The following is a 144,179-nucleotide window of genomic DNA, read 5'->3' as shown; positions in this document are numbered from 1 at the left end:
GAAATTAGGATTACATACATGTTTGTGGCTTTGTCAATTATTAGGATCACTGAAAAAGAGGCTCCATTGAGTTTTCCAAGCTATGGTACATCTGAGTTGAGAATTATTGACAAATTGAAAGAGAAGCAGTATGAAAGGAAGCCACCACCTAGAACTCACAGTATGAAGCATTAAATATGTGGGAAAATACAGCACGAGATAGTGAAAAAGAAAAGTACCAGAATAAGGCTAGAAGTGCAGTGCATAATTATGCAGATGCTTGATGGGATGAGGAAGAATGGAGATGGAGGAAAGCCATAGTCAAGGGAACTAAACTATACCCAACTATTACTGCTGAGACACCTGATACATCAAAAAAGAATAAGACACAGGGGAAAGGAGATGAAAAAGATGAGACAAATACAGATACTTATAGTGATTCGGGTGAAGATATATTGGATGCAATGTTAGCCACGCATCCACCACCTTATCTAAACCCTGTAAGAAATTCTGAGAGTATGTTGACATCTAATGTAACAATGGCTACTGCCCCTGTAAATCCGAATATGTTTTGGACTGAAAGAAGTATAGTTAAAGCATAACGAAACTGTAGCTGACTATACATTCGGCACCTCTATTTTAATGTCCACAATATTTTAAGGTCCTGTGCCAATAACCTCCGAGACCTGCTGCAGTTGGGTCTCAATGGAAATCCAGAGACAAAAAATTGAAAGAAGTGAAGGCAGCACCAGGCATGGAATCACAACAGCCAGTATGTTCTAATCAGATGTCTTTATTCTTCTTAAGTTAAAACGACAGGACAACAGCCAACGCGTTTCCTTCCTTTAATAGGAACTTCATCAGGGCTGAAACCAACACATAAAAATACATAAATAACCATGTAGAAAATACAAAATACATAAAAACAAATCCAGACAGATATACATATAGTTATCAGTTTAAACATATATTATTAAAACAGATCGAAAGGCACATATACCAAATGGCACTAACACCTAATACATTCACATAAGACAAAACTCATAGTCAAATGGTGGTCGTACTATCCATCCCACCATTTACAATTGGATAAGTTGATCCATCCAATATAATCATCACATATATACAAATACATACATTGAAAGATGTGGATACACACATTTATATATACACAAAACATATATAAACCTAGGGAAGCAAACAAGGAAGCAAAAGAAACAGAGAAAAAAGAAGAAAAAACCACATGCATATTTTTTAGGGCAAGCCTTTAGTTTGCAGAATCACCAATAAGAATTCTTATATCTACAACATAATAGCCCAATTTGCCTGTCATGGATACAAGTGTAAAGTAACCACCTACCAAAAATTAAATAAATATAGAAATAAGTGTGATATAGTTCTATATCCTCACCAAGATACTTCAATATCAGACAAGTCCTACTTTCACAGTTGAGGCGACAGTCAGCCCAAATTGTAGAGGGTGTGATTTCAAATCCCAATAGGAACAAGAGATAATACCTATATTCAACATGAATAAAAGATTGTTTCTTTAGGTGTTAGGTCCCTTCAGATGACCAGGGACTACGAATATAATAACTAGAGACCAAACTCCATTTATATAAATGAATTCACATAGAGTATTATACATAAAAGTATCAGGAACTCACCTACAAAGAGGTGGAATAATATTTCAAATGGTTTCAATGAGTTGCAGCAACTTCCTCATAGGCGTGAATCACAGTTATATGTGCAGAACAATCCCAAAATGTGCATCTAGAGGGATATAGATGTAAAGCACGGAAATCATTGTGTCCCGAAGGGTACAGTCCCACAGTATATACAACCTATACCAACAAATATGTTTAGGCCCCTCGTGGGCAAATCAGCTCAATAATGGTTGTAAATTACAATTATATGTGCAGAACAATCCCAAAATGTGTATCTAGAGGGATATAGATATAAAGCACGGAAATCATTGTGTCCCGAAAGGTACAGTCCCACAGTATATATAACCTATACCAACAAATATGTTTAGGCCCCTCGCGGGCAATTACGCTCAATAGTGGCTGTGGTTTAACTATCGTAACACACCACATAGATCCAAAAAGTTTATTTATCAACCATAAATTACACTCACTCCATCTATATATCCTCAAGGAATTAATATAAAAACACCTATGTCTGTTTATTAAAATTCCCAAACATAGAGATACACTTCATTTAAACTAAAAAAGATTTGCTTACTTGGAATCGCAGTCAGAGTATCACACCCATCACTGTGCACTTGTTTATATATAGGTGGCGTGCGTCTCTAGAAATCTAAAAAAATATATATAGAATTGCAGTTGGAAAAAGGAAGCAAGGAGGTATAAATGGTAATATATCTTGGAGATGGATTTAACAACATACCAATGTAATCCAAAGTTCTACCTGAGCAAGTAAAAAGGGGATATTCCTTTGGAATCCGAAGTCAATAGTGTGTAGACCTCTGCGATACCCCTAGATGAATGGAGTCAAACTCCACTCCATTCGTAACAATCTGTAATGTGATAAATCAGAATTAGCTCAAACCGCCCAATTTGTTGCACATACATCAATCCCTAGAGCATTATTTTAATCCATGTTCTCCAGGAAGCCAATTATTATTCTCAGACCCATGAACGAAAAATCCCACACACATATCCTAATCGTCAACTGCCCCTAACGGGAGAAGTGCTATACAACGAACGTATAGTGCCCAAAAAGCCATTAGTACCGATTCCGTCATACAGCCCCTCCGCTCAGAACAGCATATACTGGAAAGCGTTACCAGTCACAATTTATTCAAAAAGATCCCACAGCTATTTTTCTCATAGTGCACTTACCAAATAGTCCTCGTATAGCAACGGCCATATATACACCCAAGCCAGTAGTAAGAAGGAAAGCAACCAGTGTTTGGTAAAGTTCCTGCCATTTTTAAATCATCTACGAGAAAGTACGCCGTCTGCGTGTGACATCAATAACACTTGACGATTGATGAAACGCATTGATTCATTCTGACAAAGTCAGCGCCATCTTAAAGAGATGTGATTTGATAACCAAACTCAGGTTGTTTGATGTAAAAAATTCAAGATATGTGGGTAAACATACTTATCCTATTACTAGTATAGAAAAAACATAAATGCACGCCGCCCATATATGTCATTACAATCTATTGTGTTTCAATATACCTAAAGCAAATATTAGATTCTATACATACTCCACAGGCATCATCTTGGAGTAGTATAATTAACCGACGCAGCGTTTTTATCGATAAAATTCCCGGCATTTTTAAGTCGTCTATGAAAAAGTACGCCGTCTGCGTGTGATGTCAATAACACTTAACGATTGATGAAACGCATTGGTTCATTCTGAAAAAGCCGGCGCCATCTTAGAGGGATGTGATTTGAGAACCAAACTCAGGTTGTTTGATATAAAAAAATCAAGATGTGTTGGTAAACATACCTATCCTACTGCTAGTATAGAAGGAAACGAAAATGCACACCGCCAAGATATGTAATTACAATCTATCGAATTTCTATATTCCTAAAACAATAATTAGATTCTATACATACTCCACATGCACCATCTTGGAGTGGTATGATTAACTAATGCAGCGTTTTTTATCGATAAGCTTAATACCATAATCTATGACTACAACCTTAAAAACACTGCAGACATCATTTCAAAATTGCACTCAGCCTTTAAAAGGCTAACAGGCCAATTGTTTATACACCATGTTGAAAAGGGGTTATGGGCCGATCCTTCCAATAAAAAAATGAGGATCTAACCTCACAGATACAATGAATATTTAACAAGAGTATTTAAAAAAATAAAATAAAAAACCACCCATAAGTGCAAGGGTAAGATATGTAAACCTTAGATTCCCAAGGTGCTACCATTATACCTAAGGAGCCTAAAAGTAAACAAAGCTAAAAACAGGTATAAATAATACATATTGCTAATATAATATTATCGTATATAGAGGTACATGAATGATCATAGATAGAGCATACCATATGTATTGCTTCACCAGCCTTCCATTTCTTCGGTAACTAGCAAACCGTATTGATACCTCATGTTCAACATGGGCACAAAATGTCATAAAGCATATAAGCAATAATAGGCACATAGAGGAACATAAACAGAGTATCCCATATATATTGGTCCATTGGCCAACCTGTGGTCAGATTTTAAACACACAGTTTCATAAGAAGTAATGCATTTCGTCATCTGTGTTATGCCCATTCTGTATGGATTGTAAGCAACAAATCGATTTCGATTCAGACTGTCTCAGCCGAAGTTCCCTGTTACCACCCCTCTTATTTACAGGGACATGTTCTATGGTGTGAAACCAAAAAGTATGGTCACCTGGATTCTCGGTGTTATAGTGCTCAGTAATGGGATATCTAGAATCTCTCCCCATTATTGCCCAGCGATGTTCTTGGATGCGTAATTTCAAGGGGCGTATGGTACTACCTACATAGATCTTTCCACAGTCGCATCCAATAACATACACAACATGTGTTGTGTTGCAGTTACTAAACTGCTGGATGTTATAGATTATGTCACTATTATAGGAGAAGGAACGGTGTCTTGTTCTTCCCCATAGCACAAACATTACAGGTTCTACAAATGTAGAAAATGTTAGGTGTCGCAGGAAGCCATGTTCCACATCTAGATGATGTAGTTACATAACTTGGACATAGCTGGTTTCATAACGATGTACCCCTCCTATACGTAATAGATGGAGAATCGCTAATATGTTCTTTTAGACCAGGGATCACAGGAAGAAAATGGCAGTTTTTGCGGAACACATTACAAATGTTATCACTATGCATAGTGTAGTGTGTAATGAACCTTGCTTTGTTCAAATCCTGTCTTGATTTACTTCCAGATGGTTTGTCATGAAGGGTAGTGTCTCTGTCAATCTGACAAATTCTAGATTTAGCCTTGTCAGCAGATCAAAGGAAGTAAGCTGTGTGATAAACAATAATACATAACAACATGGCTGCATGATCTCACTTCTGCTTCTAAGAACTATAGTTTTAACAGATTTCATCGTGCATGTAGCAGGTGAGGACAAACACAAACTATGGGCAATAAGGGTTCTTTTGTGTGACTGCAAAATCTACAACACGTTGTTGCCCATTGTTGCAGCCAACTTGTGGTACCGTCCTTAGTTGAATATTTGCCAAGTCTTAACTTATGAAAAGCATCCCTCATGTGTGGGGGAAAGTGTGAACACAGGTAAGACAGGACTTCATTTTTTTTGCAGGAGTTTATTACTGTCCAAGCATGCTTCTTGGCTGCTAAAGCATCGTTATCTGCTATAAAGGAGAGTTGTTTTGCCACTCGATTTAAAAGGTTCTTAAAGGAAATGTATTCATGCCTAAAGTCACAGCACACTAATAACTGAGATCTCCAAGCACCAGTATAATCAGAGTGATTGTTTTCTTTCCAACGCTAGAGAACCAGGCTCAGATAGGAACAGGGCATTTAGGCTTTTTAGTAAGGCAACCTGGCTCACTAGGACTTGACTTTGAAGACCAAACTCCAACCGAATTTCCACATGGCCAATGTTCTTCTGAGTCTTTAAACAGATTTAAAAACCTTGATTTGTAGCTGGTCCAGAAATTTAGCATCCATTCCTTGAAAGATGACTGAGTCATAGGCTTGCGCTAAAATCATCTTTGCCCCTGTGATTTTTACTAAATGATCATAGGTTGGGCACACTTATTTGTCTCATAATTATTTAAAAGCAAAAATGGAGGAAGAGACTTTAGCTCCTAAAAGATTAAAATGAACTTTAAATGAGACTTTATCATCAAATAAATTGCCTAGATATTTGTAACTACTGACTGACTCAATAGTCACTTGCCAAGTTTAGGATCTGAAAGTGGACTACCCTATTGACATTATTTTCGTTTTCTTTATATTCAGTTCCAGACGATAGCTGTTATAGATTCATCGAAAGACTTGATTAACTGCTGTAAGCCTACAGGCGTATGGCTGAGTAATATGGTTTTGTTGGCATGCTACAGGTCTATTAGATGGCAATTTGCAAATTTAGTAGAGTGTTCATTAACATTATCTGGATGCTGAAACACATATCCCATGAAAAGATAGAATAAACACGGTGCTAGCACACATTCTTGCTTTATGCCAGTGTAGGTTTTAATTTGCTGAGTAAAGCTAGTTCCATCCCCCAGCTTTATCTCAACCCATTTGTTAGTTCAGAGGAGGATGATCAAATCAGAGATTTTAAGTGGCACTCCTCATTCCGCTAGTTTTTTCCATAGCAGCGTTAGATTGACAAAGCAGATGTTGTTTTTGCCTTTTAAAAACTGCTTTCTTAGCCATTAGGGTTCGAGACAATAAGTTGGTAATTGTGGTCCGGCCTTTTCAAAGTCTTGATTGATAAATAGGGATTATGTGATACAATGCTGACCATTCTCCACTTCTTCCAGTAAGTGAGAGGTAAAAACCTTTGCCTGAACATCTGTCAGGGAAATTAGCCAGTAGTTTGCTGGGCTGTCGGAGGAACTACTTTGATAAATGGGCTGCAGAATGCTTCCTTGACATTATTCAGGGACTATCTTCATCAGTAGACTCTCATTGTATAGTGGAGTCAGGACCTCTGACCACAGATCTGGGTAAACTTTGAAGATAGCATTAGGGAGTTAATTTGGTCCAAGGGCTCCGTTTGATTAAATCCCACTGAGAAGCGACAATATAATTTAATTATTTAGTGGCTCAGTTACAGATGGTGGTATTATATCTGTCTGGAAACTAAAATTTCTGAGAGTACATAGATATCTATCTTCATCACTTTCCCGTTGATTACTTGATTTTACTGTGGGAAATGTTTATACACTGTGATCCGTGTTCTGTAGGAGATTGGACTTGTGCACCATACACGTTGGTGATGAAGTCCGCCCAAACAGATTCAGAAAAACTGGCACTATTAGCCCTGTTACCACCATTTTCAATGTCAGTAATAATTCCCCAAAAGACCTTGATGTTATTTCATTTGCTTGCACAAAGCCGTTTGTTCCATAGCTCCTCAGGATATGCCCTTTTTGACTTCCATAACTCTTGCTTATATGCCTTTCTTAGGGATTTCAATTTTTGTTTTTTAGGAGAAAGTATTAACAAATGTCAAAAGACTTCCCTTGTAGCTCTAGTAAGAGCTTTCTTTTGTTGGTACAGCTTAAACTAGTACCACCTGTTATGAGTAATAACAATGGAATTACCCTTTTATTTGCATTTAGCCGAAATATTTTGTATTAAGAATTTACAGATGTGATTCTATTTCTCCACCATCAATCTTTTGTTTAGCACATCAGAGCTAATTGATTTGATTGAATTTTCTGAAAAACTCAATATTTCCAACTGTTTGGTTTACTGCCAGACTAGCCTTTTCAAGTTAAAGGAAGATGGCACTTGATGAAGTGTATTAGATTTCAGCACATTATATACAGGTAAATCTAATATTAACACTTGAGGATTATGATCACTTTCACCTCATGGTATAACAGAATACCCAATGATATTTGTGGCCAGGTCCTTCAAAATGATAGTATAATCTATTATAAAGTGATACTTGGAGTTTTTAAAAGACAGCACTTTTCTTGATACATTTGTGGATTTTTCCTTCAGCATTGACAGGCTAGTTGTTGTAAACCATCGTGACAAGACTGAGCAATAATTCTGCTTAATTTATCAGAAGAATTTATGGAGATTAGGTGGGTATTGAAGTCACCAGAAATGATTAGGTTTGGAGCTGGGTATTGATAGACAAGAGTTTTGTCAATTTCCCACAGCATGGCCAGCTGGATTGTTTTGGTAGATCTGCTTGTACTCAGATATTCAATAGAGTCATTGGTGAATAGAAATGTAATTTTACACATTGCAGCCAATACAGGTGTAAATTAATCTCTTGGGCATTGGCATACAATTCTGAGGCTACATATATTGAGAGCCCTCCTTTGGCACAGTCTTGGAGAGATGTACAGGTAGTTGAAATGGTCAATTCTTGGTAGCCAATAATTGGAGTATTTTTTTCTTAGTGTGGCGTTAGCAAAAATTGATAACGTCACGCTCCGCCATTCTGAAAATGCAGGGATGCACCATATTTACAATGGTACGGCACATCCCTGCATTTTACCTTGCGCTGGCACTAAACTCAGCTGCCTAGTGCCAAAGCAGGTTCCTTAGCACTATAGTGCAAGGTTGCCTGTATTGAGGGAATGACTGTTTGTGTGCAGGAAGGTCTAAACAGTCACTAATGGTGATATGTAACTCCTATGTGTGCTGGATTGAGAAGCACACATAGAAGTTGCAAATTGTCATTGTTTTAATGATTGTGCAGGAAAGGACACCTTCCTGCACATCAACAATCATTCATGGTGATTTGCTGTTTCTATGTGTGCTGCACAATGCAGCACACATAGAAACAACAATAACAAGGAGAAATTAAACATTTCCCCTCGTTTCGCCATATTTATACCAGGTTTTCCCTGGTCTTAATTTTGGTGCTGTCCCATATTTACATCATCCTTGTAAATAGGGGGCAGCGTCAAAATCAATGGATGTTGTGGCGGAATGGCCACTACAAAACCCATTGCTTGCCCCTTTCATGCTGAGTGTGTGGTGAAAGAGGGCCTTATTTACAAGGCGACGTTAAGCCACATAAGGGGAAGGAATTATCGCTACAGGAACGTAGCTAAAAGTGGTGTTCCTGTGGCGATAAGGTCTAGTAAGTATGCTCCATTGTGTCTTGATCATCTAGCAGCCTTGCAAGGCCATGCATATTCAGGGAACATAGACTTGTAGATATTTGAGATTTGGTGGCAAAAAGGGGCAGTTTTCAGTGGAAAAATGTGATGGGCCCATGTTAAGTTTTGGGCCATTTTCTTCATTGAGAGACTTGGAGAAATGCTGGGTGGGTGGAAGTTTGTGGCTCTCCACTGATCCCAGAACTTTCCATCTCAGAAATATGCGGAAAATGTGTTTTTATGACAAAGTTTGAGGTCTGCAAGGAATTTTGGGTAACAGAACCTGTCTAAATATGTACAGGCTTACTAGGTTTCCCTGGGTGCCAGCTGAGCTAGCATGCAAAAACCACAGCTAGGCACATTGCAAAAACATGGTCAGTTTTCAGTGGAAAAATGTGATGTGTCCACGTTGAGTTTTGGGCCATTTCCTGTTGCGGGAACAAGGCCTAACCACACAAGTGAGGTACCATTTTTACCAGGAGACTTGTTGGAATACTGGCTGGGTAGAAGTGTGATGCTCCCTGCAGATTCCAGAACTTTCCATCACAGAAATTTGATGAAAATGGTTTTTTTTTTACAAAGTTTGAGGATTGCAAGGGATTCTGGGTAACAGACTCTGGTTAGAGGCCCACAAGTCCTCTCATCCTGGATTCCCGCTGGTGTCTAGTTTTAAAAAATGTACAGGTATGGCTGGTTTCTCTAGGTGCCAGCTGAGCTAGGGCTCAAAATCCACATTGTAAAAAAAGGGTTCATTTTTCACTGGAAAAATGTAATCTGGCCACATTGGGTTTTGGTCAGTTTCCTGTCACAGGCACTAGGCCTACCCCCACAAGTGAGGTACCCTTTTTATCTGGAGACTTAGGGGAATCAGAACCATTTTAAGACATGGAAAAAAAGTGGACTCTGGCCCAGAGCTAACTCTGTTCTGCAGAGGCTTACCCAAATGGCCTTGGATCATTCTTAAAAAGATTGTTTTAAATACCATTTTCCTTTCATTTGTGTTTTTAATGTGGCTGATGTTTGAGAATCTATTACAGACATTTTGCAGAGAAATGTTGTTTTGTTTCATGCAACAACCACAAAAAAATTACTTTTAGATCAAAACAGAATCTCATATATGAGAAATGTGAAGGAAGTGGCCCTTAGGGGCCACCCAGGTTACTTACAACCACCTACTATGCCTTCCCAAGAATGAAGAGTTGGTCAGACAGTAGAGAAGACAAACATACATTTTATTAGCAATACTCTGCAAAGGAGTCCACCCAGACCTGCACCCTAAGATGTCTGCTGAGGGACTGACCGCCCAACAGTCTACAGTGAGTAATCATTCCTCCCGAGAAGCCTCCGACCACGCCCACAATGGAAAACTACCGGCCTGGGCCGGACATGAACAAAGATGCACAGGAGGATGAGCTACCACCTACCAGATGGATACATGTTATCTGAGAGTCAAGGCTACAGCGCTGGGTCTCAGCGTCTCCTAACGTGGGAGCAGAAACTACACACTCGGATAGGTAACGAAGTACAGTGTTCTGCTGAGGCAAGCAATACTGAATAATAAGGCCTAGTTCGGGCACAGCCTAAGCAGTCTAATAGGGATTACGAAATACAAAATGGAGTCACACTCGCTAACTGAAGCTTTGCACTTTACGGGAATAACTCAGTGGATTGCACAACGTGAATACAAATGGCGTACATTTAGCCACGCATTGCTAACCTAATATAGCATGAAACGAGTGCGATGCAGAGATGGAATTTTCAAACCTAACAAATGGGAGAGTGTCACAGAGATTTTTTGCAGTAATATTAGTAAACTGTTGCTGTGTTACAATATTGAAAAGACACGTCATTATCCCTGCATATTTTATGTAAACACATTTTGAATTTGGACAGTGTTCCTATGCTCTGTCAGTGACCTAGCTAAAAAAAGGCATAAAAGAGCAGAAATTGGATCATAACTTTAAAGCTGTTATAAAGAGGGGCCCCCAAAATATGTTTGGCCCTTGGCCCCCAAAATCCTTAAGATGTCCCTCAGGGGAATGCTTGGTATTTGGAAGTTTGTGACTCCCCACAGGTTCCAGAACTTTTCATCACAGAAATATGAGGAAAATGTATTTTTTATATTAAAAGGTTTAAGGTTTGCAAGGGATTCTGGGTAACAGAACCTGGTGAGAGCCATACAAGTCACCTCATCCTGGATTGCCCTGGGAGTCTAGTTTTCAAAACTGAACAGGCTGGCTAGTGTTCTCCAGGTGCCGGCTGAGCTAGGGTCCAAAATCCGCAGCTAGGCACGTTGCAAAAGAAGGGTCAGTTTTTCAGTGGAAAAATGTGATGTGTCCATGTTGTGTTTTGGGCCATTTCCTGTCACGAGCATTATGCCTACTGACAGAAGTGAGGTGACATTTTTATAAGCAGACTTGGGAATGCTGGGTGGGTGGAAGTTTTTGGCTCCTCACAGATTCCAGAACTTTCCATCACAGAAATATGAGGAAAATGTGTTTTGTTTTTGCAAAGTCTGAGGTTTGCAAGGGATTCTGAGTAACAGAACCTGGTGAGAGCCACACATGTCACAGCATCCTGGATTCCCCTTTGTGTCTTGTTTCTAAAAATATACAGTTGTGCTAGGTTTCCCAAGGTGCCGGCTAAACTAGGGCCCAAACGTCACAGCTAAGCACAGTGCAAAAAAGGGGTCTGTTTTCTGTGGAAAAATGTGACCCATCATCGAACTGCCAAGCCAGGTCTTCCCTGAACCGGAAACAAGCATCCTGGGACCGGTGTCGGGGTATCACCTCTCATCAGCCAGGCTAGCTTGAATCCAGTGGCAAAGTGAGCAAGGGACCCACATCTGGGCATACCCTGCCAACTTAGGGTGAACAAAGCAAACACAAAGAGATGATGGACGGAGTGCTGAAACTTTTCAGACACTCAACCCCAGTCACAGATCTGGGTTGCATCCATCATCGTTCTTTAGCTCACTTTGCCACCTCAGTTCAGACCCAGCTATATGCAAATCAGTCTTGACCCTGTGCCTCATGGGTATAGTCCAGCCCGAACTGCCAAGCCAGGTCTTCCCTGAACCGGAAACAAGCATCTTGGGACCTGTTTCAGGGTAACAGTCCTCCTCAGCCAGGCTAGCTTGAATCCAGTGGCAAAGTGAGCAAGGGACCCACGTCTGTGCATACCCTGCCAACTTAGAGCGTATGCCCAGACATGGGTCCCTTGCTCACTTTGCCACTTTGCCACTTGATTCAAGCTAGCCTGGCTGATGATGTTGCGCATTTCAGTCCATGCAGGAACAGGGGGTGCAAAAATACAAAAGGGCACACCATGTGCCCCCCTGCATGCACCCCCATGCACAGAGACAACAGGAGGCCCTGTGGAGCCTCCTTAATTTTCACACCCGCACCCTTTTCATGACAGGCTCACTGTCAGGAAAAGGGACGCAGTGAGGAAACTCGTAATATGCTTGGCAGTGCCATTGCGGCACCACCAGCATATTACAGCCTCACACCTCTGCGCCACCGCCACGGGATCAGGGATCCCAAGTGGTTGCGGTAGTCCTGTGCCAGTCCCCCCGTCATAGTTGTAATACAGCAGGTGGACTGCAAGTCTGGCGGTCCATGGACCACGAAACAACAAGAGGAGGGACAATTGGGCTTTTTTTCTCTAGGTCCAGCATACGTGCCCAGGACAATGTATTTAAAGAAGGGTATGCAGTTCCTAAGGGTAAGAAGACATACAAGGTCAGAGGTGTACTAGGTTCAATATGTAGGATCAACAAGTGAGTCCTATGGTTCAAGGTGAGAGAGGGGAGACCCCTCTTCAGAACTAGAGCCCTCACACACCCAACAAGCTAGGTGTCATGCTTCAATATATGGGCTTGCTCCTCGTCGGGCCGGCGCTGCAATGCCCGACGGGCTTCCATAAATGGGGCTCTTTGTCGGAGATCTTTTGTCTCTGCCGTTTGGTGCAGTGGGGGTGAGGGGCCTAGTAGTGTAGATGTGGTGTGAGTGAGTTAAAACAGGTCAATTACTCCTTGAATTATATTTCTGCGAGGTCATCTTCCAACTTCACATGTCTTTGTATTCTGGGCTCGTGAGAGTCTCCGGGCACCTGTGTCAGAATGCTCTCCCAACTCAAGCCGTGACTGAGCCGAAATTGATCTGTTTATCAATTAGCAGCTCTCCCAGGAGCATGCTTTCCGATCTGGATTTCAAGCATCGGCAATCTCTGCTCATATTCCCTTTCGCGTAGATGCTCATAAGCACTAAAACAAGACGATTATTTTGCCAATTACAGTGTTGTAAGTTCACTCATGTGTGAGATTTTCCAATAATAGCAGAACCAATTGTATGGATAATTGATATTTGACCTGACTCCCTGAGAAGGGAATAAATATTCTTTTGGCATTGCGCTCAATAAATAATCGTACAATGTTGCTGTCGCTGTGCAGTAGTGCCTTCCATCCCAGGGTACCCGAATCCACGCCGCTGTGCTGTCCCATTAGCTGGTGTGCTAACCAGTGATGAAACTCTGCAGGTGATAATTGGAATGCGGCAGTCCCCGGAGCCGGCCGCGAGACCGTGCGCGGGAGCTGCAGTCACATCAGCCTGGCATTATTAACCGCTTACATGTGTGTCGGATTGACACATGTGCAAGCGCGCTTCCTTTTCTGAAAATCAAATTTACACCTTGCAAGAATGTCCTGGTTAATACGGCTGGGACAGCCCGCAGCCTTTCTGGAACATTCTGTACCAAAGCCAGGCAGGCTCTTCTCTCAGAAGTGGCTGGGATCAAACAAAGCGTTATTTTAAATATATATTGCTGCAGTCTGAGCCTCTCGACTAGATAAAAGTTGATTGAAATACGGTAACCTACTAGAAACGCTTATGTGCGCTATAGTTTGGCTATGACCATCATCAAGAGGTTGCTTTTTATTTCATTTGGCGTTTCAACATTTATTTTGTAATTTAAGTGTGTATTATGGTATACGATTTGTTGTCTATCAGAACGTTTGACTTTACTAATGTCACTATGATAATGTAGTTCCTACTTGTAAATGTTAAAGCTTGCATCGACTGTGCGGTGAAAGATCATGACCCCTTATAATAAATGGCAACTGATGTAGAAATCCAGTGATCTTGCAATCACCTAGCCCAGATCATTTGTTAATCATTTCATAATCTAAAATGACAGCATACTTGGAAGACACCCCATCCCTCAGTATTTGTGTCATTTTTAGGATGGATTTTAATGGCCTCACAGTGGCACTATTAATGGGTAAACGTTTGTCGGTGTTTCCATTGTTTTCAGTGAGATGAAAAGTGGGCGGGGTCTCTAAAATGGGCGTGGCCCAAGATGCATGACAAGGAATCGTTCCAAAGAAGTGTGGCCTGTATGATTAAGGGTGTGGCTTAATGTACATGTTGCATGCATCCCTTAGTGTAACACTCAACCAGTATTTGGTGAGTTTCTGTGAGCATCTTATTTCAGCATCCAGACATATCACAAACTAATGGGCATGCACATAAATCAAGTCAAACCTATTGGTTTTTGCCAATGTTTGTTAGCAGTTTCAGATAAACAACAATTTTGTTGTGAATAATTAGAATTGAAAATGCTTCAATTCTGAAAATATGAGACTGTGAATTAAACATTACTATGGTCTGTAGAAGTGGTAGTGGTCTTCAGAGTGTCAGACTCAATCACTCCCACTCATTCTAACCCTTGACACCACTTTCCTTTGCCGTTACTGTGCTAAACATTCGTGTCCTCACATCTTTATGAAAACCTCAATCTGCATATCTCACACCTCATCTCTTTCAACACCTCCTTTTCACGCTGTTCTGCATGTACATTTTCTTCACCACATCATCCCCATGCACAAACGAACTAACTTGTAAGCACTGGATTTTCTTTTACCTAGGCCCTGTCAATACTTGTGTCCCTCCTACACGCACTTTTGAATAGAGTCATACATACAACTGCAACACCTGACTGCTGCTCTGTGCGCTCTGCAGAGAGACTAAGGATTGGAAGAACCAGGGCCGGGCTGGGCACCGAAACTGGCGTGGAGGGGGTGCGGCCGAGCTGTTTGCTCAGGCTGGTTTGGGCCGATTTTGTTACAGTGGGCCAATATTGCCGGCCCCTGGTAACAAAAATGGCCCCCCAGAGTGCGAAAACCAACCTCCACCTTAGTGGCCCACCGGGGAAATGCCTGGTGCCCGCTACGGCCAGTCTGGCCCTGGGAAGAACATGTATTCTGATTCCCTTTATGACCCAGTGACATACAGTGTGAGAACCTCACACTGCCTTAGGCCTGAACTCAAGAGCCCTCCTTCATGATGCATTAAACACCCACCCACAAACTGGACTTGCACAGACACCTAAAGGTGACCCTTTCACAATACATAGAATACAACGTTAATATGCTGCCCAAAAAAAAAACTAAAGAAACACAACATCCTTGAAAAAGCAAACTCTTAGGAAATGAAAGCATAAGTAAAACAGGAATGTAAACAAGAACTACATTGAGGAAAAATATCACCTAAATGGTTTTTACAGCTGTTCTTGAAAAATAGCAGAGATACGCACCTGAACGTAGAGCCTGATAGGGGCCCATTTCAATGACAGTTTATAATTACTGCTGAGTCGGAGACCTGGTGGGTCTCGTGCCACTTAAAGTCCTGGGTTTTTCCTAGAAACCACCAGTGGCAAGTCAATCAGCTGTGTTACTTCCAGGGAAACCGAAGTACGCTCTGTCATGCCAGCAAATATGAAATAGTTCTGATGGCATTACTTAATGAAAAATTGCAAGTGGGACATATTTCCTCTGATGGTATTTGCAGCTAGACCAGCTGTATTGTATGTCCCGAAATGTAGAACATCTTTGAAAGTGGGTGATGAGCAGTAGCGGCTCGTGGAGGGAGTTCGGTGGGGTAGTGAGGCGGGGCGGGGGAGGGGCAGGGTGGGGAAATGTAAACACCGGAATATGGATGAACGGAGGTAAGTACACATTTAAATAAATAAAACAAATTCCTTTTGCGCACGCTGCATCGCATTTTGCGATTCAGCGCGCGCAACGAAATTCGTTTTATTAATTTAAATGTGTACTTACCTCCGTTCATCCATATTCCGGTGTTTACATTTCCCCACCCTGCCCCTCCCCCGCCCCGCCTCACTGCCCCACCGAACTCCCTCCACGAGCCGCTACTGGTGATGAGTGATTGAATCATGGTCTGTGATTAGCTTGCGGTGGACCAGCACAGAACAGTGAAGGTAGCAGCCCATTGGAGTGCCTGATTGAGAAAAAGAATGAGCATGGACCTCTTTACCGCTAGATTCCCCCACTAGATAGGGCTGCAAACCTTCCTGTGTAATGCACAGTTTTGCCTTTAATGGCTATGTTCATGCTACAGTTTTCTCTGTGCCTGGAAGCTATTGTCATGTGATCAGGTGTCATGGGGTTCATGTAGGAGGAGGCCTAGAAGAGTGCAGCGAGTGGCACCTTGGTATGCAATACTTGTCTATGAGAACACAATCTGAGCCTACTACATTTCTCAACTGCTAGCCCAAAGTCCTGGCACCCTGAGTCATAGCCTTGCAAGATGTGGCCTAAAATCATATGATCATACACCTGACTTACGGTACACCTGTCAAACACTGGGACTGCTGCAGCAGAAAAGAGCCTTGAGTTCCCTCACAGCAGTGGTGCTCATCTTGCTGTGTAAAATGCCTCATGAACTGGCAGGCCGGGGTATTGTTAATCGCAGGAAAGTGGATTATTAGTAGATGGGGGTATGCACCGTCAGCTAGTAATAATAACACAATCACTAATAAGACCCAGTCAAATCTCAATAAATTAATCCATGCTCAATCTTGGTAGCTTGGCAAACGAGTAGCCAGGCTTAACTTAGGAGAAAGGTAAGTGTAAAGCGCTTAAATCACCAAAAGAGTAAATATGTAAAAGACACATCACAATAAAAATCCAACACCAATTTATAAAAATAGAGACTATTTTATCGTTAAAATGACACCGAAGCGATATAAATCCAATGTAGGGAACTGAAGCCATCAATTTTTAAAGTTCAAATGTAAAAACTGTGCATTCTAGCTCCAAAAAGCTTAAAGCGCCACTTGTGGCAGTCTGGTTGCGCTGGACCAAAACAAGGTCAAAGGTTTGGGTTGACTGGGATGGAAGGCAGGTTTGATAGGTTGAGTGCTAGATCCTGGTCAAAAGTTTACCTTTGAACGTAGGGGATTGTGACAGATATCCCATCCACTGTAATACAAGTTCTGTAGGATATAAGGGAATTGTAATTTGGCAGACAGGATATCCGACAGAGTACCCATGTCCGCCAAAATCGCAATCAGGTCCTTTGTCTTTTTTTGGGAGTTTTTCTCTCGATGTCGAGCCCTTGGGTTCCTTGGATCCAGAGTTCGATTCGACAACGGTGGCCTTCTGCACAGCGATGCCTCAGTGAGCTTCTAGAAGTCTCTGTCCTCGGCATCAATGGTGAGGCACTCCAGAATTTTCAGGCAGGCAAACCAGTGCGGTCAGGCTGATTCTCGAGTCAGTGACTGCGGCATGACTCTCAACTTTGAGCTGATCTTCTGCAGTTTTTAAGCAAAACTTTGTAGAAAGTTTCCAAACTTTCAGGTCTTGTTGCTTTTTGATTCCTTTGGGGAAAAAAGTGTCTAGCAGCACCAGCCAAGGATTCAGAGAGTCTTGGGTGAAAGGACCCAATTTCCCACAAAATACCTGTGCAGTCCACGAGAATCCAGGTGTAGCTATTCAGCTGGGGTAGTCCTCACTTTGTCTGCTGCGAGTGCCTTCTTTCAGCACTTTTGTACCTGTTGCTGCTCGGGGAGTCGCCTCCTTTTCCTTTGAGTCAGGCACAGTTTTTCTTTGTGGAGTCTTCTGAGTGCAGCAGGTGCAAGCCCTCCGTGGTGCAGTCCACGTGTCCAGCAGGGCAGTCCTTTTTCTTCTGCTGTTCCAGGCAGTGATTTGAGGTTTTCCTGCAGCTCTCCTATATTCTCCATTCTGAGCTGGCAAGGGGGTGACACCCTAACCAATAGGGCTCAAGTTACCTCCCTCTGCTATGACCTTTTCCTCCATTTTCTACTAAATTCAAAATGGAGAAATTCTCTCCATGGAGTGAGTGTCTGTGTTTCCCGACCCAGAGGTGTGGCTAACAACTCATTACACTCCCCTTCCAGACCCTTTCCTAATCTAATTAAGGGGACTCCCATCTAGCTGGTTATCAAGGAAGTTGGTGCTGTCCTGTGTCCTGGGAAATCTGTTCTCCTGCCTTTGAAATCCAGCTTATCTCCGAGCCCCCTTCCTCCCCCGGCTTCTCTTGGAAGCAACTCTCCTCCCACCAAATGGCTGTATTATTGCAGCCCCAGGCCTTTTCCCACCTACTCAGGTAAAAGCTTGGCTCAGGCTGTGAAAGACTGACCAATTAGAAGAGGCTGCTACAGGGGTGCCTTAGGTAACTTCAGGATAGAAAGTTCTAAAACTAGTTTCCTGTAATACTTATAATTAATCCGACCATGGCAAGTTGTTGGATTGATTGTAACTATTAGATTGATATTTTTAATGACATTGCTACCTAGCTTCAATAAAAAGTTTGACTTAATTAAATTTAATAAAGCCTTTCTATGTTAGCCTATAGGGCTCGCAGCACTATGCAGGCGGAAAATGACTTTTCCTGTTTTTCTTTATCAGGGCAAGTAAAACATGGTTAAAGATGTCCTTGTTTGTTTTATAGCAATGCACCCTACCCTTGGGGCACCCAGGGCAGACCTTAGGGGTGACATATGCTATAAAATGGTAGTTTGGGACTCTGGAAGTACTTTTAATTTCAAAGCCGAATTTGGACACAGTTTTATTTTAAAACCAGCCTGCAAGGCAGGCCTGGCTTATAATGGCACCAGACACCACAGCAGTGCATACTTAATTGAATTAAGTCCACTGGGGTGTCTAAACCTACATGCCCTACCATATACTAGAGACTTACCGGTAGGTTGTTGTGGTAAATTGGAATTATAAAAATTGCCATATACCTTTCAGAGGACAGAGCACTGGCCCTGAGCCTGGTTGACAGAGCCCAGGGCACTTACAGAGTCAGTAACCCCGAACATCAGTTGCAAAAACCGGGCTGATCAGGGCAAAAACGATGACATTCCTATATTAACCCACCACCCCTTTCTCTTAGCTGCACCTAAACTTATCAGACCACAGAAGGCAGCAAGTGGTTGGATATTTTTCTCAAATGGCAAAGGGAGGTGTAATTGTATCTTACACTGACATTAGAAAAAGGGAGAATTCTGGGGGAAGGGGGCACTGTGACTACTGCAGCAGCTTTCTATTAGTCAAACTGGGGACTCCACAATCCACAGTCTACCATATTTATACCAATCCGGCATAAACAATTTTATGTCTCCCAGTTTTTTGGCTAGAAGAGCTGGCAATAGCCTTAAGGATTAACTAAACAGGCCGGAGACCTAGCTAGAGACATCAACTGCTTCAATAATTGGATCTCAGTTTGCTCTGACTCACTTGCAAATAAACCAACCAGCAAGATCACAAAAGTAGGCCAAGTGGTATATGGAAGAACTCAGAACAACCAAAAGGCACTGTAAACAACTAGAATGACAATCGGTAGCTAACCAGGAGGAATTGGACAAGAAAACACACAAATCTGCTCTGAGAATCTACTAAAACAAATCTGAGACGCCAAGAAGAAAGCCCTACTTGAGTGTACAGAATAGAGCTTGAACAGAAGCAAGGGGATCTTTGCAATCATCAAGGACTTAAACACACCTCCAACAGCCTCACTCCGAATAAAGTCATTTGCAACGGCCTATCAGACTACTTCTGCAACAAACCCCAGTTGCCTCACCTTCAACCTGCAGATAGAGAATCCATGACCACATGGGAAGCCATCACCATGGAGGAGACAGCAATCATCATGAGGACCATACACTACAGGACCCCATTGGACACATGCCCCACCACATCTACGATACCAAAGGGAATGATGGACGGAAAATTAGAGCAAATCAAACACTCACCCCCAGTCAACTGATCTGGGTTTAATCCATCATCATTCTTTAGCTCACTCCACCACCCCAGTTCAGACATGGCCATATGCAAATCAGTCTGACCCTGTGCCTCATGGGAACCGTCCAGCCCGAACTGCCAAGCCATGTCTTCCCTGGACCGGAAACTAGCATCCTGGGACCGGTTTCGGGTTTATAACCCTCGTCAGCCAGGCTATCTTGAATCCAGTGGCAAAGTGAACAAGGGACCCACGTCGGGGCATACCCTGCCAACTTAGGGCGAACAAAGCGATACCAAAGGGGATGATGGACAGAGCGTTAGAGCAAATCAAACACTCACCCCCAGTCAAATGATCTGGGTTTAATCCATCATCATTCTTTAGCTCACTCCACCACCCCAGTTCAGACATGGCCATATGCAAATCAGTCTGACCCTGTGCCTCATGGGAACAGTCCAGCCCGAACTGCCAAGCCATGTCTTCCCTGGACCGGAAAGAAGCATCCTGGGACCGGTTTCGGGTTTATAACCCTCGTCAGCCAGGCTATCTTGAATGCAGTGGCAAAGTGAGCAAGGGACCCATGTCTGGGCATACCCTGCCAACTTAGGGCGAACAAAGCGATACCAAAGGGGATGATGGACGGAGCGTTAGAGCAAATCAAACACTCATCCCCAGTCAACTGATCTGGGTTTAATCCATCATCATTCTTTAGCTCACTCCACCTCCCCAGTTTAGACATGGCCATATGCAAATCAGTCTGACCCTGTGCCTCATGGGAACAGTCCAGCCCAAACTGCCAAGCCATGTCTTCCCTCGACTGGAAACAAGCATCCTGGGACCGATTTTGGGTTTATAACCCTCGTCAGCCAGGCTATCTTGAATCCAGTGGCAAAGTGAGCAAGGGACCCACGTCTGGGCATACCCTGCCAACTTAGGGTGAACAAAGCGATACCAAAGGGGATGATGGATGGAGCGTTAGAGCTAATCAAACACTCAACCCCAGTCAACTGATCTGGGTTTAATCCATCATCATTCTTTAGCTCACTCCACCACCCCAGTTCAGACATGGCCACATTCAAATCAGTCTGACCCTGTGCCTCATGGGAACAGTCCAGCCCGAACTGCCAAGCCATATCTTCCCTGGACCGGAAAGAAGCATTCTGGGACCGGTTTCGGGTTTATAACCCTCGTCAGCCAGGCTATCTTGAATCCAGTGGCAAAGTGAGCAAGGGACCCACGTCTGGGCATACCCTGCCAACTTAGGGCGAACAAAGCGATACCAAAGGGGATGATGGACGGAGCGTTAGAGCAAATCAAACACTCACCCCCAGTCAAATGATCTGGGTTTAATCCATCATCATTCTTTAGCTCACTCCACTACCCCAGTTCAGACAAGGCCATATGCAAATCAGTCTGACCCTGTGCCTCATGGGAACAGTCCAGCCCGAACTGCCAAGCCATGTCTTCCCTGGACTGGAAACAAGCATCCTGGGACCGGTTTCGGGTTTATAAACATCATCATTCAGGCGATCTTGAATCCAATGGCAAAGTGAGCAAGGGACCCACGTCTGGGCATACCCTGCCAACTTAGGGCGAACAAAGCGATACCAAAGGGGATGATGGACAGAGCGTTAGAGCAAATCAAACACTCATCCCCAGTCAACTGATCTGGGTTTAATCCATCATCATTCTTTAGCTCACTCCACCTCCCCAGTTTAGACATGGCCATATGCAAATCAGTCTGACCCTGTGCCTCATGGGAACAGTCCAACCCAAACTGCCAAGCCATGTCTTCCCTGGACTGGAAACAAGCATCCTGGGACCGATTTCGGGTTTATAACCCTCGTCAGCCAGGCTTTCTTGAATCCAGTGGCAAAGTGAGCAAGGGACCCACATCTGGGCATACCCTGCCAACTTAGGGCGAACAAAGCGATACCAAAGGGGATGATGGACGGAGCGTTAGAGCTAATCAAACACTCACCCCCAGTCAACTGATCTGGGTTTAATCCATCATCATTCTTTAGCTCACTCCACCACCCCAGTTCAGACATGGCCATATGCAAATCAGTCTGAACCTGTGCCTCATGGGAACCGTCCAGCCCGAACTGCCAAGCCATGTCTTCCCTGGACCGGAAACAAGCATCCTGGGACCGGTTTCGGGTTTATAACCCTCGTCAGCCAGGCTATCTTGAATCCAGTGGCAAAGTGAGCAAGGGACCCACGTCTGGGCATACCCTGCCAACTTAGGGCGAACAAAGCGATACCAAAGGGGATGATGGACGGAGCGTTAGAGCAAATCAAACACTCACCCCCAGTCAAATGATCTGGGTTTAATCCATCATCATTCTTTAGCTCACTCCACCACCCCAGTTCAGACAAGGCCATATTCAAATCAGTCTGACCCTGTGCCTCATGGGAACAGTCCAGCCCGAACTGCCAAGCCATATCTTCCCTGGACCGGAAAGAAGCGCTCTGGGACCGGTTTCGTGTTTATAACCCCCGTCAGCCAGGCTGTCTTGAATCCAGTGGCAAAGTGAGCAAGGGACCCACGTCTGGGCATACCCTGCCAACTTAGGGCGAACAAAGCGATACCAAAGGGTATGATGGACGGTGCATTAGAGCTAATCAAACACTCAACCCCAGTCAACTGATCTGGGTTTAATCCATCATCATTCTTTAGCTCACTCCACCACCCCAGTTCAGACATGGCCATATTCAAATCAGTCTGACCCTGTGCCTCATGGGAACAGTCCAGCCCGAACTGCCAAGCCATATCTTCCCTGGACCGGAAAGAAGCATTCTGGGACCGGTTTCGGGTTTATAACCCTCGTCAGCCAGGCTATCTTGAATCCAGTGGCAAAGTGAGCAAGGGACCCACGTCTGGGCATACCCTGCCAACTTAGGGCGAACAAAGCGATACCAAAGGGGATGATGGACGGAGCGTTAGAGCTAATCAAACACTCAACCCCAGTCAACTGATCTGGGTTTAATCCATCATCATTCTTTAGCTCACTCCACCACCCCAGTTCAGACATGGCCATATGCAAATCAGTCTGACCCTGTGCCTCATGGGAACAGTCCAGCCCGAACTGCCAAGCCATGTCTTCCCTGGACCGTAAACAAGCATCCTGGGACCGGTTTCGGGTTTATAACCCTCGTCAGCCAGGCTATCTTGAATCCAGTGGCAAAGTGAGCAAGGGACCCACGTCTGGGCATACTCTGCCAACTTAGGGCGAACAAAGCGATACCAAAGGGGATGATGGACGGAGCGTTAGAGCAAATCAAACACTCACCCCCTGTCAACTGATCTGGGTTTAATCCATCATCATTCTTTAGCTCACTCCACCAACCCAGGTCAGACATGGCCATATGGAAATCAGTCTGACCCGGTGCCTCATGGGAACAGTCCAGCATGAATTGCCAAGCCATGTCTTCCCTGAACCGGAAACAAGCATCCTGGGACCGGTTTCGGGTTTATAACCCTCGTCAGCCAGGCTATCTTGAATCTAGTGGCAAAGTGAGCAAGAGACCTACGTCTGGGCATACCCTGCCAACTTAGGGCGAACAAAGCAATACCAAAGGGGATGATGAACCACATCTACAGCAAAGAATCTTAACTGTTAAGCGAAGCACTCACTTGCATCCTCAATGCTTCTTCATCACAGCAACATTCATGGAAGCCTGGAAAGATACAGTAGTCAACACACTGGTAAAACAAATCTCTGCAGATCCAGCCTAGTTTGCAAATTACCATCTGATATCCCACCTTCTATGCATAGCCACGGTCATGCAGAAAGCCATCAACAAGTGCCTCACAGACCAGCTTGCTGAAAACCAGCTCCTAAATGTCATGCAATAAGGCTTCTGCCCTCACCGTAGCAGATGATTCTCGACCAAGAAGAAACCGTGACCTTCATCGTGCTTCACCTATTAGCAGCATTTATCACAGTCTCCCATTCCACCCTGATCAGAAGACTGCACAACACCGGCATCTAAGGAACGGCCCTCAACTGGATTTGCTCCTTCCTTACTATTATAACCTAGACAGGTCACATGCCTCCGTACATTTTGGAAGCAAGGAAACTCATCTGTGGAAGAAATCTTCTCTCAGCCTGACTGCAAAAAATTGGTTTAGTGGTTGAGGGGGGTGAAACCAATCTCAAGCAGCCACAAACTTCTCAGGGTGAAGTCACAAGCAAACCCTAAATTAACCTATGCTTAACCCTCAGGTAGCTTGGCAGAGAGCAGTCAGTCTAAACTCAAAAGCAAAGTATAAAGTATTTGTGCAAAACGTCAAACAGTAACAAAGTGAACACACCACAGAAGAGTACCACACCGGCTTAGAACAATAGAGTAATTTTAATAAATAAAACAAGGTCAAAATGACAAAAAACCAATCAGTAGAACCAGAGATACTCAGTTTTAAAGATTACATTAAAAATAGAGCCAGAAAAAGCACAAAGCGCCAACTGTGGATATCTGGTCGCACCGGACTGGGAAAAAGTCACAAGTTCAGGCAACAGCAATGGACCGAATGCCGGCTACAGTGACCCAGTTAGGCCCGGTGAAAAGTGGACCTTAGATCGTGGTTTGTGGAGCGTTGCGAGGATCTGCATCAAAGATGTGTCACACAGCCAAAGTGATGTGCTGGTTCTGAGATGCGGTGAGGCTACAGTGCAAGGTCCACGTGCGCCATCGAAAATCCCTTCAGCGACGGCTTGCGATGCAAAGTACAGATGGGATATCAATGTTCTCAGGATAAGTTGGTTCCAAGAAGCTAAAAGGCTGCAATGTGGAGTCCAGCATCATCATCGAGGCTGCCGTCAATGAGGGATGTGAGGCCGGTACTGAAGATGTGTCACTCAGTGGCAGTTTTGAAGAGGTTGCAGGCTGCGAGGGCAATGCGTGTCTTTCAGATGGGTCCAATCAGTGCAGCACCTTAGGCCCACTTCCAAGAGTCCAGAACTGGGGTGGCACCACTTGGCAAGGTATTCTCACAGATGGCAGAGTTCAGGTAATGGGTTCAAGGTTGTTGGAGCCTTCTGCCCCTAAGACTCTAGTGAAGAGGCCAGCTAATTAGCCCTTAGAGCCACTTTGGGGTCCTGTGTTCAAGAGATGTAGGTCCAGTCCTCCTCACCCAGGCAAGAGGGCACAGAGAGACAGCAGTAACTTCAGAGCAGCAGTTCAGTAGAGTGGCAGTCCTTTCAGCAGCACAGCAGTCTTTATTTCTGGCAAAGTATCCACAGCCCGGGAAGTGTACTGAAGAGGTACTGTCTAAGTTCCAATATTTATGCCTGGTACCCTTCCTCTTGAAGGAGAAGCATCTAGAAATTCCCATTGAATTCCCCATACATTCTGCCTTACCTGTCTCAGCTCCAGACTATCTACAGGGTGTATGCAGCACTTGTTGCACAGCCTACTCAAGTGTAAGTAGGCCTGTGCCCAGCTCTGCCCTCCCATCCTTCCAGTGATGGCCTATGCAGGCACAGTTAACCTCTATATTGTGTGTGGCTGTCTAGGAGGAAAATACAAAGCCCAACTGTCAGATGCACCCACTAACATGACCCAGGGATGAATACAGGCATTACATGGCTTAGGCAGGAAAATGCCAACTTTCTAAAAGACCCTTGCTTGCCTGTGAAGACACGAACAGAGCAGACATGGATGATGATCTTAAAAAGGCCATATTTATAATGAAAATCATGAGCCAATCGATTCTTGGTGACCTTTCCAAAAGAGAAGCGGCCGTGGGCGAGAGTGCTTCTTGCTAAGCATTTAGCCTACGATAACGGATTGAATATACAGAGATAAACAAAGTGACACCACGAGCGGCCATTTACAGAAACGCTCTGCATCTAGAATCCTGCACAAGCACATTGCCGCGCAAACAGCGACGGACAACAACACGATTCACACTGTTTAAACAAAAGAAACTACACCAATTTGGTGCTCGTATTTCCTGTGGATGCAATAACTTGATGAGAAGAACATTACTCTTCAGAAAATACCATCACTTTTAAATTCAAGAGCCCTGGCGAGAGTCCCTGGACTCATTGCCTGGGATTCGAAACGTGTTGGCATACGATAAAAACACAGAGGAATGACAAATTGAATTCCAGTTTGTAAACTGAGGAAATTTCCCCTGTCATAGACATTTAAGCGTTGGTGTGAGAGCATTTATGTATTGGATGTTTTTTTGTGATTTTTCTTGTGAAGTAACATTTCATTATTTATGTGTATCCATAATGTGTTTGATTGTCTTATGAATGTATAGAATTTGGATAGGACTAGACTCTTGTTTCTTTCATGCTTGAATAAATAACAAAAAACGAAATTTTCCTAAATAAAAAGGTAGAAATGAAATACCGGATCAAACAAAAAGCAATGTGTTTGGCCATAACGTGAATTCAATAATGTTCACAAATAACGTAAGGTTCAAGCATCTCTCCCTTGTTGAAAAACTTTCTAAAAGTGGTGTTTTCAAAATTGTAATTTAAAATCTGATTTTACCATGAGAGAGGATTTTTCATTGCAATTCGAAAGAAACCCCACATGAACTGGAAACCTCCTCCCATTTGAGAACAACAGCTTATGAAATTTAATGACTTCAATGTTATCCCTACGGAAGAGACAGGCCTTGCAGTAGTGAAAACCGAATGTAAGAGTTTATCACTACCAGGACATATAAAACTTAAAATGACATGTCACACTTTTTAAAAACACTGCACCCTGCCCCCTGGAGCGTCCAGGGCCACCTTAGAGATATCTTATATGTATTTTAAAGGAAGTTTTTGGGACTGGCAAAAGGATTATTTTTCTGGGCCAAAATGGCAGTTTAAAACTGCTCAGACAGGCTGCAATGGCAGGCCTGAAACATGTTTAATGTGGCTATTCAAATGGGTGGCACAATTAGTGCTGCAGGCCCACTAGTAGCATTTAATTTACAGGCCTTGGCTACGCGTAGTACTACAATACTGAGAGGTCTACATGTGTCGCCCCAGCTGAAAGTAGGGAGAACTACCCAACCTCTTGGGAGTTCTCAACACTAAGGCAGAATAACCTGGCTAGACCATCAGCATTAGTGTGGTCTGACCAAGGACGGTGTTCCACCGTAAAATCCATTCCCTGTAGGAAGATGGGCCACCACAACAGTTTGGGATATTTACCTCTCATTTGCATGAGCCATCTTAGGGGCCTGTGGTCTGTTTGAATGGGGAAGTGAGTCCCAAACAGGTATTGTCTCAGCTTCTTCAGTGCCCAGACCACAGTAAAGGCCTTTTTTTATTCAAACACACTCCACCTGTGTTCCAGGGAAAGTTACCTACTGATAATGAAGTCTACTAGTTGGTCTAGGCCTTCCTCATTTAACTATGCTAAGACAGACCCTGTCCCATGCTCTGAAGTGTCTGTCTGCACAATCAACTCCTTGGAGAAGTTACGGTACAGGTGCTGTACACATAGATATCAAAGGCTTTCTGACAGGCCTCTGTACAGATCACCTTGCTGAGCTACTTATTTAAAGTCAGCTCTGTAAGGAGGTAGCAATGGTGCCATATCCCTTAACGTACCTCCAATAGTATCCTGTGAGGCACAGGAAGGCCCTCACCTCAGTCTGAGAATGTAGGGGTTACCAGGCCAGGATAGTCTTAATCTTGGCCTTGAGGGGCTACTCCTTGCCCGCCTACCTAATGTGCCAGATACACCACAGAACAGTGCCCTACCTGGCACTTACTGGCCTTGATAGTTGGGCCCGCCTTCTGCAGGGCCGGAGCACCTCCTGAAGGTGGTATGATGTTGCTTCCAGCTGCAACTGTATACAGATATGCCATGCAGGTAGGTGACACAGAATGCCTCCTTCCCAGCCAGGACTTCGTTGACCAACCTCTGAAAGGTGGCAGCAGGATTCTTTAAGCCAAAGGACAACATTCTAAACTCCTCGGGGTCGAGAATGCAGACCTCAGCCCCCTCAGTCACAGAAATCTGCCAGTACCCTGATGTAAGGTCATAGGTACTCAGCGCTTGGCAGTGCCCATCCTATCAACAAGCTCGTCAGCTCGGGATGGGGTGTGCATCAGTCTTCGTGACGGAATTTAGTCCCCTATGGTCCACACAAAAACCTAAGTTCTGGAGTGGTGCCCGGTGGGGCAGCCTTGAGTGTTTGCAAAATAGGACTGGACCAGTGACTGTTCGAGGGCTCAATCCCCCCTATCACCAGCATCTTGGATACCTCCTCCGTGATACTGGCCCTCCCCATGTAGGACTGTCTGTAAATTTTAGGCATAATTTATAGGGTTTTGTCGTAAGGCAGCGCAGCGTCACCTTGCTGCACTGCCATGTCAAAGTGAAAAGGCAGGAATGCACAGTATTTATTCAATATGGTGCATTCCAGGCCTTTCCCCCTGCACTGGTGCCATTACGGCAGTCTAGTGCCAACACAGTCACCCTTGCACCATGGTGAAAGGGTGCCTGTGTTGTAGGCAGGACTGTTTTTGTGCAGGAACAGGCACATTCCTGTATTTAAAGGATCCGTGGATGTGGATTCCTCCTTCTATGTGTGCTGTAGAATTCAGAACACATAGAAAGCGGAAAGAACAAGGAGAACTAAAGATATTTGTCCTCGTTATGCCTGCCCTGGATAGGTGTAAATGTGAATGTATTCCCAAGGTTACAAGTTCCTTATAAATCTGGGAATGATTCACACCACAGGAGATGTGTGGGAACACCCACCACAATGCCATAGAATGTCCTTCTTTGTGCAGAATATGGTGACACAGAGGTTTACATTCCGTTTCCTTACTTAAGATTGACGAGGGCGTGCGATGCGAAGTCCAGATACATCGCACAATTAGGCCAATGCATCAGTTCTGAGGTCCTGCAAGGCTGTGATCAGGTTTCCAGTGTTGAGGCTGACGTCGATGAGGACGCTGATGCGTTTTGCAGTGGTGGTTCCAAAAAGGCTGTAGGTTGCAAGATCAATTAGAATATTTGTATGAGTCTGATCAATGCAGCCGTGGTAATGCAGCAATTCTGCTGGGGGTTGCGCTGTGCAGCAGAGGAGATGCGTAGGTTCTGTTGGATCCACAGAGGCTGACGGAGCTCCTAAGCCCTTCCGATTGGGTCCAGTATTGGGGTGAAACCACTTGGAAGGGAATACTCACAGGTGGTAGAGTCCAGCTGCTGGGTTCAAGGTTGTTGGGGCCTCTATCCTTGAGGCTCTAGTCAAGAGGCCAGCCAACTAGCCCTTACAGTCACTTTGGGGTCCTGGATTGAACAGCTGCAGATCCAGTCCTTCTCACCCAGGCAAGAGGGCAACACAGCAGGGCAACAATTCCTTCAGATCAGCCGTCCAGCAAAGTGGCAGTCCATTCATCAGCACAGCACAGCAAACCTTCTTCTTGGTAGAGTATCCACAGGCCTAGAGGTGTACTGAAGAGGTGGTCTCTGAGGTCCAATATTTATACTTGGTACCCTTCCTCTGGCAGGTGGGAGAAGCTTCTAAAATTCCTTTTGAATTCCCAATGCATTCTACCTTCTCTATCCTGGCTCCAGTCTATCTACACGGGGTATAAATCCCTTTGCCCTCGAAGATCTCTATTGTGTGTGGCTGTTTAGGAGAATGCACAAAGCTACACCCAGTCATGTGACCCAGGGACAGTTGCAGGCCTGAAAGGCTAAGGCAAGAAAATGCTAACTTTCTAAATTGTAATTTAAAATCCAACTTTATCATGAGAGAGGATTTTTCATTACAATTCCAAAGATACGAAACATGAACTGGTTACCTGCTATTGTTTAGAAATTACAACTTAGGAAATGTAATATGATAACTCCAATGTTATTATATGGGAGAGGAAGGCCTTTCAGTACTGGAAACCAAATGTGAGAGCTTTTCACTACCAGGACATGTAAAACATTTTAAAAATCACTTTTTATTTGCATTTTCCAGACAATCAACAATAGAGGACATTGGGAACCGAAGAGAAATGAATACATCATAATGTATCTCAGGTCTTTCAGTGTAAGAAAGCAATAGAATCATTCCATTTCTCTCCAATCTCCTGAAAAGGGAACTGTTCACCTCCATGCAATCCCCTGTGAGCATTGAGTCTTCTATCAAATAAAATCGATATCCACCACCCAACCAATCACTCACATTCAGAGTCACCATCACTTCCGATACCCTCCACCTCAGTATCAACTTCCAGATCTAGAAATCCAGCACACAAATCACTCATTACAGCAATGAAGTTTTCTGCTTTTTCATCCCTTCTTCTGAGTCTAATGTGAGCTTCCTCTGTGACCATCAATTCCATAACATCCCTGCACCAACAATCAAAATCAGGGGCTCTCTGACCCAACCAGGTAATGTCCACACGCCTCCTGGCCAAGACCAAGGCCAACTGCAGAAATCTATAGGGCATTTTTTTACCCTTCGGCCTCACAATATTACCCAGGAGGCAGCAAGCCGGAATGAAGTCAAAGGTGATGTGTACTATCCTATGGATCTCTGGCACCACGTGCCCAGTATTTCTGGACCCCCCCACACTCCCAGGCTGAGTGCAGAACATCCGTCCCATCCGTGCCACACCTAGGTCTTACGGTTGAGCGGGTAGGATCCCACTGCTGAAGTCCTGGCAGTGTTAGGTAGGATCTATGCAGGTAATTGTAATGAGCCAATTTAAAATGTACATTAGAGGACACTGTGTGCATGACAGCATTAACTCTGTCCCTTACCCTGTCAATGAGAGGTGGTGAGAGGTGTACCCGGATATACGTCCCAGGCTAAGCATGCTTTTGGAATGGGCCCCTCTGCATCTTTACGCATAACTTTATACATGAGTGTAATCAAATGCTGTCCTCCTCCATATGTAAATGTAAATGTCCAGTATTTGAAAGCGCAAACAATTACCCGAAGTTGTCAAGGCTCTGGGGGCCATCGAGAAGATTAAGCGAGCTATTGCCCAGAGTCACATGGTGCTGGGCTGATCTGCCACCGGTGCCGGGGATCCAACCCTGAGCCTCCGGGATCCGGAGTCAGTCTCCCTGGTCACTGCGCCACACCTCTTCCACCATATGTCAGCACAATGTCCAAGGTATGAGTAGACTTGAGAGTTGCAGGATAAGTGGGCCAAGACTTTTCAGCAATTTCCGCCAATCCGGCATACTGCAAGAAATGACCAGGGCCAATCTAATAAGTGTCACGTGCCTCAACAAAGGAAATGACGTCCTTTCCCGGGTATAGATCCCTGAGCTGTTCATAACCACCCTCTCACCATGCCTGAAAGGACAAATTATCCATCAACAATCGGACCGGCTTCGAAATCCAAACCGGAATGGAGCCTGCATCAACACCGACCTCATCTACCTATGCCGCAATATGGCAGTATGCCTGACAATGTGAGGGCTGTCTGACTGGACCCCGAGCCCGCCATTAGGAGCTCCAGAAGACGTGCAAACTGTACCCTACCTGCAACAACCTCTTCTCATGATTATCAGAAGAGTCCAACCATTGAACCATATATTGAAGCTGAGCGGCCAAAAAATATGTCAAAACTTGGGACTTCAAGTCCATCATTCGTATACCACCTTGTCAAGTCGACAATGCCACTCTGCTATGCTTTCCAGCCCACAAAAGGGAAGTGAGGACGGTGTCTAACTGTCTGAATATACAAGTTAGGAGTAGACAAAGGAAATTCTGCAATGGCAACAAACATCTAGGCAACAGCACCATCTTAACGATGGCCATCCTGCCTTAACAAAAAGAGGGGCTCTGTTCCAGAATTTTGGCGAAGCCTGTAGGCCTTCCAGGACCCTGCCCATATTATGTCAAAGCTGAAGTTCCCATGAGATCGCTATGTTAATCCCTAAATATCTGAAGTTGGATGTCTCCCAGGGTATGTCCAAATTGGGCAATTCTTCCTCCGGGAGCTGGGACAAACAAGCTGAGAGAGAACAACAAGAAACTGATTTTGGTGATTACGCCGGGGACCAGAACATGACCCAAATTCCTCCAACAAGCCCAGTAACAATGGGACTGACACCCAGAGGGGACGAAAGATAAAACAGGGCATCATCGGCATATTATGAAATGATCTGCCGTACATACCTTGACATAATATCCCATTCCTGCATCTCTCATCATACCCAGACTGCCAATGGTTCCATCAAAGGTGCAAACAGTAGCGGCTGCTACCGACCAGGGGTGGTGATGCGGTGGGGAGAGGGGGAATGAGGAAGGGGCCTCTTCTTTCTCCGTCCTCCTTTGAGCAGGAAGTACACAGCCTCCCAGAATCCCCTAAACCAAGCACAACACTGCATTAGCAGTGTTGTGATTACTCTGAGCGCCCTGGTTCGGTGCTCAGACAGGGACTGGCAGACTGTGCATGTTCTGCACCTAGGCTGTAATTCAGCCTGCATGGAGAATACATAGAGTGCGCATGATGCTTCGGCCAGCCTGAGACAGCCGGCCAAATTATCATGCTCACTTTAGGTGCTGTCACCGCGCCTCCCACTGTGACGCGGGAGCCCAGCGAAGGTGAATTAAATAGACTAGTGTTTGCATGAAAATATTCCACAAAATCATCAGCTATCAAAGAATTATAAATGAAAGATGGGAATTACTACAAAATGAACCTGAATTCAGAGCCAAATGGCGATGCAGCGCGTGCAATGTAATTTGTTTTATTTATTTATTTAGTTACTTAACTCTGTTTGGCCATATGCCATAGTTTACTATCTCCCACTCTGCCCCTCCTCCATCCCGCCCACCGCCCAGCAGCACTTCCTCGAGGAGCCGCCACTGTCCAAAAGGCTGCTGCGGCCGGGCTTTCCCATTGTCCCCGCCATGATTCTTTGTTGTGCAGTGGCAAACAGAGCAGTTTCGTCAGCCTCTGATTCCTCTGCACACAGGCAGGGCCGGCTAGGTGGGGAAGCTTGCTGCCCCCGTCCTTCTCAACAGGCCCTTCGCTCTTGCTCCTCAGCTCTCATACCAGTTTCTATTGCTTCGCCGCCCACACTGCTGTCGCCCACTCCCAGCAAAATCGCTGGAGTTTTATCCTCTCTCTTCCCTCACGTAACACACTTCCACAAACTACACCTCTGCCACATCAACGAGAATTTGGAAATAAGCCTGCACTTTAACAAATTTGTAGAGTTTGAAAGCTCCATTTACTTGGCAGGGTGTTGTGTTGTTCTTGTTTAGCTGTGAATCATAGATAAAGTTCACTTTTGTGAAAAAAAAGCTGTAGACGGAGAGGGAGTAAGCTGGGAGGGGTTGAAAGTCTCAGCACTGCTTACTCGTATTCAGCGGCAACCAGCATGCGCATTCCTGCTCGTTCCTGCAGCAATACTCCATAGGAGTTCACTTTTAAGGAAAGGTGAGACATGCACCAACCATCAGCCATTAGCACACTTCTATTTTTAAATGACACACACAAAGCTAATCCTAAGCAAAGGAGGATTCAGACCCTACAACGCACATACAACAGATTGCCTGACAGCGCATGCGTTGGTTAAGCTTGACCTAAACAGTGTTGTCATAATTTTGCTTTTTTTGTCATAATGATATGTAAATGATATCACAGGAGTGGTCTCTGTATTAGAAAAGATTTAATGAAAATGAAAATACAAGTAAAGAAACATGCTGATGAGTGTATAAATAAGCTTGATTAGTTTTTATGATAAATTCCTAATGCAGTGCTCTCTGGGTTCAGGAAACAAGTGATTCTTGCCTTAACTTCATAATTTCGTTACACATATGACAGACAGCACACATACTAGGGAGGCACGCAAGATACTTAATTAAGCACACTACAAATGAAATGCATAGTGTTGGACCTGGCCCTTTTTGAAGGGTCATCCCTAAACTTTTTGCCTTCCTCCTGTATTTTTTCTGACCTGGTGTTGGCTGATTTATGACTCTGGGCACCTTACCACTGCTGACCAGTGCTAAGGTGCATATGCTCTCCCTATGGTAAAATGTATACATTGATTGGTGTCCATGATTGGTTTATTTGGTTTACTGTCAGCCCCTAGTAAAGTGCACCAGGAGTGCCAGGGCTTGTAAATACAAATGCTGCTGGTGGGCTTGCAGCACTGGTTGTGCCACCCACAGAAGCGGCCTAGTAAAATGTGTCTAGGATCTGCCACTGCAGAACCTGCGCGCAGTCTGATACTGTCGCGCTGACTGCGCAAGTGCATCCACTTGCCAGTCCCTAAACCTTCCCTTAACTACATATTAGTCACCCCTCTGGTAGGCCCAAGGGCAGGGTGCATTGTAGGCATAAGGTAGGACATGCCCTGATGTGTGTGGCATGTCTTAATAGTGAATTACAGCCATTTTCGTTTTTCACTATTGAAGGCTACCTGCTCTCCATAGGCCAGAATGGGCTACTGGAATTACTACACCCTGTAATCCCAGTGGACTCATAGAGCATGGTAGAAAATTATGTTTAGTATGCCTGAACTCAGAATAATAAAATACTTCTTTTAGTAAAGTTTATTTTAATATCCTGTGTTTGTAAATACTACTTTTAGAAAGTTAGTATTTACTGATCTGGCCATTCAGTCCGCCTCTGCGCTGTGTGTGTGTGTGTTCTGCCTAGCAACAGTAAGGAGCAGGGCTGGGGAATTCCAGGAGACAGGCTGGCTGCCAGGTGGTGGGTAGAGAGATTACACCAGGATGGGTGGGAGGAGTACACCCCGACTCTTGAATAGACCTGTGCTCTGCCAGCACAAAGCCGGCGCCGCCCCCTGTGGAGCGGCTGATGTCTCTGCCCTGCTGCTGAAAGGAAAGCGCAGAGTCACCACAACAAAGTGCTCCAAAAACTGGACTGAGCCAGGCCCAGGCCCCCTGGCGCTAAAGAACAAAAGAATTGGTGTATAAAAGGAGGAGCCTGGCTCCTAAGAAATCAGATCCTGTTTACGCAACGACGAACCTCTGCCTGAAGGAGAAGGACCTGGAGAAGCTGAAGGAGGAATACTGTCTCTCTGCCTGAGAGACTGGCCTGCAGTGGGTGCCTGTCTGCTGGAAGGAGAGGAAAAGACTTAAGGAAAAGACTTTGAATCAACTTGTGCTGAACAATCTCCAAGGGCTTGCTTGTGAACTTGCCCCCTGATCTGCGCCCCAGGAACAGTGGGCGCAACCTACCCCCAGAAGAGGAGAAGTAGCTGGACGCAATTCCGTGACGCTGATCCCCAGAGAACCTGTTTGCCTCTCCCCCTTTCTCCACACCGCGACATCTGCCACCTGGGACTACCACGAGCACCGCAAGGACCTGCCTCCCTGGTCCAAGCACCGCAAGTACCAGCCCCTCCGAGCCATGGCTCGCAACGCGGAGAAAGGCACCTGAAGGCCTGCGCACCGAGCCCTGGCGACCCTGTGCCGTCAAGATCACCGCGAGGCCCTGTGCACACTTGTGATCCCCTGAAAAGCTGATCGCGCTGCAACAGCGCTGTGGATTGCCCTGGAGCTGCTTCCTCCTCCTCTGCCCTTGGTCGTGTGGCTGGGACCTTCTTCGGGTGCCCCACGAAGCACCGCCGCCCTCTGACTGCGAGGGACGACACCGCGACGTGAGACACCGTGCCGTGGAAACCCGAGGCTGCCGCCGTGACCAACCCCGTGAAAAGAAGGTATTTGTGACCATCGCGCGAAAAGTACGGCTGTAACTGCCTACGTACGGTCCATACTTCCATCTGAACTCATTGCGCTTTGAAAACGTACTGCCTTGCCTGGTAGTTCGAGTCGTACTGTTCGTACTTCCATCTGAATTCATGGCGCTTGGAAAACGTACTGCCTTGCCCCGTAGTTCGAGCCGTACTGTGGGTACGTCCATCTGAAATAATTGTGCGTAAATACGGCCCGTACTTGCCTTTGTACGGACCGTACTGACCCCTGAAGTATCCTGTTTTGAACCTTAGCAACCTTGGTTCGACTCGTACCAGCCTTGGTCTGAACCGTACTGGCCTCGGGAGCAGCATAGTTCGAACCGTACCTGCTTTGAGCCGAACTACATTGAAAAGCATTACCGGTGCTCACTCGAGAAGAGTGAGATTCGGCAAGCGTACTCGTGCTCACGCGAGAGGCGTGAGAAACGGCAAGGCCCTTTAAAAACCTTGCCCAAAGCCTAACAACGGTACTACGAAGTGCGCAGAACCCCTAAGAAGCTTATTTTAATCAGAACTTTGCCATTATTAAGACCTGTGGACTACCTTTGAGCATTTAAAGAGTAACTGGATTATTTCCCCAAGAGAACTGTATTTATGCAACCTGCCTGAAAGAAAACCTTTTATATAAAGAAATATATTTTACTATAAATACAGCCTTATGTCTTTGTGTGGTGGGGAGGTGATTATTGTGTGGGACAACTTGAACAGTTAACCTTATGCCCTCTGGAAATTTAGCCTGACTGCTCGCGCCACGTTACCTAGAGGGTGAGCAGGGGTTATTTTTAAAGAGGTGATCCTTTGCCCTGACTTAGAGGAAAGGGTCCCTGCTTGTCGCAAGTGCATACCTGCGCCAACCAGAGACCCCGGATTCTAACATTGGTGGCAGCGGTGAGGATTTACGGATTTGCGTTCTTGGTGTCTGCACAGTGATTACTAACCATTGCACAGTAGACAGTCCAGTAGCTTGAGCCACAGAACTTTTTATTTTTGCTTGCCAAGAGAAGACGATCCCTTGTGTTTGGAGTCATGCCGGGCCCAAACAGCATAGAGAAAACCGCGCTGAAAGCCTGGATTGAATCAAGGGGTGCAACCAAGGAAGTTACACCATTGAAACCAGCGGGAAGTGTTCGCAGTTTTGGTAGAGGCCTGTCGCCAGAGGAGCTGGCAGACAGACAGGCCACCAGGGATCACGAAGTATTGTTGGCAAAGCTGGAAGTAAATGCCCAACTGGAGCTAGAGAGCAAGAAGCTGGCTCTGGAAGAAAAGAAAATGCAAATGGAGCATGACTTCCTAATGAAGAAATATGATATGGAGCTCGAGAGGCTTGAGGCCATGAGTGTCTCAGCCCAGCAACAAGAAAGGTGCGTAGCTCAGAGATTGAGCTTTTCTGAGTGGGAGGAGGAATCCAGCTCAGATGGTGGCAGCAGTATTGAATTCTCTAGTGTTGAAAGAGTAGTACGCACACCCAGAGATGTGGCGCCTGACTTGAAGGAGGGGGTTAACACACACCAGGAGGTTCAAGGGCATGAGGTAGCTCCAGTAGTGCGCAGTATCCCTGAAGGGAATAGGGTAACTGGCGCAGGGGTTCATAGTCCTAGTGGCGGGAGGGACACTCTACTGGCTCTAGATGAGAGGCGCAGGGAGAGGGGTTCCCCCAACATTGAAGTCCTGGTAGGTGAGTGTGAAGACCGCCCAGAAGAGTGTGGGTTGTGTGACAGAGACAGTCAGATACTGTCTTGCCAGTCTCAGGAGAGTGGTGTGGAGTACGTGTGTGAGGCACTGGATGGTAAGGTGATGGCTAGTTTGGTTAAAACTGCTAGGGGGCTGTGTGATCCAATGGTGGGAGAGCATATTTTAAGTCCCTGTTTTCCAGAGCTACGTCAACACCTGCTGGAGAGTGAGTTCTCTGACCGCAGAGAACTCACATTGGAGGCAGACCTTTTGGTGGATTCCAGAGGGTCTGGAGAGGCATTGGGGAGTGACCCTGTGGGGAGTGGCTCAGGTATCTTCCAACCCAGAGTGGTGGAAGTGGTGCAGAGTAGCCCAGCTAGGTCCCATGGTAGTGGGAGGGGTGTAGGGGCTCACGTCCTGTCTCAGTGGAGAAGGAGTGAGTGTGGGGCTGCGTGCCCCCAGGTGCCCGAAACCCAGTCTCAGAGCCTGGATGGTTCTTTAAGGGAACACCAGGCGGGGAGCCTAGGCTGTCCTGATGGGCCGCCCGTTGAGGGGGATCCCCTAGTGTCTGGTGAGCTGGGAGTGTCTGTAAGCAGGCCTCCATCAGTTCTGGTGTCTGGCAGTACCGCTCCAGTTGGGAGGGTGCAGAGGTCCAGATTGAGGGGTGAGAGGGGGAAAGAGTCCCCAGTGGAAGAACCAGTGGGTCAGGGGCCAGCCAGAAGGGCTGCGTCCCCCGTGAGTGACCATGGTGACACCACTTCTGTCCTGGGGGATCTTCAGGCACTGTCAGATGGACAGGGGTCGGGAGATCAGCGCCAGGCAGACTGTCACACGACACATGAGTTATGTGTCACCCTCAGGGGGGGCATGCGTGCTCCCCGGGAAGTCCTGGTGCGCCAGGCGAGCGTTCAACCGCATGGGTTGGACCCAGGGTTGGGAAGCCAGGTTCAGGTGTTGTCTGACCTGGAGGGTGGGACCACTGTAATCAGTGTCCTGACCCATGTTGCTTCTAGGGGTACCACGCCAGTTGGGAGTGGGCAGTACTCTGGAAGGGGGTGCAGAGGGAGGGAGTCCTCGCCTCTGACCCCGGCTCAACTAAAGGGTTTAGACCCTAGGTTGAAGGGCCAGGTTCAGGGTGTCCCCCCTGACCTGGGCACCCAGTTGCAGGATAGAACCCCTGAACTGGTGGGCGAATTGCGCAGGACACCTGCCACAGGTGCCGTGGCAATTCTGGAAGGGGGTGCCACTCCAGGTGGGAGGGTACAGAGCCCCAAGGAGGAGGACCGGGAGTGGGAGAGCCCACCCCAGTCTTTGGTCCAGCCACTGGGTACAGTCCCGGGGCTGGTGGGTCAGTGCCAGGATGTCATACCTGACCTGACAAGGGGGAGAATGGACAAAGGGTGCCAAGCACCTGGGGCTACTGCCCCCCGCTCCCTGGCGCCACAGAGGATTGAGAGCCCTGAGAGGCATACGGCCTGGGTCTCATCCCTGACTACTGTCAGTGGCCACTGTAGCATTTTGCTGTCTCTCTGGTTGGACACACCTGTGGGCCAGTTAAGGTTAGGTGCTGCACAGGTGGTGTCCACAGGCGAGGAGAAGGGTTCCCCATGGATTGGCTTGGTGGGCCCTGAGAGTATGGACAGAGGGAGTCCGATAGGTTCAGATTGGCGTAGAAATGGAGTCTGCCCCTGCAGTTGCGGGCCAGGTCCTTGTTCTATCGCCCCAAGCAGGGAAGACCATCACGGTGGTGATTGGTCTACCCTGCGTTTTGGCTGGAAGGGGGTTGTGTTGGACCTGGCCCTTTTTGAAGGGTCATCCCTAAACTTTTTGCCTTCCTCCTGTATTTTTTCTGACCTGGTGTTGGCTGATTTATGACTCTGGGCACCTTACCACTGCTGACCAGTGCTAAGGTGCATATGCTCTCCCTATGGTAAAATGTATACATTGATTGGTGTCCATGATTGGTTTATTTGGTTTACTGTCAGCCCCTAGTAAAGTGCACCAGGAGTGCCAGGGCTTGCAAATACAAATGCTGCTGGTGGGCTTGCAGCACTGGTTGTGCCACCCACAGAAGCGGCCTAGTAAAATGTGTCTAGGATCTGCCACTGCAGAACCTGCGCGCAGTCTGATACTGTCGCGCTGACTGCGCAAGTGCACCCACTTGCCAGTCCCTAAACCTTCCCTTAACTACATATTAGTCACCCCTCTGGTAGGCCCAAGGGCAGGGTGCATTGTAGGCATAAGGTAGGACATGCCCTGATGTGTGTGGCATGTCTTAATAGTGAATTACAGCCATTTTCGTTTTTCACTATTGAAGGCTACCTGCTCTCCATAGGCCAGAATGGGCTACTGGAATTACTACACCCTGTAATCCCAGTGGACTCATAGAGCATGGTAGAAAATTATGTTTAGTATGCCTGAACTCAGAATAATAAAATACTTCTTTTAGTAAAGTTTATTTTAATATCCTGTGTTTGTAAATACTACCAGAGACCCCGGATTCTAACACATAGATTGAGTGCATGATAACAATCCAACTTTTTCAAAAGGTTCAATATGCCAGGTCGGAAAAAGCAGTTTAAAGATTGCCCACACAGGCTGCAGTAGCATGCCTGAGACATGTTTAAAGAGGTTACTTAAATCAGTGACACAATTAGTGCTGCTGACCCACTAGTAGCATTTAATTTATTTATACGTCCCCCGCATACACAAAAGCAGATCAGGAGACTGTGCCTTCTCCTAAATTGCTCCTAAAGCCTTGAACTGTCTTCCATAGCACATCAGAGCCTTCTTGTCTCTTCTTAAATTCTGCAAGAAGCTTAAAACCTGAATATCCTATTAAGACTCGGGGTGGCCCCATGACCCACCTGCGAAGCATATGAACACCATCACAGGTGATTAGCCGGCTTTAAAAAGCACACACATAACACAAAATAAGATCATAGATTAAATGATTTCTTATCAGCTCAGTGTCCTTAACATTTGTCATTTTTAAAGATACAATCCTGCATTTGAAAGGCATGCAGGAATTAGTGAGATGTACTGATTCCTTCCTTCATCTGTTTCCTGCCCTGCTTTTTGAAGCCAGTGTCTGCCCTGCCTGACTACTCCCAGGACTCCAGGACTGGGAATCCACAGCAGTGAGATATTGCACATGACTATTTAAATGTAGTAGCTGATTTCCAAGCTAAGCTTGCTGCTTAAACAGAGCTGGATGATCAATGCATGCCCTTTCCCAGGTTCCACAATGTTTGTTACAATCTAAAGCCAAGACCTCGATTGAGTGAGCCAAAGCATGAATCCAGCTTGATACCCTTTAAAACTGTACTCCTACACCGGCTCTGGAACTAGGGTGAAGCCCTGCAGTACCCCCAGTTAGCACTGAGTGTGTTCAGATTGAAATTAACTTTTGAAACACAGTGAATGTTGTAATGCTGGTAATAATTTCAACATGGGCATCTGTGTTTGCCTTTTGTCTCTCACTGTGAAGTGGGTTCATATTCATTTTACAACTTGACCATAGAGACATTCTTGGTTTACAAACTGAACTTGGCTGTTTGAAACTATGATGCTAGCATGAGAAGCACCAATTAGCCACACTGTCTACTAAACCTGAAGTATGAAGGAGCAAAGCGTTTATTGGTCAAAATAAACTATGAAATATTCATTTTAGAAGATTAAATCTGATCTGATGTATTATTTATTCACTTTAAATCTGTCTTATTTCTATTTACAACTTAAAAACTGATACAGTAACAAACTGCACAAATCAGTGTAGTTTGTGAATTAGCAGTCAAGGTCAATGTTCTAGGCATATAATGCAATTTATCTTACACATGTTGGCACTTCAAAACACAATTTCTGCACTTGGCACTAATGAACTGCATTGAAGAAAACTCCAACAGCTGCAAGGAGATCTTGATCGTCAAGGATTTCACCTCGCCTTCAGCCACTGTTAACAGCATCGCTGCTTCCCAACAATTCTGCAACAACCTATCCAACTTCTTCTGCAGCAAAAGCGCAAACATCTACAGGAACTTCGCACATTAACCCAACACCAGAGAACTCATTGCCAACCTACCTACCACCAACCAAGATAGTCACCTGAATAAATTGACAACCGTCACCAAAAATAACACAGTGGCAATTATATGGACGATCTACTCAGGGGTTCCAATGGGCCCATGCCCCAACCACATCTATAAACTGGGAACATCATCACCACCTTGACCCACATCATCAACACTTCCAACAAGTCCACCCCTTTCCCAGATGAATGGAAACTTTCAGAAATCAACACGCACCTCAAGAAGTGCACAGACAACCCTAATCAACTGAGCAACTTCCCACCCATCTCCCTGCTCCGCTATCCAGCCAAAATTATTGAGAAGGCCATCAACAAGAAACTCACAACCCACTTCGAACTTCACCATCCTCTAGACAACACTCAATCAGGACTGAGAAAGAACCACAGCACCAAAACAGCACTCATCACAGTCACCTATATGTTGAATTATCCTGGGCCGAGGAGAAACTGCGATCCTCATCCTGCTCAACCTCTCCGAGGCCTTCAACACTGCCTCCCATAACACTCTCATCAGAATACTTCATGGGATTGGCATACAAGGATCTGATCTCTAATGGATCTGTTCAATCTTCACAGGAAGAAACCAAAGGGTCAGGCTGCCACCCGACATCACAGAGACCAAGAAACTGTCCCTCAGCCCCCCCCTCTTCAACATATACATGCCACCGCTCACCAACATCATCCGATCACAAGATATCACCGAAATTTCCTATGTGGATGAAACCCAACTCCATAAGCAACTTCCACAATGGCATGACATTGGTAAGAGACTGGATGTGAACCAACCGCCTGAAGCTCAACTCCAAGAAGACGAAAGTACTTCGGCAACAGAACCTCCCCATGGGACATCACCTGGTGGCTGTCGGAGCTGGGACCAACCCCCACTCACAGACCATGCAAGAAAATTAGGGATGATCCTAGATGACAAGCCCAACATGACGGTTCAAGTCAAAGGAGCACTTCCTGATTCAACATTCTATGGATGCTGTGGAAGATCTTCAAATTGTTGTCTCAGAACATGGTTACTCATCACTAGAAGGCTGGACTGCGGGAACACTCTCCATGCCGAAATCTCCAAACAACTCCTACAAGCACTCCAGACCATCCAGAACAGCCCCTCAAGACACATACTTGACTTTCCACAACACACTCCATCTCAGGAATGCCTGAACAATTGCATACACTTTTACCAACCTACCTATGCTCTGTCTCACTCTCCCTCGCACACACACTCCCTGCACCAGCAAAAGCAAAACAGGAGGTCTCTCATTCTCCTACATCACACCCAAGACAGTGAACGACCTTCCTCAACATATCAGAGCCTCCTCCTCACTTCTTGAGTTCCACAGGAACCTGAAGAACTGGCTCTTCGGATAAGCACTTTGTGGACCACTCACCTACACACCTGCCCAAATGCTTGGGTACCCTCTCAGGTGATTAGAGTGCTATACAAATTAGCATATAACATAACACATATCACATATTTATCACAACCCACATCGGAGATGATATTGTTCAACAACTGACAACACAATGTCTTGCCAACATTCAGTGATCTGAACTCCCTAGGTTGTGGTATAGAACACACATCTCTGCTTTTTCTGCCAATGTATTTTCTATGTTTGGTCTTGGCCTAATATTCCAGAAGCACAAGTCCATAAAACTTTATTGAAGAGGATTATCCCATCGCAGAGCAACCCTTTGACATTATTTATAGTGGGAATGCAGCTTTTTTCATGGCAGTATTTGGCACAATAGGGTGCCTTAACAAATACACTCTCTTCGTGATGGCCGGTACATGTCCTGGAACGGTATGATAGCCATTCTTTTTGCAATTGCCCAGTTTTGCAGAACAGGACAATTTTGATAATGACTGAAACAGACACAAAAGGTTTCAGTTGGTAAGTAATATCGATGTTTTTTGGAACCACAGATTGGATTTTTCACAAATAATATCACTTTCTTTAGTCCAGTTGTGTCACTGTCCCGCACCCCCACCCTGAAAATTGCCCCAGCACCATTGGACTCTTAATCGGGTTCTTACAATTGTGTATTAAGGGCACACTCGTTTGTATGCAGTCTTCTAACTCTGTCTGAGAATAAGATGTGCTCACTGTGGTAAAATCCTTGCTTGCTGTGAGCGAGAAATGAATCTTTATAATGGGCGTCAACCAGAGATCTTCTTTGCAGGGATAGAGGCGCAGATGAAAATCCTCCCCAAACTGCCAGGTGTCCTGGCAACAGAGAGAGGGCACAGCTTGCAAAGGAGGCTTTATTTCGCGTTTGCAGTTCTCCCCAACTGTTCTCTCCTTGCTGAGAACGCAATTTTAATTTCATGTTGTTTCCTGATTTATCTTAACTCCCAGAGCCATTCATCCTGTCCTCTCTCAATGATCCCTGCCAAATGGGCGTAAAGTGACTCGCATGTACCTTCTGGGGTTGGCATTCTAGTGTGCCTTGTATTTGTATTTGACATTCAACTTATACTGGGAATACTCTGACATCACCAATTGATGCAGGATAAAACAACGTGTTTTGTGTTTGTTTAAACATATTTTCTAGTGATATAATATTTGCTGTAACTGGTCTAAGGAATCCCTTGCCGGTTAGTTGTCAAGGAACTAAGGGGCAGATTTACAATAACTGGTGCATCCCTGCATACTAGCAGGGATGCGCCAGTTATTTTGCGTGACGTTAAAAAACCCTTGCGCCACCATGGATGCGGCACAAGGATAGACAGATATCACCGATCTCGGCCGGCCCATACTTGCTGTGCTGCGTCACTCCTTACGCCTGCTACAGTGTAAGGTTTTGACGCAGCGGGGTCGTAAAAGTGACTCAGTGAAATCTTGTAGATTTCACTGCGTCACTTTTACGAGGCTTTCCTACGTCGGACACCCACCCTGCATACATTATACCTGACGCAGGTATAATGTAGCGCAGGGCTTAAAAACGTGACACATCTCACTAGATGCGTCACCTTGTAAATATGTCACATAGTGGCGCATTGTTTACGATGCCGCTGCGTCACAGAAGTGACGCATTTGTGTCGTAAAGATGTCGCAAGGGGCTTGTAAATCTGCCCCTAACTGTTCATAAAAGACAAGGGAATTAAAACAAAACACTGTGTGGCCTGAATAAAAGCAGATGTTGTTAAATCTGGAAGTGGTCACTCAGTTATGGCAAGTTAATCTCTCTTACCAGATATAATGCTATCACTGGCCCCTCTTAAGGGTTTTTCGTTTATGATTTGGGGCGTGGCTATCAATAGTGCAGTGACACCAGGGATCAGAGGTTTTAGGGGCCCAATTCACCCAGATTATGTTTGTATTTCACTATCCAGCAAGTGGATGGTGGGCGGGGCGGGGGGACTTTTACATGGCTTGCACCAGTGCCCGTGGTACCATTGTCACGCCTCTGGTTTAGTTTGTCTATTTTATATAGCTCTGTTTTCTTTAGTCATATTAAAAATGTGGGGGCATATCATCAAATAGCGATAATTATCGCAAAGCGCTCTTAGCGTTAATTTTTTTATCGCCGGCGAAGTCCTGTTTTTATCGCCGCTGTAGCGACGTATTAACAAAGTGGCGCTACCGGGCGATAGCTAGCATTTCCGGCGCCAATGGATGGCGATGAATCCTTAACGCGCCGATAAAAAAATACACGCTAACGCGAGAAAAGTCGCGATTGGCCAATTATCGGCAAAAGCGGACCGATAATTGCTATCAGCCTTGCTTTTGGTACGCGGCAAGCGGGAAAATGCACTATAAAAGGCCTCCAAGCAGGGAAAAAAAAACCACAAAAATGGAGAACACAGCAGAAAGCAGGAGAGACATGGAGGAAGCTAGGGCCAGAGCAGAGCCAACAACCAACCCCCCAGCCAGCCCGGAGGAGCAGAGAGACCCAGGAGAAGGCCAAGAGGAGGAGGAACCCCAGGTTCAGCCACCAAGAAAATCAGGTCATGTATGCCCTGGTGGCTGAACATCAGCAGGAGCTGTTCATAAAACGCATAAAACGCACAGTGCCATTGTCCTGGAAAAAAGATGTATGGGAGGATATCACGGCTAAGGAGAGAGGAAGAGGAGGACAGTGGAGGAAGGTTAAGAAGCGCTGTAATGACAGCAGGAAAAATACAAAGGAGAAAATAGCAGCCAACCGGAAGGCAGCTATGGCGACTGGAGGTGGTAGTCCAGGCCCATGCTGGAGATGGATGAGCAGGAGGAAATGATGGCCCAAGTCATCACAGAGGAAACGGTGGTCGGAGTGCCGGGTCGGGATGCTGCTGAATGTGAGCAGACACAACCATAGGGTGAGTACAAATTATGGAGTGGGTGGACGGGGTGGATGGGCACAATGGCACACACGTACAATAAATAGCATTGCATAGCCACAATAACTGTGGTTCAGGTCCCAGATAGCCCTGTGCATGGTGGCATGGACACACATCACCTGATCCAACCTAAACATTGCAAGACACATATTGCCGGACACACAGACATTGAAATGTGCTCTGAAAAAAGCCAGCCAAACACAGTCCAGGTACAACATCAGACCACAAAAGAAGTGCAACATCAAATAGCAAAGTGCCACTCGTGTGCATGGTTGTACGTGGCCATTATGGGTGACTTAGATGGCCACACACAACCTTGCACACGAGCCAGACACATGTGCAATGTTGCAGGTGTGCTGAGCTTGTTGCTGGCATGCTTACTTGTGCATGTGATCAGTCACATTCACACTGCATACTCATTTTGGCAAATGGGAGATGCGGCCTTGTGAAGATGATTTGGATATGCGTGTTTATGAGGCAAGGGGGACATTGTGACAACCTCATGCATTGCCAACAAAAATGCTCCCTTTCCTTTACATGCTATGCAGTACTGCGTACAGCAAGATGAGAAAGCAACAAATGAGTCTGCATACAGGCAACACATGCCAACTCACAACAAAGTGACCATGTAGGCCGATGCCCAAAAGAGTCATATGACTAAATGCACACATGCTGCAGACTGTACTCATGGGCCAATGGCATGCAATGAGCAGGGGGGCAATATCTGCAACACCACAGTACGTGGAATATGCATGTAAGCAATGTGTCTCACAAACTTGTACTACTTCACTTGTTGTGACAAACTCACACAACCACAATGTCCACGTAAAGAAGTATGCCAAACAAAGTATGACAACAAGCAAGGATAGCAAATTTGCCACAATAAATTAACAAGACACAAATGCCACACTCAATTATAAGGTCAATTTACACTCATACACCACCAAGTGTACACATCGACCATACTGAAAACAGCATTCCACCTCTGTCATCATTTGAGTTGGCCATCACACGATCATGTGCATGTTAACACATCCTTCATGGTAAGTCAACTGTGTAATCTATTAAACATCCCATCATGTGAGTAATCACCCACACGCAAAGCCAGGCATTGAATATCCGGAACCAGCACAGGATGTATCATCCACGTCTGCAGCTGTGTGTCACATACACAAATACACATCAGCATGACATTTGCACCAGTTTATAGGGTTGCACTGACAAGACCTGAACAACATAAATACGCATCTGAAAATCAACATACTATAAATCATGCACCACACACAAGTAGCGGACATCATAGGGTGTGCTGCTGGGCTGTGACGTGGGGTGGGGGAGGTGCAGTGTGGGGGCTAGCAAACACTGGAATATGGATGAATGTAGGTAAGGAGACATTTAAAACAACAAAACTGATTTTGTTGTGCGCCCTCAATTTATAAATGCGATGCAGGGCGCACCACGAAATCCTTTCATTCATTCAAAGTCTACTTACCTGCATTCATCCGTATTCCTGTCCATACTACCCACCACCCTCCCCCTCCCCACGTCACCGCCTGGCATTTACTATTTGGTCTTGTAAAAAAAAAAATTCCTTAGGTCTGAGAAAGCAAGATCTTGACACCTACCAAATTACCAACCTAGTCCCCCACCCCTCACTTTGATGTACAAGTGTACAAGCATAGGATCCTTGGCTCGTTCCTATGACATTTCTCCTCTACTACCTAGCAGAATAAGAACCATGTAATAAGGGGAATAACAACGAATATTCAACGGAGCCCATATAAACAAACATCTTCATCATTAATAAATCTATCCTGAAATTAATTTTCCCCTCCCCCCTCCCTCCAGGCATGTCACAAACCATGTTACTCTGTACACTTCGATATCCATTAGCAGTGCCTAATCGGTGGTCTCCAGAAGGTAAACAATAAAAACCCATTATACAGGCTGGCGCTTTAGATTCACTCATCATGCATATCTCCAATGGGGTTGAATGATTACATCTACTTGCTATAAAGGCTCGAGCCTGTTACCAGCTCTCTTGGCTCAGTGTTGACATCGCTATCAGTGTCTTGGTCTAACAATAGTCCAACCAAATGTTCCCATGCCCTAGCCGCCTCAAGTGATCCCTCGCTCACCGTTCCCTTGACTAGTAGTAGCCTAACTATCCCATCACACTCTGCCCATTTGGTGAACTCTCTCTTCCATTGATCCAAACTCGTGGACCCACTCGCCTTCCAGTGCATTGTAATTTCCCTCATGGCCACTACCAATCCCATATCTATAATCTTGCTGGCGATCCTAGTTTGAGCTGTGTGGGGGAACCAATGCAGTATACAAGTCCCCAACACCATATCTAGCTTACTCTCCATCACCACCTTCAATAGTGCCATTACTCCAGTCCAATAACTAGACAAAAGTGGACAACCCCAAATCATGTGAGGCAAGTTTGCCCCCTATCCGCGACACCTTTGGCAATCGTCTGAGTCAGTGTTGAAATATACATTGAGTCTATGCTGGTGTGAGGCAAGGCGATGTAAAACATAAAAATGAGGCCATTGAAAGCGGGCGTTCCTGGGGCTCTTCCACGCTTACTCTACAATCTCAGCCCAAGCCCTTTCCGGTATCTCTCTCCCTACATCTACCTCCCATTTTAAATTAAGTATGTCTAAAGTGGGCAGCTTCTAAAGAGTCATGCGCTAGTACAGGCACGTGACTGCCTTAAATTTCCCTGCTGCTGTCAATGTTTTGGCACCCTAAAGAAACCTCTGGTTCTTCTTGGTCCTCTTTCCAATGCGCACGGATAGCCAAAGTGATCGCTGCATGGAGTAGGAAGTCCCCCCCTCTTAAATCAAATCGCTTCTGCAGAGTACAGAAGGTCACCGCCTGGCATGATGCATAAAACGGTCCGCCACTGACACACACACTCCACATGTGGGCCCAAAGTTGCGGATAATGGGTGTGGACACTGTCTGCTCAGACAGCAACAAAAATTGCTATACATGCTGCACCATATTCAGAATCGGTAATCCAACAGAAGTGCAGTAAGCGATACATGCAAGATTAAACATGACAGACGCAATGCACACAACACAAATCACAAGGAGCCAAAGCGACATAAAGGCACATGTGTCCTACACAGTGCAGCTCCGTAGAATAAGGCAAGTAGGCCCTCATTGCCAATGTGCCAAAAGTGGGCCCTCCTCACACATAACTAATTGCACACAAAACACATGCACATGTGCAAGACCCTGAAAAGCTGCAGCTCTGTGAGCCACACTGACAAGGCAAGTGACAGGGCATGATGTATAGCATGCCTGCAGGACAAACATGTTAACATGGTGCAGGACACCTCAATGATGTTGCAGAGTGTGGAACACATCCTCAAAGGAGCATGTCACACCCTGACACAACCTTCTGTGCACACAACCCCTGATGTGAACAAGACACTTGATGACCTACTATGCACAAGTGTCACAACTCTGACCAAGACAAATAATCCCCACAGCTATCAACATGTCTGCATTGTACATCCACAGAAGACAAAGGCCCATTTCATGAAAGGGACTAGGGGAAGCTAAACAAAAGCAGCAGGTGCCACTATCACACAATGCAGTACACACACATACAAATCTGAGTACATCAACATTGCCTACTAGGTGTTACGGACTGCATTAGTAACACAACACAGGACACAACAGGTAGCGTTTGTGTGTAGACATTGTCAAAACACATTTCTCACATAGGTAACTTGTGATATTACAATGTACAAGTACACACACACATCCGTGATGTCTCAGAAATATTCACCATCCAGAAAATACTATGCATCTTGTCCAATATATCCATAATGTACAGTCTCCCGCAGTCTGCTTGTTAAGTCAATTAATGCATGCCCATACATGTAACACACTGTTAAACTGTATCTCCCATGAACATTGCAGAGGAAGAGACAAGACCTCCAGCACAGCAGAACGACCCACTCCGCAACGATGACTTGCATGAAAGCTACACCATCAATGAGGACGAATTTCAATGGATCCTGGAATCCCTTGCCACACCAACTTCAGGAGCAGGGCCACCCAGCAGAATTGCGCCACGCCCACCCCCTGCACAAACGACCCAGCAGCAAGCACCTTCCACCACAGCTGCCTCACAGGCTCCTGGTGACCCATATGAGGCCTTTCACCGCTGTGTGCTTGAGGTCCAGCGGGAGACAGGTGACATTGTACGTGTGGGGTTGGAGAGCCTGGCAGCCAAATATGACGACTTACGTGGGTCTCTGAGTCACATCCAGGACCACATGCAGACGATGACAGACATCAACATCACCCTCAATGCTATCCAACGCTCCCTGGATGACATTGCTGGAGTCATGATCCGGAGAGCTGACACACTGTCCCAGCAGGCTGGATCCAGTAGTGTCTGTGCAGAATTGACTTGCACATATAATGGAGAGCAGGGAGCGGAGGGAAGAACACCAGATGGCTGCCATGGCTGAACACCAGTGCAATCTTGCAGGGATATACCAGGCCCTGCTATGTCACGTCACATCAGTGCCTCCCCATGATCTTGCGCCAACAGTTGCAGCTGCTGGCGCATCCACATCCTCAGCTCCGCACCCTGATGTGTCTGTGCCTCACAGTGCTGCTACCACCATACCACCACCCACATGTGAAACACATGACACATCAGAGGATGAATCTGAGGATGAAAGTGCCACACTGGTAAGCCGGAAGTCCTGCAAAAAGTGACGCCTAAAGGCCTGTCTCACCATTGTTTTTTCTTACCATCATTCCACTGATCTTCCTCTTCCACTGTCTTCCAACGTCCACCAACACTCATCTTGGACCCAAACATGGACTTGCACAATTCTTTGTTTCCTTGACAATGGCATTGCAAACTCTTGGCTATGTCACTCCCAATGGACTCTGTCTGCCACTCTAACAGGCATCCATCCAATCATGCGTTGTATGGGCTAGTACTGTCCAGTCTCCCCCTTGTACTGTAAATAAATTCTTATAATTCACACAGATGCGTGTGTACATGACCAATCAAGTATTTAACTAAGTCAATAAGTAAGGGGCTGTGCATCCACAAGAAGGTCCACCAAGGGAAATAGAATCAATGTACATGTGTTACCTGACACGGATAGGCAGTGAGATGACCGCGTATGGGCTAGATCTATCAATCAAGTAATCAAGCAGCACATCTGTAAGCACACTACTCAGCCGTGAATGCCTCAAGGCACTGGGGGGGGGGGGGGGGGGGATGCAGCTACTGCTTGAAAAGCCAGGTCTTTCTGAGTCTCCTGAAGGTTAGCAGGTCCTGGCTCTTTCGTCGGAGGATGGGGAGAGTGTTCCAGATCTGGGCGGTGAGGTGGGAGAACGATCAGCCAGCGGAGGACGCTCTTTGGATGCAGGGGACTGTAGCGAGGGCGAGGTTGGCGGAGCGGAGCTGGCAGGTTTGGAGGGGAAGAAGCTGAGTCGTCGGTTGAGGCATGCTGGTCCAGTGTTGTGGGGTGCCTTGTGTGCATGGGTGAGGAGCTTGAAGGTGATCCTCTTGTTGACGGGGATCCAGTGCAGGTCTCACAGGTGGGGTGTGATGTGGCTGTGGCTGTGGCGAGGAATGTCGAGGATCAGGCGTGCAGAGGCATCTTAAATGCGTTGAAGTCGGTTCAGGAGTGTGGCTGAGGCCCCTGCGGAGAGGGCGTTTTCGTTGTCCAACCTGCTGCTGCTGAGGGCCTGGGAGACCTTTCACCTTGTTTCGGTGGGGATCCACCTGTAGATCTTGCAGAGCATGCAGAGGGTGTTGAAGCTGGAGTACCAGATGGCCTTGACCTGCATTGTCATGGAGAGAGTACATTCGAGGAAGAACCACAGGTCATGTGTGTGATTGTTGCATGTTGGAGCTGTTCCCAGTGCGGTCGTTCACTAGGAGTTGTCCCAGGCTGAGGTGGCAGAGCGGAGGAAGAGGACTTCCGTCTTGTCCAAGTTTAGCTTCAGTTGCCTGTTCTCCTTCCACTCAGTGACGGATCTCATTCCTTCATGGAGGTTGGTTGTGGCGGTGAGGGGGTCCTTGGTGAGGGAGAGGATCAGCTGTGTGTCATTGGCGTAGGAGATGATGTAGAGGTCGTGCAGTCAGGTAACGTGGGCAAGCGGTGACATGTAGATGTTGAACAATGTTGGGATGAGGGATGAGCCCTGGGGTACGCCACACATGATTGTGGTGGATTTTGAGCTAGAAGGGGGAGGCGGATGCTCTGGGTTCTGCCGGAGAGGAAGGAGGTGGTCCACTCCAGAGTCTTGTCTCGGATCTCTGCGTCATGGAGGCGGGTGCGTAGTGTGCGGTGGCAGACAGTGTCGAAGGCGGCTGACAGGTCCAGGAGGATCAGGGACACTGTTTCTCCGTTGAGCAGTAGGGCCCTGATGTCACCGGTGGCGGCGATGAGGGCAGTTTTGGTGCTGTAGTTGCCTAGGCAGGCTTTGAAGGAGGCCCTTTTGCGGATCAGATGTGGTGATGGTGTCTGCGGGTGGTGTTATTGTGGGCTGGGTAGATGTCCGGTGTCTGTACACGGTGATACCTTCTCTGTCTTTTGGCAAGTTTGCTTGGAGTCCTGGAGGTCCTCAGTGAACCTGATGGCTTTCCTGCTGGTGTGTCTGTTTGAGGGTTTTGTGGTCGGGGAGAGTGTGTTGGCGCAGTCATCGATCCATTGTCTGAGGTTGCGGGCAGTGGGGTGGGGGTTGGCGTGGTAGGTGGGTGGGCTACAGGCGAGGTTGGTGGTTATCTGGTCTTTGGTTACTTTGCCCCAGCAGTGGCGGGGGATCTGTTGTGTGCGGTGGTGCGTGGTGGGGTTCCAGAAGGTGAAGTGGATGCATAGATGGGCGGTCCAGTGGAGTCCGATGGTGTGGTTGAAGGAGACGTGGGAGCTTGTGGAGAAGATGTGTTCAAGCGTTTTGCCGGCAGAGTGGGTGGGTGTTGTGACGATTAGTCTGAGTCCGAGTCTGGCGAGGCTGTCAATCAGGGCGGTGGAGTTGGTGTTGGTGTTGTTTCCGAGGTGTAACTCCAGGTCTCCGAAAAGGATGTAGTCTGTGTAGGCGAGGGCGTGTGTACTTACGAAGTAGGCAATGGAGTCGCAGAACTGTGATCGGGTCTGGGGGATCTGTAGACGATCGTTCCTCTGAGGGTGGTGTTGGGATAGGTGTGGCTCATAAAGTGCAGGTGTTCGGCGTTGCTGAGGATGTTGTTGGTGTTGGTCGAGACTCTGAGAGTGTTCGTGTGGAGGATGGCAATTCTTCCTCCTACTCCGTTGGTGCGGTCCCTGCGGGTGATCTTGTAGCCGTCCAGGATGGCTATGTCGATGTTGTGTGCCGAGGAGGGGTTCATCCAGGTCTCCGGCAGGAAGGCAACGTCTGGGAATGTTGTGACGAGTAGGTCCCAGAGTTCAACGGCGTGTTTGCGGGCGGAGTGTGTGTTGAGAAGAATGCATCTGAGGTAGTTGGGTTCTTACCCAGTTGGTGGATTTGTGGATCTGTGGATCGGAAGATGGTGGAGCTGCAGATCCAGCATGAGAAGGGTCCTTGTGTGTGTTCTGTTGCAGGTGTGTGATCGTCCGATGTTGAGTGCATGGAGGCTGCTGGCATCGTAGTGGCGTTGGGTTTTGTGGCATTTGTGTGGAACAGGCGTCTGGCGCTGTGCGTGGTCCTGGCGTGGATGGGCACAGACAGGCCTGCCTTATGTGCACCTTTGGCGTGCCAGCAATGTGGACACCCAGTGGCTGCCATAAGGAGGGGAGGCGGGAGGGAGGAGCAGCTGTGAGGGATAGCGGGACAAATTCCCGTGAGTGGAGGCTTGGCTGCACGGGATGCTGCAGCGGGAAGTGAGGGTGGTGATGTGCACAAAACATATGGACACAATACATAGGTAAATTTTGAAAAGGAGCTATACTACCAAATCAAGCAGAAGGGGGCACAGTGGTTGAAATAAAATTACATTGGCAACGAAGGTACCGAAGAAATTACCGAAGGCAGACAGTGAAAAAGGGGCACAGGGGTTAAAACAAGAGTACACGGGCTAAGATGCTGTGCCCACATGTATCAGATATCAAAATCTAGCAATGTACCAACTTTGACCCATGTCCATTGATGAAATATGCATGTGAGAGAACATGTACAAGTCAGTCGCAGGACACAAGTACTGTCACCCAGAAGGATAGCAAACCATTATCTCCTGGCATATCTACTTACACGGTACGTGGTGGACAAAGATTGTTGTGATGTTGCGCATTGCATACCACATCCCTAGATGTGGCACAGCAGATCCACATTGATGATGTAACCTAAGGGCACATGTGTAACATACATATATGGAACTACAAAGTCAGCCACATTGTATTTGAGTCCACAATAGTGACTGTAGCCAAAGTGTAAAGCGTCAGTGAGCTCCTACCTGTGCACAAGCAATGCCAAAGAAAATCTGAGCCCTCTCATGCTGTGCACACTGTGAACATATTGGCCAAAGTGTCCATGGATGTCTGTAGAACTGTAATTAGCATATAGTCTGATTCAGTGGCAACATTTCAAGTGTGTCATCATTATGGGCCAATGCTAAAAGTAACAGCTGGGATGAGTGGCCATGACACTGTCGGTACAGCTAGCAATGCAACATGTCACCACCTGGGTGCTGCAGAACAGTGTGCCCGCAACAAAACCTCATCAGTGACTAAAGCATTACTTAACTTATTAAGGGTGTCACAAGGAAGATAGTAGAAGTTAAGTCAGTCTACCTAACAGTGCAAATCATAAATGACATCTGTGAATGACCTCAATTCCAAAGTCATAACTCAGTACCACATTACTCATGTGACTCACAAACACTGCTGTGCCCTGTGACGTTACCAATGGACACACATTTGACCTACATCATGCATGTAAAGAAGATTGGTCGTCCATGCACAGGAACATGTAAGGCAAAGCAAGCTGATGCACTGGCACCACGCATCAAGTGTGCCAAGGTCTGTGCAATGGAGATGGAGTCAGAGCCTAGAGCATCTGATATGCATTTCTTTCACGCAATATGTGGTAGCCAGGCCATACATACATCTCCATGATGGATAACTTTAGCAACTCCGACAGACTCACAATGCTATGTGCCTACGTTGAGTTGTAAATGTGCAACAATGTGCAGTACAACTCTGCATCACACCTAAAATGTTGGACGTCACAAAGAACTGTCACTAGACTATGCCGTGAACTATCCTTGCAGATCTGTCAGCCATGCAAGTTCATTGTGCCCACATCTAAGGTATCTTGACACAATCCATCCTGCTAAGTAACAGGTCACGACCATAGTTACACATACAAGGATTAGTCCACTGATGGTATGAGTTGCATACAATGGAGCGAGCCCCACACCCAGCATCGCCCCTGACATCAGTGCAAGCAGAAATCAAAGATAACAAGATTTATTAGACAACTTAAATGTTATAATACACTAACACTAATCCCTAATGCTAACCCTGAATCTAAAGTAACTACAAATATCTTAAAATTTAATAAACTTGCTAACCTAACTAATCACTAACACACCTAAATAAAACGGACATCAACTCCCCACCCAAAGCAAAATGAAACTTACCCACAAATACTATCACAATCTAGAACACAAAAGAGTCAGAATCTAAAACGAACTATGCCTATGCTAAAACTACTCCACCTAAAACAGAAAAAAACATCACTAACAACACATCTAATGTAAACATTAACATTGTGGGAAGGTAGAAGAGGGGCTGGGGGAGAACATGGGGAGGAATCACGGAAGTCCAAGATGGCCACGAATTTCGTGGATCTGCCGGTTAAGGTAGAGGAGTTCACTGCGAATGTCAGTCAGCAATGAGTGGTTACGAGTTACCATACGCAGTAGCTCTGCATTTGAAGGCGCCACCGGAGCAACAGGTGCGGGGGCACTGGCACCTGGGCAGGTGTGGTTGGAGGGGGATGCACTGTCAGATGGCCCACACTGGCCCCAGAGGTGGAGGGGATGGGCTGCTGGCTGCTCAGATCATACTCTGGAAGCGCCCTCCAGGTTCCAGCTTTCTTTTCATCTTGGTGCCTCCTCGCCATTTGTCGAAACCCTTTGTTGACCTTATGAACATGGAGGTAGCCGTCCATGGCCACCTGGTATGCATGCTGCTCAGCAGGTGTCATGCTGTCTGTAAAATACGCTCAAAGTCAATTTTCATGCACTCACACTATGTCATGGTCCAACATAAAATCTATGTTCAAAGTTCAAAACAACATGGGAGGCAACACAACAGCGTAACTCTGTTAAGTCACAAAGTGACCTGTTCAAACAAATGTCAAGGCATGAATCGTACACTACAGGCTGTGGAGACTGACATGACAGTGCATGGCATGGGACATGTACTGACATGAAAAAATGCTAATTACCCAGTCAAAACATGGCACCATTGTACACCCTGAGTGTGAGTGACGTACAATTGACTTGAGTAGGGAGGCATTAGCCCTCCATGCACAGCACCACCCTCATCCTATTCTGTGACACACTGCTGCTACTTATGTACAATGCACATGTGCAGCCCTGTGTGTCCACCAGCATCTGTGTGCAGTACATTGAGTCATTGCCAATACTGGCACTCTTACACAAGAGTGCAAGGGTGGCTGTGTGCAGGTGTGAATGTCAACCTATTGTAAGCTCACCCTACATGCACAGGAACAAGACTGGGACATCCCTACTCACACTTACAATCCTGCTGCATCATGCAGCACACATGTAAACATGTTTGTTATATGAACGCTGACTATTGCATGATGTGCTGTTACTCACTCCACCATTACTATACAATATCTGACACTTTTGACACTGCGAGGGGCAGATATGACATAACCAAATATGTCACTCATACATGTCTTGTTACCACTAATCTCACTACGTAGTAGATGAGAACATACATGTATTCACAACGCAAACAGTAACAATGGATTCCACATTGTAATGGCACCATGGGGTCATGGGGGTTGTGTATTTCTGATGGCTAATGCCTACTCACAGATAGTGTCGTCGAGCCCTGCATTGTCAACACAATGTGACATCAGATAATGCTTAGGGAAAGCATGCGTAGAAAATGCTTGTTGAGTAATGTCACCAATTGTGACAGAGGAGTTTGTACACATGATCCACAGTCAAGCATGGAATGTCCCCACGGACACAGCCTGACAACACCATTGCAGTGCACAAAGATGCAATTGCAATTGATATACACATCTTTTGCAGTGTGTGTAACATGCCATTGATAAGTTTGGCTCTAAGCTACACACTGCCACTTCTGTGAAGCTGCAATGCAGCATACATTACAATTCACTGTGCCAACATGCCTGAGCTTGCACGGCCTGAAGAGCACTGCCTCCTTGTGCATGACGCAACACCCACTGCACGCACCCTGGATGATATACACAGCATGAAAGTGTGCCGTATTGACTAAAAAGCGCAACTAAACAGGTGCTAAAATCAAGGAGCCTACTGCCAACACAACTTCAGTGAAAATGACTAGTTTGCGTGATTAGGTGCTAGAAATTATGCACACAAATTGAAAGGTGTATCACTGACTGTTGATGGCCAAAGTCACAACTGTGAATAAGATGCATTGCCCCACCTTCACCTACCAATTTGTACACAAATCGGAAAAAACGAATACATCTTCACATTGTGGGCAAGTGACATGCGATACACACCCATACTGCTAATCGACAACGTGTATCATTTGGCACAGACATTCATGACACCACACCATGCCAATATATCTTGATCATACTCACCAGTGGCATATGGGTCCCGGAATCTGTCAATGTCCCCCTATGTGATCGGTGGACTTTTATCTGTGAGTGAACAAATATAAATATGTGTTGTCACCAGACATAAACAAACTTGACATATTCAAAAATAAATCCAACATCACTGTGGTGTTGACTTACATGTTGGCCACATGACTGTCTACTTTACCTGCCATTCACACACGACCTGTGAATGCAGTGGTGGGCCACAAAAAGCATCAGTGCTCAAAGACATGCACATATGAGTTGTGTCACGCAATCTCAAGGCACCATTTCTACACAGGCATGAGATAACATTTGTTCTGTGTATGATGGAATCTCTGCAGTTTGAAAGAGGCAGTTACACAGAGGTTTGTGGTGTATGACACTCTGGAGCTGTCATATTTCCTTGGTGTCTTTCGACCTCACAAGTACATTAACACACATTAACTATGTACAGGGGCAGCGTAGGTATGGCTCAACTTTTCATATAGGTCTGCAATTCTTACAGAAGGTTCTGTCCCGCACATAGGTCACACACACAATGGCTTGGATTGGAAATGTACAGTCACCCTTACCACACACACACATATGGCAACCTGCACACAGTATTTGCACAAATGTTCCAGCTTTGGCACTACATTGCCAAGTGTTGATCCTGCGCAGTGGCACACCCCCAAAAGCCCCCTATGCTTGTCAACATGATGCAGCATTGTGTGTCTGATGTGACCACATCATGCGTAGAGACATTGCACCTCACACCTCACTCTGCAAATCTTTAGCAATTGGAACACTACTTAATGACATCCGCTGTGTGGACAGACGAGCATAACCACTGACTATTTGTCAGTGAAATTTCTCTCCCCCCTCGCACATCCACCATTGCATGTGGGCTCCCACAAGCCACTGCACTCTCTAGTGTGATTGTCTGAAGGCCTCCTCCATCCGCAGGTTCACCTGTGCCTCATCCCTGGTGTTCCAGTGGACCTCTGTCTCCCGCTTACTGCGTCATATTGCAATCCTTGAAAATTGTAACATCAAATCTTATCACCCTCATCCATTAACTATTGCCCCCGTGGGCCTCTTGCCATCTCCATCACCGACATCTCCCCGCATGCCATTGCATCCACCAACTACAGCCGGATTGGGAACCACAACTTCCACATCGAAAAAAAACTGTACCCCAGCACAAAAACCCTCCAGGACAACCTACACAACATTGTACTCTGCCAGATTGTAACTGACACCACGCACTCATAAGGACCCACCCTTGCGCCACTCTACACAACAGGATACTCAATGAGCTTCCGCCAGGCCCACAAATTTGCATTGACTGACCATCCATGTGTCCACTTGACCTTCAAGCCAGTCACCATCCACAGGAACCTGCACCTACTCCGACAAAAAGACTGCACCAGATTCAGTGCTCAACATCCAAACTTATCACTCAGCAACGCCACCCAAAACATTGTTGAAGACTATACCAACGATAACGCATCACAAAACATGCACAGATGCATCTCCAACAGCGACAACACCATGGCCCCCCGGAAGATACTGGACACACCCTCCCCGGAAGCAAGATGGTTTTTAAACAAACTTTGCAAGTCCAGACGCACTTGCCGTCGCATTAAAAAGGCATGGAGGACCAACATGCAACAGAACACCACTACAACTTCCGACCCGCCAGCAACGGCCAACACCAACTCATCAGGACAAACATTAGAAACATGAAATGTTGACAGGATCCTAACTCATGCGCACAACATCAATGGAATATTTCACATCATCCATGGAGTTGGCCCGACACACCAGCGAGTTTACCAACATGCCTCCCTCACAAGTTATCTGCGACCAACTCTGCATTTTTTTAAATCCATTGTGTTTAAAACACTAAACCATGAGCATGTATGACAACTCTGACAAAGACAACAACCACACGGAACCCTCACCAACCACCACCACCAACCGGAAACCAGCGATCAACAAGTAGACACCCATCACCAACGAAGACACACTGAAGGCAATGAAGTCAATCAACTATGGGTGCCGCACGGACCCCTGCCGCACACACTTTTTCAACTTGGCTGCAAAATACATTGCATCCATACTCTGCCACACCATCAAACCCTCTCTGGCAAATGCATTGTTGCCCAACGACAGGAAACACCCCGAGAGCAAGACACTCATGATGGAACCCGAGGTAGACCCCACAAACATCCAAAACTACAGAGCCATCTCCCTGCTACCTATCCCTGCAAAACTCTTTGAGAAAGCCATCTACAGCCAACTTGCATGCTTCATCAGACAGGACGATATCCTCGACTCCTCACAATACAGCATCATGTAAAACCACAGTCTATGAACCACCATCCTCGACTCAAGGGATGACATCTGCACCCTACTGGCCAAAGCAAACACTGCTGCCCTCATCATACTTGACCTCTCGGCGTTGTTCAACACTGTCTCTCAACACACACCAATATGCAGAGTCTACGACGCAGGGATCCAAGACAAGGCCCTCAACTGGATCTGCTCCTTCCTCTCCGGATGAACACTGTGGGTCAGACTCCCCCCTTTCCTCTCAGACCCTACAACAGCCACATGTGGAGTCCCCCAGGGAACCACCTTCAGCCCTACGCTCTTCAACATCAACATGGCTCCACCTGTCACAATCGTCATAACCTATGGACTCAACATTGTACCATACGCAGAGGACAAACAACTCATCCTCTTCACATCCAAAGGACACAACTCCGCCATACACAACTAAACAACAACAAAACGTCCGGTCCCATCATGCTCCAAAACAGCGACGCATGGATGTACACCTGGTGATCCCATGCACTTGGACAACGCACACAACCTGTGAATCATCATGTACTCAAATATCAAAATGAACCACAAGATCTACCTCATCTCCTCCTCCTGCTTCCATACCCTCTGCCTCCTATGTTGGGCCATCAAATGTATCCCACTCAAACACACATGGCCAGTCACTCATGCCCTGGGCAGCAGCTCACCCAAGTACAGCACCAATATCCATGCCAGAATTAACACAAACCACATCCGCAAGCTACAGAACGTCCCAAATGCCACCGCAGGACTGATCCTCACTGAAAGGACACTGACACATCTCCCACCACCTGCGCACACTCCACTGTCTCCACATTGGAGCTAGAGTCCCCTTCAAGATGTTCCCCCACGCTCACACAGCCCTCCTCAACACTGGGCCAGCATACCTTAACGTCATAATCACTTTCCACACACATCAGAGGACCCTACGATCAGACCATCTCTCCTACAACGTGTTCACCCACACCAGAGATACCAGATCGTGAGTCTGCTCCTTTTCCTACATCACAGACCTAGCCTGTAATGACATTCGACTCCACCTCCGACAGACAACATTACTCAACATCAAGAATGATAAACTCTGGACGTATCTCTAGACAGACACCCCCCTTGATGTACTTCAACATGCAAAGCCCCCCCGCAAATTGCGACCCTTACTGCTGAGTAGCCGCTCACAATAAGCATATGAATTTTAGGATGGGTCACATGTGAGACCTCTGTTTCAATGTGCTCTTTACTGCACAAAACCTTTTCAACACGGTCATTACAACGCAACTCGTCAATACCACATGCACTGGATGGCGCACTACAATAAGAGGGATTAGGATTGACTATTCAAACACCTTCTCTACTGTGGCACACACTGTTGTGGGAAGACTAAGTCATACAAATCCCTAGTCCTGTGCATCATGCGCAAGTTCATTAGGTGAATTACATTGTCTTGATCACGTTGTTACAGTGTCACGGTGTTGAGACAGCATAATGACGTCATACCTTCTTGTCACACACGTCACTTATTTATGTACGTAACATTGGTCATGGACAGAATTAGGCTTTGTACTTACCACCCTGTAGGCCAGGCAGCACTCCAGTGAAGTCCAGGAGGTCGGCATCACGTGCCAGCATGTCCTGCCAGCAGTGCTTCCACTGTTAGACTGTCCGGTCCACTCCAAAGCACCGGAGCATCTGGGCATGCACTCGCTCCCACCACAGCTTCCGCACTGAGACATTGTACCCCTGCAGGATACGTCCTCCCCTCTCCAACATTAATGGCGGGTAAAACCGTATCATCCAGAGGAAGCCCCCCCAATGCCCCCTTAGTCATCCTCTCAGACCTGCCCACAGCCGGCATCTCCCTGCCCCAGTAACCAATCAAGCCTAACAAATGATAACCCTCTAAACAAATTGTAATTAAATACCCCAACAGAAACACAACAAGACAGAGGACAGTAGACAGTTAGACAATTTAAATCAATAAAAAAAGATTTTACAGACACAGGACACAGCAACACTCTATAACTCTCAGCACAACACCAGGAACCACCAGGCACCTCCTTCTCACAAATCAACAGCAATGTCCTCAAAAGTGAAAGTGAAAGTGCAGGCTTTTTTTGGTATGCGATGAATATCTGCACGCAAAGAGGCCGCAAAGGTCCTTAGTCTGATACTGTGATGGGTATGCCGCCCGTTTTGTTGAATGCGATTAATCTGCACGCAAAGAGGCCGCAAATGTCTCAATGGTGATACAGTATTGTACAGCGATGTTTTTTCCATATCAAGGATGATAGAAACATTGTGTGGGCGTGAATATTTAACACCAAGACAAATTCCATACAATGATGGACAGTCAGAGCAAATTCCAAATCAAAGTACAATAATACACTGAAGGGATTGATTTCCACAATGAAGACAGCCTACATTTTATATTTCATGTCAGTTGACAGCCTAACTTGCATGCAACATGAATCATCACCATCTCAATAGCAATTTGCACAAAAATGTATTCCCAAAAATTATGTGAATTTTAAGGGCACTACTCACCTGTGGTGGTCTGTAGGTGATGAGTATGTGCGCAGATCAATCAGACAATAAGTGTGGCCATGATGTGCACTACTCACACGTGAGGCTCACAAGTCGCTGTGGGGGAGTGAGAGTGCAGCTCCGTCTCAGTCAAATAGCCATGCCTTGTCATACCGCATGTAAGCGTGCATGGTGGTGGAGCGTTTGATGTTGACTGTCATCTTGTTCATGGTTTGCCGGCGACGTAGGTGAGAGTCCTTCTTCCCACCCTGGCATTACGGGTCCAGGGAGTGTGCGTGGCCAAGGTTGGCGGAGCAGCAGTTCCTCTTGGGAATGTTGTGGTGACTCTCTTGTGGATGTCTTTGTGTCCGATGATGTGGAGTGATTTGTAGGCATGTGTGAGTAGTTTGACGGTAACTTTGTTCTTGACGGTGAGCCAGTGGAGGTTTTGTATGTGTTGGCTAATGTGTTAGTGACGTGGGGTTCTGAGGACGGGTCTGTCATCAGCCTTCTATATGTTTTGTGAGCTTGTGTTGTGGCGTTTTGTTCATCCCTGCATTGAGGGCGTTGCCGTACACCAGTCTGCTGGTGATGAGTGTGTTGATGACATTTGTGATGTATTATGGGGTTACCGATTGGAATTTATAGCATTGGATCAGTATGCAGTTGTAGCTGTTGCAGGCAATGGAGTTGATCTGGCAGGTCATGATGATGGAGGAGTAGAGGATGATGCCGAGGTTGCGTGCGTGGTCTGTCACTGGGGGCAGGCTCACAAGGCCAGAGATCCACCAGGGGTTGTCCCATGCAGATGTGGATGGACCAAGGATGAGGAGGTCATTCTTCTCGGAGTTCAGCTTTAGGCAGATGTATTTCATCCAATCATCAAGTTCAGACATTCATTGCTGGGCACAGGGTTTTGTGTCTGCGTCTTTCTTCATGAGGGAGAGGATGAGCTGTGTGTTCTCTGTGTGGGATGATATGCTAAGCCCATGCTGGCTGACAATAGCGGTGAGGGTGGCCATGTAGATATTGAGAAGCGTGGATCTTAGTGACGGTCCATGGGGTACTCCGCATTTGGTCTCTATGTGTGCGGAGATGGAGGTGGGTTTCTGATCCTTTGGCTTATTGCGGAGAGGAAGGAGTTGAACCATGAGAGGGTGGTTCCTTGTATCCCCAGGTTGTGGAGTGTGGCGTTGTTGAGAGCGGTATCGAGGTACAGTAGGATGTGTTGGCCGCAATGTGACCCAGGTCAAGTGGCATGCGTATGTAATTATTGGCAGCAAGGTGTGCATTCTTGGTGCTGTGCTTGCTGCCAATCCCAGACTGCGAGTGGTCCATGATGGAGTTGGCTTCAATGAAGGCAGTCAGGTGGGTGCTTATGAGTCTCTGGGTGATTTTGTCCACCACAGGGTGTAGGGAGATGGTCAGATAGTTCATCTTGTCTGTTGGGGCATACTGCCGATGAGCAGATTTGTTTGACGTAGAGATAGGTCTTGACGGTCTTCATGAAGGTGTTCAGGGATGGTGTGCATGTGAGCTCTGCTAGTGGCTCATTCAAAGTATTGACCCCCATTTCACACCCACTTTTCAGACTTGACCCCCATTTCACACCCACTTTTCAGATTTGACCCCCATTTCACACCCACTTTTCAGATTTGACCCGCATTCAACACCCAATTTTCATATTTGTCCCCCTTTTCACAACCTTAACAGTGAAATTTAACACCGACTAAACATTCAAGTTCATTATTTGCCACTTACAAACCCCTACATTTCAAGTTTTCATACCAAGTACACCCTGTGAATCATGATTTACATACAATTTGACACATCAATTGATGAATTGGGTGCCAGATTTTACTCCTTGTAAAGTCAAGTTGTGCACAATTGACACACTATGGCATCTCTGTTATGAGGGGACATGCACACCATGAATTAACTTTTGGGATCTTACTTGCAATTATTGTACAATGGTAACATTTCATTGAGATCTACTTATGCAGGAAAGTAATTTGCAGACAGGGTATGTGTGTTGAATTTGTTTATTGTCACAAACAGTCATTGTGGTAATTTCCCAAAGACCTATCTCTATTTTTGACACTCACAATGTGATGTGCTCACGCAAATTAATTGTTTATTATACTGTCCCTTCGGGCAATTCCTGCTGCACTGGCTGTGTGGTTGTATCCACCTCGCAGATCTTCATCATCATCATCATCCGATGCCGTAGGCACTTGGATCCAGAGGGCATTTGTGTGCACACAAATGTTGTGCAATACACAACATGCTAGTATGATTTTATTTACCATTTCTGGGCTGTACAGCAGTTTGCCACCTGCGATATCCAAGCAACGGAAACATGACTTCAGCAGGCCAAATGTGCGCTCCACAATACAACGTGTGCGTTGATGTGCAGCATTGTACTGCCTCTGTGCCTGGGTGGTGGGGTTTCGTTTGGGTGTCATCATCCACGGGCAGAGAGCATATCCTTGATCACCTGTGACATGTAAGAGAGACAAGGGTCTATGATTCATTATGCGTACTATGTTGGCAGTGTTGACAGTTTTGTCTATGGTGATTTTCGCTATTTTCAGACTTAGGTTGGACATGTGTTGCTTCTGTCTATTTAGCGGCATTAATGCTGAGTACATTGCCTCAGTGTTGATCCTCCAAACAGCCATTTTGCTAGTATTTTCTGCACGGTTGCATCAGCGTCAATACAACTGTACAAAATGTGAATGAGACCTGCACCAAAAACACAGACACCAACAGGCACCCTGGCTCTCATACCATCTAGCGATGGCACTGATCCACACTCCTCGCAGTCACCGCCATGTGAATGTTCCAATGACATAGGCCACGCCTGACACAGCTCACATTCAGACATGTGTCTCATGGTGATGGCAGACCTGTGACACCACACAAGCCATGCAATTGTATGTCCAGAGCTAAAATAAAGTAACAGACAGCAGCCACCTCACCTGCAGGGCCCACTGAGGACAGTGACGGTTTGCCCACACCATCAACAACATCACATGACATGTCGTAGACTTCCTGGACTGCGTCATCTGTCACAAGCAGAGCATCAAACTCACATACCACAACTTTGACCCTTGATCCTTTGGCAGGTTGCTCCCCATGCTGCACAGCACCATCTGTGTACCCATGCCCTCAGCCCGGCTGCCGCTGCTGCTGACAGGGGTTCGAGACCCTCCCTTGCTCCCGCTCATACTCTTGGTATTTTTCACTGTAATGTTATTTTCATTGCATTTCACTGTAATTGTTGGTGTCTTTGTTCCCCACCTGTGCCATCACTGTGCCCTTTGCATTTGACCATCTTTTTCCTTCTGTATCCCACGCCGTTCCACACCCCCTTTTCAAGCCGCTGAGTCCCCTGCGGCCCCGCAACCCACGCGCTCCCATTCATCTGCTCCCCCCTCCCAGATGCTCCTCACTCCCACCTCTCCTTTTTATGGCGGCCGCAGTGCTGCCGCGCGCAGCATTGGCGCCGCTGGCGCTTTGAAGGTGCGCCTAAGGCAAGCCCGTCTGCGCCCGTCCACGCCTGGACCACGCCCAGCACAAGAACACCTGGCCCCCCATCTGCCACAACAACCGTCACCGCTACGACTCCAGCACCCTCCACGCACTCAACGGCGGACGATCACGTACCTGTTGCCTGCCCGCCCCAAAGCACACCCAAGGACCCTTCTCCTGCCAGAACTGCAGCTTCACCAGCATCCGAAACACCAACCCAACCACCAGGAAAGAACCCAACTACCTCAGATGCATTCTTCTCAACACCCGCTCCGCCCGCAAGCAAGCCGTCAAACTCTGGGCCCTACTCGACTCAACCTCCCCAGACGTCGCCTTCCTGATGGAGACCTGGCTGGACCCCACCTCGGCACTTGACATCGCCATAGCCATCCAGGAAGGCTACAAGATCACCCGCAGGGACCGCACCAATGGAGTAGGTGGAGGAATTGCTATTGTCCACAGGAACACTCTCAGAGTCTCGACCAACAGAGACGACACCCTCAGCACCGCAGAACAGCTGCACTTCCAGATCCACACCGACCCCAACACCACCCTCAGAGGAACTCTCGTCTACAGATCCCCTGGACCATGACCACAGTTCAGCGACTCCATCGCCGACTTTGTCAGCACACATGCCCTCGCCTCCACGGACTACAACCTCCTTGGGGACCTGAACTTCCACCTCGAGAACAACAACGACACCAACTCCACTAACCTGATCGACAACCTAGCCAACCTCAGACTCAGACAGCTTGCCACAACACCCACCCACTCTGCCAGACACACGCTTGACCTCATCTTCTCCGCAAGCCCCCACGTCTCCTTCAAACACACCACGGGACCCCACTGGACCATCCATCGCTGTATCCACTGCACCTTCTGGAAAGCCACCACGCCCCACCGCACCAAACAGATGCCTCGCCGCTGCTGGAGCAAAGTCACCGCAGACCAGCTAACCACCACCTTCGCCCGGAGCCCACTCTCCAACTCCACCGACCCCGCCGCCCACAACATCAGACAGTGGATTGACGACTGCGCCAACACCCTCGCCCCGCTCAAGAAAGCCTCCAACAGTAACACCAACAAGAAAGCCAGCTGGTTCACTGAAGACCTCCAGGTCTCCAAGCAAAAATGACATCAGCTGGAGAAGAACTGGCTCCTTGAAAAAATTACCGGACAGCTACGCAGCCCACAAGAACGCCACCCGCAAACACCATCACCTCATCAGATCCGCAAAAAGGGCCTCCTTCAAAGACCTCCTAGACAACAATACACACAACAGCAAAGAGCTCTTCAACATCTCAAAGGAACTCTCCAACCCCAGCTCCAACACCAATGACATCCCACCTTCTCAAGACCTGTGCAACTCACTGGCCATCTTCTTCCATCACAAGATCACAGACATCCACGACAGCTTCAACGCCACGACCGCCCGACAACCACTGAGTCTTCCCCCTCCACGACCACCATCCACCCCAACCACCTGCTCTCCTGGACCAACATCAACGACGACGACACCATCAAGATCATGTACACCATCCACTCCGGCTCTCGGTCAGACCCATGCCCACAACACATCTTCAACAAAGCCAACACCACCATCGCACACCATCTCCGGAAAGCCATCAACATCTCCTTCAAGACAGAAACCTTCCTGGAGAGCTGGAAGCACGCTGAGATCAACGCCTTACTTAGGAAACCCAAGGCGGACTCCGAGGACCTCAAGAACTTCAGGACCATCTCCCTGCTCCTGTTCCCAGTGAAGGTCATCGAAAAGACCGTGAACAAACAACTGACCCGCTACCTCGAGGTGAACAGCATCATTGACCCGTCCCAGTCTGTGTTCCGCAGCAACCACAGCACCGAAACTGCCCTCGTCAGTGCCACTGATGACATCAGGACACTGCTAGCCAACAGAGAAACTGCAGACCTCATCCTCCTGGACCTGTCAGCCGCCTTCGACACGGTCTGCCACCGCACACTACGAACACGCCTCCACGACGCCGGAATCCAAGAGAAGGCCCTGGTCTGGACCACCTCCTTCCTCTCCGGCAGAACACAGAGCGTCCGCCTCCCCCCTTTCCGCTACGATCGCCACCAAGATCATCTGCGGCGTACACCAGGGCTCATCCCTCAGCCCAACGCTGTTTAACACCTACATGGCACCGCTCGCCCAACTCGCCCAACTGCACGACCTCAACTTCATCTCCTACGCCGATGACACCCAGCTGATCCTCTCCCTCACCAAGGACCCCCACAACGCCAAAACCAACCTCAACGAAGGAATGAAGGCCATCGCCAAATGGATGAGGAACAGCCGAGTGAAGCTGAGCTGGGACAAGACGGAGGTCCTCATCCTCAGATCCACCCCTTTGGCCTGTGATGACTCATGGTGGTCGACTGCACTGGGAACAGCTCCAACATCCACCAACAACGCACGCAACCTAGGGTTCATCCTCGACTCCACTCTCTCCATGACTAAGCAGGTCAACACCGTATCTTCATCCTTCTTCAACACCCTCCCCATGCTCCGCAAGATCTACAAGTGGATCCCCACCGAAACGGGAAGGACGGTCACCCTGGACCTCGTCAGCAGCAGGTTGGACTACGGAAACGCCCTCTACGCAGGAGCCTCAGCCGAAACTCCTGAAACGGCTTCAATGCATCCAGAACGCCTCTGTGCACCTGATCCTCGACATCCCTGCCTGCAGCCACATCACCCCCCACCTAAGAGACCTGCACTGGCTCCCCGTCGACAAGTGAATAACCTTCAAGCTCCTCATCCACGTACACAAGGCACTCCACAAAACCAGACCAGCATACCTGATCAGACGACTCAGCTTCTACACCACCACCTGCCAGCTCCACTCCGCCAACCTCGCCCTCGCCACAGTCCCCCGCATCCGGGAAGAGACCGCTGGTGGCAGATCATTCTCCCACATCGCCGCCAAGACCTGGAACACCCTCCCCATCCACCTACGGCAGACCCAAGGCCTGCTGACCTTCAGAAGACCCCTCAGGACCTGGCTTTTTGAACAGTAGCTTCATTCCAAACCCCCAGCGCCTTGAGACCCTCACGGGTAAGTAGTGCGCTTTACAAATGCAATGATTGATTGATTGATTGACTTCTCAAAATCATTCACACTATGTGTATTGTTTGACAAGATCAGACTGTCCACACACTTCACCACACTGTTACACATGGCATGGCTCACCTTTGCACACTTCTTGGCATTTGTAATAGATTAGCATTTGACACATCAGTTTCAACACACAAGTAGTGACCAAATACACATCCACGTACTCATCGGGCACACACAAAACACACCATATTACAGATGGGACAATGAGAAATATGTGTAACTGAGTCAGTGAGGAGATGCTACACAACACCATCAACAGCAGCACCCACTACACTGCAGTGAACACCAATGGCGCTAGATGGTTGTTTCATGACAGATGTTTCAGCCTACGCATGCACATATGCCCCACAATGCAACTCCTCCATTCAACGTGCATTGTTACGACCTTGGTCACAACAGGGCTCTAACTTAACACACTGATTTTACATGTGTGAGTACTTATGTGACATTGGGTGAAGCCTAATAGGTCACCAGCAACAGGGACAGCGACATGGTCATCTTCCTCAACAATACGACCACACACTGGACTGGGATACCAGTGAGGATGACTTTGATTTGCTACATAGATGTTCAGAAGCTGTGGCTTACTCTAAGCAGTGGAGCCTGTAGACCTCATCCTCGTACACAATACAGTGGAGAAGTGTGGCTCAATGGTTAGAGTGGCAGACCCTGATGCAGAGATCTGGCCCGGGACCAGGGTTCAATTCCCGCCTTAGCGGGTCTTGGGCTCAATTTCCTCAGACCTGATAATTCTCGCCTCGGTGCCTATTCTAATCATCGGTCCCACTCTGCAACTCTGGGCAATAGCTTGCTTAATCTCCACAATGGCCCCAACAGTGCTGGGGATGCCTGGCTTCACCTTGGGGGTGCCCAGGAGTGGACATTTCACAGGGAAAGCCAGGAAGGGTTCCACAGCGGTATGAGTACAAGCGCCAGGACACCCCATTGCTGGGGCAGCAGTGTGCTATACAAGTACAAAATTTCATTTCATTTCATAAGCATGTAACACGAAGTGATGTGCCCATGCCTTTTTGCACCCCCCCCACTATCGGTACCTAGGCAACGTCTTTACATCCTTCCTCTTGATGGGTCAACATGATTGTGTATTTTGGGCATGTGGTGTGTTCAGTTGGTACTTACCGACAAGCAATGAATTTCCATATGTGCCATTCTGGAAGCGCTGGTTTATGGTGCAGTGTCGGAAGATGAATGCTTCAAAAACTGACGCTAACGTGGCGATAAATCCCTTGATGATATGCCCCCAATTCTGCTTGGTAGATCTCAATGCGGCGTGGAGTCTAGTCCATTTTCTCACGCTCACGCCAAGGCGCTTATGTAGAGTACTCTACAAGTGATGTAATTATCGTTGCTGTGCCTTATCCCTCATTTACCCTTCAAAAACTTCAATAGGAAGGTGAAGGATAGTAGTAACGTTATATCGATTTTAAGGTTTTATATCCTCTGTCTGTACTCCATTGAAAATAAATGACCCGGTTAGCATCTTTTCAACTTTTCAATGCTTGGAGGGGTGCAACTGGCACATGAAACCAGCATTTCACCAAAAGTGGCATATTCCCTTTTTAGCCATCCAGATTGCACATTTTTATGATCCCATTTGTAAGGGGGTGTTTTGAATTTTTTATTTTTATTTTTTTATAGAGCATGTCATATGCTTGAAGGCGTCTTGGCGCTAGCGTCTGCACTAAGAGGGAATTCTGCATTAAAAAAGTGTCCACGGCTATAAAGGGACTGGGAATAACCATATTTTAAGCTGTTATTTGAAAATCAGCAGATGTGGCTCGCTTCTCAGGTGCGGGCCAAGGAAGCAGATTCAAAAGCTTACAAGTTGAGTGTGCAAAACTTATGCCACCCCATGAGGCAGTGTGAAATCTCGACAACTTGACTGTTTTGTAAGTAACTGACCAAAGGCACCTTCCAGGAGCGTACCATAAGAATTTGTTATTTAGGTAGCCTGGACTGAAGCCATGGAGTGCTTTATATGCTGTGCACTAGGCCTTGAATGCCATTCTCTGTTTTATTGGAAGCCAGTGCATCTCCTCCAAGGCCTTTGAGACTGGGTCCAATTTCTTGATGTTTTTAATTAATCTAGCAGCTGCATCCTGCACGCTCTACAATTTTTTGAGGGACTCTTGCTGCATGCCCAGATAAAGCGTGTTGCAGTAGTCTAGTCTTGATAAGACCAAAAAGATGATAACGGTCTTCTGTGGGTCTGCTGGGATGAAGGGCAAAAGTTTCCTTAGGGTTTTTAACTGATTAAAAACAGATAGATTATTTGTCTGTTCCGTAAATGTGAGTTGGAATCTACAATTATTCCACAGTTTGTCTCTTTGGGAACTGGGGCAGGAAGAGGTCCCAGAGTCTGTGGCCCCCACGTATCACTACAAAAGGAGGTGCCCCTACCAAAAAGAAGTACTTTGTTTTTTTCTGAATTCAGCTTGAGACAGTGGTTGCTCATCCAGCTAAGCACTGCTCTCATAGAGTTATTGAACTGATGCGCCACCTCCTCGATAATACTCCTGATGGACACCACAATTTGGGTATCATCAGCGTAGGAAATGGTTGAAAAACCAATTGATCTTATGAGTTTTGCAAGCGGGGGCCACACAGATATTAAATAGGTTGGACTAATCGATGACCCCAGTATCCCGCTGCATGGTAAAAAAAAAAAGGTATTGGAGCTGAACTCTCCTAATGTGGCCAATTGATCTCTTTCCATGAAGAAAGAAGACAGAAGATCATAGACTAGACCATCCAATTCCTATTCCCGTTATTCTTTGCATCAGGACAGTGTGGCTCACAGTGTCAATGTCTGCAGATAGATCCAATAGGACCATCGCAGACTTGTATCCATTATCCATAAAATCCCTTATTACCTGTGTGGCTACTACAAGTGCTGATTCGATATTGTGAGACTTTCTGAAGTCATATTGGGCTCTATACAGAATCTCATTTTGGTTGAGATATTCTGACACCGCGATGTTCACATGTTTCTTTAAGATTTGTGCGCGGAAGGTAAGACATGAAATGGGACGATAATTCACCTCATTAGGATCCGATGTGGATTTTTTAAGCAACAACAAGATGGAGGCTTTTTTCACTCTGATGGAAAGATGCCTGTGTTGATAATATGATATAATAGTACGGTGAGCAGGGGCTGGGACACCGTCCCTGCAATCTCTTTGAGTATTTTGGGCGGTCAGGGATCGGATCAGCCACCAGATTTTGTGTGTTTAATCAAATCCAACACTCTCTCAGTAGAGAGGGAGGAAAAATTAAGGAGCTTTGGATGGTTTCGTTTCTCCGACTCACTTTCAGCATAGAGGGTGCTAGAATTTGTAGTAGTGTCAAAGTCCCTATAAATGATCTCAACCTTCCGTTTGAAAAAATCTGTGAAGTTATTACAAAAAGTTTGTCTGGGACCTAACATGCTACTACAGTTCCTGAACTTTTTTAAAGAGTCGAGTTCTTTGTCCTATTGATCTTTTCTGGTTAGAAATTATTTTTTTCTCCTTTAATCATGTTTTTATAATCCTGAATTAGTTGTTTATATTTTGTTTTCTCACATGTGGAATAATTACCCCTCCAAACTTTCTCCCGCTTTCTACAATTCTTTTTCATTTCCCTATCTTTAGGGGAAAACTAGGGTGCAGTTGGACGTGCTCTAAAATAGAGAACAGAATTAGTTGGAGCAGGAATCAGCTTTTAAAATGGTTCCTTCCTCATAGCCCACACAGCCATATCGGAATCGTCCATCAAGGGTGGTTGGAATGATTCTAAGATATTAATCAATTCTTCCTTATTGATTTTATTTCAGGCCCACTCTAGCTTAGTCTGTCCTAAATCTTTGGCGCGAGTTTACCTAAATGAAAATTAATGCTAAACCGAACCGTCATATGGTCTGACAATGTGAGGCTAGGGATATCTCCCAGTTGTAAATCTGGGTGGTTTGTAAAAATACCATCCAGGATATGTCCAGCAGTGTGAGTGGCAGAATAACCCAGATGGGAAAGATTAAGGGGTCTATTAGGATGGCGGTCAGAAAACCACTCCGACCGCCATGGTAGCGGAAATCAACAGTCCGCCGGTACCACGGCAAAACCAGCGGTCCTATTAGGATCAACCGCCAAAAAAATCTGACCGCGGCGGAACCAGGCCACTAAAGACCGCCCGTAGCGGGTGGAGAAGGTGAAAATCCATCCACAGCTGTCAGATTCGTGGCAGAAACACACCAAACCACTGCCAGGACAGCAGAGAGACCGCACAGAAAATAGGATATGTGACCGCGGTACGTTCTGCTGTTTCCGACCGCCGCGGTCTCAAACAGTGATAAATGGGAGATCCGGCAGAAGGGCTGTAGCATAGCCAACCCTGCAGACGCTCCGTGAAAAAAATGGCGCCCGACAAAACAAAATTACAACAAGGCCACCAAGTGCACGCAGGAAACTGGCCCTGCCCCCAAAAACACCTAACACATCCCAAAGACATACCCCCATGGCAAATACAAAAAGTACCATTCCAAGGACAACCCACACAACACACCTGACAGCAATACTCCATCTTGCCACACCCACATAGCTGAGCATAAAACCAGCCCCTTCCCTGGCCAGAATCCTTTGCAATACTTTACAACTGAAGAGCTCAACACCACAGCACAAAGGAGAGGCAAACCTGCACACATCACACCAGTACAACAACACACACACACACACACACACCACCTACACCACACCCACCAACCTCACAACTGCACCCCAAAACATTAGCACATCACACACCATGGCACCACAGAAAATGCCCAAATTCACAGAGAGTGAGTTGTCAGTCATGGTAGATGAGATAATCAGAGTAGAACCACAATTGTTTGGTAACCTGGTCCAACAGACACCATTAGCTACCAGAACTCAAATGTGGGTAAGGATAGTTGACAAGGTCAATGCAGTAGGGACCACCCGGCGGAACAAACAGGAAATCATGAAGCGGTGGCATGACCTGAAGAGTGTTGTGAAAAAGAAGAGGAACAAGAACCATGAGCTGGCTCAGAGGACTGGCGGTGGCCTTCCTATTCCACCAAGAACATTCACTGCATTGGAGGAGAAGGTGCTTGCCATACTGCATCCAGAGAGTCTCACAGGAATAGCCGGGGGAGTGCAGGCTGGTAAGTACCAACCAATGTATACCATTACACTGCTATGTACTGTCTTGCACAGCTCAAAGCTACCTCTCCGAGGCCCAAGTTCATTCATCTGCACCACAATACCCAACACAGGTCTCACAGATGTAACATTCACTCCATCTGAATCACCCAAAGATAGCCAACATTTACAGGTTTGTATGTGTCCAGGCAACCAGCACTACAACTCCCACCAGGCCCCCATGTAGCACTCCACATCCACGCAGAAGCAGTTGGCAGCAATTGTATGGTTCACCCTCACCTAACAGGTAGGTAGCCATCTTCACATGGAGGGCTGTTTGGGGGTGGGAGGCCTGCACAACAACTCACACCAGGCCCCCTGTCCACTCCTGAGCAGTATGTAGAACTCCACACCCACCCAGAAGCAGTTGGCAGCCATTGAATGGTTCACCCTCACCTAATAGGTAGGTAGCCATCTTCACAGGGAGGGCTGTTTGGGGGTGGGTGGCCTGCACAACAACTCACACTAGGCAACCCTGTCACACCCCTGAGCAGGATGTGGCACTCACCACCCAGCATGAAGCATGTGGCAGCCATCGTAGTACACCAACCAAACTTACAGGTAGGCAGCCATTTTCCAAGGTTGTACTGTTTGTGGGTGGGAGGCCTGTACTACTACTCCCACCATGCCCCTTGTTCCCCAGCTCATCAACATGGAGCACTCCCTCCCACCCAGATGCATGTGTCAGCAACTGCATTGTACACTCCAAACTAACAGGTAGGCAGCCATTTTCCAAGGTAGGACTGTTTGTGGGTGGGAGGCCTGCACTACATCTCTCACCATGCCCCCTTTTTCCCCAGCTCATCAACATGGAACACTCTCTTCCACCCAGATGCATGTGTCAGCAACTGCATTGTACACTCCAAACTAACAGGTAGGCAGCCATTTTCCAAGGTTGTACTGTTTGTGGGTGGGAGGCCTGCACTACTTCTCCCACCATGCCCCCTTGCTCCCCAGCTCATCAACATGGAACACTCCCTCCCACCCGGATGCATGTGTCAGCCATTGCATTGTACACTTCAAATTAACAGGTAGGTAGCCATCTTATGCTCTCTTGTCCCACCCCTTAGCAGGATGGAGCCCTCCACCACACACACAGAGAGATGTGTCACAAATTCTACCTAAATGTGACAACAGCACAGGTAAGTAGACAGTGCATGCACCCAGCCATTCCTCTCAAAATACATGGTGCCATATGACAACACCAGCCCTCTCATCCCACAAAAATCCACACAGATCCAATTGCCACTTACAGTGTGCAGACAGCTAAGTGAATTTAACTGTCACAGCATCCAAAGTGAGACTCACTAATTCACATGTTGAAGAAAGTCTGTGCACAATCATGCACAGCACTGAATGCCATGTGTAAATGACATGTGCGCAGAGCATCAAGGACCATATGAAAACAAAGCAAGCATGGTCTGTAGTACAAATTGAGATTTGTACGACATGACACAGGTATGCGTGAGATAATAATGGCTAGTTCATGCTCAGATGAAATGTCTGCCAGGCAGAGTAAGCAACAAAGATGCTTCACATAAATTTGTTGTGGTGCTAGTCGTTAGATGACAACATGTCCTTGTAATCACAAAATATGCACGTGGCGCATGGTATGTATTGACATGTCACACCATGGACAAGTAATGCATGTACCTCCACATCATGTCAGGATGCACAGTAGTGTGCAGACAAACAATGTGATAACTAGTAAACTGTGTAGTGTATACCCTGTGAATAAGATGCATCTAACACCAAGCTTGAGGGGTGCACTTCAATGGCCATACATGGACTCTCAGATGAGGACTCCCTGGATCCTTCGGACGCGGAGCTCGAAGCCGGCCCATCTGCTGTGCCAGGGCACAACAGGTCTCAGGACCCCATTGTCCCCCCCACCACATCTGCAGCAACACCAACATCTATGCAGACCCCTGCTGTAATGGCCTGTGCGGCTTCCACCACCACCACCCCCACCACTCCCACCACCACTAGTGCTGCCTGCAACACTCTCCCTGCCCCAGAGGATGACCACCCCACACCAACAACTGAGGAGGGCAGGGAGAGGATGCGGGTGCCTACAGTGGTGAGGCAACAGGTCCGTGGCAGCAGGGCAGGTGGGAGGGTAAGGGTCAGTCACAGATAACCGGACACTGGGACTGAAGCCCTGGACAACATCAACAGAGTCCTTGGGGCTTATGAACGGGCCTAAGGACTAATGGGCCGGGCTGAGGAAGGCTCATGTGAGCTCCTTCTGCTGAGGAGATCCATGGACACCCGCATGGGCCAAATAGTGGACCTCTTTGGCCAGCTAGTGGCGGTACTGAGGGACAGGCCTGCGTCACAACCAACACCTCCACCTCCCTCTGGTGGCCCGCAGGATGACAGTTCACCATCCTCTCCTGCAGCCACAGAGAGGAGGAGTCCTCAGACCCCACTGGCCCCACAGCAGAGACCCCCCCTGCCAAACGATCAAGGGGCCGTCCCAAGAAATCCCAGGGAGGATCCTGTGGCAAAGCACCTGCCAAGCGCCAGTCACGGTGCCAGCCATGATGGCAACACTCTTCACCACTGCATTGACTTTTTGGACTGCCCTTCCCCATACTGCCTTGTGAATGGCATCCGTCTGTTAGACTGGGTCACCACATCAATGTGGTGACTACTCAATTGTCTCATGTACCATCACTGACAACTCACTGCTTCACTAATCACCTTATTGTAAATATTCACCCCCCTGTCACATGTCCCCATTGTAAATAAACACTCCTTACACACACATGTTGTTGTGTCTGCTCTGTGTTTATTCCAGGATGTGCAGTCTTCACCATGATTACAATGTACCTGGAGTATGGAATGTATGTAGGCAAGGAGAGGCTGAAGGGACCTAGGAAAACACAACAGAACAATATTCACTAGTCAGGTGTTGGCATCACAGCCTTCACACAACACTTGGCATCAAGGTACTCAAATCTACACATAATACAATGAGCAACAGTACTGACATAAACATCCTGTAGATTTGCCAAACGACCCTGTCCCAGAAACATTGGCAGCCAGCACTGAGTCAACAGCAGGCTGCAGTCACAAAGTTCACATACACCTTGCCAACAGCAACAACATCAGCAGACAATGGCTCTGTTGTATATTGTCACTCACCTTCGAGTGAAGTAGCGGTTGATGAGCTGTTGACGCAGGTCGCCACCTTCCTCCTCTCCACTATCCTCGTCCCTGGACATGGGTTGGTTTGCAGGCGGGGGCCTTGGCTACTCATCAGCATCCAGGAGCAGGGGGATCTCCTTGTGCAAGGCCAGGTTGTGGAGCATGCAGCATGCAACTACAATCTGACCCACCTTCTTGGGCGAGTACAATAGTGCACCTCTGGTCTTGTCCAGGCAACGGAAACGTGACTTCAGGAGACCAAAAGTACGCTCCACCACATGACCTGTCCTCTCATGGGCATCATTGTAGCGGGCTTCAGCCGGTGTCCTGGGATTCCGCAGTGGGCTCAGCAACCAAGGACGGTTGGGATATGCTGAATCACCTAGGTGTGAGAAACACAGAGCAACTTTGTAATGTAACTGTGGCAGAGAACAGCATGTCACACACACAGCACGTTCTCTGGACTCTTCGTACTCACCCACAATCCATGCATGCTCCAGAAGCAGATTATCCATCAGTCGTGGCACAATGCTGTTACGCATGATGTACGAGTCATGGGCCGAGCCTGGGAATTTGGCACAGACGTGTGAGATAATCATATCTGCCTGGCACACCACTTGCACATTGATGGAATGGAAATGCTTCCTTTTCCTGTAGATGTGCTCACGTGCCTGTGGTGGAACCATGGCAACATGTGTGCAGTTAATGGCACCAACAACATTGGGGATGTGCCCAAGAGCATAAACATCTCCCTTCACAACCGCCAATTCATGCCTCCTGTGGAAATGGATATATCTGTCCTTGTAGATCATCATAGCGGACAGGACTTCACGTAGCACCATGCTGAACATAGGTTGTGACATCCCAGCTGTGCTGGACACCGTGTACTGGAAAGATCCGGAAGTAAAAAAATGCAGGGCTGCCATCACCTTAGACGTTGGTGTGAAAGCACCCGGATATGTCCTGCGAGGCTGCAGGTGGGGCTCCAACATAGCACATAGGTCTTGGAGGGTGTCTCGATCCAGACAAAATTTCTGTATGACCTCCTCATCCTCCATGTCTGCCAGCACTGTGAAGGGACGATGCCATTTGGTCTCCTCCTAAGTGAGATGAAAGCAGACACAGGTCGATGCAATCTACCAGGAGATGTGTCCGAAATCTTACGTTTTGACTGACACAACTGCAACAATGACTAGCATCACAGTCCAGTTTACAGCACAACTTACTTGTAGGGACACCTTCAGCTACACCATTCGTCCACCTGTCCACTTTTCACACAGCTAGCATCTCACAAACAATATTTGACTATGTGAATACACAAAGGGATATGGCCACATCTTGCATGGACAGCCCTGAGAGTAGTACCAACAGCATATGTGTGAAACTGCCACACTACTGTCTCCTACATAGCTGTACATGCCACACCTTCTTGCGTAAGTCACACAAGGCACACATCAACCACATAATGACCCAAGACTGTGCGTTTACTGACAAGTATGTGCATGAGCCAAGAAAAATAGACAGTCAAATCTGCACATTGTGTAGTAAGACATTCATCACTGTGAGTTGCTCAGCTCTTTCGCATATTGACATGTGTACCCATTGGAGAATCCATCACAACACTGCCCAGCAAAATCATAAGTGACATGTGAGGGTGTACATGCCAATGTTTCTAATCATATACAACAACATGGCATGTGTAGTCAGCAGTGGGGTAAAGGTTAAATTGGCATTGAGTGCAGAATCATGTGTCTACTGTGCACTTTTGAGAACTGGCCATTGGACAGTCACATTGCATGACGTGTCCATAGGTGCTGACAAGGTGGATCTGACACCAAAATCACGGTCACTGGCTCAAATGCATGGCAGCCATATTGCGGTAGTTACCGCCTGGCCCTAGCGGTGTGTCACCGCCAATGCCCAGGCCACACTCGTGGTAGTGATAGTGATATGTGTATTGTCAAATGGCGGTTGGCAAGCTCCGCCACCCAAATCACGTTCATCCTTAGCAATGTATGGCAAACATATCGTGTTAGCTACCACCCGGCCCCTACAGTGTGTCACCGCCAATGCCCAGGCCACACTCGCTGTAGTGATAGACACATACCCATGGTCAAATGCCGGTTGGCATGCTCCACCACCCAAATCCCGGTTATTCTTAGCAATAAATGGCACACATATCATGGTAGCTACTGTCTGGCCCCTGTGGTGTGTCACCGCCAATGCCCAGGCCACACTCGCGGTAGTGATAGGCACATACCCATGGTCAAATGGCGGTTGGCATGCTTCGCCACCTAAATCACGGTCATTCTTACCAATCTATGGCACACATATCGCGGTAGCTACCGCCTTGCCCCTGCAGTGTGTCACCGCCAATGCCCAAGCCATACTCGCGGTAGTGATAGTGATGTGTATTTTCAAATGGCGGTTGGCATGCTCTGGCACCCAAATCACGGTCATTCTCAGCAATGTATGACACACATATCGTGGTACCTATCGCCTGGCCCCTGCGGTGTGTCACCACCAATGCTCAGGCCACACTCACGGTAGTGATAGGCATATACCCGTGGTCAAATGGCGGTTGGCATGTTCTGCCACCCAAATCACGGTCATTCGTAGCAATGTATGGCACACATCGCGATAGCTGCCGCCTGGCCCTTTCAGTGTGTCACCGCCATGGACCATGCCCTTACAGCCAATAGGAACCGCAATCGCTGTAGACTAATGCAATTTTGAAAATCACGGTAGGTGTGCTCCGCCACAGTGTGCCGGTCATTGGATGCAATTGAAAGATGCGCGACCGCGGTAGCAACCGCCTGGCCCCTGCTGTGTGTCAACACCATGGAACATGCTCTTACAGCCAATGGGAACTGCAATCATGGTAGATTAATGCAATTTTGAAAATCATGGTAGGCGTGCTCTGACATCGCGGGCCGGTCATTGGATGCAATCAAAAGATGCACGACCGCGGTAGCGACCGCCTGGCCCCTGCCCTTACAGCAAATGCTAACCGCAATTGCGGTAGACCAATGCAATTTTGAAAATCACAGTAGGTGTGCTCTGCCACCGCGGAGCCGGTCATTGGATGCATTTGAAAAAGGCTAACCAGGAACACCAATTGCAGCAGCTTAGAACCACTGAAAGTACCCCAGGGGCTATATATCTTTGGGAGAGAGTCTCACATTTCCACAGCTCCCAGAGCCTGCTGCCTGACACCCCTCACCACCAACTGCTGCTGCTGTCTCCCGAGCCTGCTGCCTGACACCCCTCACCACCAACTGCTGATGCTCCTGTCTTCTGGACACAGTGATGGCAAGGACTGAGAAGATCCGGGCCAGTCCCTTCACCAGCGAGGAGCTGGAGGTCCTGGCGGACGAGGTGCTCACACAGTATGGGAGGCTATAAGGTGCTCCTAATGTCGTGGTAAGTCTTTCAGTGTGGAAGTGAGAGAGCAGGGGGTGCACACATGACGTTGATTGTCTGCATTATGTGCATGAGAGTGTGGGGTTGTGTCATGCACTGCCTAGCATGCTGTCACCCGTGCAAAGGGGTATGTAGCCTATTTCACACATTTCCCTGCCTACACATCAAAATTGAAGGGACCTGTATTGTCTTGTCAGTCAGTGATGCAGCAAGTTGGAAATGCAGGAGTCAGGACAGTAATTGCTTGTGTGAATGGCTGTATGGGTCCCTGATGTCCTTCACAGGCTCATCTGTGGCCTTAGCAAGGGCTTACGTCCAGAGCATAGTGATGGAATTGCGTCTGACTCAAAATTTCCATCATGTATAGGTCAGCACTATGCTCAGGGCTTTAATACCAGAGGGTGACACTCTTGGTGGTGATTCACCTTGGACACAGCAGATTGTCGTACTGTTGTGTGTAGCCCCTTCCACTTCCACCAGCATGTGTACTGACTGGCATGTGTAGGCACTGTTTATGCTCTCAATTTCTCCCTTCATGTGACATTTCTGATGCCCCACGTTGGACCTCAGTGTGATCCTACCTGGCCTGCACAGTCACTGCCCAATCTGACAAGGACACATCACTGAATGTACAGAGTGTTATATGTGTGTTGTTTGCTGGACTCTCCATCAAAGAGCCATCTCAGCCCTGTAGACTGCGCACAACAGGCCTTGTGAGAAGGGTGTGGGATTGTAAGATCATGTCCCTCAATGTGACCTCCATGACACAGTGAGCCATTCACAGGGCAAGGACATTGTTGGCTGCGAAATATTGGACACAGTGAGTCTGCCCCTAAACATATATTGAAATGTAATGTATGTCCTGCTCACCCTCAAACTGGATAGTAGATGAGGGCAGCCTACACATAGCTTTCTGTGCTGGCATCCTGCATGTGTATGAGATGGGCAGGTACTGTGTCCACCCTCATACCTGCATGCATTTTTGTATGATTCTCCCATGCTAATGTACCATGTGGGATGCAGTGTTGTCTCTGTTAGACATATCTGTGAAGTTGGGCTGAGTTAGTATCATGATCCTGTACTGAGAGATAATGGTACATAACCCTGTGTCACAGATTTTTTCCCCCTCTTGTCTCCCATGCCTGCAGCTCACAGTACACCAGCATAAGGCCACGTGGAGGGCCATTGCACTCAAGGTGCGGGCTCTGGGTGTCTCCAACCGACGGTGCTCACAAGAGGTGGGATGACATCTGCCGGCAGAGCAAGAACGTGGCAGAGATGACGCTGGGGCTGCTCCCTCTGACTGGCAGGTTGGTGCGCAGGAGCATGACACCCTTAATGGCCTACATCTTAGCTATGACACAGCCTGAGCTGGATGCACGTTTGAAGGAGCATCAGCAGCAATCTGAGGGGTGAGTATTCTGGGAAGGGTGACTTTGGTTGTGATTGGCTGCATGTGTTCCAAGCCTGGGATAGTGTTAGGCTCTGTGCTAGTGTGACGCAGTGGCTTGTAAGTGGCCTCTGTGTTGGGTGTAGCTGTCATGCATTTGCCCTACCTGTACATTCTCATGTCATTGGAGTAATGGCCCTTGACATTGCATTCTGAGTCATAGCCTTCTGGCATCATCCGCATTGAGGTAGTCAGGGACATCCAATGGAAGGGAACGGCAGTGTGCATCATCTGAGTGTGTTTTCATCAATGTGTGCATTGCCTGACGTCAGAATTGTGAGGACTAGACATCTGACACCAATGTGCAACTATAGTTGTGCCCCAAAGTATGACATGGTGAGTGGCATGAGCTCATGTCCATTGTGGACTGTTATGTTGTAGTCTGTATCTGTGTTGTCCACTTCTGCTCCCTCCAGATGTGACAGTGGCAACATGTTGGGAGGTATATCTCTGCCCCCCTCAGGGCCCTAGGTGTGCTCAGAGGGATTTGTCTGTCTGGTTAGATGGAGCCACCAGCAGGCCATTTGGCTGTGTGGTCATCACATGGCTCACATATGCCACGTTTGCATGTTAACACGCATAAATTGAGTTTTGAATTGAGGTTGCACAATGTTACTGCAAAGGGTGGTGTGCAACATGGGGATATCATCATCTTGTTTAGTGCTTTGCTTGCATATGATGGTTGTGTTGATGCCACTGAACTGACCCTACATCTCTGTCTCTTGCAGCATCTCCCGTGGGCATGGAAGGACAGGGGACGGACACCAGTGGTGAGGCATCGAGCACGACTGCTACACACGAGCACAGTGACACCGATGTGACCAGCACCTCGGAGGGGGACAGGAGTCTGCTTGAGGAATCACAGCCAGAGACACCAACCTCAACGTCATCTGACGCAAGTGGTGACACATCTATGTTGGCGGGCACAGGGAGCAGGAACTCTGCCTCCTCTTCCACCCCACAGCATACAGTGCCCACCCTCCCACCTACTTCCAGTGTTTCTGCCCGTGTTTGCAGCAGTAAAAAGGGAAGAGTGTCTTTCACCCCAGGCACCGCTGCCCGTGTCTCCCCTGCTGCCCTCAGTGTTGAGTCTGTGGACCTTTTGTGCCAGCTGTGTGTGGGCCAGACAACTCTCCTTCCTAGACCACAACAAAACGTTGGCACAGGTCGTTGCTTTCATGGTGGGCATTCATTCAGACGTGGGTGGGCTACACCGGACTGTACAGTCTTTGTCCTCTGCAGTGATGGCAGCCATTTAACTGGCACAATCTCAGAGTACAGCTCCAGTCCCTTTGGCCACCCCCCTGCCAGTGGCTCCATCTGACAATAGTGACCACACACCACAGATCTCAAGGGCAAAATACAGCACACGCAGCACACAACAGCAGCAGCCCAACCAGTCCAGGGCGCAGACACCATCCCCACAGAAAACCAAAGCCACCCCAGAGCGCAAAGGCAAAATCCCTTCAGGCGACACCCAAGGCCATAAAGCCAAGAAGCAGGCCTCAGGCTCACATGCCTCAGAGGCAGCCCCAGCCAAGGACTCTCCTGTCCCAAAAGCATCTTGCAAAGACAAGCAGACAGTTGCCATGCCCGCTGAGAAGCTGGTGCCTGCTAAGAGTACACATAAAGAGAGCTCCAAGGCTGATTCACCCATAACCTCAACTTCCATCCAGAGCCCTGTGAAGCAGGGAAAGGGGGGCACTGTAGGGGGTACACCCGGTAAACAGGGGATGAAGTGGGAAAGGCAGGGCCAGGCTAAGTGTACAGCTGGATCCAGCAAGTCCCCAGAGGGAGGGCCACCGGCTGCACCTGATGCAGCTTTGGTGGAGAGTGTGCCTGTTGTGCCCGCCCCACTTACCACTCCTACCAAGACAGTTCTTGGCTATCGAGTCCCCAAGAAGCGGAAAGGCACCCCTCCACATTATCCCACCCACACTGTATCTCACGGTGGTATGATTCAACCTCCACGTGCCACCACACCACCCGGTCCAAACAGCCCCCCGTCTTCCAAAGCCACTGATGCCTCTACCTAAGCTGGGCCTCTCTCGCCCTGAACCAGTCCTCCAACTGTCCCAGACACTCCCAGTCCGACTGACAGCCACGTCTGAGTGAAAGTCCCCCTCACACACCTGTCTCTCCTACACCGGTGCCTGGACTGCCCATTGTGATCCCCCTAACTCTGTAGCTGACCATGGCAGGGTACAGCCTCACCCATTCCCTGTGCAGAATCTCATGTACCTCATCTGCACTTTGTACTGGCCACTGGCCTTGATGTACACTGCTTTTTGCCCCTTCCCTGTCCAGGATCTCATGTACTTCATCTGCACCTTGGACTGGCCACTGGCCTTGCTGTTCACTGCTGTTTGCTCCTTCCCTGTGCAGGATCACATGTACCTACTCTGCACATTGGACTAGCCACTGGCCTTGCTGTGACATTTTCCGGTGCAGCTCTCATGTACCTACTCTGCACTTTGGACTGGTCACTGGCCTTGCTGTTCACTGCTGTTTGCCCCTTTCCTGTGCAGGATCTCATGTACCTACTCTGCACCTTGGACTGGCCACTGGCCTTGATGTTCACTGCTGTTTGCCTCTTCCCTGTGCAGGATCTCATGTACCTACTCTGCACCTTGGACTGGCCACTGGCCTTGCTGTTTGCCCATTCCCTGTGCAGCTTCTCATGTACTTACTCTGCACCTTGGACTGGCCACTGGCCTTGATGTTCACTGCTGTTTGCCCCTTCCCTGTGCAGGATCTCATGTACCTCATCTGCACTTTGTAGTGGCCACTGGCCTTGTTGTTCACTGCTGTTTGCCCCTTCCCTGTGCAGGATCTCATGTACCTCATCTGCACTTTGTACTGGCCACTGGCCTTGATGTTCACTGCTGTTTGCCCCTTCCCTGTGCAGGATCTCATGTAGTTCATCTGCACTTTGTACTGGCAACTAGCCTTACTCTTGTCTACTTTTGGTGCCTATCTGTGTAATATATGAATAAAGACAGTTACTCCTGTTGTTTGCCTTGTCAGTGTCCTTGCTAAATAAAGGGTTTTCTGTGTGTGGGTATGGTTTACTTTGACACATGCTCTATATGCCACTTCAACATTGCTAATGGTTTATTTAATTTTTTCAGGGTTTTACAGACGTGACAGGCACTTCAGTTCTTCTTGACTCTGAGGCTTGGGGGTGCAATGATGGTGGTTTGTGATGAACTACTGTTATCATAATCATTCTTTGGTCAGGTTAGCTATATTGTACACATGTCATGTTTGTATGCACTGCCAGCACAAAGTGGTATTCTATCCATAGTATTGCAGGCTAACTGGCCAGGATCATCATGTCTGTGTGATCTTTCTTGATGTGTGCACAGCAGTGTTGGTGTATGCTCATCTTGTGATGGCCAGGCATCCTAGTCACATGGGTAAATTTCAATGTGTGCACTTCGGTGGTCAAGAAGTGTGCAGTGTGAAGGGGGTGACTTTTTCATTAGTGTTGATGTGTGTGTGCCCCAGCAATGGAAACTGCACACGTGTCATCCTGGATTTGAGTGCCTGTTAGTTGGATTGGTCAGCCCTGTGCTTGTGATTGTGTACACATGTGGGAGTTGTAGGTTGTGTACTGTGCAGTGTGTTGGTGTGTCCTTGCACTTCTGGGGGACACCTAGTTGTTGTTGGTGGCAATTGTGAGTATGCAGAGTGTGTGACTGGCAAGTCAGAGTTGTGTTTTGTTGATTAGCCATGTGTCTTGATACTGTTTGTAATCACTGTGCAGACCTGCTCAGCCACACTGACATTGTGGGTGTGTTTTCTCATTCATTGCTGTCACGTGGGGCTTTTTTGGCTCCATTGATGCCTACCCATTGAGAGTCTGCACTCCATCTGTTTTAGTATGGGACACTCCTCACCTGTCCACTACTGACGTACACACCACTTCACTCTCATGTCAGCTGTCCCCTTGGGTTGCCAGTGTGTGTGCCTCCCCATCACTTCATTTGTTTCACTATGCTTTGTGGTGTTGATCTGTGCACAGGACCAATGTGCCACTCAGGACAGTTTCCCAATTGGTTATATGTGATTTTCTTGTACTGTTTTGCAGCCATGGTTGCTCATATGCAGTTCAACTGTTTGTGCTACACAGTCCTCTGGTCATGTTGTTTTCACCTGGGGCCCAGTCTTGTGCATTTGTGGGTTTTGGGTTAGCTGTATGTGTGTTTGCTGAGGTACTTCCTGAGTGTGATGTTGTCTGTGTGCTGTGCTGATTAGTGTTGTGGGGGTTCATGGTGTGTCCCTCATATCTGTGTGGAACTGGTATGTTTGGTGTGCACACACTGCTTGTCATGCATGCAGTGCTGTGAGTGTGTGTTGCCTTGTCCTTGCCTGGTGTGCAACCCCTGATGTCCTGCTGTGTTTGCAATGTAGTGTATTGGCATGTGCATCTGTTGTGTGTTTGATGTGGATGTGTGCAGTGTTTGGGCTGTGTTGTCTCTTGCAGCTGACAGATGCTCTGTGTGTGATGTTCTCTTTGCATGTCAGTGTGTGTGTTTTGTTAGTGTGTTGTGATTCATTCAGATGTGTGTTGCCAGTGTAGTGTGCATTACGTATGTATCTGTCACATGCACTTTGGGCTATTCTTGTTCCTGGGCTTGTTTTGGGTGCATCCTTGGGGTTTTCTCCTCTCATATGTAACCTGTCACTTGTCAGGATTGTGCATGTGCAAGCATGTGGTACACCATGACACCATGTTGACTTGATGGGTGGTTTGGCATGTCTGTCTCTGTTTCATTGTAGGCCCATTGCTCCCAGTTTGTGTCCATGATTGTTTTGAGATGATGCACTTCTTGTCTGTGTTGGGGTATGTTGTCTTTGCATTGTTCCTGACTGATGAGGTTGTGTTCTCCTGTTCTGTCTGGGCTCACATTGCCTTTCCACAGTTTTGCTGCACAGGTCAGGTCTGTTCTTGTTGTACTTCTGTGTATGTTGTTATTGAGTTTTGTGTTTGGCTGTTGTTTTTGTGCCAACATTGGTTCAGGCATCCCTGAGTGTGTGTGTGTGATGTTTGTGGATGCTCCCCAGGGAGTGTGATTGTTTGTCAGTGTATTGACTGGACATTATTGGTACCCTTCTGTGTGTTTGACACTGGTGTTGTGTGCTGCAGGTGTGAGGTAGAGGGTATGTGTGAAGGATCCTACTTGTGTTTGACAGTCATGGAGTGTAACAACGGGCCCTGTGTGTTGTGCTGCTGACATACACCTTTCAAGTAGTTGGATGCAGATGTGTGGCTGTTCACTGTTTGACTTCAGAGACTTCCTTTCATCCCTTTGCCTATACATGGTTTGCCTTGCTGTCTCCCTGAGTTGTTGCACAGAGGTGACTGTGGTTTGATTTCACTCACTGTGCCAGCCATGTGTGATTTGATGGGCTAAGGGTGTTGTTATATGTTCCTTCTCTTGCATGTGATGTGCATATGCTTAGTAGGTTGGCTCCTTGGCCTTCCATTTGTGTGCACCTCACTTTAGCTTACCTATTTGTTGTCTTCCATTGCTGCTGACATCTGGTCTGAGTATGTGGCAGTGTGTCAGTGTGGGGTATGTCTGTGTAGCTTGACAGGCTGTGTGTCCAGTTGAGTGATTGTTTATATTCTGTGTGAATGTTCATTTTGTGCTTGGACTCAGTTTTCTTCACATGAGTGAAGTGTAGGTGTGGTGTGAGGGTTGCCCTGGCCCTGAGCATCTGTGCTGTGTGTTCCTCTGCAGCCCAACCTGCTGAGACTGTGTCCCTGGTTGTTTGGTGTGTGGTGCAGGGTGTGGGTTCCCCAGGCTGGTTATTGTGCATGGGGGAGCAGAGGAGGGGCACATAGCATGTCCCTTAATGGGGGGGCCTAGTGTGTGGAGAGTGGAAGTGTGGCCCTATGATCTTTGTGCACTGCCCATGCCTGGCGCTGGCCCTGCCTTCTGCATTGTGCGCATGTTTTCCCGCGTCTTCACCGCTGCGGTGACATGACCGGGACATTGCATCAATATCGCGGTTGGTGGGTGCCCAGGATGCAGAGGGGGGATTTTGTGACAGCTAGGACCTGGGTGGGTACACTTGTGGATGTGTTCCTGTCCCCACCAGGGTGTCTGGTGTGGACAGGAACCCTATAGCTGTCCAGGAATTGTGTGTTGTTGTGTGCAGAGTTGTGTTATTGCGTACCTGCGGTGTCGTCTGCGACGGTGCATGACTTGCTGGTAGTGTATCAGGTACAGCACCTTTCAAGTAGTTGGATGCAGATGTGTGGCTGTTCAATGTTTGACTTCAGAGACTTCCTTTCATCCCTTTGCCTATACATGGTTTGCCTTGCTGTCTTCCTGAGTTGTTGCACAGAGGTGACTGTGGTTTGATTTCACTCACTGTGCCAGCCATGTGTGATTTGATGGGCTAAGGGTGTTGTTATATGTTCCTTCTCTTGCATGTGATGTACATATGCTTAGTAGGTTGGCTCCTTGGCCTTCCATTTGTGTGCACCTCACTTTAGCTTACCTATTTGTTGTCCTCCATTGCTGCTGACATCTGGTCTGAGTATGTGGCAGTGTGGCAGTGTGTCAGTGTGGGGTATGTCTGTGTAGCTTGACAGGCTGTGTGTCCAGTTGAGTGATTGTTTATATTCTGTGTGAATGTTCATTTTGTGCTTGGACTCAGTTTTCTTCACATGAGTGAAGTGTAGGTGTGGTGTGAGGGTTGCCCTGGCCCTGAGCATCTGTGCTGTGTGTTCCTCTGCAGCCCAACCTGCTGAGACTGTCTCCCTGGTTGTTTGGTGTGTGGTGCAGGGTGTGGGTTCCCCAGGCTGGTTATTGTGCATGGGGGAGCAGAGGAGGGGCACATAGCATGTCCCTTAATGGGGGGGCCTAGTGTGTGGAGAGTGGAAGTGTGGCCCTATGATCTTTGTGCACTGCCCATGCCTGGCGCTGGCCCTGCCTTCTGCATTGTGCGCATGTTTTCCCGCGTCTTCACCGCTGCGGTGACATGACCGGGACATTGCATCAATATCGCGGTTGGTGGGTGCCCAGGATGCAGAGGGGAGATTTTGTGACAGCTAGGACCTGGGTGGGTACACTTGTGGAAGTGTTCCTGTCCCCACCAGGGTGTCTGGTGTGGACAGGAACCCTATAGCTGTCCAGGAATTGTGTGTTGTTGTGTGCAGAGTTGTGTTATTGCGTACCTGCGGTGACGTCTGCGACGGTGCATGACTTGCTGGTAGTGTATCAGGTACAGCACCTTTCAAGTAGTTGGATGCAGATGTGTGGCTGTTCAATGTTGAAATGAAATGAAATGAAATGAAATGAAATGAAAATGAAATGAAAAAAATATTTAATTAAGCGCACTGCGGCCAAGCGGCTTCCTGGCGCTGGTAGCAAGAGCAACAGTCACAAAAAACAGCCCGAAGGAGTTAGCCGGGGTACGCCTGAGAGAACAGAAAAGTTTTCAAAGATTTACGAAAATGGGAATAGATGGGGATGGATCGCATGGAGAGGGGAAGGCTATTCCAGAAACGAGGGGCCAAAACAGAAAAGCGTGTGCCTCCAGTTCTGGTTTTGCGAAAACGGGGGACATTGAGAAGGGCCAACGATGAAGAGCGAAGAGTGCGAACCGGGGTGTGAGAGGAAATAAGGGAACATATGAATGCAGGAGCAGAGCGGGCTAGAGCCAAGAAGACCAGACAACCCATTTTGAAAAGAGAACGCTGGAGAACAGGGAGCCAGTGAAGAGACCTGAGGACAGGAGTGATATGATGGGTTTTGGGAAGGTGAAGAATGAGACGGGCGGCCTGGTTCTGAATAGCTTGCAAGCGGCGTAATTCGTAGGCCGGGATGCCCACGTACAAGCTGTTCCCGTAATCAAGACGGGAGGTAATCAGGGCCGTGATGATGATTTTAAGTGCCTCTGAGGAAAAGAAGCGTGAAATCTTTCGAATAAGGCGAAGGGATAGAAAGCATGAGGAAACAACGGAACTGATTTGTGCATGCATGGAGAGATCATGACTGACCTGGATACCCAAAGTTCTGACAGAGGAGACAGGAATAGGAAGAGGGCCAAAGGAGGAGGGCCAAAAAGCAGAAGACCAGGGACTGGAAGAGCCGCCCGTCAAGACCAGCTCGGTCTTGTCCGGGTTAAGTTTGAGATGGTTAGAGCTCATCCAATCCGAGATAAAGACCAAAGTAGAGCGAAATGTAGAAGAAGACAGAGGTGAGGAGGAAAGATCAAAGACAAGCTGGAGGTCGTCGGCATAGTTGTACACGGAGACCCCCTGAGCAAGAAGAGCGGAGATAAGAGGGTGAATGTATAGATTAAATAGCAGAGGAGAAAGAGAAGATCCTTGGGGAACACCACAGGAGACCAAGCGGGGGGGAGCAGAGAAGCCAGACAAGTGAACAGCCTGAGAGCGGCCAGAGAGAAAGGAGGCAAGCCAAGAAAAGGCAAGGCCCCGAATGCCCGCTGCGCTGACACGGTCCAGAAGGATGGAATGGTCGACCGTGTCAAACGCAGCGGATAGATCAAGGAGAACCAGGGCTTGAGGAAGAGAGGAGTCAGCCTTAAGTTTCAGCTCATCGAGGACGGCCAAAACCACTGACTCCGTGGAGTGGCCTCGACGAAAGCCTGCCTGATGAGAGGCCAGAACATGGTTCTCCTCGATGTAAGCAGTGAGGCAAGAGGTGACATAGCTCTCTAAGACCTTGCCAAGATAGGGAAGAAGGGATATAGGCCTGAAATTAGAAGGAAGTGAGGGGTCAAGGCCGGGTTTTTTTAGAATAGGCAGGACAATAGCGGTTTTGAAGAGAGAAGGGACTAGGCCCAAGGCAAGAGAAGCATTGAGGAAAGAAAAAGGGGGAGAGGGACAGCTAGTGAATAAAGCTCTTAAAATCCGGGCCGGAGCGCAGTCGGCTGGAGAGCCTGACTTGATTTTAGCGAGCAGGGTAAGAAATGTATCCGAAGAAATAGGGGGGAAAGAATCAAAAGTAGAAGAAAGAACCGAAAAAGAAGAAGTAGGGGTAGGGGGAGGGAGCAAGGGGATGTTGGCTTTAATCTTAATGATCTTCTCAATGAAGAATTCATTAAGCGAAGAGCAAAGGTCTTGAGAAGGGGAAGGGATAGAGTTGGTACGATTCGAGAAAGCCAGATCTTTGACCAAGGAGAAAATCTCCTTGGATTTGTTGGCAGAAAGAGCCACTTTCTCAGAAAAGTAGTTGGTTTTGGCTGAGAGGACGGCCCGCTTGTAATCCAGGAGGAGATGTTTATATTGGGCCCAAAGAACGGGGCAATAATTTCGTCTCCAGTACAGCACCTTTCAAGTAGTTGGATGCAGATGTGTGGCTGTTCAATGTTTGACTTCAGAGACTTCCTTTCATCCCTTTGCCTATACATGGTTTGCCTTGCTGTCTTCCTGAGTTGTTGCACAGAGGTGACTGTGGTTTGATTTCACTCACTGTGCCAGCCATGTGTGATTTGATGGGCTAAGGGTGTTGTTATATGTTCCTTCTCTTGCATGTGATGTACATATGCTTAGTGGGTTGGCTCCTTGGCCTTCCATTTGTGTGCACCTCACTTTAGCTTACCTATTTGTTGTCCTCCATTGCTGCTGACATCTGGTCTGAGTATGTGGCAGTGTGGCAGTGTGTCAGTGTGGGGTATGTCTGTGTAGCTTGACAGGCTGTGTGTCCAGTTGAGTGATTGTTTATATTCTGTGTGAATGTTCATTTTGTGCTTGGACTCAGTTTTCTTCACATGAGTGAAGTGTAGGTGTGGTGTGAGGGTTGCCCTGGCCCTGAGCATCTGTGCTGTGTGTTCCTCTGCAGCCCAACCTGCTGAGACTGTCTCCCTGGTTGTTTGGTGTGTGGTGCAGGGTGTGTGTTCCCCAGGCTGGTTATTGTGCATGGGGGAGCAGAGGAGGGGCACATAGCATGTCCCTTAATGTGGGGCCTAGTGTGTTGAGTGTGGAAGTGTGGCCCTATGATCTTTGTGCACTGCCCATGCCTGGCGCTGGCCCTGCCTTCTGCATTGTGCACATGTTTTCCCGCGTCTTCACCGCTGCGGTGACATGACCGGGACATTGCATCAATATCGCGGTTGGTGGGTGCCCAGGATGCGGAGGGGGGATTTTGTGACAGGTAGGACCTGGGTGGGTACACTTGTGGATGTGTTCCTGTCCCCACCAGGGTGTCTGGTGTGGACAGGAACCCTATAGCTGTCCAGGAATTGTGTGTTGTTGTGTGCAGAGTTGTGTTATTGCGTACCTGCGGCGTCGTCCGCGACGGTGCATGACTTGCTGGTAGTGTATCAGGTACAGCACCGGGAAAACCTGTAGAGCTGAATCCATTGTGGTCAGGACCGGGCGGAAAGGACCGGGACTCTGGTTTCACTTCTGCAGTCGTGCTTCCGCCGTCTCTGGTTGGGCGGTTTCTCCGCTGCGGTGCGACTGGCTGTTTGGGGCATCCTGATTTGTACAGCAGACGGGACGTCATTGCTCATGCCGGTGGGTCTCCATTGGCTCCCACCGCCGCGGTGGAGGGCGTATTTTGATGGCAGTTCGCGTCGCAAGGCGGCAGACGGGAAATGGGCTATGTTTGACCATACTAATATGGCGGGCGTGAGGACCGCTGCTGGCTGGCGGAAAATGGCATTTTCCGCCACCGCCAGCACTGCGGTGGTGCATCTGCCCGCTATCCTAATGGGCCCCTAAGTTAGGTCAGGGTCTTGGTGTTTCTATATTTAGATCGAATGTCTGACGGACAGAAAATGGACCTACAAACATATCGACACAAAAAAATCGATGTCAAAAATATCGATGTTAAAAAATATCGTTTTTTTCATGTTTTAATAATAATGTAACATTAAGTAAATAATACATAGAAATAAAAGAAACAGTTAAAAATATTAAAACATGTTTAAAAAATAATAACTAATACATATAATGTTAATATAAATTAAACATACACATATAAATTAATATATATATACTTACTCCACATAGTGCAACAGAAGGGAACGAGTTGGATAGCGTAAGGGTTAAAATTACTATCCCCACTCCAGTGAGTGCAATAGTAGGGAAAGTGTTGCATAGCGTAGGGGTTAAAATTACTATTCCCACCCCAGTGAGTGCAACAGTAGGGAAAGCGTTGGATAGCATAGGGGTTAAACATACATATAAAATACATACTAAAATACATTACACAAATAAAAATATCGTTATTATTAACAACGATTTTTTTGCTAACGATATTTCTTACTTCGATATTACTTACTTCGATATTAAAAAAAACTATATTACTTGCCTCAAGGTCGATATTCTGGTCACCGATATTCTTGACATCGATATACTATCTCTACGATATTAAAAACTCAATATTAGTGTACGTCGATATAAAGAAAAAAAAAACGATATTTTGACGGCACACCATTTAGATCTTCCAAATGGAAGATGAAGTCTCCTATGACAGTGCAGTTCACATAATGAATGCTAGATTCAAGGAACTCATTATTGTGCCTTTGGGCCTGGGGATCTGTAAATTAGTACCCCATAAACCACACAGTTATTTTCCACTTTACATTTAAAGGAGAGCGTTTCCAATCCTCTATCATGGACTGCTCTCCAGTAAGGTTAAGATGCTGATGATAAATTACCGCTATACGCCCACCTCACTTTCCTTCCTGGCCTAGTCTGAATAACATCATAGCCTGTAGGTATTTTGGTGGCCATATCAGGAGCAGAGAAAATATCTACCCATGTTTCTGTTAGAAAGGTAATATCTGGCACATACGAGTCAAGATGATTAGACATCTTAATTCTGTGTGTATTGGCTGAACGAGTATTCAGCAATATATTATTAGCTTTGAAGGATGATTAGTTTGGTTAAGTTAGAAGGGTCTAAGAGTGTTCTGGTTGCACGCAACCATGGATGGTAGCGGCTTAATTCTACAGAAGTATTGACAATTATGGCACACATAGTTATTCAATTCTAAGTTAAATTGGAAAGTTAGGCCATGGCGAGGAATAATTACCAGCTGCTTCATAAGGAAGGAGCATTTCCCTTGAGTAGGTGAAAAATCGGGCAGGGGTCCCGGCGCCGGTCGCAGTCCAACCACGGGCAGGTGCAGATGGGCTTTCCTTAGGTATGCCAGTGGCGCATCCACTGCACACGTCCACTGTGCGAACACGCCCTGCATCCAGATTTAAAGGCTGGCATGGGGGTGGGGGTGTGGGCAAGCAGCTGAGTGCGAGTCTGCCCTTGAGACTTAAAAACAATTGGGCTAAAGTAAGTTAATAAACCAGGGCCCAGCAACCTCTGGCCCCTAGATTCAGAATCCCCTCAACCAGGTGGCTACTGGCAACAAAAATTCCAATTAAAATGATAGTGAGAAATTAGAAACCATAAATTTGAAATAAAGGGGTCTAGCCTGTTTCAGGATGTTGAATGACTTTGGAGCCTGCTAGAAAGAGGAGACTCAGGGGTCTTTTACAAGGTGAGTTAAATTTGGGCAGTGAACAGGATTCCAAACCCACCCATTATACGTAGCATAGAGGAACTCTTTTAGTTCACCTTTTCTCATTGGTCAATTTATTTACATTTATAAATGCTTTTACAGTATTTGATTGTGCCAAATGTGACCGTGGGCCCTTGGACTCTGTTTGAATTATGCAATTAACAAGTTCCCAAGGTTACAAATGCTAGGTTCTTTGAGCGGGTTGGTCACTCTTCAGCGCATACAATGGCCATTGGCTATGGAAGTTTTTAACATACCAAGGCTTCAAACTCTCACACTAGGCTTTATTGCTCTCAAATATACAGAATTTTAATACCAAAAAGTTTAGCAACCCTCTTGGCTTTCGGGTACAAAATGGGTCTATAAAAACAACTGAAATGACATGGCTTACTCCATTTCTCCATATGAAGGAGGGTGCAGTCTTTCATTCATAATAAATAAAGAAGATGTTCCCAACCACCAAGTTTCGTAAACCTAATCTGGGCCAAAAATGTCATAAAAAAGGAATTGGGAATCATTGTTCTTAGGAAATGGGCAGCCATCCTAAGAATAGGCAAAAACCAAGGAGGCCAACACATTTTGGAAATTAGTGAATAATGTAGTTAGCATGATATTATCTTAATTCAAGCTGGAGCCTGGCTAGCACGTGTCTGCTGTATATTTCTAATCAGAAACATTAGACTGAGTGCTAGTTGAAGCATCTTTGCAAATTGTAACTTTGCCGAACAATATTTTATTGGGGAAATTTAGATTGGCATGTAAATATGGCGTCCTAAGGCCTGATGGCATATCAATAAATATCTGCAAAGCAGACTTGTCATTTCTAATACATTTACAGCTAATATAGAATTAAAGGTCATTCCTGTGTTAATCTTAAAACCAATATTTAGGAAGGGGACACAAACAACCCAGCTGACTAGAGATCAATAGCACCTTTAGGTAGTATGGCAAAGACGAGCTGAGCACTGGATCAATAAATCAATAAGGGATTTGTGAAGTGCACTACACACCCATGAGGGTCTCAAGGTGCTGGGGGGAGGATATCGCGCAGCTCTGCATCATCCGAAAAGCCAGGTCTTGAGGCTCTTCTTGAATGCTTGCAGTGTGTGTGTTTATCCGATGTTGAGGGGGAGTTTGTTCCAGGTCTTGGCCGTGATGTAGGAGAAGGCTCTTCCTCCTGTTCTTGCTTTCAGGATGCATGGGATTTCGGCCAGGGAGAGGTCAGCGGAGTGGTTTTTTTTTTCTTAGGGGAGTGGAAGGAGATTCTTTCGTTGAGGTAATGGTGTCCGGTGTTGTGGAGGCATTTGTAGGGGTGAGTGAGCAGCTTGAAGGTCACTCTTTTCGGCGGGGAGCCAGTGGAGGTCTTGTAGATGCTGGGTGATGTGGTCATGTCATGGGATGCTGAGGACTAGTCTGGCTGCGGTGTTCTGGACGGTCTGAAGTTTGTGGAGTAGAGATTTGTTAATTCTGGCATAGAGGGCGATCCCGTAGTCCAGTCTGCTGGCTATGAATGCATGGGTGACGGTCTTCCTGGATTCGGGGGGATCCACTTGAAGGTCTTGCGGAGTAAGTGGAGGGTCTTGAAGCATGTGGCAGATACGGTGTTGATCTGTTGGTTCATGGTGACGGAGGAGACGAGTATGATGCTGAGGTTGCGGGTGTGGACCGTGGGTGGGGGAGGGTTGCCGAGGGCACATGGCCACCAGGTGTCATCTCACATGGAGGGGGTGGATCTTAGGATGAGGACTTCTGTCTTCTCCGACTTGAGCTTCAGGTAGCTGCTGCTCATCTAGGATGCAACGTCCTCCATTCCTTCCTGGAATTTGTGTCTGGTGATGTCGGGTTCCTTGGTGAGGGAGAGGATGATCTGGGTGTCGCCAGCGTAGGATACTCTGAGTCCGTGTTTTCTGACAAGGGTTGCTAGTGGGGCCATGTAGATGTTGAAGAGTGTGGGGATGAGTGAGGATGCTTGGGGCACTCTGCATCTGATCTCCGTGGGTTCGGAGAGGAAGGGCGGGACTCTCATTATTTGAGTTCGGCCGGCGTCGAAGGAGAGAATCCAGTCTTGGGCAGATCCTGTATGCTGGAGTCATGGAGTCTGGCAGCTAGTTTGCGGTGGGAGACAGTGACAAAGGCTGCTGAGAGGTCCAGTAGGATGAGTGCTGCTGTGTGCCCTTGATCGAGGAGAGTGCAGATGTTGTCAGTGGCGGCTAGGAAGGCGGTCTCAGTGCTGTGGTTGCTGCAGAATCCAGATTGGAAAGTGTTGAGGATCAAGTTGGATTCTATGAATTTCGGGAGCTGGATGTTGACGATCTGCTGGGTGACTTTGTTGGGAAAGGGGAGGAGGGTGATGGGTCTGTAGTTCTTGAGGTCCGTTGGGGCTACAGAGGGCTTCTTGAGGAGGAGTTTAACTTCTGCGCATTTCCAGTCATCGGGGAAGGTGCCTGTTTCGAGGGAGCAGTTTATTGCATGTTGTAGTTCAGGTGTTATAGCGGAGATGGCTCTGTGGAAGATGCGCGGTGGGCAGGGGTCAGTGGGGGCTCCTGAGTGTATGCTCCTCATGGTCTTTGTGGTCCCTTTTGTGCTGACAGGGGTCCAGGCAGTGATGGTCGGCTGTGTTGCGTTGCTGGTGGCTGGTGTTGTGTCTGTGCCTTTGTTCTGTTCGTTGAAGTTGTCGTAAAGAGTCCTGATCTTGTGATGGAAGAAAGAATCAAATTTGTTGCAGAGACCTTGGGAGGGAGGGATGTCCAAGGTTTCGCTGGGGGGTTTGGTGAATTTGTGTATGATGCTGAAGAGTTCCTTAGAGTTGCGGGAGTTGGAGCAGATTCTGTCCTGGATGAAGTACCTCTTCGTGGACCTGATGAGTTGGTGGTGTTTAGTCATGGCAGTCTTGTAGATGGTGTGTGCTTCCGAGGTTTTACTGTTCCTCTATGTTTTTTTGAGTCATCAGCACGTGTGCTTAGATTCTTGGAGATCTGTGGTGAACCAGGTGACTTTTGAGGTACGTTGTCTATCGGAGTTCTGGAGGGGGGCGAGCGTGTTTTCGCAGTCGGTGAGCCATCTGAGGAGTTTGTTGTCTGCGAAATTGGCGTTGGCTGTGTTGGGTGGAGATGTGTGGCTGAGGGCAGAGTTGAGGTGCTCTTCAGTGATCTTGCTCCAGTTTCTGCGTGGGGGGGTGGTGTAGGTTTGTGTGCAGTGAGTTTTGAGAAGGAGCAGTGGAAGCAGCCGTGGACCGTCCAGAGGGGTTGTGTGGTGTGGCTGAATCAAATGTTGTTTCCTCCTGCGAATATTGGGTCGATGGTGTGTCCTGCCTTGTGGGTGGGAGCAGTGATGAGTTGCTTCAGATCGATGTTGGCGAGGTTGTCCAGGAGGGTGGTGGAGTTGGGGGTCGCTCGATGGAAAACCTACAACTCCTACCATTTCATCAGACAAGATTTTTAAAAAGTTGTGAAAGTTTCAATAACATCTTGACCTTAAATTTAATGGGATATTGTGCAGTTGTTCCAGAAGACACTAAATTACATGGTGGCTTTGATGCAGTGTAAAAGCTGATCATGCTTTACACAACATATAAATCAGTCTTGGCAACGAAAACTCACATGTGCTCTTTGCACACGTCTAGAAAAACAACACTGAAACTGAAAAAAGTTGAAGTACAAGCACTGTAAAAGTGATCTTGACTAGCTAGAAACAGTAGGATTAATCAAATAGTGAATTTGAAATATTAGATAATTGATTACTTTATATTCTTAACAAAGATGTCAAGAAAAGGAATGATGAAACTTAGCATTTATATTGACTTTTTTGTAGAGTGCTATAACAAACTCGACAGTGGTGAAATTCATCCATGCAATATGTTATATGATTTAAACTTTCAGTAGAAGTGCCTAACATTTTACAGATCATTTATTCATAGAAATGTTTTTCTGTTAATGATTTTTAAAAGCAGTTTACATGCTGTTACTTTTTCAAATTATGGTAATAGGCCACAATTAGAGTTGAACATTTCTGTGTAACAATGACTGACACCTTTATAAAATGCTCATATATGATAAGCTTAAATTTATTTAATTATGCTTGAACTTAATTAGGAGTTTATTTTACTAAATAAGAAATGTTGGGGGATATTCTCATGAACGCGTGATAACTACCGTAAAAAGTAGCTTAACACAACTCATCACATCGCAGTCTATCGTGGGAAAATGACACTGTGGTAACGTGGTATTCTCAAGCCAGCAGTACCAGGTGATAGGCTCGCGATAACGCGTCAAATGTCCGCAATAAATTCAACACGAGACCGCAAATCTGCGAAACACGAACGCAAAAAAAGCTGCGAGGAGGCCAATCGCGATACAAAAATCACCGAAAACCAGCGACAGGCCTGCAATTCCCACGCGTCATGGGGGAAAATGCACTATAAAAGCAACAAAAAAAAGGGGAAAAAAGAAACTGCGTAGCACCATGGATGCACCCGGACCGAGTGCAGAGGCCAACGCGAACCTCACAAGCCCCACAAACCACCAGCAAGGAACCTTGTGGTCGGGGAAGGCCAAGTAGAAGAGGAAGAGGCAGACGGGGTGCAGTCCGCAAGAAAACAAGATCAGCGTCACAGAGGTGACAGAACACCACCATCAACTGAACGTCAATATGACAAACGTGAATGCAGTCGTAGTGTTGAGGAGGTCCGTGGAGGAGGACAAGAGGCGCTAGCATTATGTGAAAAGCCAAACGAAGCACAAACCCACTGCCAACAGGAAGGCAGCAATGGTGACTAGAGGTTGGAGTCCTGCGCCACAGGAGGAGCAGGAGCAAATGGAGGCCACAGGCATCAGGGTGGAGATGGCGCAAGGAGTTGGGAGTCCGGACACAGCTCGATAGGACCTGACACAACATCAACAGGGTGAGTACCGACCAGGGAATGGGGGGGACGGGGGGTGATCGGCACAATGACACACATGCACAACAACGTGTAGCACACCGCTCATCCACAATGACCCCGGATCATGTCCCTTATCCCCATGGCACACTGCAGCACACACATATAGCAATCACAGCACATCCCATGACAATGTGGTACAAAGTGCAACAGCGACACTGCAGAACAGAGGACACAACTGGGTCCGACCATGCGCAGAAACAGGCCAATCACATCTAACATAGCAGGAAACTGTGAGATTGAAATGTACGAGTACAAGCTCACATACGTCATATAGTCCAAATGTCCACTGTCCGGCCTCAAATTTCAGCACCTCCCAAACAGTCACAATGTACATTCTCATACAGTCTGCATGTAAACAAGAACAATGCGCCGACATACATGTCAACACAATGTCAACATGCTACTCCCCTTCACATTGCAGAGGGACAAACAACACCTCCAGCAGAGCAAACCAGACAACTCATCAGTGATGCCGAAGAGGACCACCACACCTCTGATAACGACGCCCTACAACAGCTCATGGACATCTTAGGCAACCCACCCCCAGGAGCAGGGCAGTCAAGCTACATACAGGAGACCCCAGACCCTGTGCAGACCACACAGCAGGGAGCAGCCGCCACCACGGCTGGCTCCCAACACTCCACCGAGGCACACATCGCATTCCAATGCCAGGTGTCAGAATGCCAAAAGGAGGTAGCCGAACAGGTGCGGGCGGGGTCAGAGCTCATGGAAGCCGAACTGGACCACATACGTGGGTGTCTCAGTCCCATCAAGGACCACTTACACCCCACAAAGGAGACCCACACTGTGACAGAGACACATGCATGTGCACATGTCCTGTAATGAACCACGCCCAGAGCCCCGGAATTATCATTCACACACCCACGCCGGAACTCCGTATGATGGCCCAGTCCACTCCTCCTGTGTATTGAGTGGGTGACGACAAAGCTACATGTCCACGTCTCACCCGCTGCCAGCAGGGACATGGTTGCGTCCGCTGCACACAACACAATGTAATGTTGGGCACGTGGCCCTCATGCATACATTAAGACCACATGGACACATGCAGATAGTTTGTGGTACTGGCTATGGGCACGTGTGCCCGGCCCCTTTATTGGCAGGGTCACATGTACAGTGATGCCTGTACTGGATGTGTGTGGGGTGAGTGTAAGCAAGCCTGCAAGGAGTGGTTGGTGCTGGCAACAACTACAACAGTGAACACCATTAAAATGGAAACATAAAACACCAGCATTGCAGAGACAGCTGTGGAGAATCATGGTGGTAGCCGGAGCAAGTACAGAGGTCACCCAACAAGCAAACAGAAGTGTCCATGAGCTGTGGTGCACTGAGTTAGTGCCACCTGTAGTACTGAGCAGGGTATCAGGCAGATGATGGCATCCACGACAGGTGTGAGCAACTATGATAGTCTGGCAGTAAGACACTTTCGACTCTGGCAGTTGGCATTTGGAGGTGGTCCTGGCGGTGGTGGCGTGTGCCCCCTGCGGTGATGTTACATCCGGGACGGTCAGGACTCGATTTGATGTGTGAGCCCTGGTGAACCACAGTTGAGGCTGGAGGTAGCGGAGAGCGCGGGGCCACATACATATGGCATTGATGACCCAAGGCCCTCGTCTGAGAGGCCATCCAATATCTCAGCAGACAGGGTCCCTGCCTTAAGCTGCACAAAGTTAGTGGCCCCGGATGCACTGCGGACGGCACAGGCACACCGCCACAGGATGGTGACTTGAGGTGCAGTGAGATTGGGCCACGCGAGCTGAGCGGGTCCTCATCGATGTCCAAGGTGAATGTGTCGGAGGGTTGCGGCAGACAGTGGAAGGTGACCCCCAGGGCACGATGCAGAGGGTAGAAGCCGTCCGGAAGCGACAAATGGAGGAGTGGAATGCTACTACCTTGTTTTTGCCACCAAGTCAGTAACACCAACATGATGATGACAACAACCCCCGGTCCATAGACTTAGTTGCCACCAAAGTTCAACCAGAAAGTGTCCATGGATGTCAGGGAACAGACTTAGTGGCACCGGAGCTGAAAGGGGATGCAGTCTGTGATGAGTCCTGGACAATGATATCAAATATGCCATTAATGAATCAATACTGAGTTCTGAAAGTGTGACCTACTCGACCGCAGTGCAGGCCCGAGGCATCGGTCATCGCGGGCTAACCGCTGTTCAGCGAGCTCCTCCTGGAACTCTACAACTCGACGTTGAAATGGCATGTGGGGGTGACTTGTGGTTGACGGAGGTGGAAGCACCAGAGCTGAGCGGGTGTTCAGTCAGCGGCAATGCCATGTCCTGCCTGGTACGGACTGGATTGGATTGGTGTGAGGCCTGCTGGACCGCAGTGTAGGCCGAAGGCGTAGTCTTCAAGGGCCCACAGACACATGTGGTTTGGATGCTATGCACAGACTTGGTGTCACCACATCGAAGGGAATATAGTGATTTAAACTCGGCATTAATGTGTGTACTCGGACATTGTATAATCAAGACTCAGTCCCAAATGTGTGACCTACTCGACCGCAGTGTAGGCCGTAGGCAGCGGTCAGCAGGGGCCCACAAGCACGTGTAGTCGACTTGCGATGCACAGAGTTAGTGACACCAGGGCAGTTGTTGGCAGTGCTTGGTCACCTCCGTTGAGATGATCCTATTTTCCTCCAGATTGAAACACGTCTTCCCCTTACACCTCTCCTGGCGTGCAATGATATGAACTCTGCCATGATGAAATCAAGACTCAGTTCCTAATGTGTGACCCACTCAAGTGCAGTGTGGGCTGAGGGCAGTAGTCCGCGAGGGCACACAGACACTTGTGGTTGGAATGCTATACACAGACTTGGTGGCACCACATCGAAGGGAGTATAGTGGCTGTGATGTTCAGAGCAGGCTGCCGAGGTCTCGGGCCTCGGGCTTGGAGGTTGCATCGGCATGTGGTGGGCCCTCCTTGACACACGCCGGTGTCAGCAGGTGAGCAGTAAGGCCTGGCTGCGCAGGGGCGGGCAAGACAGGTTCGGGGACCAGTGTCCCTGAGTGCAGCAGGCGCACAGGATCGCAGGCAACACCGTCACGGTGACGGCATCAGCCTCGTGGCAGGGTGAGAGGCGTGACCCTGGCAGAGCTGTTGGGCATTCTGGAAGAGAACCACGCCCAGGGGCTACATGCTTTTTATTCACACCCCTACACTGGCCTGTTGTACGCCGGGCCAGCCCACTCCACCCACGCTTACAGGGGGGACGTAACAAGCTATATTTCCGCGAACTTCCCCACTGGCTGGGGTGACATGGTTGTGTCCACTGTCCACTAAACTCCATACACCAGTGGTGTATGTTGACATGGATATGGGTGTGGTCTGCATACTGCAGTCTGACCATCATATCCACACCACACTTGGCATTGTGTACATTCTCTGTCATGGGTCACTTGCCTCCTTCGCACATGCCTGGTTCCCACCTCTCCCTACAATCTGCTATTGTGTGTGGCTGATGTGCCATGCCATTGAAGGCTCATGTACATGGCTAGCCCAGGTTGTCACAGTGAGTTGTGCTGTCGTGTCTGGTGGGGGGGCGTTTTGTTGGGCATGTTGTATGTGATTTTGTTACGTGTGCATTCCCAGGGTTGTGAGTTGCATGGTTGTGTAGTTGAGGTGTGTGGTGTGTTCATTTGGTTCTTGCCAACGAACAGTGTATTTCCATGGGTGCCATCCTGGAAGCGCAGGTTGATGATGGACTGTCGGTAGAAGTGGAATCATGCACACTGCCTGGGTAGTTAGCGACGACGTTGGTGGCGATTCCCCAGTGGTCAACAGTTGCCTGCAGATTGATGAAATACGTGTGCTTTCCGTTGAGGTAATTGTGTGCAGTGTCACCAGGGGGCACAAGTGTGCTGTCGATTGCCCCCAACACGTGCATGAATCCAGCTATGGTGTATAGGCTTTGCTTGGTCTCCAGCTGTTCCTGTGCATTGTGGGGGACGTATAGGTACTGGGGTACCAGGCTGATGATGGCATCCAGGACAGGTGTGAGTGACTTGGATGGGGCTGGCTGTGAGACTCATCCGACTCTGGCGGTTGTTGGTTGGGAGGTAACAGAGGCCAACAGGTGCAGCAGAGCCAGCATCTTTGTCTGAGGTGGGATGTTGGTTGTCCGCTTTGTTGGTACCGTCAGCCTGTGGGCAATGATGGTCAGGATGCGGAGGATGGTTGTCCTTTTGAGCCTTTAGTGGGCAATGGCATTGTCTGATGTTAGGTCTGTGAGGCTGGTGCGTTTCCTGAGGGTCCGCTGTCCATGCTGCCTTTGTGGTGGTCCGGGGGAGGGTGTAGACGGGTATGGAGGGTGGCGGTCCTGGGTGTGGTTGCGGTGGGTGTTGTGGCCCTGTTGGGGGTCCAATCTGCATGATCAGTGGCTCCATGGCATCTGTTGGTCTTCAGGTGTGGCTGTGATCGGGGCTCCCTTTTCTGGTGCCGGTTGTCGTCCGACTTTGCACCAGGTCAGAGCAGGTGTTAATGTCCTGCTGCTAGCATGCCTTCTCGCATGTTTGTGATCTTATCACTGATCTGGCTGGTCATTGAGAATGTTGATGTGTGGTGTTGACACTGCTTTTTGCTCAGGAACGCCTACTCTGCATCTCATTAGCGATAGTTGCCGGGGTCATCTGTGGCGATGTTTTTTGAGGATGCTATCGCCGGAAAACTGGTGATATTGGCTGTTTGCACCAGCTTGTGAATGGGGTGATAAATTTATTGCGACTTTGGCTGTGCTAAAGTGCCGATAACTTGGCGATAGATCCTTGAGAATATGCCCTGTTATCTTTAAACACATTTAAATTGATTTTCTCCTTAGGCTACATTATTTCATAGCCTTGTGCAATGGACTTTCATACTTTTCCTCAAATGTGGGTGTATTTGTTCTTGTTCATTTGAAATTCTTTAAGTGACAAGAGACTTTCTTACAACACCTCTTCGTCTATGACTGGTGGAAAATTGACCTTTGGTCTATTTCCATGGAAAGCAAAAAAGTAAACAAGTTCTTTGTCAACCAAGCTGTGAGGACGGAATGGACAGCTGTTTCTCATGATGACTGGAGAGAAGTATGCTGGAGTACCAATTTGAACCTGGAGAACAGAAGAATGATCACATGATGATCAGATCATTGTGGGGTGACTACTGATGTCACTGTGAACAATATGGAACTATAAAAAGAGACTTTCCTAGGAGGAGAAAGCCTGACCTAACTACCCCCTTTTCACTCTCCTTGCCTTCTGCCTGCCATGCCGGACTTTCTTTACAAAGCCCTTTGCCTTTTTGCCCTTGCAGATTAACTTGCCTTTTGGATGATTTGGAGCAGTTTGGTGAGAGACCAGACTTGAATTTTCCTGATTTGTGCTCCATTCCCCTTGTCCATGCCCATAGACTTTTCCCTAGTGGACTGTACCTTGATCCCCTTGCCAATGCTAAGAGAACCCTAGTGAAACCATCCTCTTACCTTTGTTGGTGGTAGGAGTCTCTAATGATTGGAACCATCTTCTTATAGATGTCTGTATTTAGCAATAGCTTTACTTTGACTAGATGTGTGATTTTGTATTTCGAGCTGTAAGACTCATGACTGAGCTTCTTAAAATATTACTTGTGTGCATTGATTTTTATCACAATGACCAAATTATCTAAAGGAGTCTGTCTTTTATTGGGTCTTGATGTTCTTTCCACAGAAACTGTGCCAACAATTATCTAATTTTTTTAAATACCTAATAGAGAGCGTCATAGATTATTTTCAGAACATCAGGTTCATTTGCTTTTTTTCTGTGTAGCCACAGCAGAGCTTTTGGTTTGTATGATACTTGTCAGACTAAACTCCTTTAGGAGGGTGGGTCTTACAATTGCAATACTCTATTTTTGCAGCATGTTTCTAAGAGTGATATATTTGAACCTGATTAATAGTCTTCATTGAGGGGCCAACAGTGGGACATCCTGATTTCTGATCCCTCACTACGATGAAGAAAAATCCATCAGAGGACCATCACCTCTGAGGTGAAGTATAGAATCTGAGTAAAACAGTTACTTGTATGAGCCCAGTGCTAGAGAAGAAGAAACTAGTTTATTGTTTCTGCTGCAACAGCTTCCTGCATTGTTCTGCAGCATTCATTCAACAGAGTTAACTGAACCCATTTTTGAACAAATTAGTAAGTTGTGGTGTCCTGCTTATACCACCTTGATCCACTCAGTTACACATTTGGAACACGTGGGCCTTGTTAAAGGTAGAAGATGCCTTGTGAACAACCCCCAAATTTGACTAGGAGCCTGACTGAAGGAGGGACGTGTATTCTCCCACCTTATTTCTAATCTCTACTCTTCAGATATAGGAAACCTTACTTAGGTACACAGAACTTTCTGCCTAAATTAGGGGTTCAGAAAATTCATGTCCTGCTTTATGTAGAGGAGTTTTATCCTTGATCTCACCCATATTGGGCAGCAATGGTCTCTAGACAAAAAAACATGTTTATAATTTGGCTAATAACTTAGTGAACACAAAATATATGAAGATAGTTACTCATTGAAAGCAAACTGGGCCCTATAACTGGACACTCGGAGCAGGTAAGATTGACATCATTGATACTGACATTTTTGGGGGGGTAAGAAGGGTGGAGGGATGGTCCCAAAGTTCATATTAACTCTGTAAAAATGGAGGCCCCCTTTTTGTAACACTCCATTAGAAAAAAGAGCACCTTTTGAAAATACTAAACTCTAAATTCTGCTTAGTTATAACTATGGCTTCGAGAGGATGAGTCCTGTCCTGGAGGGTATTTCGGTCAAATGTCTAAAGAGGATCTTTATTCTTCAAAAGTTCTTCCTACCACACAACTTAAATTAGAAACTGGTCTGGTCGAATAAGGGATTTTGGTAGACTCTTTATAAATTACTGCTATAGTATTTGTAAAGCTCCATCATGTTTTTTAAGTTTATTGTATGGAGAGAGATGGCAAAGCAGCAAAACAGCCAAGTAAATTCATGGGTGATTAATTCTACAGAATTTTGGTTAATTTAGATGTGGAAGCAAGCTGGGAGGATGAGGGGGCTTCTTTAGTGCTTCTTAAGCAAATTGTAAAGGAAACCATAAGAGATTGTGTTCTACCGCAAATGTGCAGACATGTACAAAGCTGAACAGTGTGGATATTTTTCAGGAGGAATATAATATCCTACGCCCTCAATTCTAGTTAGTAACTGCAGTGAAACATCAGACATCGAAAGTTGAAGATCTTGCTATCAGTCGCTCATTGTAATTTTAGATGGTCAAGTGCCGACACAATAAACCACCATTGAGGTTGATTGTGTGGTGCTCTTGTGGAGTAAATCTCAAATGTCTAATGCATCTCCCCTGATTTAAACTAGGAATGTGTTACATTTTTTATGTATTCTGCAGCCTCGGAGTCTCTACTATAGCTCAAGCGTTACAATATTGCACAAGTGTGCAACTAAGTATTTCTTGTTATTGGTACAATATATGGAATCAAAGAAACAACCCACCCTCCCTTTCTGATCTAAATAATTATAAAAACCTAGGAACTTTGATCAAGATACATATTCTGGGCACAGGATTAGATCAAAGGGGTCCAGTGTAACACTGTTTTCACTTGTAACTCAGGGAACATTGGATCAGGAAGGCCTTGGTTATAACTTATTTAAATAATGTTAAGAAGCAGTAAAACGTGTTTGGGTAAACATGCAACTGGTATCTGCATAATCCATCACAGACGAGGATTTATTTTGTTCGTGGTCAGAGTTTTATATGCAATGTGTTGATGTATGTGTTAAGTTTTAACTGCTTTATGTTAACTTTGTAATTAAACCTCTACCTTTATGATGAATCAGAGGAAGAGTTAAACCCCAATTTCCTGAGGCAATGTGTCCCCGAGTTAAGGGACCGTTCAAAAAATCAAAAATACAGAGATACAGTCAATTAAGTAAAAGGCATCACTCAATAATTAAGTAGGGGTGGGCGGAGCTTGTGGAGTTTCACTCTGCAGCATTCGCTGGATTATCAAAAAACTCAGTGGAATTCCGTGGAGTCATGCATGCAGGTGGAATTATTGTTTGGCAAGGAAAACATACCCTAAACTTCACTGACACCTCATGCAGCAGTCTGGCACTAGGCATTTACCCACTTAAAAGCACTGACATCACCTAATTATAAATATAATTACACATAATTATCAACACCATCTCGCAGACCCATATAGCCACATTACAACTTAGAGCGTACCTAAGCACATCTGACCACAGTACGTAGCGAGTCGCGACAAGCAGCACGTGGTCAGCTCTGTTAGGCTTCGCAGCTACCACTGGCACTGTGACTATATACATTTCTAGCAGGCCTCTGGGGAAGGCTTCTGAAATCCAAGAGCTAGGGCACACACACTACATATTGTGACACTAACCCTTTCACCAGTGATGTCCTCCCTTCCCTGTCGCTGCTGTCTCCTCCTCTGCTCTGCTCCTTGGCCCCAGGAAAGAGTGACAAGAGTTTTGTGTAGGCTTCCTGAGGTTGCGCTTGGGCCTCTGCTGCTGTCAGCACAGGCGGTCGCCAACTTGCTCACCCGCTCTTACAGTAGCCGCAAACATCACTGCACTAGGAGGAGGGGGAAGGAAAGAGGGAGTGCTGTGGTACATTAATTTTTCATGTTTACGGAGGTGTTTCACAAATGTATTTGATGCATATAGGGTAGTTTGATGCATCTGTACCTCTTAGACCCACAATAAGACCACTGTCTGTGGAAATCCCAGATAAAGACATTGGCACATACCAAAGAGTAGTGCGACCTAAGAAAACCATCACTAACCATTTGAAGTTTTGTTTGACTGTTCAGTTCTCATTGGGCAGAGTCAGCCACAGGTTTTTTTTGACCGACCTGTAACTGATCCTCCCGCCCCCATGTCAGAGAAGCCGAGCCCTCTCACATTTGTTTCACTTCCTCTAAAATAGCCCTATCGCATTGCACCCGTAAACTCTGCTCCATCTGCAGTTGCTTAGTTATTGCCAAACTCTGTGTTAGCGTCGTGCGGAGTGGTAAAAACTCTGAGAACTTCTCTGGCAGAGTAGGGTTTACCGCCCACCCCTATAATTGAGTTCTAGGTCAGATGAACAGTTCTATTACAAAAACTCATAGAAAATGTCGTACAGAAAAATGGGATAAAATCAATAAAAAAAAGAAAAAGAAAAAAAGAAAATGTGGTACAGAGTTAGTGCCATGAATGCTCTTCTGCAAGTAGGGCAATACAGAAAAGTGCAGAATCAAAAATATTAAAAGTCCCAATTGGGCAGCAAAATCAGGAGAAAAACGGACATCATCCCTGGCAGCATAGGTGATGTCTCTGGCACATTTTACATTTACATTTACTCCAACAATCAAGGGCTTTTATACATTTTATACTGTGGTGTCAGCAAATGTATCATTTCTTTAGTAAATCAGAAACAGAAATATTATATGTCATATTTCCTTAACATCTAAGCACCATCCCACTACATGGATATTTATTATGCCCACTCTATGCTCAGTTCATCCGGAGATGGTAGAATAAACTAGATACATGATCAACAGCAATATATTATGAATTAATAGGGTACAGTAAGCTAACAGAAGGACCTTGAAATGTAGTTATAGTGTGTGACCGAGTCGAGGAAAGTTAATGAAAAACAGTTTAAACGATGACAATGGAATTAGACTGACATGATTCTGCTTCAGCATGTAGTGTGGAAAAAGTAAACAGTGAGATGTGTAGGAGCAGGATAAGGGTGGCAACCATTTTGAACAAGATGATTGATAGACGAAAATTTGAGGCCTTGTTATCAACAGTCTGAAAAACACACTACTACTGGTCATAGGAAATTTGTTATAAAAGCAATCATATTTAATCAGCATATATTTAATACATGTGTAAAAAACATTCAGAACTTTGTTAATAATGCTCCTGACTATTTTATAACCACTAAAACCCCTAAATTAATCTATTTAGTCAAAAGTTAAAACAGTCTGCATAACCTTCTGCTTCTCCTGAGAAAGGGAACCCCCTCTAAGGGAACCATTAGGTCAGGGAGAAAAGGTGGACGAATAATATATGATGCACCTCCCACTTGATCTCTATTTCTTTACCATGTGAGCTAAATTTTCCATAATGGGTTATACATATATGTTGTGAGACATCATGGATACATCACCATCATGTTTTTCAAAAGCAATTTTTATTCATTTCACTTGATGTTTGTGCTTATTTTCATTAATAGTATCAAAAGAGAGAAAAATAAATTTAATCTAAAAATACATACATATTCCTAAAAATCTTTTTTTCACATATTTTCTTTTTTATACATTTTCTACATGCACAACCAATTTCACATAATTATGTACATGTTCAATGTAATGCTCTGATACTGAACCCCTATAACCATACCAAACACTCTAGTCGACTTATCAAATTCACATTCACACTCAATCAAACCAATCAAGCTAGCAAACAACCCTAAAACACATACAGATCCTGGTCAGAAGGGGATATAGATGTCATGGGACTCCATGACCGTGTCGTGGGCTGAGCGCATACAACAAGGTCGAAGCGCGTTTTGGTGGAATAAGCCTGATGTAGACCACCTTCTTTAGGACCTTCCCAAGTCATATATTTTCACCTAGTAGTAGGGGTACCTATAATATTTAAACAATATGTCTCAATAACACATACAGCAAAAATTCATTTTATGTTGATTGAACCAAAATCACATCTCAGAAAGGAAAAAAGAAAAAAGAGTTGTAAACACTTAAAAAAAAATATAGAAGAAAATGAAGAGAACGTGAGATGCAAAAATCTTCCTTTCCAGGTTACTGGAAGGTTCATTGTGAGATTAAGGCCGCCTACGCCACCAAGATGTGAAAGGAATGATGAAAAGAACATAGAAGTGCCAGCATACCATACCATGCTTTATTATTAACCCTTATCCAAAGGTGTCTACCTGCCAGTGCTCATGTTCCCCATGCTGTATTGGCACAATGCCTCATGCTTGCCAAAAGGTGACATCAGGTGTACTGTAAAGAGACTTTTAAGCCACTTGCAGCTGATTGAGATACGAGAAATACTCTCAAGAAGTTTCCGCCTTAATGTTGCCCACCTATGATCAGTCTTCTGAGTCAATTGTGAATGATTCCTTTTTAACCGTGTTCTGTTTATCCTATGTGGGATGTGTGACAACAAGAGAAAACGACAGTTGGTGACTCTCTCTTACGGAAATTGTTGGGTGTTCTAATTTAAGTTTCAAAAATATTTCTGGGTTTACCTTACAGGGATGAACCCTCCTTGCACTTATTATTCAAAGATTCATCCTGTTTTTGTTGAAGGCAAACAACATCGTTCATAAGTTGGCGTCCATACCTGTAAAAGGACCCATGATGTAATAATTTGTATCAGTTGTTTTTATAGTGTAAAAATGTGCGTACTTCTTATAATTCAGTTAGTAGTCTGGGATGTATATACACACCTGTTATCTGCTATCTGCTCTTTGACTATTGCAGGAAAAATGTATCTATCATACCCTCCCTCCAGAATTTTTCCTAATGGTCCTACTTGCCTTCAAGCCATTGTCTAAATGAACCCTTCGCCTGCTTCTTCATTTTCTTCCTCTCCTTCTCTGTAGAGTCTAATCTCATTTATTCATCAAACTGTTGGTTTTGGTAACTGCTTTCTATCATTTATGGTCTACCTCAAAAAATCTAACTTTCTAATATTAATGGTACCTTCTAAAGGAGACTGTAAGTCCTTGTCACAAGAGATATATTCATGCCAGTTGCGAATCTATGTACATGTATTAAAACCAATGTGTACTGTATTCAACACAGCATCTATTATAGTTACTCAAAATAATCCAAATACCACACAAAGCAAGCTAACAAACAACAATCAATCCCATTGCAGCAAATGTCAACCAATCACAGCGCAGCTTCAACAGCAGCCAACCAATTAAAGCGCGTCCCCAGGGTGACGTTTCACCAATACCCAGTGCAACTTCTCGGCTGACTGTCCAATCACAGTGTACCCTTTCTGTGATTGAAGAAACAATTGCACTATTTTTCTCAATGAACACACACACTAAATAAAGAAATACAGACAATTAAGTAAAAGGGCCCACTCAATAATGAAGTTCTAGATTGTCACTATAGTTTTAACAAATGTATTTAAGTTGCGCGCCGAGTTAATGCCATAAAGGCTTTTTGGCAAATCGAGCAATACAGAAAAGTGCAGAATCAAAGATATTATAAATCCAAGGTGGGCAGCAATCTCATGAGACAAATAGACAGCATCCCTTGCAGCATGGAAAAGGCCTCTGGCTCACCCCCAAAATGGAGAGTTGTTATATATTATTTTAGCACATGATATTAGTAAAACTGCAGAATCACTGTGATGTGAGCAAATGTATCATTTCATTAGTAAATCAGAACACACAAAAATAAACAGGATCTTGCCTTCTCACCTAAGTACTATCCCACTACATGAACAATTATTCTGCCCACTCTATACTAATGCCATACAGCGATGGTAGAAGAAACTAGATACATGAATACAAGAACAACAGCAAACTATTTTGAAGAATAGGGTACAGTGAGCTAACTGAAACAATGAGATGTGCCGGGGAGGCAAGTGTGAAATCCATTTTGAAAAATATGGCATTGAGGCCTAGTTAATAAGGGTGTCGAAGCCCCACTTCCACTAGCCATAGGAGATTTGTTTAGAAAGTAATCATTTTAAATCATTATATAATTGAATGTATATCCACATTCTGCATGTTGTTAATAATGCACAAAAATGTATAACCACAAAAACCTTCCACAGTTATGTGCCAAACCCTAGACGTTTTGATTATATCACTAGTTTCTCTTCAGGACTGCCTCCGACAACTAAGCCTTTCTAGACCACAAATTTTGAAAAACATGCAATGAATTACATTTTGTTAGTCCACTTACCCTAAAAATGTTCTTGGATAGGTAAGCTGGGAATTTGTTCTGTGCAGCATAAAATGTTTGTCATAACTGTATTCAGATATAAGACCTAAACATAGGAGGATACATTTAGCATAGGTGGGGAAACTTTTTTGGAGTACCTTCCATTCCATCCTATAACACTTTATGTATTTTGCCAAACTGAAAATTTGCAGAAGTGCTAATTTTGTCAAACAGTTGTAGTACAACCTGAATTTCAGTTGTAAGTTCAACATCCCCAGGCATTTGCTCCCCTTGTTTATTTATTATAATTTTGGAGAAAGATTATGAGCCAGTGGTTTAAGCTTCTGCTGCATGATCTGTGCCTAGCTAAAACAAAGATAAAGAATGGACAGCAAATGCATATAGCGCACCAGGGGCCATATGGCATAAAGTGCCTGGGGGGATTACAGAAGGGACTGCAGATGCTTTTGCAGCTTCTTCTGTAACACAGATAGCGCTGGTGCACATATAGTGCCATCTCAAGAGCGTGTTCCCTCATTTTCATGGTGATGTGGCCCTATGCAAATGAGGGAATCTCTTTGCTTCTGCGCCCATGCCGTATTATGGACATGGGTGCAAAGGCAAAGAAGCTGCCAGGAGGCACATTGAAATTGTGCACGAAAAAGGTGGCGCACTGTCAGTGCGCTCCTCTGATGGCAGCCCTCTTGAGGGATGAAAGAGGGTCCCATGGACCTCCTAGACATACCCATGCGGGTGGGTGAAGTCGCTAACAGCACTCGACTGCAAGGGGATCTCTAATCCATCTTGAAAGTGCAGGCCGGGGCCCCCTGCACTGTCAAGAACAGAACGTCTTTGAAATAGACACTCCGTATTTCACTTGAATGTGCTGCACCTAGGGTAGCATGAATTTGCGGCCGCCCTGAGGGCAGTGCATTCAACATAAAAGGGCGCATTTTTCCTGTTTGCACATAGCTCACCTGTTAGAAGGTTCACCATGGTGTAAACAGGCAAAGTAAGCCCTGATCATAATATGGCCCCAGCTCCTTCACAGAAGTGCCATCATTTCAGGCAGATGCACACATTTCCGCATGAAAAGTGCTATAATTCACAGTAAAAAAGAGCCAATGGTTTAAGTGGGCTGACCCCATGCTGCATGCTGTGGTAAGTGGGCTGACCCTATGCGGCATGCTGTGGCAGGCTTGGACCAATGGACGAAGCAGATTAATCTGTATGTATATAAGTGTTCTTTTATGATTTGCATTTATTACACAAGGCTGGTGAGACAGCTAGAGTTGTCTCTAGGTCAGACCTTGAAACCAGCTAACTGATTAGGAACTGGGCCGAAAAAGTATTGGTAAGAAACATATTCTGTTAAAGAGACAGCTTCTATCCTCTTGTTCAAAGTCCTGAGCTGACAGTCAGATTAGACCGAACGTATGTGATAAGTAGTGTTGTGTAATTCCTACCAATCCATAGGATCTGTGCATTGTTCGGACAACATAAACTAAGGGTTTGGTGTCTAGACTGATTCCGGACCCCCCCTTCAGGATTTTTTCGCCTATAGACTCACAGTGCCACCGTAAACCCACCTAACCTACGAGGGAGCAAATGGTTTCTGGCAACTACTGAACATGACAACCCCGACCCCTCAGGGATTGTGGGAGCAGTAGAGAACCTTCCACTCAGTCTCTTGTGCTCACTCAGTCTCACAGAAATATACAGAGAATACACAGTGGGACGTTTTCAATAATATTTATTGAACCAATGTCATTCTTGCATACAATACGTGTGCTGCAATGATAAGTAGACAGAAGAATGTGATTACAAGCACCAAAAGAGTAAATAGTAAGTAGAGTTCTACCATGGTGCTAATACAATGTATATATGCAGGCATATAAAACAAGGCAGTAATTGAGCGTACTCCTACAATGCAAACCCTTCTTTGAGTGTACCTAGAGTGTATGTAGGTGTAAAGCCAAGAATCCCCCAAAGGGATGAACCCCATTACCTGATGCGATAAAGTGATGGACCCCCGTCTTGGTCACAAACTGGTCAACCCTCACAAGAAGTTAAATAGCTGCGTGGTGATTTCTCAGCATGCAAGGACCCTCGGTGTTAGCAGAAGTACCTCCTCTGCTAATATATCTGGATGCTCATTTTATATAATAAAAAGCAGCCTTGCGATGTGCTCATAGATTAGTGATGTTATGGATTTATAGCTAGCCCTGTCACCCCGTGGATGAAGATAGTGATGACATTTGTACTTGCTGTGAAATGAGAACTTGTACAAGATGTTCAGGGTGTTGTGATAATGTTGTGTGAATCAAGATGTTAAAAGATGTTTGAGAAACTAATCCAACAATCCAACATTGTCATGCATACAAATGTGTGCCAAAGGTCACACCTGGAAATGTTATTTGTGAGGAAAATTTAAGAAATTAGCTGCTTCGCTACATGGGCGTAACTCGGGAATATAACAGCAGCTGCACATAAGAGTCTACTGCTGTTTCCATGGCATTTGAAAGGCCCATGCACAGCTTAAGGGTCATGTTTTGCAGTACCTAAGATAAATATAAGAGCATGTCATTGTCTATTAATATCAGGATCTGATTCGTTAAACACCATTAAACGCAGAAGAGCCTCATCTTTACCTTTGCAATTTTAATTCGGTTATTAACGCAAAACAGTATTTTTAAACAATGATTCTCTGGGAGAACTGGTGACAGGTTTAATAAAATTGTACAACTGCCTACACACTGCATGTATGGTAAGGGAAATACTAAAGCACCTGGAAACATGTTAGCAATACTTTTTACTTTGGCACAGGAATCCCAGAAAGAGGAGTGAATTCTGAGTGCAATAAGACTGCGGTGGTAATGCAGAAAGAAACTGAATGCTAATCTTTATTTCTATGACAATGCTTTTCGCAATAGCTAACAATTTAATTTTACAGTTTTTATAGGCGTACATGCTTTGTTTGTTGTTTTACATGTGAATTACAGATAGTATTGTTTTACAAATGTCAGTCCATTGTGATGAGCACCATGAAGTGATTGGGCGCTCTGTGATTCAGTTCTGCACTCATCAAGACACAGGAAAAGGTCAGATGTTGGAACATCTAATTTGCATATTTATAAGGCTGATTAACATACAATATGCACATATTTCCATTTGGATGTGCCCTTTTGCATATAATGTGACTCATTTGCATACTGCATGACTATTTTGTAATCCTCTCCGGTTTGTTAGTCACGAGGGTAGGAATTAACAGCCTTTGATATAAAATTATACCATTACTACAATGATAGTAAATTAAGTTACTCAGAATCTCATTGGTAAAATGTGTACTTTAGGAACAAGTAAGTCAAGTAACAGCAAAGCCCATTGGTGTACTGCTTTGGAATACAAATGAGCTCTGCAGCTGCTCAGTTTAAGTAGAACATAATTCTTATGGCTTGTTGTATTGCGTGGTATTTTAATTTTAAAGCACAATATCTGAGAAAGCCTCGGTATGTTGACGCTGAAGGCTGTCTCACTGTGTCCATCTGGTACTGTCTCTTTGTCCCTGTGTCTTGGTCAGCCTGTCCCGCTGCGTGTTTCTGTGGCAATGTTCATATGTGGTTCTTCTCTGTTAGTGTGTGTATTTCTGTATTCCTGTTCTCATGTCTGTCACACAGACCAGGTCTCCTAGACCCAGATTCTCTATTATCCTACTACAGAGGCTTTGAGGCCAAGACCCAGTAGTTGTTTCTCTCATTCCGGATGATCCAGTTCCTACCACCTATTCTAGTGCCCATGCTTCTAATTCCTGTTCATTATGTGTATTTGTAACTCCTAGTGTATTTCCCTATCTATAAGCTTCTTTGTCCAGGATTCATTGACTGTGTCTGTTTGTCCTAGTGTTACAAGGCTCTTTACCACTGCCTGGGGCTCGTTCTGTCACCGGTTATGTTCAAGGTCGGAATGGCTATGGGCAATCAAGTAGTGCCCGACGTGTTGGTACCACCACAACTATGTGGGCTTTTTTGGACTGTGTGTGGGCCTGTTTTATGGTCTGTTAGTCCAGTTTTTACTTTTCATTTGCCCGATATTGAAACAAACTTTGCCTGCAGCAAGCTCAAATCTATGCCATATTCCATGCCTTGCAAAACATCTATACAGCGTGTCTTTACAAGTTTAAAACGGTCCCAATTTGCAAAAATGGGCTGCTTTTTTAGCTATTTAATTAACTAATGGGGGCCACTTCTATTTAGGTGTCTAGGCCTATTTTCTGTCTCAGTCTGACCCTGATTCATGTCCCAGTAAATGTGTTCAAGTAGACTGTTCATTTGTCTCTAGAGACAGGGTCATTCTGTCCCAGTATTTGTGGCTCCTATCCTCGTGTCACTTATATTAACCAGAAGGTATCCCTATATCTGATTTTTATTTTTTATTTTCAAGACATGGGGATTGGGTCTCTGCGTCCTGAAATGACAGTTGCAACATTTCTTCTCATTTTGTGCCCAGACAACCAGAATGTGGAGCAAGATGGTGGACGAAAAAAAAGGTCCACTTGGCCAATCGGATTCCTCTATTATTTAAAGTTACATGCTTACGGGATTCCCACAAACCCACTATGCACATAAACATACATTTCAAACCAAATATATCAAGAACTACTGAATGGGTAACAGCAAATCACAAAAGGCAGGCTTTCCGAGTAAAAATCCTCACAAAAATTACACGGGGAAATCGTTTTGGGACCTCTTCTCTTTTCTCCGCTCCCACTTTTTGGAGCACCCTAAAACTTTCAAGGAAGGAGCTGAGGTGGATAAACTTTTTTTCTAAAATTATGGGATGATTCGGCAAACAGCACTAAAGCTAAAAGCAAACCAAAAAATACTCTTTCTTTGGTAATTAGGTCCTAACTGTAACCACACATCAGTGACCTCTGCTGTGTTATACCTATTTATCTATCACAGATTTAGAGGCTGTTCCACGGTCCCTTTCAACTCAACCCTGGAAATGTTTCCAGTGTGGCAAAGGCTGAGAAAAAGTTTGTTTACACACTTTCCAGAGAATCGCCACCCTGGAACACCCAACCCACGTCCATGGAGGTCAGATTTAGGGCCTTATTTAGACTTTGCCAGCACACATGTGGTGGATGTCCTCTCTGCCATAGTACAAATGCATTATAGCCTCTGGCACTTGTAATATGACAGATGGACTATCCATCATGTTTGACAGAGCATCCCATCTGGCAAACTCTAAATAAGACTTTTAGTTCCACTTAATACTACACTATCCGGCTTTAACATTACATGTGAGCAAATGTATGTATTAGTGTTACTTTGCAGACACACACGTTGGACTTGAACAAGAAAATGGCTTTTTGAATCTGGGCATGACTCTTTGATGTTAATTTGAATGCCACTTCTGGACTTAGCCTCCAAGCAGAGCATGCTTTGTTCGAGAGCGATCCGGACAGGGCCGGTGACTGACACAATTACCACTCAATAAGGCAACCCAATAATCCTCCAGGTAACTGGACAGAAGTATCTATATACACACACAAATGCCTTATGTGAATGACTAAGTTTAAATGATAATCCTCCTTCAGGAGGCATTTGTGTGTATATTGATAAAGTAACAAGTCACCATTTGAGAACCTCGGTTGGTCAATTGTATGAATGAGGATTACTTGTATATTACCCTTATGGTAGATGTTTTAATTTTCTTTGGCTTTACATTTGAGATGTGAATTTACTGTAGATAAGAGATGGCACATTCAGCATAATTAGCAGACGCTGAATTGTTGTGTATCAATTTCGGTTGCTCAAATTAGACAATTCATAAAGGAGCCAGCTGCTTACCTCTTCACCTGCTGGGCCCAGTATTTTAAGGCAGAGGCTATTTACCTGGCCACCAGTAAAACGTGATTTTCTGCTGCTATTTACACAGCTTCTGGGTAAATAACAAAGATTATGCAGTATTCGACCAGCGTCTGTGTACATAGGTAGACAATGTCATTATTTTCCTGTCCGCTTATTAAATAGCATACTATTTGTCAGGTGGTGTTGCAATCAGCAAACAAAATCACTATATAGCCAGCCGCTGACTAGATAGAAGAGATTATGTAGTATTTGGCCAGCAGCCATGCAAATAGCAAAGAAACATCACTATTTACCCGGCAAACAGCAATACACCTTCATTATTTGGTCCACTGCCTAGATAACACTCATCTTGTACTATTGGTCAGACACTGTGTAAACAACAAAGAGACTTCACTATTTATCTCACTGCTGACTAAAATAGTAGAAATCATAGGCTATTTCACGAAGGACCATGCAAAGAGCTAAGAAACTTCACAATTGTCTTGGCCTCCAAATAAATAGTAGAGATTATGTACAATTTGTCCACAGCCTTACAAATGGCAAAGACACTTCGCTATTTACCCAGCTGCTGACTAGATAGCAGAGATCATGTACTATTTTGTTGGTGGCAGACATGCAAACAGCAAAGATGCTTCACTTTTTACACAGTCACTGACTAACTAGCAGAGATCATGTACTATTTAGCTGGCAGCTCTTACTCTTCCAATGCAACAATACAGAAAATAAGAGGAGTACGGCTGCTCTTGTAACAAAGAGTAATTAGGGGAAACAATCCTACTGCAGGGGGACAGAAATAACAAACTTAGTACATCCGAGCGGCTTCTGGCTGCTGCTGTTCCTATTCAGTTATATTTAGTACTACTTTCTTACTACAACATACATCCTCAATTCCATTTTTGGATGCCAGAGTGCATTTTGTGATAAGAAAATAGATCTAAATGCTGGATTACGACTCCTCATATAATTCTGTGTAATTTATTTTGCTATAATTCTGTGCAACTACACTACATCAAATCACAAACGTTACACCTACCCCCCTACTTACAGGTTTAAAGGTCCCAAATGTTTGAAAGTTTCCAAGTTATTTTGAAGAGACATGGCACAGAATGCCATTCCATTGCAACATGGACCTAGACTCAGTATCTCTTTTGCTCCGCACCTGCCCCTACTGCTTTAAGTTTACCTGTAGAAGCGGAATTGATAAATATCATTAGAACCTTTGTAAGACTAGTGAGGTTCCGTATGACACGGGACCGCAGTTTTGAGTGGTAACGAATATGGACGAGTTTGGTATCTACGAACCGCAAATGATGAGTATAATGGGTGTACGCAGTTTCGCTATGCAGCCACGCATGGTTCGTCTCATTTTTGGGTTCGTTCATCTGGACCCTCGGGTTCCATTTTAGATACAGCATCCATTTTGTTTCTTGCCCTCAGGTAGCCAGCGAACGGGCTTCTTGTCCGCTCCGTGACCCTGGGACTCTCAAGCTTACACGAAGGACACATGTTTCTTTGAGGTGACTTTTACGATGAGGGAAACGACACGACTAAGGCAGATGGCCCCGCTCGAGGCTCATCTTGCCACGCCGGTCTATTGTTTCAGCCATGCATGCATTAGACATGGGGTCTTTGACCCCTCTATCAAGTTTCCTTTATTGCCCCCAACACTCTTTTCTAACCTGTTGTGCATCCTTGTCCTTTCCTTGCATCTGTTTTTCGTCCTTCCTCTTAATGTGTTTATGGTTGGGATGGAATGTGTTTATTGCGAAGGAAATATGTTTTTACAGTTGGGAACCGGCAAGACTGTCGTAATTATGTTCCGGCCTCCTGAGACATGAACGCGACCCTTTTGAAGTTTATTGTGGGAACTGAGTTGTAACCTTTGTTCGCCATACTGCGCTATGGCAAAAACCTGTATAAAAGGACCGACCCACTTCTACGAATTTGAAGCAGTCTCCGAGAACCTACACGTTGTGTACTTCTTGTGACCTCTGTATCCCTGCAGTAAATAAACGCTGATCTCTGACGTCGCTGGAAGTGTCCCGTGTCTCTGTGTTTAGTACGCCAGAACAGGTAACCCACGAAGGTTTCAGGTGTTGTTCCCTGGCACCGCTGGGTCTTAAGAATAACCCAGTCCTTCAGTTGGCGCCCAACGCAGGGCGACATCAACGGTACCGGTCCAAAGCCCGACGATCGTGAGGAACTTCGTGTGAAATCTCCGAGGGAAGGTGCACCCCGCTTCATCGATCCAGTTGTCGAAATAAGTGGCCCGACGTCTTTTCCCGCGAAGATCCCCGCCTCCTGACGGCTGCGACGGACCGATGCCCTGACTGTCGACCTGTTTTGGCGCCTGGCGTAGTCCTTTGTACGGCGAGACGATCGACGGGCCTTCCTGGTGACGCCATTGTTCTCTCAGTTAAGTATTTGTGGGTCGCTCCCAGTGTTGCTTTGTTGTTTGCATGGTTCCATAGCATTCGTGGTTCTTAGTAGTTGGGTTTTATTTGACGATTGCAATTGCCAAAACCGAGGGTCTTGCATTTTTGTGAGGACATCGTAATTCGATAACCCTTGAAGTTTGTAAACTCGGTTAGTGTGCACGATGCCTGGCCGTAGTACTTTGTTTGGGTTTCTCAAATGTTGCAGCATGGATTCCCGGCTGGAGGATTCATGTCCGATACCTCCGGTTGGAACTCCGATTTACGAGCTCTATAGTCGTCATGGCGTGGGTCCTATCGTATATAATAAATATTGGGTCCGCTACACTAAAAAGGATGGCGTCCTCAGTTGGCCATCTCATGGTAGTTTCGAGACTGCCGTTTTAGATAATTTGGAAGCTAAATTGTTTAAAAAGAAAGCTAGGCCGGCCATGTTTGATTCCTTCCGGTTGTGGCGGAAAGAGGCCAAGCAGAAAGAAATCAAACAGAATAAGAAAAATAAAAGAGAAGGTGTTATTGCAGTGATGCGAAATGCAGAACAATATCAATTAGACAAAGATGAGAAAGAGCAGGAAGTTAGTGCTCGGCTACACCATATGGCAGTGGATAAGTGTTATCCGGTGCTACCTTCTAATATCGATAAGACAGGAGAAGAAGCGATGGAGGATCCGCTCTTGTCTTATCTGATGAAATCGCCACCTCCCTATGCTCCCGATGTTATGGGTCCCGTGCGTCCACCTCTTCCTCAACACGCTGTTTTGGCGGCTGCTGGTCAGCCCCCCGTTCCTCTCGTACTCCCGAATCCCCTTGGGCCCCAGATCGTACATCCTCTTGTTCCGGCTTCTCTCCCTACTGCGCTTTTCCAAGTCCCTCCTCAGCCTGTTGTTCCCGCTGCTCCTGCTGCTGCGTCTACTTCTACTGTTTCCACCCCTATTGTTGCTGCGCCCGCATCTTCTTCCTCTTCTCCTTCTGTTCGTAGTCGTCTTTTGACTGCTGTTGCTTCTCTTTATTCTCCGCTTTTTGGGCCGATACTTGGCTCGACTCTTTCAGATGTCGCTCAAAGGCGCAGTCAGCTTCCTGATGGTAGGGAACGTGAATCGTTGGTGAAAACGGCACGTAGATGGATTCGTAACCCTGTTAAATACACCTCACGTGTAGTGTTTGAAACGTTCTCTCAGTTTAATGTGCCTACGCAACGATTTGTGTTTGAAGAACTGTGTAACTCGTTGAAGGAGGAGTGGGACGATGATGTGACAGATAATGTACCGTCAGAGGTTTCTGAGCTGCAGCATCGGTTTGCCTCGGGTGTAATCGTAGGCGACAAAGTTCGAGAGGCTTTCGAGCGCTTGTTATCCTTTCGATGTACAGTGCAACCTCGTGCGTTGTTTAAAGACGAGACCGCAGAATGGATGGCACAACCTGGTCAATATCCTATGCGAGAAGTTCCTCCGGTATGGATGCCAGGTGATCCTGCTGCTAACCCTCCTGTTCCAGGCCGTTTCCAGAGAGTGTGGATACACCTCCCTTGGAAACGATCGGAAGTTTTACAAGTGAAGCAATCTTTGCCCGATCCCCGTAAGAATCCTGCAGGTTATTATAAGGAGCTGTCCCAATTGGTGGATGCTACTGTTATGAACTTAGCCGATATTGATATGTTGTTTGGCAATGTGGTGCCTCAGCCGATTTGGGCAAAAATTCGTCACGAGAATCACGCAGCCGAGTTAGGCGGTGACTGGGCTGCCCTTACGGCGGCAGATGCCCAGCAGGTCGGTGGGGCTAAACCTGAACAGCTTATTGTGGCTTTGCCTCAGAGGATAATTACCCTTATGAAAACGCTTATGCCAGCGATGCGCGTCAATTGGGACAAATTATCAGCATGCAAGCAAAAGAGGGATGAAAGCGTTTCTGATTTCTTTACGAGATTCGAGGAAGCGTTTGTTGATCATAGTGGTCAGGACATGGGATCTGAGGGTGGTCAGCGGCTGTTTGTTGATAAGTTTGTATCGAACTTGCTGCCCGACCTTAGCAACAAGTTGAAGAATTCTGAGAGTTCATGGGCTGTTTCTACCACTGGCCAAATATTGGCTACGGCCCAATATTACGAAAACAGAGAAAAAGAGGAAAGTGAGCGTGCAGATAAGAAAACGAAGGATCTTAAAACTAAGGTCTTATTGCAGCAAGCCTATCCTCCGCGTTCGCATTTCAGTGATACACAACAGCAAAATAGATCACAATCGCAGTTCTCCAGATCGCAGACGCGAAATGCTTCTCCCGCACCTCGTTTTGTGCTGGGATATAATCAATGCGCATATTGTCGTGGGGAGGGCCATCTGAAGTTTGATTGTCCGGTTCTCCGTGATAGGAACAATGGTGTGTCGGCTCGAGGAGGACGTAGTGGCCCTCAACAGGCTTCCCGTGGTAGAGGTCGTGGAGTTACCCAGAATCAGGCCGAACGCTTTGCAACGTCTTCGGACTCGCAAAATTGTTTCGATAGGCGCGAACCATCATCCGGTCGGTCTGCACAGTATCATGTGGATGACTGTTATGTTGAGTGTGATGTTGATACGGATGGTATCTACTAGGACAGCCATAGACAAAGGAAGGGAGAAGTATCAGTTCCGGTTGATCAGAGAGGGCCTTATGTTGCAGTAGCCACTTTGGGCGTCGTTGAGCCTTTTCTGTTGGACACTGGTGCAGCAAAAAGTTCCATCATGCATTCGAAACTCCCTGGCGCGCCTTTGTCTGGCTTAACGAATGTTTCCGTTGGATTTTCTGGCGCCCCCGTTAGCAATCCAGTTTCTAGCCCTTTGCCCCTTACAATTGGGTCTCATGAGCTAGAAGCTCCTTTGATTTTGACTACTGGTTGTGGTGAGAATCTTTTGGGTCTGGATTTGTTGAAAAGGTTACATGCGACTTTGTATTGTTCTCCTACGGGTGTGGAGCTTACGTTGGGTAAGAGCGTGATATCCCCTATGTATTTATCGATCGACAAGCTCCCACCAGAATTGAGATCTCTTCCGGACTCCCTGTGGGCGACAGGTCCCAATGACGTGGGCCTGTTGGATATACCACCTTATGTTGTCCAACTGAAAGTTGGCGCGCGTTTGCCACGCATACCCCAGTATCGTATTTCCCTTGATGGTGAAAGGGCACTATTAGCGATCATTTACGACTTGATCGGTAAAGATGTTATTGAGGAGACACGGGGTAATGTGTGCAATAGTCCCGTGTTGCCTATTCTGAAACGAACGGATCCCTCCAAGCCTCCTGTGTACCGTCTAGTTATCGACTTACGGGAGGTGAATAAGATCGTTGTTCCGCAGTTTCCTGTGGTGCCAGACATTACAGCTTTACTGACTCTGATTCCAGCCACTGCGTCATGGTTCTCGGTCATCGATCTGAAGAATGCGTTCTTTAGCATTCCGATTGCTGAGGAAAGCAGAGACTTGTTTGGTTTCTCATTAGGTGGTCGCAGCTTCAGATTCAAACGCGCACCACAGGGCTACTGTGAGAGTCCATCAATATACAGCCAAGCTCTTAAGAGCCAACTTGATGCGTTTGTGTTACCGGCTGGTGCAGCCTTGATTCAGTACGTTGACGATCTGTTGATCGCTGCTGACACCGAACAGCTTTGTAGGACTGCTACAGTGTCACTGTTACAGCACCTTTGTGACTTACATCATAAAGTGTCACCTTCCAAACTGCAATATTGTTGTCAAGAAGTAACCTATCTAGGTCACTTATTGTCAAAGGCGGGAAGAAGGTTGACCCCTGAAAGAATTGCAGCAATTGCTCGAATGTCTGTGCCAACAACTCAGAGAGATGTGCGTGCCTTTCTAGGTATCACGTCATACTGCAGACAGTGGATCCCGAACTTTTCACTGTTAGCGAAGCCATTGGTAGCTCTCACGTGCAAGGACGTTTCGACTCCTTTGCCTTGGACGGAGGAATGTCAGAAAAGTTTTTCTGAATTACGTGATTCATTGTGTTCGGCTCCTGTGTTAGGTACTCCTGATTACAGTAAGCCTTTCACATTATACGTCCATGAGAGGGACGGTTGTGCGTTGAGTGTTTTAACGCAACAATTTGGTGATAAACAGCGTCCGTGTGCATATTTTTCCTCGACCTTAGACCCGGTAGCTAGAGCGTTGCCGAGTTGCTTGAGGGCGACAGCGGCGGCGTCTATTCGACAGTCCGCAGGCCTGGTCATGGATAATATGCTCATAGTAATGGTTCCGCATGCAGTTGATACGCTCTTGAATCGGACAAAGACTCAACATCTGACGAGTGCAAGGTTGTCTGGGTACGAGCTGACCCTTTTGGCAAGTCATATACAGATTAAACGTTGTAATGTACTGAATCCGGCGACATTGTTGCCGATTAATATGGAATCAGATGATGTGCTGCCACATGATTGTTATTTACGGACTGAGGAAGAAACAAAAGGTCGTGTGGACCTGAAAAACACCCCCTTGGCAGATCCCGATGGTACTTTGTATGTGGATGGTTCTTGCTTCAAATTGCCGAATGGCGATGTGACGACTGCGTATGCTGTAGTGACGTTGAGCACGGTTGTGGAAACTGCGAGATTGAATCAGAATTCCGCACAAGCGGCAGAGTTAATTGCATTGACAAGAGCGTGTGTTTTGTCGAGGGGAAAGCGAGTGAATGTGTTTACTGACAGTCAGTACGCGTTTGGTGTTGCGCATAATTTTGGAAGGTTGTGGAGAGAAAGAGGATTTATGACATCGCATGGTACGAAGATCCAACACGGGCAGCTTGTGAATGATCTTTTGGATGCACTTACATTGCCTAAACAAGTGGCGATCGTTAAATGTAGTGCACATCGGAAAGTGACGGATGATGTTGGTCGTGGTAATGCGTTTGCGGATGAGATTGCTAAGGAAACGGCTAAGAATCTTGCGACTCGAATGTATGCCACGAGTTCAGTGAGGTGGCCGACGGAGACTGGTATGTGTGAGAATACTGTTGAGAGTGTGAAAGCAATTCAGAATGAAGCTACTGAAGCTGAAAAGACCAAGTGGAAAGAAAGTACAGGAAAATTGGATATGCATGGATGTTGGGTTGACCTGACGGAATGTCAGAGGTGGATGTTACCAGATGCGTATGTATTAGCTGTTGTGACGATGGCTCATGGGTTGTCACATATTAGTGCGAAAGGAATATGTAAGTTCTTGTCCCCTGTATGGAGGAATGAGGGTATTGCTAAGTGTGCCGAAAGGGTGGTTAAGAATTGTATGGTGTGTTTGATGCACAACCCCGGAAAAGGTACCCCCACTCCGCCTGGTCATTTCGCTCCTCCTGCTTGTCCCTTTGAGGTTATCCAGTTGGATTTTATCCATATGGAGAGATGCAATAACCTGAAGTATGTTTTGGTTGTGGTTTGCGCGTTCTCCAGATGGATTGAGGCCTATCCTCTTAAGGATAATACTGCCCTGTCCACAGCAAAAATCCTGCTGAAGGAGTACTTTCCTAGGTACGGAATGCCACGGATTGTGTGGTCGGATAATGGAAGCGAGTTTGTGGGAAGTGTGATGCAGAGTGTGTGTAAGGGCCTTGGAATTCGGCAGAAATTCCACAGTGCTAATCATCCTCAGGCAGCGGGTTTGGTTGAAGGGTACAATGGTACCCTAAAGCTGAAACTCGCTAAGATTCAAGCTACGACTGGTCTGTCATGGCCTGATGCCTTGCCTCTGGCTCTCCTATCGACCAGAGCAACCGTACACTCTCGAGTAGGGCTTAGCCCATATGAGATTGTGTTCGGTCGCCCTGCGAATATTTGGGGAGTCCCGAGGCCTAGGGCTTTTGATAGTCTTGAGTATCCAATGTTGATTGATTATCTGCATGATTTGACCACTAAACTACGGTTAATCCATCAACAGGTCTTTGAAGCTCTACCGGCGCAGACAGAGGGTTCTGGACACCAGCTCCGGCCAGGGGACTGGGTGGTTACCCGAAATTTTGGTCGGAAACGTAACTTGGAGCCAAGATTCGTTGGACCCTTTCAAGTTTTGTTGACGACGAGGACAGCGGTTCGACTGGAGGGCCGGAAAAACTGGGTCCATGCCAGCCACACAAAGAAGGTACCGATCCCTTTACCAACTGACGGTTGGGTGAGGACTGGGATTTCGGCCACAGAAACTGAGACTCCTTTGCACTTTGTGCCGTTTAGTGACGCTCAACTTGTGGATGAGGATTCGTCACTGCCAAACCCATATGTGGAGTCATCAGTAGCAGAAAACCCAAGGTCTGACTCGTTGTCCACTTCATCGAATCCTGTTGCGCCAGCTGAACAATTGTTTGTAGAGCAAACTCGACCTGGAAGAAATCGATACTTTCTTCGTTCAAGGACTAATAAAAATTAATAGTATGATGGTTTTTGACGTTACGAATATTATGGACAATTACATCCTTTTTTTTTGAGTTTTTATGTGCCTTTCCACTGCTAAGAGATTTGTAATAAATCTGAAAGTTTCGAGGAAACCTCTCCATCCGGGTTACCGTAGGGCCGTGCGGGTACTTCTTTCTGTTTAGCAGGTTTCTGACGCTAGGTCGGTTACTTTTGTCGATCTCTGGGAACTCCTGGGGATTGATCATCGCTATTCAGAACGAAGTGCGTCAAGTACGTCACGGACGGTTTGTAGAGGATGGCATTCTCTAAGCTGTTGGAAGAAGAAAGGGTGTCGGCACAGAGATTAGAGTTATGGAGGGTTGTACGAACAAAATGTTTTTTGTTTCAGGTGTTTCTACTGTTTCTGACTTTATCTATGCTATTGGTGGGTGGAGTGTATTTTGGAGTATCGTTGTTCTTGCCTTCTGTTTCGCCTACCTTTTCTCCTAACCTAAGTTCCCTCACCACTGTCTCCCCACATTCCTTTCATCCTTTGCCTCAGCATGAGCAGGTTAGACGTGCGGAATTCATGAATAATTCCTTTGTTCAACTTCTACATCAGCATCAGTTGGTGGTGAATACTACCAATTGTTGGGTATGTGGTTTAATGCCACACACTATGGATAGGGGTATTCCGTATTTGGTCCTTCCTTACAGCTCCCAGGGTTCAGCTCGAGCATTCCAAACTATGTTCCGTAGTGCACTAGATTCCTACCCCAGTCGAGAGCCACGGTCTGTCAATTTTGGTCCTGGGCCGTACCACAAGCCTTTGGCGATAGCCATAGCAGATCTGGATAGAGATGTTTTTGATGCATCACTCATTCCAGATGAAGAAGTGCAGGCCTATAAGGATCTGAGTGAGACTGAGTATAGTACGTCAGTGGGTGATAGACAGCTTAAGAGCTCGTCCCCGATATGGATTGTACCGCACCTTGGTAATTTCTGCTTGAAAGGTTTGGGTCGAAATCCGAGAGCACAACTTGGGAACAGTGCTTGCACTGATACGTATGTTCTACCCATGCTCTCCTCCCCTGTTTTTCTGACTGCTAAGGGCACCTATTTTGTATGTTATGAACGCGCATATACATGGTTAACCCGCGACTTTTCGGGTACCTGTTATATTGCGAATCTTTTACCTCCGACTTTCACAGTTGCTTCAGACTACCACAGAACTAGAGTCGTGAGAGGCGTTATTAGCAAAGAGGACACTGCTGGTCAAGAAGCGGGAGACTTCTTTAAAGGTTTCTTGCCGTTTTGGGGACCTATGGTTAATAGTAGGAACCTAAGACAGTTGACCCGTGTAGTTGAGTCGACTGCTAATATTACTGCAAATGCCCTTGGTAATCTAACAGCTGAACTACAGGCGGATAGACTCATGACGTTGCAGAACCGTATGGTTCTAGACGTTGTTCTTGCAGATAGAGGGGGTGTGTGTAAAATTATCCATTCGAGTTGTTGCATTTTTATTCCTGACAATGCTCCAACTGTATACCAAGCCATCTCGAAGTTGCACAAGATTTCCGAGTCCATACACGTGGACGAAGGTAATTGGACGCTCCTAGGATGGTTGTGGGGCCTGATGTCAACCTGGGGTTGGAAGATTCTAATGATCGTAGGGGCTGTTGTAACGTTTCTGTTCACGTGTTGTCTTTGTGTACAGTGTGGTCCTGCCTTATGTGGCCTATGTGCTGCGACGTGTATAAGGCGGCCATCTGTTACCAAGGAGACATTGATGAATAGGATGATGTTCCAGCAGCAGCTGAACGATCTGATGAATATTGACATAGATTCAGATCTTGACTAGTGCTTGCCTACATGAGGGCAAAAGGAGGGTCTGAGGTTCCGTATGACACGGGACCGCAGTTTTGAGTGGTAACGAATATGGACGAGTTTGGTATCTACGAACCGCAAATGATGAGTATAATGGGTGTACGCAGTTTCGCTATGCAGCCACGCATGGTTCGTCTCATTTTTGGGTTCGTTCATCTGGACCCTCGGGTTCCATTTTAGATACAGCATCCATTTTGTTTCTTGCCCTCAGGTAGCCAGCGAACGGGCTTCTTGTCCGCTCCGTGACCCTGGGACTCTCAAGCTTACACGAAGGACACATGTTTCTTTGAGGTGACTTTTACGATGAGGGAAACGACACGACTAAGGCAGATGGCCCCGCTCGAGGCTCATCTTGCCGCGCCGGTCTATTGTTTCAGCCATGCATGCATTAGACATGGGGTCTTTGACCCCTCTATCAAGTTTCCTTTATTGCCCCCAACACTCTTTTCTAACCTGTTGTGCATCCTTGTCCTTTCCTTGCATCTGTTTTTCGTCCTTCCTCTTAATGTGTTTATGGTTGGGATGGAATGTGTTTATTGCGAAGGAAATATGTTTTTACAGTTGGGAACCGGCAAGACTGTCGTAATTATGTTCCGGCCTCCTGAGACATGAACGCGACCCTTTTGAAGTTTATTGTGGGAACTGAGTTGTAACCTTTGTTCGCCATACTGCGCTATGGCAAAAACCTGTATAAAAGGACCGACCCACTTCTACGAATTTGAAGCAGTCTCCGAGAACCTACACGTTGTGTACTTCTTGTGACCTCTGTATCCCTGCAGTAAATAAACGCTGATCTCTGACGTCGCTGGAAGTGTCCCGTGTCTCTGTGTTTAGTACGCCAGAACAGGTAACCCACGAAGGTTTCAGGTGTTGTTCCCTGGCACCGCTGGGTCTTAAGAATAACCCAGTCCTTCACTAGTTGAAGCTGTTTACTTTCCTACAGCTTCTTACTTGCTCTAACTGAAAGCCATGGGAATGTTATATGGTCAAATATATGATTACCATAAAGGCTCCATGTTATCGGAGCACCTCTTTTTCTGCAGAGAATCAGTGCATCTGGAATTATTAATTCTGGTTTAGTTCGACTAAACAAATCAGATTAAAACTCCTGAAAAAAAATGATTTGTAAAAGCAAAGGGCAGAATAGGAAATGTATTCCAGTGACATAGTGCCATCTGGTATTTAGAGTGAGACTTACAAAATAGAAACAATTGCATAGGGCTCCTTATGAAGTCACCAACACAGTATAAATTGAGAGGCTTCGTTACCATCCCATGATGGAAGAAAAAATCTATTGGCCTGATTTAGAGTTTGGGGGAAGGAGATATCTCCGTCAGAATGACAGAGGACAACATCTCCACCATCCTGAGGGATCTATGTCTGTTGATCTTGTGGACAACTCTTTACATTGACAGCAACTGTTGGTATGATGGTCCCTGTCTATGTAGAAAAGGTTTGACAGACAATGCCATCAGACAAGGCCAGCCAGCCCGCAACCTTTTCAAACAAAAAACTATTGGCCCCCACACATTGGGATTTTTCTCCCAGAGTATCATGGCCATTATAGTTTTTCTTGTACCTTACAGCTAGGTTTTATCCTAAATCGGGTGAATGGTATAAAGTCCATTCTCTGATGACCCTCTACTCCATCAGGCTGCTACTAGAAGTATTCAGTTGAGGAGCCATGAGCAATGGAATGGCACTGTAATTAATTGTACTGAATATGTAATTGGCATATTAAAGATTATTCCCAGTAGATCAGAGAAAGACATATATGCATCAAAGGTACAGCAGAAAATGAAGCCCACAGAAATATGTTATTCTTTGACTTTATTACACATATCGTAAGAACTAAGAAACTGAATGAACAGGGACATTTTGTTATCCCCTTCCTTGTGACTTACAGATTGGTTGAGGTTTCAAAACTGATTTGGGATTATTCTCTTTTACATGTTATTTTCTGGCTGTAGCTCGGACACAGCCTTTGTGCTAGGTAAAGTATCTCATAGAAGTAGCAATACTTGAGGCTCCATGGCTTTCAAAACAAGGACCCAATGAAGTCTGAGATCCCAGCACGTGGCTGTCTTCAGCCTTCCTGGGTAGTCATCAGGCACAGACAAAAGGGCAGTCCTGCTTAGAAAGTTTATCACCTTTAACAAGAGACACCTCTGTCCGAGCCCTCACTCTTAACATGTCATTATGTTTGTGATTGTGAGATCAATATGTGTCCCAGTCATCACGCTGGGACAATTTGCAAATACACATGTGTAGTGACGATGGACATTAGAGGGCCTAAGGCCTTTTAGTGTGCCGGGTCCTGCACGTGCCCAGCACGGGTCATACGAAAAATAATGTGGTGAGACGGGTACCCATTGGGCTGCCCATTCTAGCCAGCACCCTCAGGATCCGCAACTAACATCAGCAGCAGTACCACCCTTCATTCCCTGTGATGCCATTTCAAAGAGAGTCATCCTTGTTCACTGACAGTCTCATCATGTCAGAACATAAGCTGTTTTACACAACAAAGCCATAGCTGTTGCCTGCTGATCCTATGCAACTCACTTCCTATCACAAAGCTAATAGTCCTGGAATGGCCCAGGTGTAAGGTCACTTGTATCAGATATCTAGTAGAAATGACAGAGGCAGCTAAATACTTGTCAGGTGGCACACTAGGATAAGCACCAATGCACAGTAAAAGTGGCATAAAACACAGCCACAATTACCTAAGGCACACCTCTCTTAGAGACACCCCTCCCGTTAGTATCAACCATCTGACAGTCCTGGATGGCCTGAAGGGACCTTCAAAAGGGTGAGTAGTGTGAGTTGTGTAGTAGGCTTTGAAGTGTTCTGGGGTATGTCCATTGTCAGTCCCAACAGGGCGCAAAAGCTGATGCTCATGAAGTACTTATTTGCACGCACCCTCAGGGTACAAAACATTTCATAATCAGCAGCAGTACCACCTTCCACTGCCTCAGATGGAAAAGCAAACACACTCATAACAGTCCATACCCACTGTTGCCACGTTAGAACAGAACTATCACTATAGTTTCATGGAAGTATGTCAGAGTAGAGTCTCCAATAGATAATGCTACTAATAGCCGTTGGTAAAAGCAACTGTTCTTGTCACCTGTAGATGCAAAGTAAGCTGTAGTATCAGATACCAAGATGTAGTGCTATGTTACAAGGAGGAATTTATATCATTGTGTGGGACACTCTGCCAATCTCAGATGTACAGTTGACATGTATGGAAGTCAGGCCCTCATGTACACAACAGTGTACACGTTCACCTCAACAAAGGAGACAGAGTGTGTGTATGTGTCAGTGTGGTTAGCTCTAATATTCCTGCTGAACAGCTACAGATACTGTGCGTCACCTGACTTCAAGCACTCATTACCAACTTGGTCACTCACTAAACATCAATAAAGGTGGGGAGACACTACATACCACACTGGAGCCACAACACAGTGACAAGGTTGTATCCCTCGTCCAAAATAGATCTTGTGTGTCTATGTCGCAACATCACATAAAGTTTGTTCCAATCAAATCTGATTTATTCCTCCTATGTCCAGATCAGTGACTATGTACAGGCCCACACTTACAAATCCTAGATGTGTGCACATCTCAGAAGCTGGTGTAATGCTGTGTGCAATACACAGTTCCAAAATACTGCATATCTCATGAATACCATAGCAAACATCCCTTGTGACAGCCTCAAATACTTCATGAGCTACGTCATGGTGTAACCTTGAAAAAACATAAGTATGGATGTCTCTGGGAAATGTAATTCCTCCACTGCTGATACACTGTTCTGGGCTTGCACACAGCACCCACATTAAAAAGGAAAGGCAGCTAAATGTGTTACCCACAAACCACATATTCCGATATTTGATGGACACATTGTCACTAATCCCAGCTGAATTGGGTCCGCCTAAGCTGGTGGACACCTGGAAGGCAAGTGGCCAAGGTAACACTGCACATAGCACCTGCATCAATGTCTCCATGTGCATTGGACATGTGGAATTGTGTACAATAGGGACAACCAATGTTCTCACCAATTGCATGCACATGTGGCTAATGTGTAAGTACAAGTCCCTGTAAACACATCACAGCAACATCAGTTGTTCTGACTTCAATGAACGTTTGGTTGAAAGAACACACATGGAAATGCTCACATGTGCCTTCAAAGTAACACATGACTAGGACAAGACCGCACCTCCTATGTGTGCTGTAACAAAAACCTATTGTGCACACATACACTTCCACCCTATCTCTCACGTACTACTGCAATCTAGCAGACGTGGACATTGCTGAAGCAAAGATGCCATACTTTCCATAGCCGAGACCAGCCAAAGCAGTGTTTGCCCCAATCGTAACTCATCTGAGATATGCATACATTTAACATTGAGCTACGGACTCTGAAACTCACTTACCTCTCCCAAAGACTGAGCATACTTACCACTGAAAAAGGACAATTGCTCATGGTGAAAAACACGACTAAACTCTCACGGCCTACATGTCCACTAGTAACAATTAGAATCATTAGCAAGGGCAGGACAAAAGTCTACATGAATAATATTTTTTATTTTTATTTAACACAACACATGAGTGTTAAAACGCCAAGGCCAATAGCCAGTCCAAAATATGATCAGAGGTCCAGCACACTGCTGTGTCATGTAACTTACCAACCAGATCACTTCCAGGAAAACCTCTCCCCGAGGATAGGGGCATCTAATAGGCAGTTCAGGCACCTCTGAGGAGTAAAATGGGTGCCAAGGGGTTTGGGTTGGGGTGGATTATTCTTTGGGTGGGCTGTTCTCAGGATGATTGGGAGGGTTGGGTTGATCTGTGGGAGGGCTGGACTAGGGATTGGGAGGGTTGCTTTGGATTGTGGGGGGGCTGGGCTTGGGAGGTGTGGGTTGATCTATGGTTGGACTGGGTTTGGAATTGGTAGGGCTTGGCAGTAGCATACAGGGTATTGTGTTCCCTTTGAGGGTAGTGAAGGGGATAGAGGGGAGAACAGTCATTTTGGTCTTCTGCTTCGAAGACTTGGGGTAGGGTGAGGGAGCAGCCGTTTGGATTTTGGATGGGGGTGGGTTGGTATCAGAGTGGGTGGCTCCCTTCCTCTTACTCCCTTGTGGGGTAGGGACTGGTGTAGTGGGGAGTGAAGGTTTTTTAGGGCTGGACATGGAAGTAAAAGGGTCGGGTAGAGGTGGGAACCCAGCCCTTTAGTGAATGGTAAGGGGGCAGCTGTGGCAGGGAAGATATCAAGGGCAAACACAGTGAAGGATTTATGAGATTTGGGAGGAGGTGAGGTGAGGGCTTGGATGTTGGAGGTGGAGGGATGTGAGGTTTGGGCCATAAATGTATGCACTGTGCATGCATGTCTCTTTATGTCTGATGTCTGCTTGGGTGTAGAATGGTTTAGGTAATTGGTCTTGTGAGATGTGTCTGTAGCTGGTGATGTGGGTGTGGTGTCTGGGTGTGTAATATCAGTTTTGGCAGAGGATGGTGATGTGAGAGTTGTGTCTGCCTGTGTGATGTCACTAGTTTGTGTTGGTGGTGTTGTGGCTGTAATGTGTTGGTGTGACCTTGGCAATGGATGTGGCAGGGTCTGGGGGTGTTGTGTCTGTATGCCAGTGGATGTTGTGATGGGGGTGGTGATTGGCTGTTCGGTGGGTGTGCTATTTTTTTGCTCCTTATCTTTGTGTTGGAGTGGGCTGCATGTGGAAGTTTAGGTGGATTCGTGCTGAGGTGTGCGTGTGCATAGGGCAGATTTGGGCAGTGAGATGGTGGATGGAGAAGGGACAGGAGGGGTGGTGGACTGTTGGAAATAGATCTCTGTAAGCCTGCTATGCCCTCCAGGTAGGCAACAGCCTGGGTCAGCCTGATGCCATGCTCCTGGATGGCATTCAGCACTGCAGTTTAACCCACAGAGATCTGCCTCAGGTTATCTATGGCTTCCACACTCAGGGCAGCTGGGGAGACAAGGGCAGGGGCTCAGGTGCCTGGAGGAAAGTGAATTCTCCTCTGTTTAGGGGAGGGAGCCCGGACAACAGTTTGGGAAGCAGCACGGAGGATGGAGATGGATGAGGGTTGGCAGACATGAATGTAGCAAATGGTGTTCCAGGTTAGTCCGCCACCACCTGGGAGTGGCCACCAGAGCATGAAGGAGATGTTGAAGTGTTGTCTTCTTGCTCCTCCTGGGTACTCCCCTTGTCCTTTGTGCCACTGGTCACCTCTGTGTCACTGTGGTGTAGGGAACCAATTTTGGCCAGCAGCTCCCCAACGGTCTCAGGCCTGGCTCCTTTGCTGCCCTTGGTTGATGGTGTAATAGGAGTAGAAATAGGTTCACTGCAATTGCCGAAAAGCACTATGCAAGCATATTGCGACATTACACATTAGCACTGATCATTACTTGTACACGGATTAGTACATCAGCTCAACCATTGGCATAAGAAAATGTATTAATACCCCATGACCTGAGCACAGTCAATCAACAGTGTCAGAATCACTGCCAGCTCCAATTGCATGTGTGAGCATATCCATATTTCAACCATATGTGTGTAGCAAGAGATACCATCACCCTCTCAACATAGGCCCTTGTACCATAACATTCTTACCTAAAGTTATTTAATGGAATGTCCACATGAATACATTACTACCTATCTACACAGGGCCCTGCAGCAAGCAAAAGGTCAGGTATCCCAAACCTATTACATGTAATACAGGAGAGCAACTACTAGGGTTAAGTATCATCAAATTTGGAAATCACAAGTGACATGGAAGTGCCTATTCCACACTGCTAACATTCAAAAGTTACAGTCTCACTTCTGTTGACTGCTAGATGTTGCTTTTAACAGATGCACTAGCTATGTGTCACATATAGTGCAGACAAATATTATGGAGATGAATAGGCACCAAGTGGGTGACATAGCACCACAAATAAACATTGCACATCAGTCCGGCTAGGTAGATCTCTAGTCAAGATAGGTTCATGTGAGCAGACTTTTTTCACATTCCAATTGTCAATGTCTTGAAGACACTGAAAGTACCTGGGGCATTGAAATGAGCCTGTCCATGAAGATGTCAGATTGGCCTCCACAAGGGCAGGGTACACACAGTACATTCCATGTATCTGTGACACATTTACCTATGTAGTACTGAGTGCTGACATACACATCACACTAACATGTCAGCATAACACTCCCTGATGCATGTCACCATCTACAGACTGAGGGTTCACTGATGCATATGACCATCTCATCTCAACAAACTGCATACATCCTTCTCAGTTGCATGCCAAGAAGCATTTGCTGAAAAACTGGAACATCACAAACATGTGTGTCAATGCATAAACATTTTCACCTCTTAGATGCCATCCATCAATGTCAATGAGTATGAGTGACCCTTCCATCCAATCCTAACATACCACTATTTTGGCTTACCCTAACTCTGTATGCCCATCATTCATTCATATAGACATGTGCACATTGGCTAACATAAATATCTGTTGCATACCAATAGTAAATTGTCTATATCCTCAGATCATGTATGCTACAAGGGTACCTCTGGCAGTACAACACATAAAAGTGTGCATGCCTGCATGTAGGCATCCAAACAAGATGGTACCAGTAGTGTTAGCCAACTCATACTATTGTACACTCCCCAAATTCCAAAGGGATGTTAAGCACAGTCACTGCACCCAGAGTGCATTGCATACCATGCCACATGTATGTGGTACACCGTTACATGAGTCTCAATAATGAGGCAGCTACAGTGCAGACACAAGGATGACAAGTGGCCTGAGAAGAACCACTTACATACATGACATAATAGGACAATGTAGGTACGTAGAGCCATAAAACTGCTATGTGAATCTGCAACAGTGGGAAAGATATGTTTTAGTGGACCGACGAAACCCAGGTCATCCTCTCCCTCACCAAGGACCCCAACATCACCAGACACAGCTTCCAGGAAGGAATGAAGGACGTTGCATCCTGGATAAGCAGCAGCTGCCTGAATCTCAACTCAGAGAAGACAGAAGTCCTTGACCTCGGAACCACCCCCTCCGTGTGGGGTGACACCTGGTAGAAACGCACCCTTAGGAACCCTCCCACACCCACAGACCACGCCCAAAACCTCAGCATCGTACTCGACTCCTCCCTCACCATGAACCAACAGATCAACGCCATATCTTCCACGTGCTTCAACACCCTCCGCCTACTCCGCAAGACCTTCAAGTGAATCCCCCTGAAGCCTTCTCCTTTCTTCCTCATACATGACATCGGTGCTGCAGTTGCATTTAGCTCGTAACAACTCATCATATGGGATACTCCACTTGAAATTCTGTGGGTGATGGCTGTCTGCCTGAAAAATGCTTTTGCCTGCTGTAAATAGTTTGGTGTGTAGTTGCCCATCAAGGATCTCAACTGAGACATCTAAAAAGACAATTCTAGTCTGGTGTATCTTAGATGTAAACAACAAACTTAAGTCATTGTGTCCAATATGTGGCAAGAATTCTTCCAAATCATGTTTTACGCTGTCCCAGTTGATGAATAAATCATCTATGTACCTAGTCCATGATGAGATGTGTCCTGTCCACTCTTCATTCTCTTCCACCCACACATGGTTGGCCTCCCACCACCCCATGATGATGCAGCCATAGCCCGGCGCAAAGCAACTGCCTATCGCAATGCAGACCAACTGATGATACCATGTCATGAGTGATGCAATATGTGCGGTCATAAGCAGTGCATTGCAGGGTCGCTAGTTATAGTTAGCTCAGCAAACTATAACTGTTGAATTTCTCCGGTTTTGTACGAGTGAAATGTCAACCTAACTATAACAACCCTGTACCCTTTGGTTTTTTTAAGGAAAAAATAAATATACATTTATATATATATATAAATATATATATATATATATATTCTCCAAACTTCTTGAAAAAGCAATCGACGCCGTGTCTGTGCAAAATTCTTTATTGCCAGCTGAAAAGCTAGACGCGTTTCGCCTGACCTGCAGGCTTGTTCACTAGCGATTTGGTAAAGTTTTCATGGCAATTTAAAACAGTGAGTACGATCAAGTCACATGGTGAACTACAGAAAATGAAATAGACAACAGACTCGTAGTTCGACAACCTGCGGTGGTACGGAAAAGAATTTCAGGCAAGTGCCACATAATATACAAAACCACAATTCATTAAAGTTGATGCAAAATATAGTAACATTGTTTAACTCAATTAATCTGAAATTTGCGTCACGTTTGTAGTTACTCACAAAACAATATATGACGAAGTTAGATTACCGTAGTGGTTTCGCCTTCATCCTTAACCCATTATGATCAACCAAATTAATATACGGTTGACCAGAGTAGCATAGATGTAATGATGGGTTGATCTAGTGATCAAAAGTACTGGATATAATTTTAGCGAATAAGCCAAAATAGTAAACCAACAAACAAACGCTTCACCGAGCGAGTACTGCCCAAGTGGGCCAGAATATACATCAGCAATGTGTGCACAACGGTCTGTCTATAAAAATTCATGGTCCAAGTGAGTGACAGAATCAAAACAGTAAACATAAAACAAAACCTAAAAACCTTAAAGTACAAGTTAATAAAGAGCGAAAGGATCCTATAAGTGAGTATGTAAGTCTTCTTCCATATTAAGACGATGTGGTATTTTGGTATTAAGTCTGATGATATAGCAAGATTCTAGCTTACGCAATTTCTTTTCCCGGTTCCCACCCCGGCTGCCAACTGGGATAGTATCAATGACATAGTAAAGGAGACCCTCAGCATTTTTATTATGGTATTTGTCAAAATGCCGTGCCACGGGGTAGGTTTTATTCCCATTTTTAATGGCACGTAAGTGCTGTAGCACTCTCTTATGTACAGGCAAGATGGTAGAGCCCACATATTGTAGGCCACAAGGGCACTGTAGTATGTAAATTGCATAATCCGTCTTACACGTGTATTGGCCCTTAATTTGTTGTGTGGACTTATGAGAAAAGCCTGCAGGAAAACAGGTAGTATTTTTTCCATACACACAAGCCTTGCATTTGTGGCATTTGATAAAACCATCCTTTCTACTTAACCAAGAGCCTGATGGTTTCTTTTGAGTGCTGCTAGGTAACACATTGCTAACTAGTGCTTGATGTAAAGATCTAGCCTTTCTGAAGCTGAATTGGGGTCTCCTTTGGACAAGTTTACCAAGCACTGGATCACTCCGAATGATGTGCCAATGCCTGTTAAAAATAGTTCGTAGTTCATCTTGTTGTTTATTGTAGGTGGTGATAAACCTACATTGGTTGGTATCTTGTTGTGAGCCTTTGGCTGGTCTTTTGTCTCTATTAAAAAGTATTTGTTCTCTGTTGGTCTTTTCAATTTTTGAGACAGCTTGGTTGAGGCATGCTTCCGAATATCCTCTAGCTCGAAAACGGGATTTCAGGCATGCAAGTTCTTTATTCAGGTCATGCTCATTACTACAGTTACGCCTGGCTCTAAGACATTCCCCACAGGGAATGCTATTGACTAGTTTCGCCGGATGGAAGCTCGTAGCGTGTAGTAGCGTGTGCCCATCCGTGGGCTTACGATACAGTTTAGTCTGCAGTTTGCCATCACTCACATAAACTGTTAGATCTAAAAAATTAATTTCAGAAGCACTAATAGTACTAGTGAGTTTCAGGTTCAGATCGTTAATTTGCAGCTCTTTGACAAAATCCTGAGCACTTTTCATGGTACCTTTCCAAATAATAAAAAGGTCGTCAATGTAACGACTCCAGTGCATTACATTGTTGTGCCATTCTGCATGCCAGCGCGTCTGGACCACCTGCTCCTCCCACCAGCCCATATGCAAATTAGCATAGCTGGGGGCGAAGCAGGTGCCCATCGCCGTCCCACAGATTTGCTGGTATAGTTCCCCATTAAACAAAAACAAATTGCTCTCAAGACAGATGGTAATCATCTTAAGTAGCATCTGTGTATGATGCCAAAATTTTGCCGGGCGAGTCCCCCAAAAATGTTAACTTGCATTAATGCCATCTTTATGGCGAATACTGGTGTATAACGTCGTTGCATCTATAGTTAACAATAGAAAGTCCGGTTCCCATGGGACATCATATACTTTGTGTAAAAAATCACTCGTGTCCAAGATAAACGATGGAAGAGCTTTGACAAGAGGGCATAGAAAGGAATCAACAAATTTAGAGGTGTGCTCAAAAGCACTCCCTATAGCCGAGATGATGGGACGGCCAGGGGGATTAGCCATATCTTTATGAACCTTAGGTATAAGGTATAAGACCGGAATAGTAGGGCAGTCAATTTTAAGAAAGGACATTTCATCTTTGCTCAACACACCCTGCCGGACCCAGTCCACCAACAAGTTATTAAAAGACAAGTAACACTCCTCCATGACATTGTTGTTCACCTTCATATAGTTCAACCTGTTGTTAAGTTGTTTGTACGCCTCTGTTAGATATTGCTGTTTGCTCCAAAGAACCACATTACCCCCTTTGTCCGCATTAAGGACAATACAATCATTATTGCTGTTCAATTTATCCACCAGATTGTAATAGTCTTTAGAATGTTGGGTAAATGCATTTTTCTTTGTCTTTAATGATGTACACAGATTTTTGATTTCATTAGTGACCAGTTCATTGAATAAGTCTACAGAGTCTCTTGCTGTCACGGGAGTAAATCTTGAAGGGGGCTTAAATTGGTTAATTTGTCGATGTTCATATCGATTCCTTCCTTATAGGCCAGGGATGTCATCAGATCACTTGCGCTGGTAGCCTCAGATGTTTCAACAGAACCTGCACCGGCATCATCCTGGCTGACCAATTGTTGTAGCTCAAGCATAAAGTTCATATCTTCTACTCCCAAGTTCTCAAATTGTGCTTGCATGGATGCATGGACAGGTGGCACTGGTTTATTCGGTGTTACAGCAAAGAATTTTTTCAATTTTAGGGACCTGATGAATTTGAAAAGGGTCACCCTTGTTTTCACATAATCCATGTCAATTTGAGGGCAGTACGAAAGTCCAAGTTTCAATATGTTCTTTTCTTCTTCTGAGAGTAAAATGTCGGTGAGGTTGATTATTGTTGCTTCATTGATCGTTTTTATTTCTTCAAGTTGGATTTGGGCTTGTCTTTGTCGTTGGCAAAGTTTGGAGCCTTTGCGCCTCTTCCGCCTCTGCGTCTTGCTCTTTGTGCTCTGCTGTTTACAGGGGGTCTTGGGCGTAAGTTGAAGCGTCTCTCCTCCCTTAAAAAATCAAATTCATCAACTACAGATGGAATAGCTGCTCCTATTAGATTGGTAGGCCCTTCCTCTGCATCCGTATCAAGTTCCGAGCTGGGAATACTACTAAGTTCAGAAACACATGCTTGGCCTGTAGCTGTGGCTGCACTCATTCTCAAATTCCTCATGCTTTCAAACTTTTTCGCAAAAGTATAGATTTGCCCCCGGTCGTAATCGTTCTTGTCACGTAGAAACTTCTGCGCCTTCCTTTCTTTAATGGTTGTTTCCAACTTGGAAAATCTTTCTTTCATTTCCGACATAAATTTAAGCACCATTTTTTGATCAGCCTCCTTACTAAGCATATCCAGGATTTGATCGATTTCTTCAAGAATTTTCAAACGATCAATTTCAGCATACTTGATAAGAATTGTAAGCATTCTGCTGGAGGATTCCTGGCTATTGTCGGACCACTCTCTCAGCATATTTGGGTTGGGATCCTCATAAGTGGGCGCTACCAAAATACGTAGCCCTCTAGGTATTCTTTTGGCTTCCAAGTAGCAGCGCAGCGATTTGGCTTCCCACCATTTAGAAAGTTCTGTACGTTTTAACTTTTCCAAACGTTTGAATCTTGCCATTACATCCGTAGTCTTCACTCCTGCAACACTTGTTGAGGGTTTGTTGGACCGTGATATTTTATCACAGAAGATTGATAGTGCGGCTTCCTCCCGCTCTTGAATTTCAGCAGCTGACATAATTACACAATAACTTCTGCGGTAATAATCCGCAAACACAGAACCGCCAGTGTTCACACTCACCAATGCATGTGATTTTTTCAAAAGTTCACTGGCTTTCCCTTTTCCCCGTCCGTATAGTCAAACGCTCACCTCAGCTTCAGGTCCAAACGCCACAGGTCCTCCGACTCATGTTGACGCTATGGTCCTCGCTTGGGTTGCTGTTATCCAATCACTCAGGTTGCGGTCCCGCTTTCCTGGATTAACAGTACGGGGGGGGCAGCGGTATTAAACACAATCCACAGGTGGATGGGAACACCCGTTGCCTCCAAAACAAAGGGCGCGTCGAAGAAGAGACCTCCCAAACGCGGTCACAATAATTCTCCAAACTTCTTGAAAAAGCAATCGACGCCGTGTCTGTGCAAAATTCTTTATTGCCAGCTGAAAAGCTAGACGCGTTTCACCTGACCTGCAGACTTGTTCACTAGCGATTTGGTAAAGTTTTCATGGCAATTTAAAACAGTGAGTACGATCAAGTCACATGGTGAACTACAGAAAATGAAATAGACAACAGACTCGTAGTTCGACAACCTGCGGTGGTACGGAAAAGAATTTCAGGCAAGTGCCACATAATATACAAAACCACAATTCATTAAAGTTGATGCAAAATATAGTAACATTGTTTAACTCAATTAATCTGAAATTTGCGTCACGTTTGTAGTTACTCACAAAACAATATATGATGAAGTTAGATTACCGTAGTGGTTTCGCCTTCATCCTTAACCCATTATGATCAACCAAATTAATATACGGTTGACCAGAGTAGCATAGATGTAATGATGGGTTGATCTAGTGATCAAAAGTACTGGATATAATTTTAGCGAATAAGCCAAAATAGTAAACCAACAAACAAACGCTTCACCGAGCGAGTACTGCCCAAGTGGGCCAGAATATACATCAACAATGTGTGCACAACGGTCTGTCAACTTTAATGAATTGTGGTTTTGTATATTATGTGGCACTTGCCTGAAATTCTTTTGCGTACCACCGCAGGTTGTCGAACTACGAGTCTGTTGTCTATTTCATTTTCTGTAGTTCACCATGTGACTTGATCGTACTCACTGTTTTAAATTGCCATGAAAACTTTACCAAATCGCTAGTGAACAAGCCTGCAGGTCAGGCGAAACGCGTCTAGCTTTTCAGCTGGCAATAAAGAATTTTGCACAGACACGGCGTCGATTGCTTTTTCAAGAAGTTTGGAGAATTATTGTGACCGCGTTTGGGAGGTCTCTTCTTCGACGCGCCCTTTGTTTTGGAGGCAACGGGTGTTCCCATCCACCTGTGGATTGTGTTATATATATATATATATATATATATATATATATACACATATATATACATATTTTTTTTTCACTGAAATAGTTATAGTATGAAATGCGATGCAGCGCGCGCTACGAAATTCATTTTATTTATTAAATTGTTTACTTACCTGCAATTATCCATATTCCAGTTTTTAGAACCCCCCACCCTGTCCCTCCCCCGCCCCACCTTACCGCCCCACGGAACTCCCTCCACGGGCCGCGGCTGGTAGGTGAGTGTGTGTATGGATATGTTAGTGAGTTAATGTATATCTCAGTGGTACACGAGCGAGTAATAACATATTTAAAAGGCAGTATATATGTGTGTTAGAGTATTTAAATGGCTACAAGTGAGAGTGTGTGATTGTGAGAGTGGCTGTATTGATGAGTGTGTGGTTTTATAAGTGATTGTATAAGAGCGTAAGAATGTTCTAGTATTTGTATGAGTAAGTGAGCAGGTGTGTGTATAACTATATAGGTGAGTAAACGGGTGTGTGATTATTTATTTGCATAACTGACTAGATGTGTGAGTACCTCTATGGATGAGTGGTGTGTGTGAGTGTCTATATAGGTGTATGAGTACATATGATAGTCCTGTACTGAGTGACCATAAGTATTAGTGACTGTACGGATGAGTGAGTGTGTGTTTGTGGAGACCTAAG

Source organism: Triturus cristatus, chromosome 5_2, assembly GCF_964204655.1.
Source record: "Triturus cristatus chromosome 5_2, aTriCri1.1, whole genome shotgun sequence".
Lineage (NCBI taxonomy): Eukaryota > Metazoa > Chordata > Amphibia > Caudata > Salamandridae > Triturus > Triturus cristatus.
Note: the sequence above shows the minus strand (reverse complement) of the source record.